General features: G+C 35.5%; 1 protein-coding gene across 4 annotated transcripts; it reads right to left on the bottom strand.

Annotated features, from left to right (window-relative positions):
* Nucleotides 1-4,877: 4,877 nt before the first annotated feature.
* On the bottom strand, nucleotides 4,878-87,337 carry LOC149939324 (ATP-binding cassette sub-family C member 3-like). 4 transcript variants are annotated; one of them, XM_090178628.1, is made up of 26 exons: nucleotides 87,198-87,328; nucleotides 76,994-77,170; nucleotides 75,187-75,303; nucleotides 64,067-64,204; nucleotides 61,401-61,538; nucleotides 61,274-61,335; nucleotides 57,269-57,412; nucleotides 56,537-56,707; nucleotides 48,218-48,392; nucleotides 42,757-43,011; nucleotides 41,246-41,449; nucleotides 40,190-40,336; nucleotides 40,026-40,128; nucleotides 39,770-39,957; nucleotides 38,320-38,496; nucleotides 24,118-24,285; nucleotides 23,243-23,454; nucleotides 16,734-16,851; nucleotides 15,551-16,090; nucleotides 14,275-14,474; nucleotides 11,289-11,415; nucleotides 10,165-10,266; nucleotides 7,976-8,122; nucleotides 6,786-7,111; nucleotides 5,684-5,878; nucleotides 4,878-5,072 (listed from the first exon to the last, which is right to left on the bottom strand). In XM_090178628.1, exons 1-26 carry the CDS (start codon nucleotides 87,225-87,227, stop codon nucleotides 4,937-4,939), a joined length of 4,497 nt encoding a protein of 1,498 aa, XP_090034754.1. In that variant the 5' UTR covers nucleotides 87,228-87,328; the 3' UTR covers nucleotides 4,878-4,936. The 4 variants fall into 4 exon arrangements, with proteins under 4 accessions (XP_090034754.1, XP_090034755.1, XP_090034757.1 ...); XM_090178629.1 differs by lacking the exon at nucleotides 7,976-8,122 and having other exon boundaries at nucleotides 87,198-87,330; XM_090178631.1 differs by lacking the exons at nucleotides 4,878-5,072; nucleotides 5,684-5,878; nucleotides 7,976-8,122 and having other exon boundaries at nucleotides 7,028-7,111; nucleotides 10,165-10,262; nucleotides 87,198-87,337.
* Nucleotides 87,338-121,896: the final 34,559 nt, after the last annotated feature.

Here is a 121,896-nt window from a genome sequence, read left to right as displayed (position 1 = left end):
AAATAAACGGATGCTATTTTTGACGATCTATTTGTAAACTACGCCAACCCGAAATATCTGATGACAAAATATTTCAGTCTTCTTTATTTGCAAAACGCATTTATTTCAAATGATTTAATAAAACAGATATTTGACCTTTTTATTTATAAACTTATTTTATTAAAAAATATTTTCCTACATTTATTTAAAATATTTTTCTCTAAATAAATTAATTGTAACGTTATTTATAAATAACAACTGACACCAAAAAAAATTATTCGTTATTCGCCAAATGATTTTTTGCCCATCTCTGATCTCGACGTGTTCTTCTATAAATTTCTTCTCTATTTGCAATAGCAGCAGCAGCAGCAACAATTACAGCAGCAGCACCAGGAAACGCCATTTTGAAAAAAAGCAGACGACATAATATAGCTTCATAATCGATAGATGGCGATAGAGTTCATAGGGCTAAAAATAAGTGAAACCTAGGTAGCAAAATACGAGCTGTACTGAACAGAACTGATCTAGCTCCATTGATGTCGCACAGATGGCAGATACAACATCACTATCGCGTGACTATTGCATGACGTAACAAGAACCAATCAAAACAAAGGGGTCGCAAATGTACGGTCCCTCTTCACTGGTGACGTCGCGCCCAATGAAAACCGCAGAAGAAAGTTGAAAGAAAGAAGGCGTATCCCAACTTTCCTAGGAAAGTCTGCAGAATACCCTCGAGGAACTGATTAATCTCCCACGCGTCATTTCTCTTCGGCGCATTGACGAGTAAAGACCTGCTGTCAGATCGTTCCGTCTTTTTTTACAGCTCGACAAAGGACTTCCAACCATAAAGTAAGTAACTATTTTTTTCTTTGTAATAGACTATATTTTTAGACATATTTAAAACAATTTGCATATTGAAAAAAGCGTTTATATTGATAATTGTAGCGTAGAAATTTAACCATATTGATAAAATTAGGTTTAGTAGGCTTAGTGAGGAAATTAGGCTTAGTGATTTGGTTTAGTAGGCTTAGCATGTAGGCTTAGTGATTTGGTTTAGTAGGCTTAGCATGTTGTAGTATAGAATGTATCATTTGAAACTATAGAACATATTGTATCTAGATCAACCATGGAAATCGAAGCGTATCGACTTGAAACGTTCGTCACTGGAAAAATCCGCACGTCACTAAAGAGAAACTATCGGAGGCCGGATTCTACTATATTCAACGTGGAGATGAAGTACGATGTTATAAGTGCCACGGAATCTTAGGAAATTGGGAAACGGGAGACGTACCCGAATGGGAACATGCCAGATTCTTTCCACACTGTCCGTCGATGGATAAATGACCCTCTGAAAAAAGTACATCTCGCAAGAATGGGACATCCCGGCACCACCAAAGTCAGCGGCACTGGAGGAGGACGATTTCATTTCTATTCCGGTCAGCCGTCGTGAGGTAGAACTTTTAATTAAATTATTTATACAAGTGGCTCTTGCAGAAGGTATTTCGTTTCAACCCTTTAAATGAAATTGTATATATCCCTTACCAAGATCGAATTAATTACTATTTGATAGATAAATTATGATTTAAACGGATTATATATCGGGTTAGTCATAGAACCAATTTTACGTAATCATGTAAACAAAGTTCTACAATAAAAATTAATTAAATGTAAATAACTTGTTTTTATTGCTTATATCCTAGAGATTATAAATTATGGGTAACGAGGGGTTGAGGTGGGGGAGATGAATTTGCTGTTACAGTCTGGGGATTGGGGAGGGTGGAAAGGGGGAAAGCAGAGAGAAAATCTTGCGATTACGATCGGGGTATTGGGGAGGATGGAAAAAGGGAAAGCAGAGAGAAAATCTTGCGATTACGATCGGGGTATTGGGGAGGATGGAAAAAGGGAAAGCAGAGAGAAAATCTTGCGATTACGATCGGGGTATTGGGGAGGATGGAAAAAGGGAAAGCAGAGAGAAAATCTTGCGATTACGATCGGGGTATTGGGGAGGATGGAAAAAGGGAAAGCAGAGAGAAAATCTTGCGATTACGATCGGGGTATTGGGGAGGATGGAAAAAGGGAAAGCAGAGAGAAAATCTTGCGATTACGATCGGGGTATTGGGGAGGATGGAAAAAGGGAAAGCAGAGAGAAAATCTTGCGATTACGATCGGGGTATTGGGGAGGATGGAAAAAGGGAAAGCAGAGAGAAAATCTTGCGATTACGATCGGGGTATTGGGGAGGATGGAAAAAGGGAAAGCAGAGAGAAAATCTTGCGATTACGATCGGGGTATTGGGGAGGATGGAAAAAGGGAAAGCAGAGAGAAAATCTTGCGATTACGATCGGGGTATTGGGGAGGATGGAAAAAGGGAAAGCAGAGAGAAAATCTTGCGATTACGATCGGGGTATTGGGGAGGATGGAAAAAGGGAAAGCAGAGAGAAAATCTTGCGATTACGATCGGGGTATTGGGGAGGATGGAAAAAGGGAAAGCAGAGAGAAAATCTTGCGATTACGATCGGGGTATTGGGGAGGATGGAAAAAGGGAAAGCAGAGAGAAAATCTTGCGATTACGATCGGGGTATTGGGGAGGATGGAAAAAGGGAAAGCAGAGAGAAAATCTTGCGATTACGATCGGGGTATTGGGGAGGATGGAAAAAGGGAAAGCAGAGAGAAAATCTTGCGATTACGATCGGGGTATTGGGGAGGATGGAAAAAGGGAAAGCAGAGAGAAAATCTTGCGATTACGATCGGGGTATTGGGGAGGATGGAAAAAGGGAAAGCAGAGAGAAAATCTTGCGATTACGATCGGGGTATTGGGGAGGATGGAAAAAGGGAAAGCAGAGAGAAAATCTTGCGATTACGATCGGGGTATTGGGGAGGATGGAAAAAGGGAAAGCAGAGAGAAAATCTTGCGATTACGATCGGGGTATTGGGGAGGATGGAAAAAGGGAAAGCAGAGAGAAAATCTTGCGATTACGATCGGGGTATTGGGGAGGATGGAAAAAGGGAAAGCAGAGAGAAAATCTTGCGATTACGATCGGGGTATTGGGGAGGATGGAAAAAGGGAAAGCAGAGAGAAAATCTTGCGATTACGATCGGGGTATTGGGGAGGATGGAAAAAGGGAAAGCAGAGAGAAAATCTTGCGATTACGATCGGGGTATTGGGGAGGATGGAAAAAGGGAAAGCAGAGAGAAAATCTTGCGATTACGATCGGGGTATTGGGGAGGATGGAAAAAGGGAAAGCAGAGAGAAAATCTTGCGATTACGATCGGGGTATTGGGGAGGATGGAAAAAGGGAAAGCAGAGAGAAAATCTTGCGATTACGATCGGGGTATTGGGGAGGATGGAAAAAGGGAAAGCAGAGAGAAAATCTTGCGTTTACGATCGGGGTATTGGGGAGGATGGAAAAAGGGAAAGCAGAGAGAAAATCTTGCGATTACGATCGGGGTATTGGGGAGGATGGAAAAAGGGAAAGCAGAGAGAAAATCTTGCGATTACGATCGGGGTATTGGGGAGGATGGAAAAAGGGAAAGCAGAGAGAAAATCTTGCGATTACGATCGGGGTATTGGGGAGGATGGAAAAAGGGAAAGCAGAGAGAAAATCTTGCGATTACGATCGGGGTATTGGGGAGGATGGAAAAAGGGAAAGCAGAGAGAAAATCTTGCGATTACGATCGGGGTATTGGGGAGGATGGAAAAAGGGAAAGCAGAGATAAAATCTTGCGATTACGATCGGGGTATTGGGGAGGATGGAAAAAGGGAAAGCAGAGAGAAAATCTTGCGATTACGATCGGGGTATTGGGGTGGGTGAGAAGGGGGGGGGAAGCAGAGAGAAAATCTTGTGGTTACCATTGGGGGATTGTGATAAGATATCAGACTGATTATCTCAATCCCCCAGTGGTAACACCTTTCTCTAAGCCAAGCGAGCCAACATCTCCCTTCGTTACTATAATCGTTATCCTCAGCAAGTTTTTATAGAAAGGGCAATCCGAAGAGCGCGATAAAAAATCCCTGAAGCCAAAATAAAGATAACTTACAAACTGAACGCAGGATTATCTCTGATAAAATCCAAATTGTGCACTCTGATTAGATATCCCTAAAAATAATCATGAATCCATCTTGACAGTAATTTTTCATTATTTTTAAAATTAGTAATTAAAAACTTCCATAAAAATATACATTTTTAAATAGAATATTAACTATTGTCATTTGAGACTAATATATTATTTATTTAGTTATGTAGATTTTTTATTATAAAACCAGTGGTGGCGCAATCTGACTTAAAAATATGTATAATTATCACTGTACCTCAAATGAGTTTCGCTATTTTTTGTAAATATTTAATAGAAACATATTTGAATCCGTTTTAGCCTCAAAAACTGTTTCAGAGTGACAACTTATATTTACTTTATAATAATACAAGTTTGATATGAACTTTTAAACTTGGTGTTTTTTTTAATTTTTTTTTAAATAATTTAAAACGTGAATTAAATTGGGATAAATATTAAAAATTGTAATTTTTATGGATAATTAATAATTATCAAGTCCCTTAAATAATGAAATTTATTGGTCTCCCCCATATGGTTATTTAAAATGTAAAATTATTGGTCTGCTATTTTCGAAAACGTTCAGCGTTTTAAGCGAAGGGCTGACCACTATCGGTTATCGGTGTACAAACCCGAAGCTTTGACTTAACTAAAGTTATTTCAAGATCGATTACCGATTTAGCACTACCAAAGGCTGTACTCGCTGAAATCGGTGTACATTATTTGAGGAAGTGGTTAGCCTCTCTGTTTTACCCGCTGATTTCTGATATCCTTAACATCGAGTGGTCGTGTCGACGTTTAAAAGATTTTGCGTTTATCTGACCTATTCGTTAAAACAAAATGGAGTCTCATGTTTAAGCTCTACAATTATATAAATTCATTTTATTTAAAATTTAACTACAAGTTCTTCAATTATTTCTCTTCGGTAATCTGATGGCTAATGAGTTCAGCTTCTCTGGCTAGTTCGTGAAAAAGCGAAGACGAATCTTGGATGAGAATTTCTGGTTTGTCAAATTCAGCAACAGACCCTTGATCGAACACGAGAACTCTAAACAGAAAAAACCAAAAACAATCTTAAATATTTAACTGTGGTTTTGCAGGTGCATGACATTTCCTGATAAACAAAGATCAAGTTTTATAACCTCTTCATTTTTTAAATTTTATTTAAAAATGTATTTATTCGATTAAATGTTTTCGGATTCTACTTTTTCCTCAACACATTTTTATTTTGTAATCAATTTTTTTTAAAAGAATTGAATTAAAAACTTTTTAAGTCTTTGAGGTATGTAATAACATTAACTAAAATATTTGTAAAACACCCTACTCGGAACCTTATTCTAAAATCGGAAACTTTTAAATTAAAATATCCGTTAACCGTTTTTAATCACGGTTTAAGGTTTTTAATCCGTGTGTAAATTGTAAATTAGAAATTTCTATTATAATCATTGGGAACCTAGAAACAAGTGGAAGTACAAGACATTGTCAAAACCACGTTCAGCTTTATGGTTTCATTGTCGGTAAAGGTAGTCTATTGAGAACTTATATAGCACTTAACGCTTCTTACATTATTTCACGTAAGACTTCATCTGGTTGTAAAATCTTGGATATACTAATATAGCCTTGCTCCAAATTTCAACCTTTGGCGATGAACCATTTTACCTGTCGTAATCCATAATGGTGTTAATGCGATGAGCAATTGTCAAGATGGTACAAGAAGCGAATTCTCTCCTGATGGTAGTCTGAATAAGTTCGTCAGTTTCCAAATCCACAGAAGCTGTAGCCTCGTCCAGAACTAAGATTTTCGCTTTCCTCAGCAGAGCCCTGGCCAAGCAAACCAATTGACGCTGACCAACACTAAATACAATATAAACCATCATCCAAAGGGTCAATTGTTAAACGCCCTAGATGGCGTTGTGAAAAAAAAAACAGCCAAAAAGCAAGCTGACATGAAAGCGTGGAAAAAATAAAATAACTTTAAATATGAAATACAATTCAAATTATTTTGCCCAGCCTGCAGCGTTTTTGAAAATGGGCGTTTGGAAGATTTCTTACATAAACGTGATAAACCATTCTTATTTGTAGTTAATTTTAACTTCATTTACAATTTAATATATTTAAGTCAAATTTAAGTTTGAACCAATCGAAATTATTTGCGTAACCCAAAATAATTCGTCCTATAAAATACAAAGCGTTTTATGGAATTTAAATAAAGAAAAATACACTAATATACTCTATAACTTATAACTCAGTAAAAAACCTGCTCGAATTATTCGTTTTTTTATTTCACTTACTTTACATATTTCAATTCAATCTAAATGTATATGGTTTCTTAGAAATGTTAAAGTTCTATAACATTATAAAATTTAATCTTGTTTCAAAAAAGAATTTTTAGAAAGTGGCTTTGTAAAATATTTTTTCTCGAAACGTAAATGCATAATATTGGAAACAATACATTTCAAATAAATTTCAAGCAGATAAAGACCAATGCTTTTACAGTGTCATATCCTTAACTTCAGGTTATGCTTCACAGATCCGAATTCTCAAAAAGTATTTATGTGCCATACAACGAAATACTTATATAAAATTCTGTGTTTTAGAAATAAAGGTTATTTCTATTTAGTTGGGAAAATTTTCGTCTTCAATAGTATCGAAAATAAATCGCTAATTTTAAAATAATTTTAAGATCCCTGAGAAATCAGAGAAACCAAATTCTAATGTTAAAACACCAGAATCTGATGATAATTTTTATCTCTTTACAAACCTCAAATTTTTTCCGCCTTCCTCGATATCGTGTAGCAATCCTTTGTCGAAATCCTTGACAAAATACTTCAAGTGGGATTGTTCCAAGGCTTTCCAAACTTCTCCGTCGCTGTGTTTCTCGAAGGGGTCCAAGTTCAAACGCAGAGTGCCGCAGAAGAGAACCGGGTCCTGAGGAATGATGCTGATCCGGGAGCGAAGGTCGTGAAGGCCCAGCTCCAGGACGTTCCTGCCGTCGATGAGAATCTCTCCGCTCACGGGCTCAATCATGCGGAACAAGGCTAAAGCCAGGGAAGATTTGCCAGCGCCAGTTCTTCCAACTACTCCAACCTAACGTAACAATGTGTGTTACTTAATTAAAACTATGAACTTATTTAATGTATGACGTTACAAACTAAGGATACGTAAGGAAAAAATGTGTTTATATATTCCTTTTTAAGTTGTTCGTTCAAAATTAATCCTATAGCCTACTTTTGAAAAGAGCTTTTATAATCAGGCCGATAAAAATATTAATGCCAATTAAAATATCGTATGAAATATTTTTATCAAACTAACGATGATAACCTTTTATTCTTTAAGTAGTTATAACGGTTTTAATAAATCTTGCTGTAAATCTAAATATATGCATAAAAAGGCTTTCTGTAAACTTCACTCCTTTTCCTAATTTGTTTAGTGCACTGAAAAGTATTTAGGAATTCAATACTTCATCGAATGGTTTTTGAATTATTACTTTTATCAAGAATGTATTTAATTATTCTCAGGGAGAATTATTATGTCTAGATAATTTTAAGCGTTTCTCCAATTCCACCCGTTGGGGCCCCCGGTATGCTCCTCCGCTTAAAACAATTCAAATAATACTGCAATCACATTGGTTCCTTAAAAATATCGTTTTCCGACGCGATTGCCTTAAAAAGCTGGAGAAAGTTACGCAAAAAATAATACCGCCTTCTTTTTTATCCCCCGCCCTCTCCTCAGTCATGGCGTTAGGGCCTCAACGTGTCCGTGGATAGTCTCGATTTATTCATTCTCCCTGATTATAAATAAATACATTCTTGCTACGCGATAAAACTTAAAAAAAAAACTATTTGGCCAAAATTATGACAGTCCAAAAGTGAAAAGTTTTCACCCAAGTATGAGAAGGAACTCTGTTAACAATTAGGCGTAATATCAATAAAATTATAAATATTTTATAACCTTATCCCTCGGATTGATAACGAACGATACATTCTTTAAAACCAAATCCAGCTCCTTTCTATAGCGAGTAGAGTAGTTCCAAAAAACGATTTTCCCGTTTTGCGGCCAAGATTCATCTAAAAGAGATTCCGGCCTATCCCACTCTGCCTGCACATGAAAAACTATGTAAATTTCTACTTCATAAAATTTTTGATTTTTTCATAGCTACAAATATGTAATGGTCTAATTGCGCAGTTCTCATTTGCGCAGTTCCCATTAGCACATATGCGGATGCGATTTTCCATTGGCTGGTTTTTCATTTTCACATTTTATATAAGCGCAGTTTTCCACTTTCGTAGATATTTTCCATTTGCACGGTTTTCGGTTTGCGCGGTTTTCTCAGAACTTAAATAATATATATAAGCATTTTTCTTAGGAAAAAAGTATTTCGTGTCGTTTTTTTTTGTCATATCTTTGTATAGCATCCAGCTGAACTGCTAGTGTATTTTTTAAGTTCGGTCGTGCTGTAAAAACCAATAATTTTCAGGTTTTTCTACGGTTAAAAATGGTCCGTTTAACTATTCTCTAGGGTATATATGTTCAGTCATACAGCAAATCGACTTTTATGGCGTTTCGGCTAAGGAGAAATAGAAGTATTTGTTAAGCTGTGAATAAGTTTCTCGGTTCGAAGGAAAAAATACAGCTGGTAACAGTTGCAAAAGATCTTATTCAGCTGTATTTTGGAGAGGTTAAGCTTATATTCAGGTTTAAAATTTAGCAATCTAAGTGGGATCTATGATTAAAATGCGCGTACTTAAATGAAATTTCGTATTTCTCAGGGAAAAGAATATTTTGGTTCATTTATGACTTATGTTACTTCAACTTTTATCTTCACTTTTTTTAATGTCATTATATGTGATTGGCAACCCCAGTATTGGTCATATGTTAATCGACTTTTCCGACGTCAAGTTAGATGGGAGCCATTGGGAAAATATATGGTCGTGCTTTAAAGGGAGTATTTATTTTAACTTTATGGGGAAACCACGAATTTCACATATATGCCACCAGGTTTAACGTAAACTAGTAATATTTGGCGGTAGTGACGTTAGAAGGCAGACGATTTTTCGATTCTTTTAAAGGCCCAGACTTTTCACTTGGTTACGATAAGTTTGTTTATGTTAGGTTAATATGAAGGTGGACAATACTTTTTTCGTTTTGGCTAGGTACTTTTCTCTAGGTCGTGTTATAGACGGCAAGAATGTGGTTGCGGTCGCACCATGCGCCTCCAGCGCTCAAAGGAAGTGAGTGCCCGGCGCCGTCAGGCGCCAATACATAGCGTATGATACTAAAGATTATCTCACATTTCAAGCGTAGTACAGGGTAAAGTTCCGGTTGAGTTTAGGTTCGGTTAGGTTGGGTTAGGTAAGGTGGCCACCGCAAGCTTAGACTAGGTAAGGTAAGATGGATGCCGCAGGTCGGAGCTAAGCAGATAATATTTTCCTCCTAGTCGAACGGCCGAGAAGCTATACGATTCGCTGTTTGAATGGAAATATATTCCCAATATAGTAATTTGACGAACGATATTTCACCTGAGGAAAACATTAAAATAATTGTTATTTACAGCGCGACAGGACATTAATCGTACGCTAGCAGTTCAGGTGGATGCTAAACAAGGTTATTAAAAAAAACCACAAACAATCATTTTTCAAAGAAAACTAGCTTAATCCGCAATATTAACGTCATGGCTTAATATACAATTTACACGTTATGAGAAGCAGCGCTAATGGGGAAAAACTGCGCTAATAATAATCTGCGCAAACGGTGAGCTGAGCAAATGATTAAGCTGCGGAAACGGAGAACTGCGGAAACGGGAAAATTGGCGCAAATGATAAACTGCGCTATCGAGAAACTGCGCAAATTCACAGCCTTGCAAATGGCCACTGCGCAAATAGGAAAAGCGCCAATGAGAAAGTGCGCAAATGGGAACTGGGCAAATGGGAACTGCGCATACGGACACAAATCATTAGAAACATGTGGACGATCTAGCAGAACCTGGTAAATCAGTGATTCAATGGGTGCTTTACTATCATTGTTCATGGCGTTAGTTCAAAAGTGCCTGTTCATGAGAGGCTTATGTAAGGCAACCAAACGCAGGTTTTCCTAGATCTTTTCCACCAAATAATAAACAAAGTGATAAAATTTGGTTTTACTTCTGGTTTTAATTGGGAATATTCAAATATTCTTTCAAGTGAAACAAATGAAGAATCCAATACAGGTATAGTAATGAGCACATAAGGAATAGAAAACACTATCTAAGAGAAAACAATATACACTTAGTATTGACAAAATACAATTACTAGTATCCGGACAATTTAAGGTAAGTAAAAATAATTAATATTAAATGTGATATTTTAAAATCAGCGTATCTACAATATTATTCTGACAACATTTATTTTAATTTATTTATCAAAAATTTCGTTTTATTTTGTTCTGACGAGATTGAGACAACAGTAATTAAATAGAAAGGTTGTCGTTGATCATTAAAAATTTAAACAGGGTTAAAAATTGATAAAGATTAAAGGTTTCATTATCCATGATGAAAATCGATCAGTGATGAAAAATGGCCCACAAAATAGACCCCGTCAAGGGTTATCTTTACACTATTCCTAATAGTTTTGATAGATAAGAAATCCTAATTTGCCATGTCGGGAACAACTGGCAGCCAATTTGTGTTTCTTCATCTATTAGGTTTCGCTTCTCATGAATATTTGGCCTTTCTTCAGGTTTTGTGGGAATTAATCCTAAACACAGGACCCCATGACGCCATCTCTCTTATGATATAAAACATTTCACGTAATTCTTTCTTTCTTCTAAATTCTACAATATGCCGGTGAAATTTTAATTTGATTTTAAATAAACAGCTATAAAACATTTAATTTCAAAATCTCAAGTGGCTCTTAAGTTGAAATTAAGATTTAACATCAAAATAGGTCTCATTAATATTGAGGATAGGAATTTGACAAAAGAGAGATTTCCTGAATTTCAAAGTTGAAATTATCCGCATAAGGGGGCGCTATTTTTGCGAACACTTAAGACAAGAGTGAAACACTTTTGTGTTAATAACTTTAAGCTGATCATTTTTCGGTGGAATAAGAGGCTCTATTATGGAAGAAGTGTCTAATCTAAATATAGTGTGATTTTTGAGAAGATATACTTGATAATATCAACCTTTAATCTTAAATTGGTGAACTTTTGCAATTGTTTTAAGATTTAATTAAATGGTTCAAATTGGCCAATGAATACCGTGTAAATGTTTAATAGTTCAGTTTCTTACCACAGTAGTAGTGAACAAAATATATCCAAAGGAACCTGGAGAAAGTGAACCTTTGGCAAACACTGCGCAGAGTGTAGCGACTAATTGAATTACTATTCCGAGAACAACCATTCTCACTGACAGCCACCTGTTAAAAAGAAACGCATTCATATAAAACTTTATTTCTCGTTTTTTTTTCGTTCGGGATTACAATGGCCAACGGGTATCACATTTTGTATATTAATAAATAATAATTTTACCAAAAATATAAATTTTGATAATTCCGGAATTTTTTCAAATTCCGTTTCAAGTTTTCTAACGTAAAATATCCCTTTAAGCAAAATACGAACATCATGAAAAGCGTAAAACTGAGAAATTTAGTATTTTTACCTCTCTGAGGGGACTATGTCCCCTAGGAGGGGTTATACAATCATCGTGTCTGTCTGTGGGCTGCGAACGCGTTACCGGGGCCAAGTCGAACAAGTTGGCAAGCCAAAATATACCTCTCCTCGAAAGAGTTTTTAATTTTCAGTGAAGCGTAATTGTATTCGTGGTTTTGCGGTAGAACGCTCACCTGTCGTTCAAGAGGGCTCGGGTTCGAATCCCAGCCGATTAAAAAATTATGCTACACCCAATGACAAAAAGAGGATGCTTTTAGAAAAACCTTTTCCCTGATTCTAAGAAACTGCGTACGTAGTGTTTACCCATTGCCTCGAAAATGCGAACGCGTTCGCAGGCCTGACAGACAGACCCACCCACCCACAGACAGACAGACACGCTGGTTGTATAACCCCTCCTAGGGTACAAAGTGCCATCGGAGAGGTAAAAACCGTTTTTGCAGTTTAAAGGTAGGCAGGGTCCCCACCAATTGTTTACGGTATTCGTCTTAGTATCAATTTGCGATCTCATTGGGCGGGATTTGAACCCGAGACCCACTGTATGCCGTTCGGACGTTCTACCAAAAAACCAACGACACTTATTACGCTTCATCGAAAATTAGACCTTCAGCTTTATCGGAAGCGTTTATTACAAATTAACAGATGATTAAATTTCGGTTTTAATTAATATAGAACGAAATTTCGTGTTTCATTTAAATTATTTCATCGAATATATTCTAATGTAGCGTCTTCTCTGTTGATTAATAACGAATGCGCCACCCAGGTTTCGAACCCGGGCTGTTCTGCGTTGCAAGAGAATGCTTTACCACAGAACAAATGAAACGCATAACACAATTTTTTTTAAATCAACTTTGGCTATTATAAACTAATTTATGTCAAACATTGCTATAATGTTGTTAACATTTATAAATTTCATTACAATTAAAAAATCAATTAATTTTTATCGTCTTTTGTAATAAAAAAACGTTTAGAGGATTTTTAAGGAAACTTTAAAGGAAAACTTTTATGTAAAATTAAAGACAATTTATTTTATTTTTAATAATAAATATTCTGCGGTTCGGGACTCTGGAATCGAAACGTGAGCCATTGCTTCTTGTGTTTTTGTCGTATTTATTATAAATTAATAAAAAATATGAATTAATATAAACTCAAGTTTTCGTTAATGTATTTTATTAATTATCACGTACTTCACTGGGTTGAGCAAAAGTAGGGTTTTACGATACTTTCGTTTGAGTGGTTTTTTTTTCATTTATTTATCGAACGAGATAACGAGTTGTTTTTAATTTCACTTTGTTCGATTTGGTTCTTTCTTGTTTTTTTAAGTCGTATATTTTGAACTTTTGTGTGTTAAGCGTATTTATTTTTCCAGAGTAATGCTTCATTTATGAAGTAAATTTCGAGTTGTATACATCGGGCTATTACATGTATATTGGTCTGGTTTTTAACTGGTCGTCACTACTGCGTAAATTATGTTAAACGTTTTCTTGACGGATTAAGATGTTTAATGCAGTTCATCAATTGGGTTTGTTTGTTTTTATTTATAGAGAGCCCTAACTATTCCGTCTACGGTCATTTATTGTACGTTGTAAGCCGTGTATTGCTAAGGGTAAGGTGTTTTTCGATTTTCCTTTCTCATAATATTGTCAACTTTCGGTATTTGGATTAACTTGTTTCTTGGTTGAATATTATTTTTTATTTTTCTATTGGTTATTTTTGTGGTTTAATTTTACCGAAAGTATAAATAGTTTATAATATATAAAATTTTCGTATTTGGATTGACTTGTACATGCTTCGTTTAGTTGTCGTGGTGAATCGACGTAATTTTGTTAAAAGCTTCCACTTATAATTTAAAATTTCGCTAACATTTGTTTTCGTATATATCTCATTTTTAAAGACCTTTAATACTATTTGTTGGTTTTTTCCCCTTAAAGTGGTTTTTCGCACGTTTGTACTGTACTGAAAGTGTTGATAATGTGTGAAAATTTGTGTACGATGTTTTATTTGCATTGATCCAGACCAACTCTATTCTCGTTCACCTTCATTACTAAAGAGGTAAAACCTTTAGAATTATGTAATTTCTAAATAATTTTACGTTATCGCTGTGATAATTAATAATTGTTTAAGTAAGTATTTGATAAAATTTAAGTCGTTGTGAAAACCTGGTCTAAAGAACAATAAACTATTTTGTGTTGTTTTCTTTCTTTTCACCCTTAACAACCTAGAACCAAATACATTTTCGATGTAGCAGCAACGGGATTAATATCTCATAATTTTGAAATATATTAGAGAAATATATAAAACATATTAAATTATTAAATTTTCGGCCCGTTTTCTTATTTGCCTTTAAAACGGTTTTGATTAAGCGTAGTTAAAGTACTGTGAGATGACGCGTGGGCAATGAACTAACTCCCCTCCGAGGAGTGGTAGTATTACGGGCTTGACCGTCTTGTTTTAATCTGTTTTTGTGGAATAAATTTTTATCTGTTGACGTATCAATGTTTTACTTATTTTAAAGATTTCTCAAAATCATGGTTTAACTTAATTAAAGTTTCAATTTCAGCTAGAGATAGATCAGTTTAATTTGGTACATTTTTACTTTTAAAACTTACCGCGACGCGTGTTGCAAATGGTAGTTAACAGATTCACTCTTGTTAATAAGTGCGAACGCTGTTTGCGTAAAAATATCCGTCGCTCCTAAGGACCGAATGAGGGTGGATCCACTCAGAGAGTCAGAGAAATGCGTGAACAAAGGAGAAGTTGAAGTCGCGGCCAGACTTTTCAGTTGACGATTAGTTCGCAAATAAAATCTCTGTAACAATATTTAAATATTATACTCAACGATTTCATATAGCCCAGAAAATATTTCTGACTTTAAAGGGAATTCTTAATGTTATGAGGAAAATTTCAAACTGATTCATTGATGATAGGGAAATAACCTAAAAAATTTCTATATTTGTTATGTTTGATATTTTGGAAATTTCAAGATTCATTTGATTAATATTTGTCCGGAAAATTAGGTAGATGTTTGATACTTTTAAGAAAAATTTGTTAAAAAACGAATGTTTATTTACGGTCTTGTATTTGATTACTTCAAATGTAGAAAGCGCTTATTTTCTGGGTAATCCATTTCTAAAACTGAACTGGAGGAAAGCGCTCTTTAAGTGATTTATAATATGTAATTTATCGAATACTTAGATTTGCCATAAAAATTTAATGAAGTAAGAAAAATATCTCCTATAAGTGATAGTTTTGCAAAAGCGAATTGTTAAGGTTTCGAATGGAATAAACAAGACCTTTTCTATCTTTTTTGCAATATTCAAAACTAAAACTAATACAATTACGAACTAGCAAGGCTGAATCTAAATAAAAACTCCGAGGATTAGTTATTGTTGTTGTTAACTTGATTCTATTTCTTTTATGTCTTCAAAATGTAGTGACGTTAACATCAACAGTCAACAGTCCTTTCTCGAATAACACATCTTTGTCTGCCTTACATACAGGATGTTTTATTTTGCTCGAAAAAGTAATCTTTTTTTATTTGGCCAATTATGGACAGCTTTTAAATATCGGAATATCAGTATTTTGTTCTATATAATTATTGGCTAATTTTTATCTCTTTAACAGTAACGAACTTTTAGTAAAAGTTTTTTTATTAATGTTTTAAATGAAATTATAAGCTTACCAAAAATTCATTACATCGATTTACCAGATCATTTTTCAAGCTTGGTACAAATTGAATAAGCAAACGTAATTTCAATACCATTCTTTCAAATTAAAAGACTTCAGATTTGGGTTGATATTCGTGTTAAAAAAAGTTCGAATAAATGAAGAGGTGTTCTTAAATTCAAAGTATTTTTATTGATTTAAAAATAATCGAACACTTACCAAAACTATGAAAAAGGGAATCGATGTAACTGTGATAGCCAAAAGAAATAACGGTACTTCAAAAATTATCGCAATTGCTAAAGTAAGCAATTTCGTTGTGTTGAACAGGAAGGCAATAAGGTAATAAATAATAAGTTGATCCACTTCTTGCATGTCTTTTGAGAATCGATTAATAATCCGTCCAACGGGTGTCGTGTCGAAAAATAACAAAGGAGATCGCAACACATTCACTAACATAGTGGAATGAGTTTTGATAGAAGCCTTTAACATTCCTACAACTAAGAGTCCAAAGGCGAGTAACATCAGCCCTATATGCAAAACGGTGAAGCCGGCGAACCAAATTACTCTCTTATTAGTTTCGGATTGCGACTGGACATTGGTTGCATTACTGTAAGGGTTTACTGACTCATCACTCCAAAGTAACAACCAATAATTTGTAACAACAAAAACTGCTTGACAGAGAACGAAACTGGATACAATTGTAAAACACCAACTGAATCCAAGTATTTTAGCACACATCAGAAAAACTGAAAGAAAAACCTGAAAATACCACTTATTAAATTGTGTAATATAATTACATTGGGTCATTCTTTATGGTACTAAACTTATCATGTCACCGTGGGTCTGAGGATTCAATATGGATTTTGTTCTGGTTTCTTTGCTAGTAAAACTACGATTAACTAATGTGTAGATTAAAATATTAATACATAAGGGTTTGTTAATTATTTTAAGCTAACCCCGGCGATTTTGAAAAGACTAGGGCGAAAATGAATTTAACTTTACTTCTTATTGAGTTATTCTGATAACAATCTCTCACTTTGTAAAAAGCAAAAAATAAAAGTTGGAGTTTTTAGAATTAGGGTAATTTTGAATATTTCAATTTAAAGTTTAAATTTTTAAATCCGTCAGCTTTGCATTTAAATCTTCCATAAGAACTGAAAAATTTTAGAAACTAAACGGACTGACCATAATATTACAATTTTATTTTCGTTAATGTGATATGTAGCTAATTAATTTCACATTAAAACAAGAGATAATTTTCAGAAATTATGTCTAGCCATTTTAGGTCATGTATAACGTAGAACTTTATAAACCAGAAACATTTTTTTAAGAAGACATGCTTAATTTTTATGAAAAACTTTATATCTCTTAAATGCACAATAATAATCGGAAACTGGCTTACAGATTTGTAGATGTTCTTCTCTTTCACAATAATTTTTTTTCCATTTACGGTTTCGAGATCTCTTACTGTTGGCGGTTTTAACTCGGCTTTCATTTCATCCTTTCGAGGGTTTTGTTTCCTGTGAAAAAATATGTATTGTAACTAAATAGTGTTAAGCATAACCGTTATTTAAATTAGATTATGTGCCACGTTAAAGGTGCATTCATTTATCTTTCCACGAATTTATATTTCGATACTGGCCCAATTTAGGAATAAATGATATTATGGAAATTCTTTAATTTTAATTATTTAATTTAAGCTTACTTGTATCCTTATTAGTACCAGGTTTAGTTATGACTTTCAGTTTGATATTTTTAATAAAACGACTTTCTGTTCACTGCTCTGTTAGTGTTTTATCGGAGTGCTGTGTCTTTTGAGTTACAGATAACATAGCACACAGTAATATAAACGAGCGGAGGCTAACTAATAGAATGGTGAAACCGCCATTTAGTGTTACTTTCTTCAAATGAGTTTTCCCAAGTATAGTTTGAATATTCGACTCTCTTTTTTTCGTTTACTAAATCTCTAAAACTATAGGCGGTTAACATTGTATTCTTTAGAACTGAAATTGGTTCTACCAAGTGAGTAGAAATTCTATTTAAGTCGCGAAAATGTATTATGTTATTGTAAAAACCTTTGCTTAAAATTCCAGCTAGTGAAAACTCTTATTGTATCCTTATTTTATGCCCCCTGTTTAATTTTTAGGTCTACGAATGTTTCCCAATATACCAAAATTTTCCCTTTCTTTTCTTCAAAATGTACTACACCAGCACCAACAATATCCTGCCCTTTTATATTCTTTGGCCTACTCGACCCTTTATAAACGACGGGGGTCAACTGCGGGGACGTGGCGTCCAAAGCTTTCCTCTCAGTCGACCTTCCATCACCAAAAGTTACCCCCCCTCTTAAGGTATAAATACTCAATGCACGACCGTTTTGGTCAGATTTCTCATGTACTCTCTCTCTTGGATTTGAACGTTGAAGGAGGTTTCCTTTAATAAAGATATTTCTACACTTTTACTTCGTCTTTACTTAAATAACTTAGTAGCCCTAACGGAGCGAGGCAATAATACGGCCCTCTGACGTTTTTTCAGTCGGCGTCAGAGAATTAAACAAATAGCTCTCCCAATCCCGGTGAATAACAAAAACGAAATTCTACATGGTGCAAGAAACCCGGGAATAATAAAGATACCATACTACGGAGATCTACGATAAGACATCAGTCCCATAATCTGGGGACCCAGATCCGATACTACAGGATCTTTACAGTAGATGACGATAAACTTCCGTCCCATACTACGGGGACAGATCCGATACTACAGGACCAAAAGCGGCCCATTAATACGGGGACCTTCTGAATAAATCAACGGAAAATAACATCCCATACAACGGTAAACTAAGCTAAGATGCCGGACCCGCTAGCTCCAGGAGCCGATGCAGCAGAGAAGGCGAAAAACGACGCGAAGCTTTCTAACCTCAAATCAGCACGCAAAGCCATCCGAAGCCTCACTACGAAACAAATAACAGCAACTGACGCCCTACTAGCGCTGCCCCAGACTACGGAGCAGGAACTGGATGACGCTATCCTAATTCTACAGCAAAAAGACGAGGACTTGAACGAGTACGACTTCAAAATAAATATGAAGCTCCACAGCGATGATGATCGGGAGAAGGACACGACCTACGCCTACGAACACTACCGCGAAAAAATCGCGCTCGTCATCAGGAAGGCTCAACGCCGAATACAGAACATCATCGGAACAACCAGCTCGTCCAACTACACTACTACAGGAGGAGGACTTAATCAAGGCAGAACCGGCCCTCCACTAGCAACGATACCACTGACAACACAGCTGACAACACCGCTGACGCCAACGCCCGGCTACACCACAAGGACGAAGCTACCTAAGCTCGTTCTCCAGAAATTTAGCGGAGATATTACGCAATTCACCAGCTTCTGGAATCAATTTAAAGCAGCAATACACAACAACGTGAGTCTTCCAAAAATTGAGAAATTCAATTATTTACTTTAATATTTGGAAGGTGACGCTAAGATCGCGTTGGCGGGTTTATACGCGTCGGACGAAACTTATGACGAGGCGATAAAAATCCTAGACAATAGATTTGGGCGCAGGGATCTTATAATACATACACACATGAGTAAATTACTCAACATGGAGCCCGTTAGGAAAGTTACCGATCACAAGGCGTTCAGGCGATTATTTGACTCTTGCGAATTAAATATCAGGAATCTTAAGTCGCTTGGCGTAGATACGATCGCTAACGGGACTTTTTTATGCCCAGCATTGTTAAAATGTCTCCCGGATGAAATAAGATTAGAGTACAGTAGGAAACACGTTAAAGACGCCAATTGGAATGTCGACACGCTATTAGATTTCATAAAACAAGAAATTGAAAGTCGAAAAACTTCCACCTTATTAGGCTCTAGTGTAACTAATTATTTTAGCGCTAATAATTCAGCGGAAAATCAGGTTAGAAAACCTTTAAAATACCCCCAAAACTCGTCCTCGGCGCTCAAGGCTTACGCTCAACCTAATTCTAATTCCCGTAACGATAATTCCCATAATAGAGGAAACAATGTATATTGCGTGTTCTGCCAAGACCGCTCCCACAAAAGCTTTGACTGCGATAGAACTACAATAGATAAAAAGAGACAAATACTTACGGATCAGCGCAGGTGTTTTATTTGCTTAAAGGTATCGCATCAAGCTCAAAATTGCTATTCAAAATTTAAAAACTGCCGGAAGTGTAAGAGAAGGCATCATTACGCCCTTTGCGAACAAAACGAGATCAATAAGGTAGTAACTCCCAATAACGATAAGGGAAATAATAGCGCGGTCAATATTGCTAGTACAAGGGCGGAAAAAGAAGAGGGTAAAACCGTATTACTACAAACAGCCCTTGCCGTTGCTAGAGCGCCCGTTGGCAAAGAAGGGATAGATGCTGAGGGGGTGGAAATCAGGTGCCTACTTGACACTGGGGCGAATGATAGCTTTATCAGATTGGACGTGTCCCAACGGTTGGGATTACCCGTTGTTGGAGAAGTTGAGGTCGAAATAAACACTTTCGGAACAAAAAATAGTACCAAGGAACTTAGAAATAAGGTTCGGCTTACGCTAGAAAATACTCAAAATCCCACACCCCAAATTGAAATAGTTGCTATTGAAGTTCCATATGTTTGCAACGCCGTGACAACTTTAAAATGCGAAGAGATATAAAGATACATGCTAATGAAGGGAGGTTTCCTTTAATAAAGATATTTCTACACTTTTACTTCGTCTTTACTTAAATAACTTAGTAGCCCTAACGGAGCGAGGCAATAATACGGCCCTCTGACGTTTTTTCAGTCGGCGTCAGAGAATTAAACAAATAGCTCTCCCAATCCCGGTAAATAACAAAAACGAAATTATACAGTTATGAAGTAACACGCTTTTAAAAAATGGCGGCTAATTTTCTCGAAGGGAGCAATATAATGTTTGCCAGCACCCTCCTACGCATTGTAACCCAGCCACCTGAATTAATGGCTTTTAATGCCTTGGGAATTAGCAAAGTTGATTATTTTTACTATTATTATTATTACAAACACTTGAAATTTGGTAAAACGTTTTCTTAAACGCTTTTATTGCTAAATCCACGTATCTATTTTTTTGTGGTTTTCGTACATAGCTATGCTGTTTCATTACGTAAATTCGTGTGTATTGTGTCTTGTGTTTCTTCGTTTCATGTTGTTGAATGATATGTGTGTTTGTGTTTCGTATGTACTGGGTAACTACTCTCCAAGTGGTTATTGACTTTTGGGATGGAACGAGTGCTGAGGGTTACGGGAAAAGTCTCAATGTTCAAATGGCTGGGCTTCCACCATATTTTTACGGTATAAGTCCCCTTCGGTTCGCGCTCCCGTCAATGTGGCTGCTCGGGGGAAAGAGAATGAGCCCGACTCCGAGTCTATTCATGGAATAACTAACTAAAGGATGAACCTCAACGGGAATAAAACGTTAGCATTGTGTTACGAACGGCACAAAGCACCTTCAAAAAGCATTAATGGAAATATATAACTTTTCTGGACCCCAACAAATCCTTCACGTGGTCCACGTGACTCACCCCGTTGAGGTTTGTCTCTTATCTCATATCTTCAACACCTCTAAAGAATCTTCAAACTTGGTCACAAAACACCCTAGAGGTGACGAAAAAGTTTCAAATACTGGTGCTTAATTATTGGAATGACCCAAAACCTAGAGGTGCAAACGTTACATTAATGTTTTATCATAATTGAATTGGAAATATAATAATAATAATAATCAGTTAGGCTAATACCTAAGACAACACCTTAGGCCCAAGTCATCTGGTGACTTTTAATGCCTTTAAACAGGTGGCCGGGTTACAATTAGAAATAGAAGACCGTTTTGATTTATACAAAGGCTACTACTATAACCATTTTTATAGCACAGGGATATTTGTAATAGAAGAGTTTAATTATTACTTATTTTTTCATTTATTTATAAAAAAATATTTTTTAAATTTCCCTGCGCTATGAAAATTGTAATCCTTAGGAAACATCAAATACAAAAATAATAATTAGAATAACAATTAACAATGCTTAGTTTGGTGTTTCCTCAGTAACACTTTCAATTACTTCCACACTTTCGGGAGTTTCACTTATGTTGGCAGGTGTTGTTAATTCCAAGTTTTCAATCAAACTACATGTAGGCCTTGCTGATGATTCAGCAAGAGTGTATTGGTCTATAGTGCGGCAAACATTTTTACGATCCTTGTGTATTGGTTATCTTCAGATGATGCACAACCAGAATTAAAAACCTGTCCGTTGTTATTGTTTGGTTCTGGGCGTTCAACCCAGTGGCGGACTGGGTCTAATATTTTGGGCTGCCAGAAGACAAAGGGCCCCAGCTTTAACAACTATAACGCTATCATGTTTGAAAGGCCCACTTCATGAACGGTCCGTGGGGCCCACCTGCCATTTGGCAGAATCACTCTATGGCCAGTCCACCACTGGATCAACCTGAATGAACTGTTCATTATCTTTTATATTTATTGGGCGTAATATCGATACAAGTGCCTATAATGTGAGAGAGTATATGTAATACGACCATAAGATTATTGTATACCGAAACGTACCGTTTTACTGTGAAAAGGATCAGGAAATAGGTCCATTTTCTCCAACAAAATGTTTGGAACATAGATACGTATCACCACCAACCATTTCCATACGGTAGCCGTCTCTCCCAAACCACTCTATCCACTTCTTGCATTTCTCAAAATTCCGTTTTGGTTTAGGGAAAGGGAAAAATGTTATATCTTTCATATGAGGCTTATGGCTCCTATACGTGTATCACTCCCACACATTTTATAAACACAAATTTTCTCCTCATTCTGCTTTTTAAAATTTTTCGTGGGTTAGAAAATAAGGTTGGTGTGTATTACGGTATTAAACAAGCATTATAACTGAAAAAGTATATACTTACTTATTATATTTAAGTCAGAAATTCTTCACCAATCTATTGTTTTAAATTCAAAATATACTGTAACGGAAAAATTCAAAACACGTCCTTGACACCAAGTCACCCGCAAAATATTCTCAGTAGATGTCGCTTGAAATCAACTTCTGTATGGTCCAAAAACATACGTCACGAGAGGGGAGAAAAGGGGGAAGCAAGGAAAGAAAGCGTTACAAAATGCAAACGCGATCTCAGGGTGGAGATCTATGGGCTGAGGTACATCCTTAAGTTAGTTAATCCATGGTCTAATTAGCCCCTTCTTCAAAGATTCCTGACGCCGTCGAACGTTCACGTCCAGCCGCGACGCTATAGCTTCCGTACTCGAACTTTTCGTCCAAGTTATACAACTTAAATAAACCTCTTCTGTATAATTAAAAGCATTTTGTTCAAATAAATTCCACGTTTCAATATTCTAGCAGTCGGGATAGGACCGAGATTACGTTTTTAGGAGGACACTCTGAATATAGTGGGGAAAAGTTGAGTGCGGTGTCCAGTAGTTAATACGCTCAAGGGAAAACTCTTCCGAGGAAAGGTATATTTTGCCTTGCCAACTTGTTTTGCTTTACTTACATAAATGTAAATAATAAAAGTTTAGTTTTGAAAATAAATTTAAGGAAGTTTAATAAAAACTATTTGCTTGGGCGTATTAATGATGTTTACTTGTATTTGCTATTATTAGGCATTGTAACTTTTAGTCACTTTTACCATGTATATTTTTAACTCACATGGCCATTTTTAAAATTAGGGCTCTCTTGGAAATAATTATTTAATGTGGTCCCAATTATTAACATGTGACTATTTTTAAGTTCTTGGGAGTCTATAGCCAAACTCATTCTAACCTTACTGCTGCTAGACTCAAAGCACCTAGATAACACAATTAAACGGTGTTAAAATTTTAATCATTTTCGTTAAAGATGGATTCAATTTGAACTTTACCATTTTGGCGTGTAAAAGGGTAGATCTTTTTCTGTCTGGGCCAAATTAATGCTTTCTTCATTGGCGAATTCAGCGAGGAAATCCTTGAAATCGCTATCTTTGGATAAAATGTTTTCATACGTTCCAATTTCAGAGATCGTGCCGTCTTTGATGACGAACATCATGTCGACCTTCCGAAGAATCGAAACATCGTGCGTCACCAAAATTCTAGTCTAAAACAAAGCGAAAATACATTGTTTGGCCTAGAAAAAGGTTATTGTTAGCAATATTTATCTCCAGGGCTAATAGTAGATATCAAGTTGTAGAGTCCCAAACTATCGATTGTTTAATGGCTAATAGAACCATTGTTTTTTCTAAAATCTATAGTCCTAAAAGATAATGTCGATTTTATAAACTTAAGTATATTTATAATTGAAGGAGATTAAGGGTTATCTAACTAGTTTTAACAATAGTTGATTATACAATAGTCTTAGACCTTATCGTATGAGTAAAGGAATTCAAAATTTTGGTAAATTTCATATATCGCTCATTTAGTTTAATAATAAATAATAATAATAATCATTTAGGCTAATACCCAAGGCACCACCTTAGGCCTAAGTCATCGAGCGACTTTTGATCAAACAACTGCACAAATAACACGAATTTGAAATTAAAATAGGAATTTGAAATTGAAATAAGAATTTGAAATTGAAATATGAATTTGAAATTGAAATATAAAATTAAGACGTTTAAAATAGCATTTATAAGCAAAGTGACCAAAAAGTGAAGAAAACAAAATAATTACTCTATTTCTACTAAGCACTTCGGCGAATCCGAAATTTATTGTGACGCCCTTCAAAGCTAAAATATGTTTCATTGGAAACAAGGTAGATCACCTTGTGTTTCAGCAGTCCGTTTGGCCCAATCAGTCGGTTGAAGATGTGCTTTCCAGTATGAGCGTCCACTGCACCCAGAGGATCGTCCAGAAGGTAAATGTCTCTGTCCAAATAAACAGCTCTGGCCAAACTGACCCGTTGCTTCTGACCACCGCTTAAGTTTATGCCCTGAGAGGAAAAATTAAACAGTAACCTTCAGTCACTATTAATAATTACTGCAAACGACATATCCATGATATCAAATTTGTAGAGCTCCTTTGTCAAGATAATTGGATCTATTCTATAGTCTTTGGTGTAATTACTAAGTTGCTTTATTATTATTTTTAATATTCGTTTAATAAAGTTTGAAAGTTATTTTAATTTTAATTTTTCTTCTTTAAAATATGTTCGTCAGACGTCTGTGCAAAGATTAACACAATTACAATAAAGATTTTTTCCGGTATTTGACAGTTTAAAAATAATTTCTTCAAATAGAGTTCAGCTTATGTATTATCGGTCACTTTATTGCTTTAGAAATCGAGCCAATTTATTATTATTATCATATGTAACATAATCACTCATAAGTATGCCATAAAAGCATTTTCGTTAATGAAACCCTGTTCAAGGGATATGACGTAAATTACGTCACTTATAACTCCGTGACGAAATATGCGTCATCAACTTTACTGATGGGAAACGGAAGTTCGTGTGAATTCCTCGCGCGTTTCTGGCTTTGCCCTTGTCAAGTTTAGCTCAGGCCTCGCGATCACATGATTTAATTTCCATGGTAACCTTTTCAATAGCGCAGGGATTATAAGCATTTTTGCATTTTTGGGTCCGCTCTATGTATGTTCCGCGTGAAACAAGGTCTCATCTAATTTTTTTCAATGAAAATGTTTTACAGAGGAATACTTATGAGTAAATACGTTAGATATGTTATTATATATAATTTATTATTACATTTTATTTCCTGAACCTTGATCACTGTTAGATCATCGAAAATTAAGACGCGTTCTGAATAAATACGGCAGTGTAAATAGGTTAAGATCTATCTTCTCAACTTTTAAGACCAATTAGGTTTAGATCTATCTTCTCAACTTTTAAGACCAATTAGGTTTAGATCTATCTTCTCAATTTTTAAGAAAAATTAGGTTCAGATCTGTCTTCTCAATTTTTAAGAAAAATTAGTCATAGATCTATTTTCTCAACTTTTAAGAAAAATTAGGTTCAAATCTATCTTCTCATTTTTTTAGGAAAATAAGGTTCAAATCTATCTTCTCAATTTTTAAGAAAAATAGAACAGCTCGTGCTATAATACAAATTTCCACTTAATATTTCTGTAGGGTTAGAATTTTCAAAGCAAATGCAATATAGCTTTCAAAACATGTGTTTAAAATAAAAACATAAAAATATTGATATTAATTTGATGAAAAAAGTGAATAAAATGTAATTAACGAACTTCGAAAACCCTTTAAACTTCCGTAATGATAAAGAAAGCAGATCAACCACTGACAGGGTCACCGGAACAAGTGGGACAAGGGGGCTTGAGCCTACTTGCTCATGATATCTAAAGGTTATTTTTTCACATTTCATTACGAAAGTAGGGAATTGTAAAATTTATAAAATATTTTAATGTTTTTTATTTAGAAACCGTTATACTTATAACTGTGCCCAATTTTAATATGATTAAACAAATCGTAAATTATTGAAAAAACATATAAGGTCACTTGACCATTCGAGGCTCCAAGAGAGTCCGTTTGAAAGAACTGTAAGACAACTTTAGTAGTTCCAAACTGTTCACCAACAATCATTTGCACCTCCATCCTACTTCTATAGACCTATTTGTGGGATTTTGATTTACATAGGACAAAGAAAAAAAAATACGTTCCCGATAAGTCTTGTGTTTCTAGATCTCAGACTTTTAGCACTATTTATTAGTATCTTTTGTTATAAGTATTAAGAATATGTAATTGCGGCTGTTGATCCGGGTGCCAATTAGATAGTAGTGTCGCGGAAAATTCTTTTACCACTTTAAAATCGAGAAATAAAAAAACAAAAATTTTAAAACATTTCAAGAATAGCCCTTTTGATTTTTGATAATGCGTATAACCCACTTCCGCCTCTAGGGCTATACAGGGTGTTTTGAAATTGAGCAATCCGGAAATTTTGACCAAAAACCATTTACTAAAATAATCTTAAATATTCAGGATTAACTATTAAGGTTTGATTAAAAATTTAACCAATTATATGTGCTAGTTTAAAATATTTAATAAGAAACTTGTAGAACATACTCGAAAACCTTATAGTGACGTTGGTTTGGTCCAAACAGGCTAATTTTTCACTAAGATACGAGGTCTTGAATGAAAATAGTTGGTGGCAGAAGGAAATAGCTATTTTATCAGAAAATTGTAAGCATAATGTTCTGCTCGTAAAAATTATTATTATTAAATCATGTACATGTAACGAATTATTCTTTGGATCATGTCTGGAGTTACTAGACGGCACGCTTTCTTAATTCGTGGTTGTAATTCTTCCACACTTGCCACAAATGTCTGGTTTTCGTGCACCTTTAGGTGACTCAAAGGAAAACGTCACGTGATGTTAGGTCATGTAAACGTAGAGGCCAACTTAAAGGAGGATTTCTTCAAATCCATTTATCTAGAAATCTGGCGTTTTGATAATTGACAACATTTCGAAGTTGATGTGCTAGTGCACCATCGTTCTGGAACCATAGGCGTTTGAAATCGGCCAACAGAATCTCGTCCAGTTCCTTCACTAGCTTGTTTGGAAGTAAGGCTAAATATTTTTTGGCCATTAAAGTGATTTGGAAGAAATAATGAAATCAATAAGACTATCGCCTACCAGACCTGCCAACATTTAGTTAAAATTTCTGCTGTTAACGTCATTTCATACGTGGTTGGTTTGGTGATTTAATGGCCCTACCCTCGAAAATGAAAATTCATCAGACAACAAGAGGAGACGATGAAAGTCAGAGAATTCGTCGGACATACCCATAATCCAGTTGCAGAACTCTAAGTGCCGTGCCATGTCTGCGTCATGTAGCGCTTGGTGGAGGGTTGCTCAGTAAGTATGAAAAATGTCACGGTGAAGAGTGCTCCAGATATTAGTCATTGCTAGACCCAGGTCAATACTTGCACGTATGATGCTCGCACGGGAGTGCCCAACGAAATACGAAATAAAAGTATTTTTATTGTCAATAATGTTACGACCTTGTCCCCTAAGCATCAAGTTAACATTTCCTTTGTTCACGTAATCGTGAAATACTCGAAGCAAAGTCAAGTGACTAGGTCTGCAGTTTTGATATTGCCTTGTAAATAACTGTCTTACTAAATTGGCGTAACAAATACCTGAACCATAGAATATTGCCTTCATGAAGGCACGCTGATCCCGAGAGTGAAGCATTCAAAAATCGCCTTTACAACTTCAAAAATAAGTGAAAATATGGATGTGAAATAATACTGTGAAATAACGACCGTTGTCCGTAATAAATATTAATGTAAATGATGCTTTAGAATCGAGGTTTCAGACGTTAAAAAGTGTATTCTATCTTTATCGCTCTCTTATAAGACGTTTAACTGAACTTTATTTGTAGTGCAATTAATTTAAGCTAAGAAATTAACGTTATTGTTTAACTAAATTTAATTTTTTCGAATAATCATTCTTAAGAACAGTTCTTAACAGTTTTCTAACAAAATAGCTATTGCCTCCTTTTACCTACTTGTTTTTCAAGACACCATATCTTAGTAAAAAATTGGCCTTTGCCGACCGAACCAACGTTATAAGTAGGTTTTTAGAGTTGGATCCACAAGTTTGTTTCTGATTTTTCTTAAATTTACAAAATAAAACATTTACTAATTAAAAGTGTAAAGCCCGTATTTGCATCCGCTTTGTCCCTAACAGGCTTTCCCTTTACTTCAGAGAGTTCTCTCGTTTTGGGCCAACGCTGCTGGGGAAGGTAGGGATGACTCATCCTCGCTCGCGTCGTCCATCTTCGGAATTCTTCGAAAGTGGCGACCTCTGACCCGAAGGGTAAAGAGCGGGGTAAAGTTACCGGTCACGCTTTCTATTGCACCACAGTGAGTCCGCAAGATTTCTTGGCGTGCTTTCTTCTCTAGCCAATTAGGTTGGAGACCGGTAGCGTCATCCGAGGGGCCCGCTATTTAAAGGACGTCGGGACACTGGACTAACTCTCGTCGTTCCGAAGTGCGACCTAACTAGTCAAATCTTTTCTATTATCTCTTCAAGAGGTATTTATAGTTTCTTGCCATGCCTTGTAATCTTTGGTAAATATATATATGTATATATATATATATATATATATATATATATATATATATATATATATATATATATATATATATATTTAATATTAATATAAAGGATTTTATAGTTTAACCGTCGTACATGGTTTAAACATAAGCCGACAATTTCCAGGCTTCACAATTGGCGCCCAAAGTGGGGTCTGAGTTGTTGAATATACGAGAGTTTAGGTTATTTTAATTTTTAAGTTAAATTTTTGGGTATGGGTTAGTTAAATTAAAAGTGTTAGTGTATTTTTTATTTAAGTGTTTTGGGGTACCTTTGTTTCCCAGCGGGTTTTCCGGAGGGGTTTTTGGGTTAGGCGGCTCTAGGGTTTTTAGAGTCGTGGTTTAAGTCTTAAACATTAAAACCAGGTCCGGAATGGGTTTGGGAAATGCAGTGGGTACTGGTGCTGAGAACCCAGCCCAGGAGGATATGGCGCAAGTCATGGCTCGTGCTTTGCGAGAGGCCTTGGACGGTTTTTTGACCAGCCGGGATGCGGGAGCACGCGCTGCCCAAATCCCGAGGGTTAAGTTAAATGTAGAAGCGCCGATCTACATGGGTCCGGCCGACGAAAAGTCTCCGTTGGAATTCCTGGACGCTATATATATATAGGCTGAAAAGGAAAACAGCAACATATAAGATGACATTTGTACATTGGTGTTGTACATTTCGTTAAAATTTCAACGTTTATTTATTAATCAAATACGGGGTTTACGGGTAGTAAACAATTGTGGTTGCCATTACGGTTATATAGTTTTAAGTGTGTTTTGATATATAAAAAAAAACGTTGGTCACTAGAAGGCGATATTCCAAAACTAAACAATTTTAAAGGTATACGGTAGCCTCGTAAATTACGTATGTGTGTAACACCAAAAATAAAATTTATTGGAATTAATTTATATTTAAAACAATTTTTAACCTCTCAAATACCTGTCCCTTCTTGGCTGCAACGAATGTTTCAGGTCTACCTATATATCACCTTCTATACTCAGCGCATCTGAGCTTTTTCCTATAATATATGTCCCTTCTTAACATACACGCATATATTTCTAGGAATGTTTTATTTGTTATATTTTATAAATTATATAGTTATATATTACATATATATAAAATATATAAATTATATTTTCGTGGGTTATAAATATGAATTAGTTACCAATTTGAAATTAAAATTATTGTTACAAGAGTATGTATAAAATAGTTTTGATTACGGTGTAAAACTAAGACCGAAACGATAATCAATTTAAAATGAAAGTATTTAAACATTTAGAAATATACAATGAAAATAAATAGTTTAAAGCATACATTGACACTTATCATACCGAAACTATATTAATGAACATTTACAAACACATTTCAATTTTCTTTTATTTCTTTCCACTAGGTTTACTGTTTAGTAAAATCGTAGACATATTTCTCAAATTATACTTTTTTACAATAATTTTTAAGTAGTACTAAATTATATTTTTCAAAAACATTTACAATACAGCTAGTAATGTTGTTCTACATTTTTTAGTTACACAATGAAATTCAGCATTATCCAAAATCCCTATTTTAAATTAAAAATTTTGATCACTCCTCGTGTTCGCTGTGATTTCTAAACAACTTTATCAGGATTAGTTTTGGAATTGTATAATGAAAATGTATGTTTAATATGTGCACAGTCTACATCTACGCAAATTTTCTGGCCAAAATAATTTCTTGGAATATTTAGATTATTATAGAGTGGGTGAATCGTTTTTAATTTTAGTAAAGCATTTCTTACTAAATTTGTATCAAAAACTGATTGCCAAACAGTTTTATTCTTGGTAGGCAGCCCATTCACTATAATAAATAATTGATGATCAGTAGGTAAATGTTTAGGATTCATTTCCACATTTTCAGTGAAGGGAAGAGGCAAATAAACTGCACAACTTCTAACGGCTCTCATTAATCCAGAATGGTTAAAGGGCAACGCAAGTGAGCTGGCATTTGCGTAAATATGTATGCAAAGTGCGAAACTTACGGTAAACTCTGCGTGGTCTCGCCAGTACTGAGTGGGGGTGTAGGGGGTTAAAAAGCACGTTTATTTTTTCTTTATATTGCCACAGAGCTTGCGTTGCCCTTTAATAATATTTTCCACCAATAGTGTATGTAAACGAATCAGGGCCGGATTAACCACTATGCCGAATAGGTCTGGGCCTAGGGCATCAAACCTACAAGGGGCACCAAGAGGGTTCGAAAAATATAAAAGTTTAAAACTTTAATCATTTGCTTTTCAAAAATATTTTCTTGAGTTATTTCAGTAAATGAACCAAAAACGTTTGATTGTCACATTCTCTGACGGACTGCCATCAAGCCCTTGACGTCTGACGACATACTAAACCTGGCAGCAAAATTAATTTTCCTTCCATTTCTCAATTATAAATTGAGGAAGCGCCTAGCTCGCTTCTGTCGATATTGAAAGGGGGCACCAAAATTAACTTGGGCCTAGGGCCCCATAAAGTCTTAATCCGGCCCTGAGACGAATAATAGTTTGAAACACTTTTACTTTCTGTATTAGCATTTTCTCAATAAAATTTAATTTCGAAATGTCATTTGGCACGGGATCTACTTGAAGGCCATTAAGAAAACATTGGGGCGGTATTTTACCCGATTGAAGATACTGCGTACATAACACGCATAATCGCTTTTCGTCAAACATAAAACGAACTACAACGTTACCTTCCAATTCTGCGATATCAGCATCTGCAATATTAACCTTTAAAATATCTGCCAGGCAGCAATTAAAAGCATTAAACCTTCGTTGATATCTAAATTATGTGTGTCAAAACAATTTCCCACAAATTTTAGCTTGCCATTCTTAAAAAGCTTTTCACAACTATCACAAGGCGAATCATGAAACTTATACACCTCTTTATAGCAACTTACTAGCTGCTTGCCATACTTAGATAGCAGATCAGACTCATCTAATGAAGGTTGCACTATGTCTCAGTCAGATTCAATATTCGCTTTCCGTAAACCTATCTTAAACGCCGCAATGTACTTTATTAGACACTCTAGCTTATCAAAATTATCTATTTTAATAGCCAGACACAGTTTTTGATAAAGGTCAGACCAAGTTTTAACCTTGTAAATATATTTTAGACGAATACGAAGCGCTCTGAAATGTGGAGCTAATTCCCTCAGAATTTACAAACAACTCGTACATTTCTTCGAATCAAGGCAGTAGAGTGGGAGACCCATTCTAACTTGGTGAGAACCAGCACACTTGTCAATAGTGCTAAATATTTCAAGACAAACATCCTTTTTGGAATAACCTATTGTCTTGAATTTTGTTTCAATTCTTTCTACAGACATAGACCTATTTTAACAAATAGCGCCACAATTCCAAGAATGTTTGTTCTCTTTTATTTTTCACCATTCCCTTCATCAGCATTTACAATAAGAGGTATAATGTTATGTACTCATCCTTTAACATCAATTACAAGGGGTTTTTCATCCATCATAATTGTGCATGGTTGATACGACGTTTCCCAAAAAATACGATTCACTGGTAGCATTGTGATATTTTTTACCACTAAAGTAATCAATCAAATGATCAGCATTTACAGTTGCAAGAAAGCGATCAACAAGTTCCTTACATTTAATAGATAGTGTTTTATATAATGTATCAAATCTTTTCTGTATTATCGCTTTATAATTTAAACCTTTCTTAGAAAATAATTGGTAAATAATTTTTAATTCAATATATTTGGGGTTACATTTAGAAATAAATCTACCTGGTCCATCTTCAAATTCGTGTTTTAGCATTTTTTATACCAACAAAGTTTGCTGAACACTCTATGACAATTGTTTTTTCTTTTATATCGGAAATATCTAAAAAACCCAAAGATTCATCTGAATTTCTCTTGTTATGTAAAGTAATTTCTAAATCCCGGGCTTTCTGTAACACTTTAAATAGCTTTAGTTATAGGACACTAACCACACTCAATCGATAATTGATTTTCTAAAGTCAGTTTCCTTTTTTAAGGGGTGGAAGGGTAATTTTTTTGTACGTTTTCTTTTCATTTGTTAAATTTGTTGCTGAACGAATTAACGGCCCTGCGAACAACTAGCCGTTCAAAATTCCCATTTTTATTATTATTATCAGAATTTTAACTATTTAATTTCTCGTATGACTATCAATATTATTTATCTTACCACCAGCGTGGGTTTTTCTCTTACCACCGTGGTTATTTATCATACCACCAGTGTGGTTGTTTATCGTACCACCAGTGTAGATATCATTTTCAAAAATATATAAATCTAAATATTTAAAAAAACAAGTGGCGATATATTGGGCGTAGGTTTTTAACGCTTTAAAAGATGTCGCTATACCGTTACTACTACTAAATTAAGCGGACCCTAAAAAACATTATATTTTCCATAGAGAAGGTATCATATGTACAGGGATGTCATTCTGGTGGGGAAGGAGGGGATTGGTACCTCTGATTTTTACCAGTTAAAAATTTAATAAATATGAATTTAACAGCATTAGAAACGTCTTGTTTCTAGTGCGAAAGGAAGATTAAATTAAACCTTAACTTACATAGTAAGTGTGTGGTAGTATTTTAAATTCTTTTTCAGTATTTTATACTTCATTTCAAATACTTTTTCAGTATTTTGTATTTTATTTCAAATACTTAAAAAAAATATTTAGTATAATATTTAAATATATTTTTTATATTTTGAACAAAATACAGATTTTTATTAGCAAAAATACTTTCTCCATCAAAAAGTCTCCATACAACACCATCAAGCGGAAGAAATACGTCTAAATCATACTCCCGCACAAACTCGTGAAAAATTCCGCTTATCGGCCGTGGTGGCGTTGCAGTAGGGAATACTCGAGACTTTCGAGACAATCTGCCTTTTAGATGGCGTACAAAAGTGGAATATTTTCAATCTTTCGAACAGTCTTTCATTTTTTTCCGCTTTTCAAGAATTCACAGTATTTTGAGTATTTTAATATTTTAAAATACTAAAATGAAGTATTTTATTTATTTTAAATACTTTATGCGGTGGGTATTTAGTAATCTATTTTAAATACTTTACCGTATTTGAGTATTCAGTATTTTGTTAAATACCGATATTTAAGTATTTTACCCAACACTGCGTAACCAGAAATTCGACAAAGGGGGGTCTAAGTATGTTAATATTAAGAGGAGTCGATAAGGGGTGAAAATGTAGTACAGTCAAAGTTAGGTCCAAGGAGGGGGAGTCTGGACCTTGAAAACCCCCTTGTCTACTGAAGAAGAATATTAATAATTGAAATATTATGATATGATTCCGTTGTGTAAACAGGATATAAATTAATTTCTATTATTAAATTAAAATCCTAAATATAATTATTTTTACTCCCTTTTGATGAGATTTGAACTCGTCTTCCCCATAACCGCATTTAGCGCGAATATCTCACATTTAACCATTCGACCACGGCAGAGATAGGCAACAACCAAACTCATCTCTTTTAGTACCAGAGGACAAGCCCACGCTCGCGGTCATCTCTTTTAGTACAAGAGGGCGAGCCCACGCTCGCGCTCATCTCTTTTAGTACAAGAGGGCGAGCCCACGCTCGCGCTCATCTCTTTAAGTACAAGAGGGCGAGCCCACGCTTGCGCTCATCTCTTTTAGTACAAGAGGGCGAGCCCACGCTCGCGCTCATCTCTTTTAGTACAAGAGTGCGAGCCCACGCTCGCGCTCATCTCTTTTAGTACAAGAGGGCGAGCCCACGCTCGCGCTCATCTCTTTTAGTACAAGAGGGCGAGCCCACGCTCGCGCTCATCTCTTTTAGTACAAGAGGGCGAGCCCACGCTCGCGCTCATCTCTTTTAGTACAAGAGGGCGAGCCCACGCTCGCGCTCATCTCTTTTAGTACAAGAGGGCGAGCCCACGCTCGCGCTCATCTCTTTTAGTACCAGAGGGCGAGCCCACGCTCGCGCTCATCTCTTTTAGTACAAGAGGGCAAGCCCACGCTCGCGCTCCTCTCTTTTAGTACAAGAGGGCGAGCCCACGCTCGCGCTCATCTCTTTTAGTACCAGAGAGCGAGCCCACGCTCGCGCTCATCTCTTTTAGTACAAGAGGGGTAACCCGCACTCGCGCTCCTCTCTTTTAGTACAAGAGGGCGAGCCCACGCTCGCGCTCATCTCTTTTAGTACCAGAGGGCGAGCCCACGCTCGCGCTCATCTCTTTTAGTACAAGAGAGCGAGCCCGCGCTCGCGCTCATCTCTTTTAGTACAAGAGGGGTAACCCGCACTCGCGCTCTTTTAAGAGGAAAAGCTAGAGCTTGCGGTCTGCTCGTAATGAGAAGTGCCCTCTCTCAGAGGCCGATAGATTCTGGGAAATTCACATTCAGAAAAGCACCACGTGATGTGATTCGTGAAGAAAGGCGGGAATCAATTGTTTTAAATTTCGCTCTCTAAGGGCGGCGCTGAAGCTCGCGCTCGAGCTCTTCTCTTTTATCTCAGAAGCTGAAGCTCGTGGTCATCTCTTTTTTTCAGAGGCTGATTTGGCTCTCGCGCTCTTCTCTTTTATTATTAGCGGCTGAGCTCGTGCTCGCGCTCTTCTCTTTTTTCCCGAAGGATGGAGCTCACGCTCGCGCTCTTCTCTTTACTCCCGAAGAGTCGAGCTCGCGCCCAAAAATAGCTCTCGGACTCTTTAGAGCTCAGAGTCCGCCGATCTCTGCGCACGGATAACAAAGAGGGAAGTACAAAGAGTTTTAATAATCGAAGTGTAAGCCAAGGCTTACTTAAAACACGAGCTAATGCATCGCAGCGATACGCCATTTTCTTTTAGATGATGGAGTAGAGAGATAATCAATAGAGGCTAGACAACCAAGTTGAAAATATTTGGAGCCGTAGTTGTATCGACATCTGGTGGTATCAATTTTTACAAGAATGGTCTTAAATTAATTTTCAAAGACTTATTTGGTAATTAATTTAATAAAATATACAAAAGCACACAACCTACTCTCAAACGAAGATTCCTTTAAAAAAATTAAAACAATCGGATAAACCATTCTAAGGTAAAAATGCGCCAAAAATAGTTGATTTTGCCATAGCATGAAGCCCATTAGAAAGTCCCATAGCATTTGGTGGAAAAAAGGGGTTAATTTTTCCATAGCGTTACGGTGGGGGAAGGAAGAGGTTTTAATGTTAAACTCGAGACTACCTATATATACACACAGATGACCGTCTGTGTATCTAATTAATAAAGAGTATTTTATAGTTTAACTCTCGTACATGGTTTATACATTATCCGACAATTTCCAGGCTTCACCAAAGTAATTCTTGAACATTTGAGATTTCTATAGTAAATGGTGTTAAAGAAAAATTTCCCGATCACGCAATTTGGAACACCCTGTATTTTAAAGAAGAGACGAAAGAGGATCATGGTTTTCATTGAGTACAATCGCGTAAACTTGATCGTTTGCACTAGAACACGCTGAACAAGCGACAACAGCAGCTAGGAGCAGCCAACACAGCACCCCACACAAGGAGAGCGCAACCCGTCAAAAGTCGTACATTTTCTTGTGTACATTTTTCATTGGTTAGATGCTTTAGCGCCTGCTGCCGTCGGAAACAGAAATTCGGAAATTGTCTTCCCCATTTTCCGTAAAACGTTCAGCGTAAAGGCTCGTGCAATGAAATTTGTACGCAACACCGCGTTAGCGTGTTTAAAGGCTAACTGCGTTCTCCTTGTGTTTGTTTTTCCTAGGCAGCAGTATCTCTGCTCGGGTTAAAACTTCTTACGGTGTCAGTTTCGTCTAACCGCCGCCTATAGTCTTAATCGATTCTTTTGTTTTGATTATCCCCAGTTAAAATCAAACGTCCGTCGACCAAAATAATTACTTTGGTCGTGCCTCTAGTACATCCGTATAGCTCAACTCAATTTATTTTGTTATTTAGTTGGTTAGATTTTTTGGGGATTTGTTTATTTTAGAATAATAAAAAACAAAAAATTATAAGCAGCTATGTTAATTCATAAGGCACCACCTTAGTTATAGCGGTGTAGGTTTGAATAGACATTTGAGCTGTATTACTACATGTTGTATGTTCATTGTTTTTTGGAAAATTGCTAAATTTATTACGAGTCATTTGTCATACCGATCAAAGATATAGTTATACATTTAAGAAATTAAAATAAAACTATTTGTTTAAGTAGTTAATACTCCGGAGACTGATCTCCCCACAATGAATAGCCTTGTTATAAAAAAATCTTCTGCACTCGAAAATCGAAATATGTTTTAGCATCATAAATGTAATATTGTGTTAATATTTCTTAAAACCAAACATTTATTAATATTGGCTTTTTTTCAAGCTACTAAATAACTTTTGAAAGTTTGATATTAAATGTTTATGTAACACCTTACGTATAATTTAAGTTGGTCTCTAAATGATTCAGTAGCTATCAGAGATATTTAGTAGGTGTAGTGAGTAAGTTATTATTTGGCAACAAATTCCAAATTTTCTATAGCTTGTATATCATAGGAGGCGCTCATATAAATTTTGCTACGGGTGAAAATTCGGATAAGCCAGCCCTGGGTGTGTGTTATATTTGTGATCTATAATTGTGTTTTTATATGGCACAATTTACAAACAAATCTGGATTAGGAAGAATAATACAAACAAGGTCCGCACTAAATGCCCGGACTTACCACGTAGAAATCTTATAGAAGCTTACGTGGGGTGGCGGAGTGGTTAGCACTTTCGCCTCGCAGCAAGAGGAGCCGGGTTCGATCCCAGCTTGTGGCACTGGGTGAAAACTCGGAACAACTCCTTCTGCGTTGAGTTTGCAAGTTCTCTCCTCACTGGTTTAAGGGGGTTTTCCCCCGAGCTCTTCGGTTTCCCCTTCCATAAAAACTTGCTTAGGTTAACGGTAATAGTTAGTGTAGGGAGCTGTTGGCTCGATCGTGTGGCATGCAGGGCTTGCCACCACCCTCCTACGCATTGTAACCCGGCCACCTGAATTAAAAAGGCTTCAAAAGTCGCTTGATGACTTAGGCCTAAGGTGGTGCCTTGGGTATTAGCCTAGCTGATTATTTGGTTGCAGTTTGATGAATAAATAACCGAACTATTCTACCTGAAATGTGTGGTACTACTAAAGAAATTTTCGCTAAAAAATAGTTATTATTTTATTTAATCAGTAGAGAAATTATTTCTTCAAGACAGTGGTCGTATTGGTGCGGTTATATTTTTATCCAAGACGGCGTTAACAAAAGTAGACACACATTGGCACTTAAGTTTAACCAATACAACACTGATAAAAAATGGTAATTTCATCAGTAGCACACCCACAAATTAGGTTCAGCAAGTCCCTGAGTTTTGTAAGGCTTGGATTAAAAAGGGAAACAATCAATGTGATTCAGGGGCGTAGGAACGTTCAAGAAGTTGGAGGGGGCAAAGATAAACGAAAAGGGGTCTGGAGAATGGTTTTTAATTTTGAATGGAGTGTAGCTTCTCCGAATGCATGTGTACTTGTTACTACTATGTAAATTGGCGGGAAAAGACTGAAATTTAAACACAGTTGAGGTTCTATAAACTGTATATGCTTTTAAAATGATAATTTGAGCCTTTTGAAGATTTCAACTGACCAAAGGTTGGAGGGGGCAATAACATTAGTTGCCCCTCCCAGCAAAATTCTAGGGAGGGGCATTGCCCCCCCTGCCCCTCCCGGTTCCTACGCCCCTGATGTGATTCCCGAGGCTATAAAGGGGACCTCTCACCTGTTCCCCTCTGGTTTCACTAGTTTTTTCGTAAATGTTTGCTAGCCTTTAGTCGCACCCTTAGTTGATAAACCTAGCGACAGCACTGACCACGGACTTTTTTTACACTGTCACAGATATCCGCTTGCATGAATTCGTTCATGCCATACCACTTACCTTCTCCCCAATTTCTGTGTCATCGTAGGCTGGCAAGATGTCAATGTCCTCGTCCAGAGCACATGCTTCTATGATCCTTTCGTACTTGGCTCTGTCCATTGCTTGATAGAAGATGACGTTGTTCTTGAGAGTCGTGTTTTGGATCCAAGCTTGTTGAGGAACGTAAGCCAATGAACCCTAGTTCAACATAATTTTTTACTTTAAAGTAAACGATTTAGAATTAAAATCGATTATAATGAATTAAAGTTAAATAGCTTTAGGGCCTCATGAAATGTATTATTAATTAATTATCTACATCAAATGACCATCGGTTATCCCTACCTTCCACCCAATCACAAATATTTCCACCGCCTTCCGTGGCTCAATAAACAAAGGAATGTACCCTAGAAAGTTGAGGGACTTTCACCAACATTCCATCGGCTGACAGCGATCCTATAGAGACATTGTTAAATTAGCAGCTCCCCGACCCGCTTCCACGTAACCCTCACAATGAGCAGAAGCGCCATTTTTCGTATTTATAGAGTAAAGACCATGTCGATCGAAGCAAAAGACAATTCCCCCACTGTGGCCTAATGTACAGTAACCATCACTACGGATCAAAATACGAATTAATACCCACGGATCATAATAGACAAAGGGTTTGCTTTCTGATTTCCAACCACTCCAGATGCCTTTCCATTTTATGTTACCCCAAATGTAAATAAAAAAGAATTAAAATTTATATTGGTTTTTAATTTAATACAATATAATAGTTATAATAAGCTTAATCGCTGTAGTAAGTTAAATCGCTGTAGTTAGTTTAATAGCTGTAATAAGTTTATTTGTTGAATAAGTTTAATATCTGTTCAGAGTTTAATCACTGTTATAAGTTTTAATCGTCTTAAGTTTAATCACTGTTAGAAGTTTTAATCGTCTTAAGTTTAATCACTGTTAGAAGTTTTAATCGTCGAAAGATTGTAGTTCTGTGTATTAAACATGAATTAATTCCAATGAAATTTGTAAACCTTTATTTATTATTTCCGACAAATTAAATTTTCGAAGTAAAATGAAGTATTATCGCGTTTAAGTCGCATTTACCTAAGGCAATAAATAAAACCATGGAGATAATCCTACAAACCGTGAAGTCCGAGGAACGGGTCTACCGTCGCTATACAGTAGAGGGGCTACGAGGGTTAAGTAAAAAGGATGTTTGAACCCTTTTTTGGCAAAGAGGGGTGATCCTTGGTCTTTAAGAGGGGTCGAGATGGGGGTGGTAATTTAGTTTAGTCAAAGGTGGGCCCAAGGGGAAGGGCTGGAGCAAGAAACCCCCCTTGTCTACACCCTTGCCCCCTCGCTCTGATTTGATACACACCAAGAATCTAACCAAGCCACGAAAATTCTTGTCATCGAATAAGGGTCATTGGCAAGTTTAGTCTTAAAGAATTTTAATATTTCGTATTTCTAAATCAACCTGAACTATAACTTCTCCGTCTAATTTGTCCATTTCCCCGAGAATGGCCGACACCAACGAAGACTTTCCGGACGCAACTTTGCCGACGACTGCCACCAGCGCTCCTTTGGGGACTTCCAAGTTAATATTTCTCAACAAGGGCTCAAGGTTTTTATCCCACGAAAAGACATCCTTCACAACTTCAACAACTAGAAACACAACATTACGAAGTATTTGGTTATTAATTTATTTATTTTAACTATACGAGCACACGTACCTCCTTTTATGTCATCTCCATTGTGAATCCTCTCTTTTTGAACGTATGGCGTCAGCACTTCACCGCCGAGAACTTTATTGATTCGACCCAATGAAACATATACCTTCGAAAGCATTTCAGAGTTATTTTTGTAAAATGATTTTCTGTTAAAATGAAATATTCACCATTATTACAGCATTTATTACTTCTGGAACTAACGATAAAGGGAAACTGATGATAACGAAGAGACGCAAGGAAACAAACACGGTTATTGGAGTAAACAGCTCCGATTCTTCCGAATAAGCAAATGCCGTGAAACATAAGAACGAAACCTGTTTGTAAAATGTCAAGAAACCATAAGAGTTTAATAAAACCAAATAAGTAAACTATATTTATCGCTTGAGAAATAGAAAGCGTTAAAATGATTTTGTAAATGAATAATAACAAACATTTGCCGATAATATAAAATTTAGACCTGTTTGTTTAAAATGTCGCCTTGTATGGAACCTTATACCGTAATAAGTGTAAGGAGATATTGGCTCGCTAGGCATGGATGGTTGGCCATTATCCTCCTATGCATTGTATGTTTGCCACATGATTTAAAAAAGGATAAAAACGTGCGTCATGTTGATGTCTTGGCCTATGGTGGTTCCTGGGGTATTGAATACATGACTTTCAGCGATTGTCTAAGGTCTAAGGTCTAACGTCTAACGTCTAACTTCTAGGGTCTAGGGTCTAGGGTCGAAGGTCTAAGGTCTCAAATCTCATATGTCATCTGTCATCTATAACATATAACGTATCGTAACGTAACGTGAGATATCGTAAAGTAACGTTAGATAACGTAACATAACGTAAGATAACGTAAGATAACGTAAGGTAACGTAAGGTAACGTAATGCAATGTAAGGTAATGTATTGTAATATAATAAAATAAAATAAAATAATATAATATTCGAAATATTTTGTTGTCCAAAATTAAATTATGTTCACTGTCACCCGCTTGAAATGCATTTTTGATCGCGCTTAACAAAGTCGAAAATAAGTTGAGCTTTAGGCCTACCAAAATTTAATTTACTTAAACAATTTTCAAGAAAATAACATACATAAACTTAGAAATGAAAATATAATCCGCAGACTCTAACAAAATCGTTTTTTCGAGTCAGAGATAAGGTAATGCGTTAATTTAATTAAAGGAGATTGTGATTTATCTATAAATATTAAAACATATTTTAAGTGATTTACCAAAGCTGGTGTAATAAAAAAGGCGGATATAAAGATTGCTTGAAGAGAGTTTATTTTCTTTAAATATATGATTTCCTTATCCCTCAGTGATTGAACCTGTTGCTGAAATGATTTTTCCCAGGCGTACAGTTTTAGGATTCGAATCCCACTCAAGACTTCGTTCATTAATTGAATACGTTTATCTGCACAAGCCATTATCTTTTGCTAGAAAAATGTATTGAAAATAATAAAATTATACAAATTTAAGAAAAGTGTATATCTGTTACAGTTATTGAATATTTATAACAATTTATATATTGAAAATCGATATACAAAACTTTATATATAGGAAACCGTACGATTCTTCGACCAATAGGCATTCGAAGCGAAAACCGACTAATGTTCTAAGCTGGACATGTGTCAGATTTATAGCCCGGTGTACACGGTAAGATTGAAACCACACCACTGGAGGTCTGTCATCATTATGCCCTACGCCAGCGTCCACAGACCCGGACAGGCGGCAAAACCAGCATGGGTAGCAGTTCCCCACTACTGATGGTTGCGCCCTTGACGCAAGCCACTCAACCCAGCAGAAGGTGCAGCAATGGGTCGACCAGCCCCCACTTCGCACACAGCAGTTTGATTAAGAGCGGATGCTCTGGCAACGCCAGCCGACACCCTACCTAGAAAGGTAGAGAGCCAAGCCCATTGGAAAGAGCGCCTAAAGGGGAACGGCGGGCACACGGCAGCCCGCATAACCCGGCACAGCTGGCACCGGATATCCCGGTGGAACCCCAAAAGGCCGGGAGATGGGCCGCCGTGCCCTCATACGGAGGCCCGCAGCCCCACAGCAAACTACTCAACCCACCGAGACGGCCAGTTTGCCCGACCCCTCTCCGTTAGCCTGGGCCGAAGCCCAGTTACCAGCCCACACCGGACCGAAGTCGGAGGTGGAGATAGGACCATTTGGACGGAGCTAACATCTCCCAGTGCGCCACCGCCCGTGCTGGGTAACAAGAGCCGGACCCCGACTCCCCGGTAAAGCCACCAGTTATTGCACACTCCGACCCCTCGTGCGCCAAATGTTCTAAGCTATAAGGCCTACAGACGGAAGTAGCGCGTAGAGGTGTGGTGGCGAAGTGATAAGCAAGAGTAACCGGGTACGACCCTAGCTCGTGCCACTGGGTGAAGACTCGGAGCTACTCCTTCTGCGTAGGGCCAACTAGATTAATCCTCACTAGTTAAAGGGATTTTTCCACAATATAAACTTGGTGAGACAAACGGTTTATACTAAGCATGAAGGGCTATCCATCACTCTCTTACGCAGTTGAACCTGCATGCCACCTCATTAAATGGTGGTGCCTCGGGTTTTTATTATTCTCTTATTTTCTCTTAGTTTTATTTACAAGGTGGCGATCTGTTTTACATCTTTATGATTAATGCCGTGCTAATTTTCAGATATCACTTCTGAGGTTATTATTGATTTTTCAATTTATAGAAGTGTTATTCTTTTTTAAAACCATTGACCCTACCTGCAGTTGCTTCTTCCATTTTGCGATCAGTAAATTGAAAGGCAGCGCAAGCGTCACGCAAGCGAGTGCCACTACAGCCGACACTCCGAGTAGATTCCACAAAAACCCAGTTGCGATTATGATGGTTAAAGGTGCCGCCACGAAGGAATAAGCGCACATAATCAATAACCGGAAACTATGTGAGTCGACAGCCATACAATTCAGAAGTTCTCCTGTGTTAATATTCCGCCTCCCAGTGCTTGAGAGCTTCAAAGCCTGCAAGGAATCGTTTCGATTAAATAAACCTTAACTTTTTACGCATTTACAAAATTTTATATTGTATTTTTGAAACTATCTCGTGGCTTGCAAATATCGGTTATCCTATTTGCATGCTTACACCTACACTTATATCCGAAATGTAAGAATAGTATAGTCAATTGGGCTTTGGAAATAGAAAAGATTCGCCACAAGCAAAACTCAATAAAATTGTGTACTAAATAATAATTTTAAGTGTGACAATGTAATCGTTTTTCAAATGAATATTAACACGCGAAGAAATATTTCGCGGGGCATGAGGGAGGGTATCAAGCTCAAAAGTAGAAATAATGTCGTCTGCTGGGAGCTTCGAGAACTAAAGAAGAATTGGTAAAGGCTAGCTTGTTTGTACAATATTTCCCACTCGACGGATACGCAACCGAAATCTAATAACGTTTTAATACAAAACACGAAAGATTAAACCAGAAATGGTACGCATCGTCCACCCTAGCCCAGCCTTTTATGTGGTCTATCTCGATTGTAGCACTCAATAAATCTGTAGCAATCGAAAGTATAGGAACTAGCACACTTTTGGTAATTTTGTCACGTTTGGTATTTTAGTAAAACTGCTCTACAAATGTCGGTCATTGGTTCTATTTTAGGTTTTTCTTAATTACGCGAAAACTGTAATTGTCAGACATCTTTTGTTAATTACAATGGTGGGTTTCCAAAAACCGCTCTTATAGGCTGCTGAATATTAATTCGCTTATATTAAAACGCTTTTGTTAAAATATCAGTAAATTTATCGAAGATTATATTATTTAACGAGTTCATAACATAATTTCGTTATCATGTAGCCTTATGCTTTATCACACATGCTAAAAAACTTTAAGATTTGGTCAACTGAACGGCTTTTGTATTTTTTACACTACTCGCGTAAATACAGGGTGTTTCGAAAAAGTATGACACGAAATTTAGGGCGTGTTCTATGGGTCCTAATGCGTCGAAACTGTTTAATGAACATGAGTCCTAAAATGTTCATAAAAAACAGTTAACCAAACTTTTTATGGTTAAGGGAGAAGAATACAGTAAAAGCCTCTTTTTCGTTCAAGCTGAACGTTTCTGTTTTAACAATTACATAATTGAATTATATTTTTCATATTAGGCTGAACCTTCCTCTAGTGCTTAAAATACTTTTTATAATTCTAATATCAATAGTTAACGAGATATAAGGTCCTAACTAAAGGGTAGTTTAGGCGCTTGCCCAACTTGTTTAGCTCCGGGGGTCCGAATTAAAACGTAATAACTTAATTAATTTAAAATTTAAAATTGTCAAAATTATTTTAAGCACTAAACAAGAGGCTGTTCTACACTTAAATATTAATTTTATGAGTTAAAATACAAAATTAAAAGAGTTCAGCTAGAAATAGCGCGAAAGTAGACAATGGCTACTGTAGTCTTCCCCCTTAATCGAAATTTAGCCGATAAATTTATTCGTTTCACCGACCTCTAGGTGTAAATCACGGTTTGTTTTGGTGAATTCGGCATGGCCATTAATTTCACTCGTATCACCTTCAAAAGATTCGAGCTCTGAATGACGCAGTCTTTTTTAGGCGAGTTGACTTTTCCAAGTGGTTTGTTTAAATATTATGGCTGTGACGGTATACTCAACTAGCATTACACTCACCAGTGGAGTTAAGATAATCAACACGGGTTTAGTGTTAGATATCATCTAGTGTCTTAATGCTTGGTGTGGTATCATTTGTAACCGATTTGGTGTTATTTTTACTTCCGCCTAAGTTGATTGGTCACCAATGGTCAGGCATATTTAAAATTTCTTCAAAATAATTAACTTGAGCTACTCGAAGACTAGTCGTTAGAAACGAGAAGGTTTATGTGGTTTCTGCACGATGGAGTTCCACCTTATTTTAGACTAAGTTTACAAGACTTACGCATAGTTGGTGGCTCTGAAACTATCCGCAACACAGTTGGAATAGGTGAAAATAGATTTGGAGAAACATTTTAACTACGAGCTCGTCCCTGTTTAAGTGCCGGAGGTGACCATTTTCAACAATTTTTAAAAATGATTTAAATAAAGCAGAAATTTTCAGTTTTAACTTCAATTCTAAGTAATTTACATATACGTCGATTCTTTGAAAACTTCATATGAGTGTTATTAAAACCATTGTAGGACTTATGACGCTTAATACTCAAGTCTATTATGACATCAGATATGGTGATAATCGTTTCCCTATTAAGAAAACAAATAATTACTTAATGGAAGCAATTGTATGCATCCTCAAGAACCATTTAACGTATTCAACACCAACAAGTACCATTCCGTGTCTTCAACAGTAAAATTACCTTTCCGTTTCCTTAGCTATCTTATCTCGCCCTTGTGAGCTTTCTAAAATAAGAAGCTGTTAAAGATTACGATTAATGACTTTTTATGTATATGTTAAAAAACCATCCACGTTACTATTTTTTTTTCAAAGGTTATGTCAGATAAGATATGCTTTGTTATTTTTTAAGTTTTTTTATTGTTAAGTATATTAACTCGCCTGGAGCTCATTTAACTGTGTCACTAAGCTCCGTTTCCCTTAGTTGTTCATTCAAATTGGTCAAAGCATGTTAATTTTAAATTAAATTACATTCATGTTTTATTTATTGCTTCAAGTCATTTCATCACTCTGATGGTTTTTGACGTTAAAAACCTCAATAGAAGCACTCTCTTAGCATACAATGGGGAAAAATAATTTAATTAACGTACACCTCGTGTAAATTGCTATAAAAAAATTTTACTTCGTTTAACATTTTCGATTAAACTCGATTCTTTGAAATTATGGAACTTGGCATTTCTAAAATCATTAAAGGATTTAGCACACTTCGGCTAATTCAATAATGAACTTTTGTCATTAACGATTGTGTTTATCGCTTCTCCGTTAAAAAAGCACTGACAATAAATGGAAACAATTGGGTTCAAGGCAGAACAATGAACTTCACATTGCTGTTTCGTTGTTTTGGGACCCGGTTTTTGTGGGCCTAAAACACTGAAACCAAGCAGTTCAGGACCCAAATAACCAGCCCTCAAATGAAGGTTTTACTTATCGGTAACACCCGGTATAGGTTCAATATCTCTAAGTCCGGGGTAAAGTAAGCCATGGTTTTCCTCGCAATTAGTTTCTATAACCGCGTTACGATGGACGTGTGTTTTATTTGTGAGAAACGCTTAGAAAATAAAAGAACAACGAATCTTAAGAAAGGGAAACTTTGTTTTTAAAAAGCTGGTTTATCACGTTAAGATTCCCAATAGGAGAAAACACAACATCGTGATAGCATAACATATGATAACACTTATGTTGGCTTAAATTCGTCAACCAAAATGTTATTGCGGTGTTTCAAGTGAAAAAGGATTCGGAAGATGATGCAGACAATGCAACAACCAGCAAAACTTAGACATCGTCATTGAAATAAAAAAAATGAAGGAAAAAATATAGTTTGGTTGAAATCAGAGATAACAGATTATAAAAGTGCACAGATCGCAAAGACAAATGGGGCTTTAATGTCCACCGAAGAATATGTTTAAAGTCAAATTTGGTTACGGTGGAAGCAAGAAAACGTTTGATTCGTCGCAGGGATTTGGGAAGAACTACTACTTCAAAGGATAGTCATAGGCCGGCTAAAATAGGTGCGGTAGAAGCATTCCAAAAAATCTGCTCTAATAAAGTAATAAGTAAAGTTCGCTGTAAGTTTTCCATTTCAAAGTTAACAAGTCCGTTAAAATCATATTTGAAAAAAACCTTTGCCTTTTGTAAAAGTATTTGGCAAGTCCGTTAAAATCATATTTGAAAAAAAACCTTTGCCTTTTGGAAAAGAATTTGGCAAGTCCGTTAAAATCATATTTGAAAAAAAAACCTTTGCCTTTTGGAAAAGAATTTGGAAATAAGATTGAATATCGGGAGGAAAATTTTAATAACCTCAGTGTGATAAAAAATTACATTAATTGCTTCAAAGACACAATGGAAAACATAATAACTAATCAATTTTAATAATTTTTACTATAACCAAATCGGTTACTTCTAGTATATCCGTTTTTAAAGCTGTATGGCAATTCCATAGAATTTATTACCATGGAATATTAAGGAGCTTCGTTTTAGGTTCCTTCAAGAAAGTATTTAGTTAAAGAATATAACTATTTTGAGAAAATTGGCGGACGTCATGGTCTAATTGGCTTCGGCAAAAGTGGAGGGAAGTTGAACCACCATCGTCTCGACCTTTAATCACGTCGGAAGACATCAGTAACAACAAGATACAGGGCTGGTTTGGTTTTTAACGGGAAGGACCTTTCCTGTTCCAGCCGGGATCAACGCTAAAAATCGTCCCAAATTAACAAATAGTTATTATCCCTCACAAATTATAAATACATTCTTGGTTCACCAGTGGTCAATAGAGTAATTTAGGAAATCTCCTTATGGAACACCTCGAGGTCACTATGAAATAATATTTTGAACTGTTTCTAATCTAAATATATCCACGTATAAAATATAAAAATAAAAACAAAGCAAAATATATTCTGCTGGTCATTTATACTTTTGAATACGTTTTTTGTACCATCTAAAAAGTACTGTCGCTCTAAGAATGTTTCTTACTCGTTCAGTTTCCACTGTCTCGAGTGAGAAGTTTTAATAAGATACAACTTAAAAAATATATAAAAGGTCAAATACAAGGTAAGAACTATTCACCAATTTTACATTATTATCTTTTAAATATAAAATCGGTTAAAATTTGAATTATGATGAATCAATAAATTTTATGTCGTATTTTCAATTATGTTCCCCTCGGCCAGCGAATTCAGTACAAAAAACCAACTTTGCACAGAACCCATGAAAAACTAGTCCCGATACATATTATAGCACCTTGTGTGTTGAGACCTTATTTAAATATCGGTTATTAAAACGAAGGAATAAATATTGTTTTATATTTAAAAACAGTTGCAACTTTTCATTATCCTAATGAAGTTATTTCCAAGGACAGAAAAGAAACTATCAGTCGACCTAAGCGATTTCAGATTTAAATGTAAAACTTCAATAAAGACCAAAAACATTAGAAAAATATTTTGAAATATTTAAAAAAAATAGGCTGCAAATTAGAAAACTTGACTACTACAACTGCATCGCGCATTCCGAATTGCATAAATCACAATATTTTGAGTAAATGCTAAACCTACTTTTTTGTAGATGGCGGTCGTAATGGATGAACGCAGACGAGACGACAAATCAATACAACGTTTCATATGAAATTCGGTCAGTAAAAGCTTCATGCTCTCCGAAAGAAAGATGAGAATTGCGTAGAACACACCTTTCCAGATTGGTTCCTCGCTCGACGCGTACTCCATTAAATATCTATTAAGAAAATATAAAGATGTTGTGAATAAGAATTAGTTAAATCCAAAATTTTCACCCTAGATCTATAAAGAAGCGCTTATTTGTTCGGGCAACATAAAAAAATCTAGTTCTTTAGCGACATGAGCCAAGTCTTTGAAAACTGCCTTAACTGTTTATAATCTAAACTCTCAAATGTTTTCTTGCGTTCAATTTGTACGATCAATTTCTGATTGATTTACCATTAAATAAGGCATATTCTATAAATGCGTAAAAACCTTATTATAACCTTTTTCTTAAAATATTTTAAACTGCCTTAAAAAGAGAATTAAAGAAAAAATTCATTTAATCGTAAGTCTAATCAGAAATCGAAATATGAATTGTAGATAGAAGATTCGTGTAAGGTTAAGGTTGGGAAAAGGTAGAAAATGTCTATTCTTAACCAGCTATGCATTTTCAAAACAAAACTAAACATGCGTATAAATTTAATACTGTGGCCTCGAGATTTTTCTTTAGTTAGCTTCCTCTTTAAAATTTGATATATTTATAAAACAATGTTTAATAATGTAACTAATGTGTTAATAAAAATGAATGGGCATTTCTTTTCAATTTTCTTATTATAATTATTAATAATATTTGTTTGAGTTATTTGTTTCAAATTAAATTGATAAAAATGTCAATTTTGAACTAAAAAATTTCATTGTAATTTCCGACTGTGCTTTAGAACTTCCCATTGAAATCTTTTCTCATCCGCCTTTTGTTAAAGAAATCTAAAACATAAAATATTTTCTTCATTTTCAAACAAACAAAAAATATTTGGAATGTAGAATGAAAAGTTATTTAGAAAATATCTGGATCGAGCAAATTGAAACGCCCTGTAACAAATATTATGGAATATTGTAGGAAAACAACAATTACACTGACTGAAGCAAAAAAATTTGGAATTTTTTAAAAGAAACCACTAACTAATGGCCGTTGCTATTTACCCCCGATTTTCGTTGGTAAATAGCCTGTATCTATTTGCCACCGAAAGTCGGGAGTAAATAGTCTCGATCGTGCGGCCACGACTATTTGCCACCGAAAGTCGGGGCTCGGGAATTTCGGTGGCATATAGCAACCGCCGCGCGATCGAGTCTATTTGCCACCGAAAATCGGGGGTGTTTGATTTTCGGTGGCAAATAGCGTAGCCGCGCGGCCAAAGCTATTTCCCACCGACACGAGCCGAGCCCCGACTTTCGGTGGCAAATAGTCTTACCAATGATGGAGGCTATTTTCCACCCTAAATATCAAGTTTTTTCGTTTCGGTGGTAAAAAGTCTTCGCCGCGTGTACGGTGCTATTTGCCACCGAAAGTCGGGCTTACATTTTAATGCTACATACAGAAATCGGCTTTCATATAACGATTATTATTAATTTCAGTTTATTATAAATGTATGGTTTTTTTAATTTCTGGCTACTAGTAGCGTCGGTTTTTACGGAAATTAAATCAGGGGTCGTCTGTAAAAGTAAAACATGCTTCATGCTATTTTTAAATAAAAACAAACAGGGACATCATTTCTAAAATACGCGAGATTTTTAAATGTTTATCATTCGACATTGTCCATTACTCAGGGGCTGTTCATATAGACCAAAAGGTTTCAATCTAGTTTTGATAAAATTATCTATATCAGCTTATTTTATTTTGAAATAAATGTTTGGAAGGTGGAAATTCTACATTTTCTTATTTAGTCAAGTTGGGGTAATTTTTATAGACTTAGTTGTTGCTGTCGGTAGTATCTGTTATCCATAAGAAAGGGTTTGATCGAAATCTGACCAATTGATAATCAAAAATTTAACCGATCAAATCTTGATTAAAATTCGATGAACTTTGTTTAAAATTATAAATTTTCAACACGGTTTGGTTCGTCGATTTAAAAAAAACACACATTTTGCGTACGGGTATTTATCTAGAAATGTAGGGGTTGTTCATATATAACGAAATGGTCCTATATAAATATATATTTCAAATAATTTTCAATTAATAAACGTTATTCATTTTAGCTTACTCAAGTTTTTGTTAATTAAATGATCATTTTGGGGTCGTCTATAAAGAGTTCTTACTTTGTATTTGTATCTCCTTTCACATGTTATATTTCCGAGCTTAAGTAAGCATTTATTTGGTTTTGTTCGCATTGTCGTTTTATTTAACGATACATATTCTGGTCATTCAAACAGACAGAAAATGATTATGTACTTATTTTAATATTATTTTCTTTTACGGTTTGCCTGTTTCCAAAAGTGGGGGCAATCGTACTTCGCTTCCTTCTCTTGGTTTTATACTACAAATTGGATTGCAAATAATTCAAAACTTTAAATACAAATCGTTAAACTAAGCCCCCGCAGCAAATTAGAGTTGACCCGACGTCGGCAAAAAGTACTTAACACTGAAGTCGAAATGTCCTAGGGGTAAAAGGGTCGGCCGATCGTCGGCCGCCTACAAAACGTCGACTCTTTACCGACTTTTAATAGACCTAAGAACTGACTCCGAAAAGACGTCATCCCGACTTTGAATATACTGTATAATTACGTCTTCCAACTGTCCTTAATGGGGTCACCGGATCCCCAGGTGCGATCCGTACTCGACATTCTATAACCTTTCGGGGAGAGCTAAGACGTGGAAGAATAAGTCACTCTAGTCCTCAGCTGTGCGAGGGGGGGGGGTCCCGGGCAGCCCATGGTGTCGCCTTTTGTTGGGCCATGATGAGGGCGTTTGTTTGCTATATGTGAGGCAGTCACGATGGCTGTCTCACTGGCTGAACGTTGATTCGCAAAACGCACTTCTGTCCCGGCCTGTTTATTCTTGTAGGCCGCTGTAGTGCTTAGGCGGAGCAGCGGGGTACAAATACATAGTGATATGTATAATTACGTCGAAACGACTTACTTTTTGATATTTTAAGTGACTGAAAATGACCAAATAAAACCGCAAATATAGCTATATTATAAACTATATACATGTATGTAGTTGGTGAAGTCCCATGAACGGGAGTGAAACAATGAATTTAATTCCGTCAATCGTAAAGCTCTTGAATCTAGAGTACAGAGTTCTGTAGTCTCTTAAGGCTTAATAAAAGTAACGAATAAATCTTCATTAATATCTTAGCCTAACACATTTAGCTATACGAATGTAACCTACTTGAGCTGAGAGATTTTTAATAAGAAAACATTCTCAGATTGAATATATATTATTTTTCGAAAAAATATAAATCAGAAAGGAAACTATTTTAAAATTATTTCAATTATTAAAACGCCAAAGTTTCACAGTTTTGAGCGAATAATTGGCAAATAAATGTTGGATATAAGTCAGCCGTTGCTCCGGCTATAAATGTATCATGTCTTTTGCAAGTCATGACAGCTATTACAATTCAAGGTCGGCGTTTGGACTTTAAATAGTTCCAATGATAAGACTCTTAGAGTTGGCTAGTGGTTCAAAATGCTAGGTCGCTATACCAACTTGAAAAGTGACCGAAAACGTACTCACGAGGAATTCTCAAAAACTTTTAGGACTTTTAGAGTGCGTATTTGGACCAGGACAGATAGGGGATTTTCGACCAAAGCCCGACCTTAAATCGACTCTTTGTGCTACAGGGGTAATAATTAAATGTAAGGTCTATTTTAAGTCGGATAATGGTCGGCATACCGACCATAAATAGTCCCAAAAATGGAATTACGGTTTTAGTGTCGAAAAACGTTCGGACGTTTTTAGATCGGCATTTGGTCGTCGACTATAAAGCGACTTTTCGACCGTACCCCGACCCTAAAACGACTTCATGTGCTACAGGGGAGCTTACAATTGACTAAGGTAATAATCATTACATGAATAAGTATATATTAAACAAGCTTGAAAACTCGCTAAGACTCAGAAGTTTGAAGCAGAATATTAGAGAGGTTAAGCAGAGCTCTCTAGAAGTTTCAACGACAACGTTGGAGCTATACGTTCATGAAGAAAGATTCTGCAAAATCCGTTAAACTCGCCTTCATTTCGAGGGATAACGAAAAAGAACACATTTACGATACAATCTTAACATACTAAATCCCGACGAAAACAGAAAGTTGTTTGAACAGGACTAAAATAGAGGCGCGAAGAGACCAGAGTAAATGTAGCCAGAGTAGCCAACGAAAAATTCCATGCATTTTTTTATTTAAATTACACGCTTTTTCGACCTTTTCCCCATTTTTGGGGTCCTAGTTTACTTTAACTTTGCGCCCCTTAAATATTGTTCATGTTTATAGTATTTTAATATTGTCTAAATACAAACTGTTTGTTTTCGTTGTTTCGCGTATCCGTTATATCCGCAAATGTATACTCGTAACGATTTCGACTTAATCTATAAAAGGCTTAGTCGCCTAGTGAACTCTACTAAATATTTGTTATTTCTTGTGATTACTGAATAATTTTTTTTTTAAAGTGAACAGAACCTCAGGTATTTGGTGTGGCATACCAACACTTCGAACATTGCCCGCTACCTTCTAGGGCTTTAGATATTTTTCGCACTTGTGAGTCAAATCTTGCTGAAATTGTTAGCTTAAAAACGGCTTTAGGTTATATTCCCTTTAATTCTTTGAATTCTATGATTTCGAGATATTTTTATTTCTGAAATATTTCTATTGATTACTTTTGAGTAGAAATCATCGGGCAACGTTTCAGGCCCTAGAAATAATCGAGGCTAGAAATCATTGCTGTTTCTTCTTGAGACGTCAAAGGACTTCATTACGAGCCCTATATATCATCTGGCCTCATTACGGGTCCGAAACATTATCGGGTCTTCTTTCGGGCCCTCGACATTTCGGGTCTCGTTTCTGGCCCTAGATATTATCGGGCCTCGTATCAGGCCACAGACATCATCCGGCCACCTTTCAGGCCCTATACATTATTGAGTGTCGTTTCGGGCCCTATACATTAGCTGGTCTACTTTCGGGCCCTAGATATTATCGGACCTCGTTTCGGGCAATACACATAAACAAGCCTGGTGTCGGGTCATATACGCTATTGGGCATCGATTCGGGCCCTAAAGTTCATTGGGTCAATTTATCGGCCCTAACCATCAGAAATAATCAAACCTGGTTTCTGGCCCTAGTTACCATCAGGTCTCGTTACAGTGCCTGGAGGTAATCGAGAATCGTTGCGGCCAACAAACAATTTATTCTCGGACGGCCCCTAAACCTCATCTAGTTGCGTAACGTCCCCTAAAAATTATTTAGTGTAACGCCCTTGAAATTATCTAGTTGGGTATTGGGCCCTGGAAATTATCAAGTTGCATAACGGGCCCTGAAAAACACCTAGTTTTGCAACGGGTCAAGATATGTAATTTCATTACAGTCGTGGTCTATATTTTGGAGCCCACTAAAAAAGTCCAACGTTGATCATATGCTCTATAAAACCTTCACTGTGATAGCACCAATAAAAGTTCTTAATTTTTCCAAAAGGTGCCAATTACGTTTTCTCTCCAAAGCACATTTTAGGTGGAATAAAAGAAATAGGTTTTCGAAGAAATAAACCGTGAACAAAGGATAAAAGTAATTTAATATTTTTATTAAAAAAATTGTCGAGATGTTTCGAGCCGCGGCCCGTCATTCAGTCTAAATGACCTAAATATTAGGTAATTGTAAATATTTTACGCAGACGGCACTTCCAGCGGAAATTAGAAAAGCGTCTGGCACTTTCTATTTAATCCAGAAATACTGTGATAATTTTGATGACTATTACTAAATACTACTATTTTACACATATCTGATTTCGGAAATCATTATCGGCGTTTATTTTGAAAAATGTGTGGTTACAAATGAGTTCTAAAAGGTTATTATTTCCGAATTTTTCTAGAGTACTATGAGTGTTGGTAAATTATTTTTTATTACCAAACAATTCTTGTGATAACCGTTTAACTCTGGATATTTCTCAAAATATTTTTAACTCCCCGTTAATTCCCATGATTTCGGAAATAAGTTAATCGATTTCATTAAATGTGTACACCTTATTAATCGAGTAACTACCCCCTCGGGCTTTTGCCCTTGTAGCTAAAAGTATAAGATATAGGTTCTGGCAATGCTCAGTGCCATAGCGGCCCCCTTAACCCGTTTTTGGCGTGTTTTCACCGGGCCGCTGTATTTGAGCTTTCACTCTGGACAGCCATGTCTTACATTTATAACATTTTCATTAAGTACCTAAAATGCACAGTGTTCCAAAAGCCTGATTTTTTGGCCAAAATTCCAGAAAGTGCATATAATAAATATTTTTATATATTATATATTAAGAATATCTGGATTTGTCAAATGTAAATATTTTATCTTGCGACCCCTAGTGGCCAAGTTAGCTTCCTATTGCGTCTTGGACCATTTTGAATTTTACATTGGATAGATTAAGCTATTCACATCACGTAGTATTTTTTGGATGGTGATGTCCCGCATATTAATAAAGATCGGAACGAAAACCATCTCAAAATGCACGAAATCAGCCATCTTGGAATGGATTTTTCTCCAAACGTTGCGAGTCAATTGCGTAGATCTTTTCACTGTGGGTTTACAAGATGTCAAATAATGAAATAACGGTGCAAAATCGTTGCGATATCTGTTAGTTCGGAAACTATTGATGTTTATAACAACTTCTTTAATGTAGCAAAAATCTTGCCAATATTTGGGCGGTTTTTGGGCTAGATAAATAAAATGTTTAAACAAATTTCGAAACTTAAATTTTCTCAAAATTGTATTGACTGGACATGGGAAACATTTCCAAGTTTCGTTGCAATTTTTTAAATATTCGGTTTTTAATCGCAAATGGAAGATGCGCAAGTCCCGTGGCCTTCCGCACCTGATTGCTACCCTAGTAAAATAGCTTTCTTTATAAAAGACTTGCCTTTTTTACTAGCTTTCGCCCGTCGAAAGTTTCGCGTAATGGAAACATGTTGGTACTGGCTCCTTTTGGGGCCATTGGCTAGAGAATGAAGAAGGGCCATTTTAGGGTCGTCCTTGGCTGTGCGGGGAGTATGGACTAAAAACTAAAATGGTTATTCTTAGGGCAAAAAATAACAAACGCTTTAGTTAAAAAAACATACCTACGTTACATCTAAAAAACCTCACTATCACATCACCTCACATCTCAAACCTATCACCTCACAATATCACTTCAACACCTATCATCTGTACCTCACATATAACCTATCACTTATTACCTCACCTCATTTCACCTCACTGGCTCGCACGTATTGCCTTTAACCTGATACTTATATCCTTAACTTACCTATCACCTAATATCACCCATTACCTCAAACCTATTACCTCAAAACTATAACCTTTCCTATCACCTATCACCTTACCTATCACCTTACCTCATATATCACTTCACCTTACCTATAACCTCACACCTATCACCTATCACCTACCTCACACCAATTACCTAACACCTATCAGATACACTTCAACTATCACCACACACCTGTCACCTAAAACATCACTTATAACATACCTCACACCAATTACCATACACCTATTATATATCAGTATCATTTCAACTATCACCTCACATCTATCACCTTTCACTTCACCAGACGTAAATAGGATAAGTGGACTTATCTATCTTTGGCTAGTGCAAGACGTCCATTGACACCAGTAAAACCGGTTTCAAAATCAAAATTTAAAATAAGAAAGTAGTTGGCTCTATCTATCTTGCTATAAACATCCAATGAAACGTTATTTGCTATTGATAATGCCTGAATGAACAAATTTTAAAATTAGACGCCTCTCCAAAATTTAAAGAGGGCCGCTTCTCATGCTTACTTTTGCTATCACCTATACGTCATCTATTACCTTTTACCACCGAAATTCCCGAGCCCCGACTTTCAGTGGCAAATAGTCGTGGCCGTGTGGTTGCACTATTTACCCCCTATTTACGGTGGTAAAAAGATACAGGCTATTTACCACCAAAAATCGGGGGTAAATAGACAGGGCGCTAACGAATTGGGGTTTTAAATCAAGTGAAAGGTTATTTCCCTTTGACCTTCTTTTTAATTAGATATAGATTTAAACCATTGCCTAAAATTGTCTTAGGTAACATAGATGAGTACTTACTTCTTAAAAAACCAGTAAAGGCAGTTTCAACGCGGAAAATAATAAGGTATTTTAAAAAACAATACTTACGCCATTAAAATTGGAGCCGCGAAATTGAGTAGTTCGGCAACTATCTGAATAGTACAGGGAAATATGAGCTCTGGCCCAAAGGTTTTGATGAGCGTAGTTGTAAAGTTTCCGTGGCTTTTTCGCGATTGATCCTCATAAACTAGAAGATTTTTTTCAAATTTGCCACTTTCCCTGAAAATAGTTTTGCAAAACTTTTAATCAATTTTAGCAAATGTAGAGAACCAAAATTACAATTTTGATAGTAGAAATATTATTATCTCAATTTTTATTTCATAAAATAAATTTATTGTTGAAGCAACTTCGGGCTCCAAATTAAACTCTTCTTATACTTTTTCCCATTAAACTATCATATCTGCAACGTTAAATATTTAAATTTTACACCCAACGAGTAGCTCCGGCAATTTCTCAGTTCAACTGGAGAATAAAAGATTTTACCATGTGTGATTTTCATTATTTTTTTTACTGTTGTTCAATCTATAATTTCTTTTAAAATTTGACGCTTAGTCTGAAGACGGTGAACGCGTTAAATTCGATAGACTATGACTTGCAAATATACGCCAGATATTTTCAAATCTAAACGAATCTCATTAAATAATAGAAATTGGATGTGCAGCCAAAACGATATCGATCCTACCATCCACACCCTGCAGTTAAGCCGTTACTTACCCAGAAAATCTTCCGTGTATGAAACTGATATAATAAAAGACAAAACACAGATAAATTTTTATTTACCTTTCTTGGTTTTCATTTTCTTGCGTTTGTATTGAGATGGTGAATTTATCTAGATGTTTATGAGTTTCTGCAGCCTGTAAATCAGGTCTCAAATCATAAATGTCGGATTCTTTTAACGGCTGTTTGTATCCTTTAAGAAGCAATCTAATAAAGACAATAACCTTCTTGTTCATAAAAATTAGGAATTTTTAATGAAACACTCAATATAACGGAGTGCAAGCAAAATGAAGTTGGTTCGATCTCAGCTTGTATTTCTGGGAAAAACACTTTCGAAAATTCTTTCATCGTTCGGTGTTTTCCCCTGAAAATTTTATTTTATTGTGTTCATTCTCCATTGTAATGCGAAATATATAAATTTATCCATTTTTACCTTAACATTAAAATTTTAGTTTTAGGCAAGTTATTTCAGATTAAACATTTTAACAAATATACAATCCTTTCTTTGAAAATATTGTCTAGCCTATTATTCTACAGATTTTCCCGTTGAATGGAAGGGCCCGTCCCTTCATCGCGAATATTATCTTTTCCTGGATGGGCTAATCAGGTGTCCCTTCGCTTAGTACGCTCCCTCTTTTATTCTTGACTTAAACGTCCGAGCAGTGACAGGATTGCCAAGTTGTTCTTTTTAGGCTTGTATTGTATTATTCTAAGAAAGTGGGGAATAACCCCACGCATGTTGTTGAAATGTATATAATTCGGTCGTTGTATTTTCCCATGGATGACGTTTTAAAATATCTTCGGTTTATATCGCGGAAGTGTGTAAAAACTCCACTCTGTGTGCATCGTGAGATTCACCTATTACTAAAACTACTTCGCGACCAGAGTATTATTATTGAAGAAAAATAGTTGAAATGTGCGGATGGCCGTGCTACTCCTTTATCCCTGTGGACCGTTGATAAATAAAACTCCCTGCGAGGACCATCAGAGATCACAATCCCGTCGTCCGCCTGCAACAAATCGCTACGTCGATAGCTATCTCCGCCAGTGAATAACCGGCAATTAATCTTCTTCGTGGCTCATCATGGACTACAACTTAGAAACTCTCACAACCACAGCGGAATCGTCATCCACCGCACACAAAAGTATCATGTAAAATGTTGTTGTCGAAAACGTTATCGTTCGATTAGCCTAATGCTAGAACTCTGCCATACGGCGAAATATATGTTAGGTTAAGATGCACTTAAAAAAAATATAAATCAAATTTAATTAATGAATGTCGCGGCCCTGGCCAGATTGCATTTCTAATTGTCGTTTAGTTTATTTCATTAGTGTTTAGTGTTTAATGGTTAAAATAAATATTCAGCTTCTTTGGTAATCTTTCAACTGTATTCTGATGTTCAAATAATATCCTACCCCTAGACAATTTTAGTTTTCATTTTAAACAACCCCTAGAAAATTCTAATTTTAATTTAAACAAAACCCCTAGACACCTAATTAATATTTCCAGGACCCTCGCTAACCCCATCATTGAAGTTACGCGAGTACCCGGGCAAATTAATTTTAATTGTAGCAGTAATTAACTACTTGCAAATATTTTTATCGCTACACCATCATCTTCACACTTCGATGCATAACTTTGGTTTCGAACAGTCTTTAGCGATGTGACCATGCATAGAGCAATTGAAACATTCCGGATCGTTGCGTCGTTTCCTTCTTTTCTTGTCACTCTCGGTTACTGACGTCCTCGGTACGTTGTTGAAACGCTTTTGGACTCGTCTGGTAAAAAGAACGGATGACTCTCCAATGGCGTTGCCATCTCGGTTAGCACGGCCAAACAGCAGTTTCTCGAATTCAGTTACCAACTGCTTTTCTTCCGGGAAGGTGTCTCACAGCATTCAAAATCCCGAAACTCATCTTTTGGCACCGACTCAGAGAAACAAGCGAAGAGAATCGACTAATCGAATAAAACATCATCTTATTTCTTCGCCTTCTTAAGTTAATCGGCCCACAACGCCTGCATGGACAATAGATGCGAGGCCATGTCGAGCTCTGGATCCTTTGTTGTATGCATCCGCTGGGCTTAAAGTTTTCGCAGTCTGTTCGACGAAAATTAAAAAAATATGTGGAGGAATTTTTCCCACATCTCCTCGGGTTCCTCACAGTTCGTGATCATGTTGTGGACATTGTTGGACATCACTGACCAGATGAGTGCTCGGGCAATACTGAAAGCTACTTGAAACTATTTAAATTGCTGGTGGCATGCGTGATCATTGCTGATTCTGCTGCCGTTGAAGACGGTGCTGTCGGTGCAACGTGTTTGCCAGTGACTATGTCAAATACATTTTGGATCATGAGCAACTCCAGTTTTCTGGCCCAGCCGACTTCTCAACGTCATTGCGTGGAAACTCTTCAACGGTGATCAAGATACAAATGATCGGGATCGCGTCTACTCCAGGATTCTGATCATCAGGAACGTGCTACTACAAGAATCGAGGAACATTCGTTGTTGTCTTCATAGTCGTAACATAAGGTTGCGTATTGGAAGCGTGCTGGGCTCACAGGCCCGGACTGGCCCGGGCGGCTAACCGGTGATCGCCGGTCAGATCGGGGCCAAATAGGAAAAACTTGGCATTAATGGGAAACGGGGCTAACACGACTGCGTAGCCGGTGGGGCCAACTACTAGCCAGTGGGCTCATAACCTATTGAGATTTCTTATGTCAATAACCAGCACAGTGATGAAATTACTCGAAACAATAAATAAAAATAAAGTAATTTATTTTTAAAAACAACATGTTAAATGAACGAAGTGAGCTACTAAAAACATTTTCCGGGGAGTATACAGTGTTTCAGAGAAGACTGGCACAAATAAACATGCATGTTCTTTGAGTAACAAGGAGGGAAACGTTTTCCTAAATTAAACCCTACCGTATCCGGTTAATTGGCAGTCAAAAATTGACCTTAAAAACGTCGAAAATCGCGCAAATGTGCAGTTACTATTATTCTTTAGACCCAATTGTTTCCTTTCACTAAGCATTGGTTTCTTACTTTTTTCGATAAAAACAAAACTAGTATCAGAAGTGCGTCAAGTTATCTTGATTTGCACCCCCCCCCCCTTGAGTTTCTTCGATGGGCCCTACAGCTACGGGCCCCCCTCGTGGTCCCTTTTAACCCGGGCCCCGGGGATTTGCCCCCCCTGCCCCCCCCTCAGCGCAGTCCTGCCAATAACAAGGTGTTTCGAAGTGAATATGCCTATTATTAAAAGAAATTATTGAATTTCGTTTATTCATTATTCTAATGCTTTAAGAAAGTACAAACATGAATTTCCATAACCTGCTAGCTTCCACATTGCCTTAAAGTTGACCTCCGACAAGTAGTTCCGCCCACCACCGTTAGGGAGCGCTAACATAGTTTTCGGTCGTAAATTCGTTACACGCTTCGAATTGTCGAACGGGTTCAAGTAAAATTTGCGTGTGCCCCAGGTGATCCATTTGTACATTTTATGTTATTCAGTTAAATTAGTAATTATGGCATTTGAAGACAAACCTTTCTTTCAATTGACGGGGTGACTAGGAATCATCTTGTTGTGGTTACTTTCTACACGTAGAATACTTCTTTCAATAAAAAAAAATAATTTTTGATACTTGTGATCGTTTTCTTATCTTTTTCAATAAAAACCAAATTCTAAGTAAATTGATAGACTTTGGGGGTCCAAGGAATAATAGAAACTGCACATTGGTGCGTTTTTCGACGATTTGGAGACTGATTTTTGACGGCCAATTACTCGGATACGGTTTAATTTCGGAAAACCTTTCTGGACCTTTTTCAATCCTTGTTTCCCAAAGAACCCGCCTGTAAATTTGTACCAGACTTCTCTGAAATTCCTTGTTTATACTAAACCAAAAAAACAATGCAGATTCTTATCTGAAATAACCTTGGGAAAAACATCGTTACGTGGATGTTTTTTTTTTAAATATACATAAAAAAAAGTATTTTATAGATATCTTTACCACAAAAAGTTTGGTTTTTTAAAAAGGGAAAAAAAATTAAAACTAAAAGGCACTTACTCGTTCATCCACGAAAAAAATAGTTTTGAAAAGAAAGACGCTTCGTTTTCCGGCGACTCATTCTTTTCAGAAAAATCAAGATTAAAAAGAACTGTTTCTACTAATTAATGGGTATTTATGAACTCACCAATGTTAATGATCCGTCTTCATTCGCTATTCGATAAACTGATTTCTTATCCGAAATAAACGATAATGCGAACATCAGGAACGACAATGGATATTCGATCATAAATAAAGTAAAAGAAACTGGATGCTCTAGAAATTGCTGCGCAGAAACATTTTAGAGATTATTCAAAAATAGAGCGGAAACTTTTATTTAGCTAATTGACCTTTTCAGTTTAATACTTAACAATTGTTAACTATATTGAAGTCATGTAGCACTGACTTTTAATGTTAAGGCGTTATAGAAAATTAAGGTGAAAGCCTTATATACAATTAACAACTCTTAGAAGAAATACAATATAATATGAATAATTGATAATCATAAAACTGTATCTGCTGCAAAAAAAACTTATTTTTCGACACTACTAATTTTATTTTCTCAAAACCAAAATATTTTAATCATCCTTGATGTTTTTCAAAATTGAGCTTGAAGATTAAAAAAAAATTAAATAAAAAAATTACGACAGAAAAGAGTTCAAAAACCCTTTGTTAAGGAATGAGTGGAGCTTAACAATAATTGAATTTTCAACATAGCTTCTAGTGCTTTCGACGGTTTCGTAGACATTCATTTTGGGTGGACCAACGTTGATTTTTAACGGCTTTATACGGACATTTTCTCATAAGATATAGGAAGTGGTTTGCAGTGCCGCATACTTTTTAAAATCAATTGAGATATTGCTCACACACTATTTATGTAATTTATGATATAGTTAAGTCTAAATTTTTAACTTTGAAGCGTCTTTAAAACCCATTTCGAGTGACAAATACCCTTAATTCAAGAATGAGTGGTCTTTTTTCTAAACCAAGAGCGACATTCAATTTCAGTCGTTCTAATTTTGAACTCAACGGATTCAGCTTAATTCACTCGCTTGTATTTGTTAAACTCCGGCATCTAAGAATGCATTACAAACCTTTTAAATCCCTTTATTTCTAAAAAAAAAAGAATCAGTCTAATATAGCCAGTTGGAATATATTTTCCTAGGCTATTTTCCAATAACCTGGAAGTTAGAAATGCAAACTGAGCGCCAGCTTTTCAAACTTTGCTCGCTTGTCTGTGGAATCGTTTTTTTTATCATATACTAAAATTTGATTTTATAATCACTGATAAGTAATATATTAAACCTCTTGATTAATGATCGAGTAATGTTTGAAGCCTTTCGGACTTCTCTGTTTTAAAAATGTATTTTATAAATTCTTATATTTATTTAAATTCTCGGAAAAAACGATCCTGCAGACGTTTGTTTTGTAAGTTAACAATTTACAATTTTAACTTGAAAAATTTATTGCTCTCATTTTCTCTGAAGGGAACGATAGCTTATTTTGAGAGGCATGCTTAGAAGCATTTCCTCAAATGGTCATTATTTTAATGATGATATTTAGGGGTGCCTATTAATTAAAGTTATATCATCATCGACTTTTTCATACGAAATTATTAAATGAGGTATAAAATAAATATTTTTATGAGGCATACAGAAATAAGAATAAAATCTAAAACCATATACATAATCCTGTATTTATTTGAAAGATTTGCCAATTTCAGTGTGCACAGAATCCTAATTTGGAAAGGAAGTAGTACAACAACAAAAAATGCAATTGTATAAATTAAATTATCGCTATTGTGATTGTTTATTTAAAAAAAATAAAAAATTCAAAGAAATAAAAAATTTTAGGGGGCTGTTCGCCAATCATAAATTTAACGTTTTTGAAACCCCTCCTCAAAAAGATTAACCGTTGGTAGAACCCCCACAACCTTGATTATGCAGGGCCGTGTGAGAAAATATATGGGCCCTAGCTATGGTTTTTGAACCGGTTTCATTTCTGAGTATAGGTATGAAATATAGTAGTAATACTTTAATATAATTTTGGTTAAAATACTAATAAGAATTTTATTCTGTTACTCTTTGATATATAAAAATAATTTAATTATTTTACCGTTTTAATCAATCAAACATCTTTATTTTCATTCTAAATTTTGTTTCAACAAAATGGTCAATTTTTCGGACATAATATATGACATTGTTGAACAAGTCGTTTTCTTATTTTTGTCTGACGGACGGACAACATCTGTTGGGAAATTAGACGTGTTTGCATCTATTTGGTATCGAGTCTATCGAGCTCTATAACCAAATACCTGCGCGCGTAATGGATTTTTACCCATGACTAAATTAGTGTAAAAAATTTAAGTTCTTAGTCATTTGTTTAAATTAATACATAATATGTAAATATGTTTAAATATACTCTGCATATTGAGTCATAGTTTTAATCGATACGCAGAACTAAGAACTGAAAATACACTTCACACTCGAAACCTGTCCATTCGAAAGAAAAATTATGCAAAAAATACTCAACTCTTCTTCTAAATTACTGTCAGATTTAAGAATATGTATTTATGAATCATACAAATATAAATGAGAAAGCAAGTAGTAATTAATAAGCCTTCCTAAAAAAATGCATCCATTAAGTTCCGGTGGCCTCCCCTTCCCCTCTAACATTGAGTTATTCTTGTACAAACGCACACCCTTTTAAAATTCGGAGTAACTTGCACTTGCTCAGCCAATTTACCATTAAAGAAGGAATTTTGTTTCCCAACAAAAGTAGCCATCAAAGTCGTTTTAATATTAACATATTTACCTTGTGATGAAAGGACATGATATACGATCTAAAAGTGACCATGCCTGTAATAGCCAAAAGGCACCAAAACATGAACTGAACTCCAGATCGTCGAGTACCGTAACGTTTTCCCATGACAATCAAGGTGAGATTTAAAACCTTTAAATAATTTAAACACGATTACACACGGTAGTTACTCAACAAAATCGAAAAAAAATCAGCATGTTAATTTTCAACAGATACATCTACTCTTTGTAGTTCAGTTTTTGAATAAGTATATTACATTACATTAGTGACTCAGATATTTAGATGAAATCACATAATTTGTAAATTAACATGTTAACTGTGAGCGGTAAGAATTTTAGTTCCTAGCCAGGAGTGGATGTTAACAATAGATTCTTGCAATATTTCCATTCACTACCATTGGAGTGAAAAATAAATTTGAACCTTTGCATTGGCTACAGAGTTTATCCGAACCAGATGTGGATAATGGGAGGAAGTATCAATATAGTGAGAAATCGCGTGCTATCAGAGTTTCGCCCTATATCACTTGTTGAGCCCTCGTAGAGTTACAATGATTTACTGTAATATATGGGTTATATTTCATGAAGTCGGAAAAGTGGAATTATTTTAATTGTTAGTTAATTATTATGGTATGGATTTAGGTAAGGTGATAGAATTGATAGAAGAGAGTATAAAAAATTCTCAGTTTAAAGAAAATTTATGCTTTACAATTAAAATTGCATAAAGAATTTTGGGATAATTCTTCCACTAACCAAAGGGAAAACCTTGGCATTGAGGCATTATTAGAAGGCCGTGTAGTATATTTTTATTTTTATGTAAAATATCTAATAACCGGGAAAATAACTCTTTTGGGAGTAATACTTTAAGACAAAGCTTAAGATATCAAATGTTGAAAAAAATACCAAACCTTAATTGACTGGTACAACAGCATAGGTGGTGATTTCCCATGTTTTACCTTTTGTACATTTTTTTTAAATATGACTGAACCAATCGAATGCCTTCAAGTTATTCATACTAATAGGAAAATTTCTTATAGTCTAATCAAGGAATATCTCCCTCATCGTGAAACTGTGGTTGTCAAGCAAGAAGAGAAACTTCCTATAGATGTAGTCAAATTTGAACGGCATGATTGGAGGAGGATGTCTAGGAGAAACCTGGAAGGTCTCCCAAACCGGATTATTTTCAAAACTGTAACAGAATATTTATCCCATTAACAATTTATTGTTGCTCCGGGTACTCGCATAACTGACACTATTGGGGTTAGGGATGTGTTTCGGCATAAATACGAAGGAAATAAAACTATTCATTGAGAATTGCCATAGGTAAAATTTAAAAGTTGACTCCAGAAATTAATTTCATTAAACAAAACAAGAAATGGCGCAAAGGCCGTGAAAAGGTTATACACTCAAATATATAACAAATTAACCCGTAGGGTTAAAGCCAGAGGCATATAAAGATGGTAACTTGACCAAAATACTAAAATAGCATAATTATTAAAACAACACTAACAATGTTCTACGTCGGAAGGCCTTTGAAAGTTTTTGGGTACCGTATTTTCGGCTTATAACCCGATGGCACACCGCTAACCATAGTTTGTGGTTAACGCGGAAGAAGCGACGAATCGCCATTACGAGTTAAAATTATACTCAAGTAAAATAAAAGGCAGCGTCCAACGAGGTAGTCCGTCGAGAGGGAGGATCATCGGCTCCTGTTATCGCGGACCGCACAAAGTTAGAGTTGGCGTTGAAGAACCGCTACCGAGAAGCACCGGTGAATACTTCGATGTCTTTTTATTTCATTTCCTCACATATGTGGCAATGAAATATTAGAGAGGATCGCGCCACCGCCGCCGCCGCTCCCAGCTGTTGGACCGATTTTGAGGCAGGAAGGGAAAAGGGGGACCACAAGGAAGGATCCCCTACCGGATTTTACCAGAAGAGCCAATTTTTTAAAAAACGGTCATCATCGAGATTCGAACTCACGGCCCTCCGCTTCCTAAACTGACGCCTACACGATCTACGCCATCCTCTAGCTCGTAAAACATGCTCTAAAACTTCTAGTGTAAAATTGTTATAGATTGGAGGACCTACATGATAGGTGGCACGAAATGCCATCTTGACCGCGAAAATTTAAATACCATGTAATATTTCTAGTCTTGCGAAATACCATCCTGACCGCGAAAATTTAAATCCCATATAATATGGTGCGTTATTTAAAAACCTTCTAGTGTCAAATTGCTATAGATTCGAAGACCTAATTGATAGGTGGCGCGAAATACCATCTTGACCGCGAAAATTTAAATACCATATATTTTTTTTAGTCTTGCGAAATAACATTCTGACCGCGAAAATTTAAATATCGAGTGTACATATCTCGCCATTGTTAGCCTTTCCTAAATTTTTTAAATCGAAACCCAAGAAGTTGAGCATTTGCCCAACTTACCGTTTTCGGGAGTTTGGCTTTGTGTGGTAGATATTTGGTTAAAAATTAAGTCCGGTAACGTTAAAAAAATTTATTGGATAGGTAAGGATTAAGTTCAATTATCCCTTCGGTGCGATGCTTACAACGTATGACCTGATGTAACAAATAAGTGTACACTTATCGGAGGCCGTTCTAATATGAACGAAAGTAACAAGTAAGTGTGACACTTATTGGAGTAATAGGCGATACTTACAACGTATGACCTGAAGTAACAAATAAGTGTGCACTTATCGGAGGCTGTTCTAATATGACCGAAAGTAACAAAGAAGTGTGACACTTATCGGAGTAATAGGCGATGCTTACAAAGTATGACCTGAAGTAACAAATAAGTGTGCACATATCGGAGGCCGTTCTAATATGACTGAAAGTAACAAATAAGTGTGACACTTATCGGAGTAATAGGCGATGCTTACAACGTATGAGCTGAAGTAACAAATAAGTAAATAAGTGTGACAATTATCGGAGGCCGTTCTATTATGACCGAAAGTAACAAATAAGTGTGACACTTATCGGAGTAATAGGCGATGCTTACAACGTATGAACTGAAGTAACAAATAAGTGTGACACTTATCTGAGTAATAGGCGATGCTAACAACGTATGACCTGAAGTAACAAATAAGTGTGCACTTATCGGAGGCTGTTCTAATATGACCGAAAGTAACAAAGAAGTGTGACACTTATCGGAGTAATAGGCGATGCTTACAACGTATGACCTGAAGTAACAAATAAGTGTGACACTTATCTGAGTAAAGGGCGATGCTAACAATGTATGACCTGAAGTAACAAATAAGTGTGACACTTATCGGAGACAGGTCTAATACGACCGAAAGTAACAAATAAGTGTGACATTAATCGGGGTAATAGGCGATGCTTACAACGTATAAGCTGAAGTAACAAATAAGTGTGACAGTTATCGGAGGTCGTGAATTTCTCTCTGGCATTTTCCAAGGCCGTTCTAATATAACCTGAAGTAACAAATGAGTGCGACACTTATCGGAGGCCATTCTAATATGACCAAAAGTAACAAATAAGTGTGACACTTTTCGGAGTAATACGCAATGCTAACAACGTATGACCAGAAGAAACAAATAAGAGTGACACAAATAAGTTTGACACTTATCGGAGTAATACGCATTGCTAACAACGTATGACCTGAAGTAACAAATAAGTGTGACACTTATGGGAGTAATACGCAATGCTTACAATGTATGACCAGAAGAGACCAATAAGTGTGACACTTATCGGAGTAATAGGCGATGCTTACAAAGTAGGACCTGAAGTAATAAATAAGTGTGACACTTATCGGAGTAATACGCGATGCTTACAACGAATGACCTGAAGTAACAAATAAGTGTGACACTTATCGGAGTAATACACGATGCTTACAACGTATGACCTGAAGTAACAAATAAGTGGGACACTTATCGGAGTTATAGGCGATGCCTACAACGTATGACCTGAAGTAACAAATAAGTGTGTCACTTATCAGAGGTCGTGAATTTCTCTCTGGCATTTTCCAAGGCCGTTCTAATATGACCTGAAGTAACAAATAAGTGTGACACTTATCGGAGGCCATTCTAATATGACCAAAACTAACAAATAAATGTGACACTTATCGGAGTAATACGCGATGCTTAAAACGTATGACCTGAAGTAACAAATAAGTGTGGCACTTATCGTAAGCCTTTCTAATATGACCAAAAGAAACAAATAAGTGTGACACTTATCGGAGTAATACGCGATGCTTACAGCGTATGACCAAAAGTAACAAATTAACGCGCATCATCCCCTTTGCCGATTGGAAATTCGTTAGTTCAAATTCAAGCTCTGAAGTATTCTTTGTGTTATGAGTATAATTGTGATTCTGTACAATATGACCTATTTGATAGTTTCAATTCTTAATTTTATCTTGTAAAGAATCATTCACACAATATAAGTTTCGTTGGTTCTCTTCTTTAGGCTTAACTAATTTAAAACTTCGATTTGTCAGTCATTTCGGAACCTCTTTCAACCGCGATCTAGGAGGATTTATACTTGAAACAAGAGCAGGCCTTAACAAATAAGTGTGACACTTATCGGAGTAATAGGCGATGATTACAACGTATGCCCTGAAGTAACAAATAAGTGTGCACTTATCGGAGGCCGTTCTAATATGAACGAAAGTAACAAGTAAGTGTGACACTTATCGGAGTAATAGGCGATGCTTACAACGTATGACCTGAAGTAACAAATAAGTGTGCACTTATCGGAGGCCTTTCTAATATGAACGAAAGTAACAAGTAAGTGTGACACTTATTGGAGTAATAGGCGATGCTTACAACGTAAGACCTGAAGTAACAAATAAGTGTGCACTTATCGGAGGCTGTTCTAATATGACCGAAAGTAACAAATAAGTGTGACACTTATCGGAGTAATAGGCGATGCTTACAACGTATGAGCTGAAGTAACAAATAAGTAAATAAGTGTGACACTTATCGGAGGCCGTTCTATTATGACCGAAAGTAACAAATAAGTGTGACACTTATCGGAGTAATAGGCGATGCTAACAACGTATGACCTGAAGTAACAAATAAGTGTGCACTTATCGGAGGATGTTCTAATATGACCGAAAGTAACAAAGAAGTGTGACACTTATCGGAGTAATAGGCGATGCTTACAACGTATGACCTGAAGTAACAAATAAGTGTGACACTTATCTGAGTAAAGGGCGATGCTAACAATGTATGACCTGAAGTAACAAATAAGTGTGACACTTATCGGAGACAGGTCTAATATGACCGAAAGTAACAAGTAAGTGTGACACTTATCGGAGTAATAGGCGATGCTTACAACGTATGACCTGAAGTAACAAATAAGTGTGCACTTATCGGAGGCCTTTCTAATATGAACGAAAGTAACAAGTAAGTGTGACACTTATTGGAGTAATAGGCGATGCTTACAACGTAAGACCTGAAGTAACAAATAAGTGTGCACTTATCGGAGGCTGTTCTAATATGACCGAAAGTAACAAATAAGTGTGACACTTATCGGAGTAATAGGCGATGCTTACAACGTATGAGCTGAAGTAACAAATAAGTAAATAAGTGTGACACTTATCGGAGGCCGTTCTATTATGACCGAAAGTAACAAATAAGTGTGACACTTATCGGAGTAATAGGCGATGCTAACAACGTATGACCTGAAGTAACAAATAAGTGTGCACTTATCGGAGGATGTTCTAATATGACCGAAAGTAACAAAGAAGTGTGACACTTATCGGAGTAATAGGCGATGCTTACAACGTATGACCTGAAGTAACAAATAAGTGTGACACTTATCTGAGTAAAGGGCGATGCTAACAATGTATGACCTGAAGTAACAAATAAGTGTGACACTTATCGGAGACAGGTCTAATATGACCGAAAGTAACAAATAAGTGTGACATTAATCGGGGTAATAGGCGATGCTTACAACGTATAAGCTGAAGTAACAAATAAGTGTGACAGTTATCGGAGGTCGTGAATTTCTCTCTGGCATTTTCCAAGGCCGTTCTAATATAACCTGAAGTAACAAATAAGTGTGACACTTTTCGGAGTAATACGCAATGCTAACAACGTATGACCAGAAGAAACAAATAAGAGTGACACAAATAAGTTTGACACTTATCGGAGTAATACGCATTGCTAACAACGTATGACCTGAAGTAACAAATAAGTGTGACACTTATGGGAGTAATACGCAATGCTTACAACGTATGACCAGAAGAGACAAATAAGTGTGACACTTATCGGAGTAATAGGCGATGCTTACAAAGTATGACCTGAAGTAATAAATAAGTGTGGCACTTATCGGAGGCCATTCTAATATCACCAAAAGTAACAAATAAGTGTGACACTTACCGGAGTAATACGCGAAGCTTACAACGCATGACCTGAAGTAACAAATAAGTGTGACACTTCCCGGAGTAATACGCGATGCTTACCACGCATGACCTGAAGTAACAAATAAGTGTGACACTTATCGGAGTAATACGCGATGCTTACAACGTATGACCTGAAGTAACAAATAAGTGTGACACTTATCGGAGTAATACGCGATGCTTACAACGTATGACCTGAAGTAACAAATAAGTGTGACACTTATGGGAGTAATACACGATGCTTACAACGTATGACCTGAAGTAACAAATAAGTGGGACACTTATCGGAGTTATAGGCGATGCCTACAACGTATGACCTGAAGTAACAAATAAGTGTGTCACTTATCAGAGGTCGTTAATTTCTCTCTGGCATTTTCCAAGGCCGTTCTAATATGACCTGAAGTAACAAATAAGTGTGACACTTATCGGAGGCCATTCTAATATGACCAAAACTAACAAATAAATGTGACACTTATCGGAGTAATACGCGATGCTTAAAACGTATGACCTGAAGTAACAAATAAGTGTGGCACTTATCGTAAGCCGTTCTAATATGACCAAAAGAAACAAATAAGTGTGACACTTATCGGAGTAATACGCGATGCTTACAGCGTATGACCAAAAGTAACAAATTAACGCGCATCATCCCCTTTGCCGATTGGAAATTCGTTAGTTCAAATTCAAGCTCTGAAGTATTCTTTGTGTTATGAGTATAATTGTGATTCTGTACAATATGACCTATTTGATAGTTTCAATTCTTAATTTTATCTTGTAAAGAATCATTCACACAATATAAGTTTCGTTGGTTCTCTTCTTTAGGCTTAACTAATTTAAAACTTCGATTTGTCAGTCATTTCGGAACCTCTTTCAACCGCGATCTAGGAGGATTTATACTTGAAACAAGAGCAGGCCTTAACAAATAAGTGTGACACTTATCGGAGTAATAGGCGATGCTTACAACGTATGCCCTGAAGTAACAAATAAGTGTGCACTTATCGGAGGCCGTTCTAATATGAACGAAAGTAACAAGTAAGTGTGACACTTATTGGAGTAATAGGCGATGCTTACAACGTATGACCTGAAGTAACAATTAAGTGTGCACTTATCGGAGGCTGTTCTAATATGACCGAAAGTAACAAATAAGTGTGACACTTATCGGAGTAATAGGCGATGCTTACAACGTATGAGCTGAAGTAACAAATAAGTAAATAAGTGTGACACTTATCGGAGGCCGTTCTATTATGACCGAAAGTAACAAATAAGTGTGACACTTATCGGAGTAATAGGCGATGCTTACAACGTATGACCTGAAGTAACAAATAAGTGTGACACTTATCTGAGTAATAGGCGATGCTAACAACGTATGACCTGAAGTAACAAATAAGTGTGCACTTATCGGAGGCTGTTCTAATATGACCGAAAGTAACAAAGAAGTGTGACACTTATCGGAGTAATAGGCGATGCTTACAACGTATGACCTGAATTAACAAATAAGTGTGACACTTATCTGAGTAAAGGGCGATGCTAACAATGTATGACCTGAAGTAACAAATAAGTGGGACACTTATCGGAGACAGGTCTAATATGACCGAAAGTAAAAAATAAGTGTGACATTAATCGGGGTAATAGGCGATGCTTACAACGTATAAGCTGAAGTAACAAATAAGTGTGACAGTTATCGGAGGTCGTGAATTTCTCTCTGGCATTTTCCAAGGCCGTTCTAATATAACCTGAAGTAACAAATGAGTGCGACACTTATCGGAGGCCATTCTAATAGGACCAAAAGTAACAAATAAGTGTGACACTTATCGGAGTAATACGCAATGCTTACAACGTATGACCTGAAGTAACAAATATAACGCGCATCATCCCTTTTGCCGATTGGAAATTCGTTAGTTCAAATTTAAGCTCTGAAGTATTCTTTGTGTTATGAGTATACTTGCGATTCTATACAATATGACCTATTTGATAGTTTCAATTCTTAATTTTATCTTGTAAAGTATCATTCACACAATATAATTTAAGTTGGTTCTCTTCTTTGGCTTAACTAATTTAATTTGTCAGTCATTTCGGAACCTCTTTCAACGCGATCTAGGAGGATTTATACTCGATACAAGAGCAGGCCTTAGACTTCGCCATTCCCCTCCCCCCTTCTCTCCTTTAAGACATAATCAAATGGTTAAATAACATACTCTCTATCGAAATTTAGATGCCAATTAAGTACAAAAATTATGTTTACATTATTTTATTGATCAAAACCAACTTTTAATTTGATAAAATCATCGTGTATAACTTGCCATAAGTATACGAAATTTTTCTTCGCGGCTTGGGCGTGGGGATTACACAGCGTGGGCTTCTGGCGTTCAGAAGGTTGCGGGCTTTAATTTTAAAAACACTCTATAGTAAAAACGTTTGTACTATAGAGTGTTATTAAATTAAATTTTAAAGAAACCAATTTAACACAGTTAAACTTGATATCATAGGTCGGGGGGCTCTGGGCTTCAAAGATCGCCAATGCTCTAGGTTAGGCTGGGGCTCGCGAGCGCAGTCGCTCTCTGTTTTTATATTAGAATGCCCATCTCCGCTTGATAAATAACGGTTTAATTGAGAGCTGTGAAATAATGTTATGGCCTTCTGGGCGAACTTGTTTAAACTTTATTTTGGAGCGGTTGGTCGGTCTCTCTTGGACCGAGAGCTAGGAGAGAGAGAGAAACTCCAACTTCTTCTGCTTTCATTCTTGTTCTCTAAATCACTGACTTCTGGTTTTAATCAAAGGGGGCCGTGACCTATTTCATCCGGGTCGGATATAGTGTCACTTGGACCCAATAACCTCTTGGCATCCATATTTGAAATGACCAATAGGCCGAGGTGGGATGTGCCAAGTCAAATGACCAAGGGGACACTTAGTCTTGATTACCCCCAGGGTCAGAGATCGGGACACTATCGCTGGAAGTCGGTAAGGCCCGCACACCTCGCGCAAGATCCAAGGTCAGAGACCATAAATAACCACTTTAATTTTGACACATTCAATTTTTAAAAGTAATATAACAAAACATACTTTAACATGAAAGCATCGATACCGATGCACACATTACTGGTTTTATGGCAATTCTCAATTCTTGGAATAAGAGTTCGTAATGAATAATGAAACTAAGGAACTTTATGGGACTAACATTTGGGAACGGGCGGCTTATGACAATGCCTCAAAAGAAAAACATGGGAAGGACTATCGGACCAACGACAAAAACGGGGTCCGGGAATAGAGACTATGCGCACTAGTCTTCTAAACCAATTTAGGGACGACTCTGCTACAGTGCCTGGGGGCACCTTCGCGGAGGCCAATTGAGAATATAACAATCGTCAGAAAGAACGGCCAGCATTCAAACTCAGGAAAGATATTTTAAACGAAACTTAAGGGGGAGAAGCGTGAGAGGGATAATTTTTACTAAGAAAACTTAACGAAAGAGCACTATATTCCAAAAATTAATATTTGGGCATTACAAAACATATAGGAAGAAGAACAGCTTACACCAAACCGACTGCGGAAATCCAAAATTTGGTTTTGGTATACGATGAATTATCGATTGAGCCAACTAAAAAAAATCCGTTAGATTTTTTGGAATCCGTATGAAAGACCGTATTAGACTGTTTTTACGAAAACCAGAATTCCAATCCTACTTAAAGGCCCTAAATTTTCCAATGAGAAAGGTGTTTACGCTTAATGGGATTAAAGTCTATGGCAGAAACCTGGTAATAGTAAGTTCATTTAATAATTGTAAATACAAATTTACATATGACTAAGGGTGATACACTTTTGAAATATGTTAGATTATATTATCCAGACTTTTTAATACTTGAAAACGTGTGCTATAATGCATCCCAAACCACTTAGAAATGTTTCATCGTAAATTGCAAAAAAATGCTCCATGCTACAACATTGAAAGGTTGCGCCTGCCTTCGTGACAAGTTAATTGTTTGTAGTCTTAAATTTAAAAGGTGGTAAAGGGGGAGAAAAAGTCACGATTCCCAAAATCGTCCAGGAAAACAATGGCAAAAGAAATATGTCTGGCCCCAAGAAAAGTCAAGATCTGATAAGGCACCCAGTTGGACCCGTGAGCGGGGTAACAAGATTTCAGCATAGACTATAAAATTTATTTTGGATTTTATGTAAAATGTTTTCATAGTAATCCATGAAGTCAAATGCTTAAATTCGTTCACAGCGAAAAAATAACTAAGACACAAGCCCAATTGGTAGGGTTATTTAACATTTGATTTTCGCTTAAGCTTCTAAAATTCTGATCCTGGGCTTAAAAAGTGAATATTGTTATATTTTTTGACGGATCAATTATTTCCACATCTGTCCCCTGCTTTAACAAAAGAGATAGGTCATTCCAGCTAGATATCTAAAAAAATTCAAATAAAATTCTTTGATAAGATGAAATTTCTACTATAAACATGCTTTCCTTAGCCTCCGCTACGACCTTCAAATACGGAACAATATTTTGAGAAAACGTAGTGCTTTTACCCAAAGATGACGTCATTTCGAAGAAAAGTGGAATCTTTACAAAATTTTGCTAAAAATAAACAAAAAATCTAAAAATAACATTATTCTTGCAATTTTGATTTCGGAAACCTCTCAAAGAAACCGAGAACAAAGTTCCTGCCTTAAATAACATTGCCTCGTCCCAAAACCCGACAAAGAAGAATTATTATAAGATTATTTGAATTGTAAACTCACAAAGGTGACGAACTTCACTAGTGCTGCCAGAAATTCATCGGATAAGAACACTTGTCCGCTGTTCAGATTTTGAATTATGTTTAATAATGATATTAAAACGAGCCCCGTTGTTAATACCTAGAAATGTAAGTAAATTTTAATGACATCCAAAACGCAAACATAATTTAATTAAATTAAATTAAATAAAATAACTTAAACAGTACAACTTCAAATAATGTTTTAAAGTTTTATCCACTACGCCGGGAAATAATGTGTTGAAATGGTGGTTACCCAGCGTTTCTCTAGCTGTTAGTACAATGATCACAAGTTCGCTAAGAAGTCGATCATATTATTTCGTGCCTGTTTTCCATTTAAGCAGGTAGCAGAAAATCATGAATTGGTAATAAACCTTAAATTTTAGTGAAATATTTCTTCTGTCCATATACTACTTCGATAAGAAAGTGCCACACCAGGCCTTTAAACACGCTATCTCAGTATTGTGTACACATTTATTGGACGAGCCTTAACGATGAACATTTTACGAAAAGAGGGAAGACAATTTCCGACGGCAGCAGGCGCTAAAGCTCTCTCTTATCTCTCGTTCCGTGCCATCTAATTCAAGTTAACCGATACTGCTCTGCGTGATTTGAACCTGTAAATGCCGCTAGGTAATGTTTCCTGTTTTCTATTTCTCCACACCTTTTCATTCAGAGAGGTGACTTTGTTGGACTCTCTAAGATTTCAAACAGAAAATTCACCTTCCTCGAGTCTTTACGAGTACTACCAGCTAACCTCATTATAAGCATATTATCTTTATCCGTTTTGAACGCAGAAGTTTTTTTATAGGTTTATGGATACTGCTCTTCGGGATTTGGAGCAGTAAGCGGCCACTACGAGGTGACTGATTTCCAGTTTTCAGCGCCACTTATCTTTCAGAGAGTTTACCCGTAGACCTATCTTCAATGTCGAATGGTTCTCTCCCGCCTTTACGGGCACTACTAGCTAACCATCTACTTGTACCACTATTGAGTAAGCGCAATATTTCTCCCTTCCCCCGGGATATTTTGTAAGGATTTTAAGACGGCAATGGTCAAAATCCACTAAAATTAACAATCAATTAGGGGCTCCCTATCGTCAAAATTACAAATGGGTAATTGAGGGTCTGTACTTCTCTTTTATTTAACGTATCATTAACTTTAAAAACCCTTACGGTTTTAGAGTGACAATCAGAAAGCCGACGGCGTCTAAACAGTGATTTTCCCCATTGGCGATTTTGTGTAAAAGTCGGCTTCAACAGGGGCCAAAACAAGATGAAGAATAATTTCAATACGTAATTTTCTAACTGCATCCGCATGCGTTATCATGACAATTGATCTTTACGGTGCTTTTGTACTAAGCCTATCTCATTTTTGTATTATTTTATTAAATTAGTTTTTGAAATAACTACGAGCTGTTGAGATCAAATAACTTATTTTTAATAAACAATTTTAAACGATTAGCTTTATCCAATATATACATACTAATACAAACCGACACACACTATTATTCAATGCCAAAAGGGCCCATAATATTCTTTATCGGCTCTAGTAACGTTTTTAAAGTTTATAATAAAGTGGCAAAGCAAAGTCTCGCAGATCTTATTGATATGAGGAAATGGAAAACAAAGACGTTTATAATTTCAATCAGCAGATGTGTGCGTGCACTAGGATTTCAATCATCTGATAAATTTAAACGGCATTTCACATTTCAATGAACCCCAAAAGAAATATAACAGTTTCTGTTTAGTATACTGGCCTTATGTGTAATAAAATGATGTTTGAGATCTCACCGCTTTGGCGATGGTGAGTTTGGACCATGGAAGGTGACATTTATTGGATTTCTTGAACGAGTGAATCTCCGAGAAGAAAAACAACCAGAGGAATCCACAGGGAATCCACACGAGCACCGTATTCTGAAAACACGGAGTGAAATCCGGGTTGGATGTGTACCATGTTAGGTTGGAGTCCTAAATCAGAACGAAAGACACCATTCATCAAATTAAGTGATTTGGATAGCTCTAAAATGTTTATTTTTTTACAAATGTAATGACACAGACACTTATTGAAAAGATTTTATAAAATGTGAATATTTTTTTATTTAACTATCTAAAGAACGGGACCAAACAGACTGAAAAATTCGGTTATCCTTCTTGTCTCTAGTCATTACCCTGTCTTTCAAAGTTAATCCCATCTTATAGTTTTGGTTTCAAGAACATAAAATATGGTTCAAAAAATTTCCCTAGTGTTTTTAAAAGTGCAACTAAATGATTTACGATAAAAAGACGACACGAGCATTAAAAGCCTTTCAGTAAAACCTATCGACTTCTAGCTCAACACTAGCTCGCTCCTTATACTAAAAAGATCAGAAGTGCGAGGTCTCACGATCTTGGACACCAGAGAAACTGACCTTCCTTTTTTTAATATGGAACTAGGCGAATCAGCCGGTTTCGATAGTTTTAAACCTTGAATCGAAAAGCAATCGAATCAAGTAAAATAATAATATTTCCATTGCTACTCTTATCAAGAGTTTTTAGCATAAAATGGGCCACAAAAACCAAAATTATGTAGCGGACACCAAAGGCTTTTATCGACTTTTAGAGAGGGCACCGCACATAAGGTTATTTCCCGGGTAGCAAAGTGAACGTTGCTGCATGGTTGAGTTTTGGGTTTTTTGGTAGATAAAGCGTTTTTAGTTTATTATTAACTATTCGTCTACGTTGATATTTAATAACTGCAAAAACCAATTTTCAGCAGGAATATTGCTATATAGATATAAAAGTATTTATAACGTTTTTTTTTTAAACTGAACTGCATGAGGATATTTTGTGGGTAATTTTGGTATAAACTGAACGTTATTTTTAAGTAAATAAATGTACCATAAATCTACTTAAATAGTCATTATTCAAAGAAAACTTATTTTTTTTCTAAATTAATTAAAAAGCCCAAATCACCCTTATTCGCCAGAGTCGCTACCGAAAACAATAATCCCTTTCGGCAGCAGTCTTAACATCGTGACCGTTAAATTTCCTAATTCGCTACCGAAACGAGTTTATATAGGTGGCGCAGTGACGCTGAAATTTTCGGTAGCTAATACCGTCTAGCCGCAGAAGCAGAAGTTTTAGTAGAATATTGATACACGATTTATACCTCGAAGCAGACGACAAAGCTTTAGCGCCATTTCGCCACCTACACTTGTTTCCGTAATCCGTATCGTCCATACCAAACAATTGTTCAACCTGAGGTTAAGACCGCGTCCTATTCGATAAATCCCAAATAACGTAGCAATAACGTTTCATTAACGTTAACAACGAGGTTAGTTTATTGATATAAACTCAACGTTATTTATTAGTTATGAACTCAACTAATCTTTATCTCATTCAAACGCGTAGCATTTTGGCTTGAAAACTTGTTATTCAATTACAATGAATAAGCCATAAAATACATAATACTTATTATCCGCCCTAAAACCAAGTTTTTGGTTATTTGTACCTTCGAAAACGTTATTAGTAGGAATGTAACGGTTCCATTTTTTGGACTATCTCGGTGCCGGGTCCGGTACCGGTTCTTAAATTTTCGCTTTATCGGTTCCGGTTACGGTTACGGTTCTTCGATTTTTATTTTATCGGTTCCGGTTTCGGTTTCGGTTATCAAAATTTAGAACCGAGGGGTTCCGGTTCCTAAACGGTTCTTATACGGTTCCAGTGTGTTTAGTAATAACTAAATTAAGTTCAATACATAAGCAATTCAAATGCAATTTAGAGAAATCAAATCCACCACATTTATTTATTTAAAATATAAAATTTGTTTCTGGTAAATTATTTTAAAAATAATAGCTTTTTTCAGTGGCGTAGCTAAGGGTTCGCGGCCCTCCCGCGAAACTTTTTGCGGGGCCCCTTATAATCATTGAGGTTTTTCAAGGAGGGGGGGGGGGGACTTCCCTTCATTGGTATCGGGTGACGCATGCCGCGTAGCTACTCTTGCGAGTTGCGACTATCGTCATGGTACAATTATTATAACAAAAAAGTTCTTCGAACTGAAAAAAAAAGGTTAGAGCTCGTTATAGCTGCAGCCCTAAAGGGACTATTTATTTTGTTAAGGTTTGGAAATTTTTGTAATTGCTGTACCATTAAACTTTTAATATTTTTTTCATTTATATTGTTGATTAATATGTCAATTTCATGGAAATAGTATTAAAAAATAATCCTGTGAACAACAGAATGACGTCATTCAGCCTTTCAAATCACAGTCCACTGCTCCTCCAATTTTTAACACCAAATCTTTGATAAAATTTTGCCCACAAAGGTATCCATTTTTATATTTATTTTCTTCCCTACACATTTAACATTAAAATTTTAAAATTTATTATTATTATTTTATTTTTTTTTGTTGCAGATTACTGCAATAAATAAATAAATAAATAAATAAATAATATAATTTATAATTTCGGGCAGCGTTGAAAAGTATGCTATACAATTCAGCGGGTTTTAAGGCGGAGGGAAATATACTCCGCGGCTTGTTCTGGTCAGCCTGGGAAATAAGGTTTCTTTCTTAACTGGTCCTTATGACCAGTGATCCCTAGATGATTATAAAACTGGTCCTTGTGACCAGTGACCCCTGGCTTATGAATTATGAAACTGCTCTGATATAAAATGTTCTAATGTCATTTTATGGCCTAAAAAAAATAAAAATGGATTTTTACTATTCTCTCGTAACGAACTCACGTTAGCGCATTTAGCTATTTCGATTGTTCAGTAAAGTAGGGTAGAAATGAAATCTACTGTTTGAAAATTCCAGGTTTCACCGTTTCAAGATGAGGCGGGTGTAGAAGTTATGTACTTTCAAGTTTTGGAAAGATAATACCTTCCCTCCCGGTCCTCATTTCATTGAAGAAAAGATAAAGGCGGAATTTTAGTTGAGTATATCGTTCGAAATGGATTCTACATTATTTCGTTAAATAAGGGTTCGTTAATGTAAAAGTTGCAATTTTAGATTTTCTAAACCAAAACTTCCCAGGCCAGCGATTAAAGTATGTAAACAAATTAACCTTAACTTACAAACTTGAAATTTAAACTTTTAACAGCAAAGACAACTTTGTTATTAATTTACCGCGATTAACGAATAACGATCTGCCATAAAACACGTGTCTCGATTCTTTTCAAAATTCAGTAAAGTAGGACTCCCAACTCTATGTTACTTTCACTATGTACGTTGTTGGGATATTTATGCGATGGTTATTTCTGTTGTATTTATAAAGTTTGGGCTCGCCTGTTGCTAGTACCCGGCCTTTCGGCATAGAAATCTAAATAAATATTTGAAGCAAGCAAAGCATTAACTTGAGCTGATAAGAGGAAAAACAACGAGCGGTTGCACTGCACACAGCCCCATAGGCAATTTGCCCCCACCCATTGTGCGGTTTGTGGGGGTGTTATTTACGCTACTGGCTTTCCCGCCGTTTCTCCTTTCAGTTGGTTCCGAAAGGGGTCGTGAATTTTTTCTGCCCCACACGGAAGGCATCATGGCACACTAGTAGCACTACATTTGGGAAATTATGCCAAGCTGCCGACTGAAGAAAATAAAACAAAAACAATCGCGGATTGCCAGTTTACAAAGCAAACATTTTGTGGATGAGTCACTAGCCCATTTTAAATTGAGAATGCGTAAGACGGTGTCATTGACACTTACGTAGAAACGCACATAGCGGATAAAGATGGGCTTATATGAAAAACAAATACTAGTAAATTAGTAAGTTTAAGTACTAAATTTCAACATGCGCTAAATGGTGGTAAAAAAGTTATAGAACCGTTTAAAAACCGTTAATAATAATAAAAAAACTCGGTTCCGGTTCCGGTTTCGGTTATCATTTTTTTACAAATATCGGTTCCGGTTCCGGATACGGTTATCAAATTTTGTTATTATCGGTTCCGGTTCCTAGAATTTACCCGGTTCTTCTCGGTTCCGGTTCCGGTTCCGGTTATCCGTTGCATCCCTAGTTATTAGTACTGAAACTAGTGCATATTTTGTACTATGGCAAAAAAAATTGTTAGCTGACGTTTCGCGGAAAACTAACTCCTCCTGGACACGGCCAACTTCGATCTCTCGCGCATCTCTCGCGAACAGCGCGTGATCAAAGTTTGCCGTGTCTGACCGTTAACGACGAGCAAACCATGGATTAAAAGGTTATTTAATCCATGACCAAACTGAACTGAGCGAAGCAGCATTTGAAATAAACGGTGGACACTTTAGACGAATAATCGATTTGGAAGAGAAAAAAATGGTAAATAAAATTTAAATGCTCTTTTTATTCACTTATTTAGTTAGGGGAAAATATGAAATTAGTAGGTATTTGTTTAATTGGACAATAACTTAACAGTTAACCCTAGGCGACATACCCGGCCTAGGCTTATAATCATTTTGGCCCAAATTAAACTACAAGTGTTGCTAATTACCATAGTTTTAAAGGTTTTTCTCGTGCATCTAGTAACATTTATAATACTTTTATGTTTGAGGTGTTGTTTCCATTTGCTTTTGAACATAGGTTTTGGGCTTAAGCATACTTATTGAGTGTATTCAAAGTGAAATTCAAGGGTATTTGCCTGTTAAAAAGGATCAAAATACACTATGTAAAGCCTCGATTACACTTCAAAATTTCTTGATCCTAATAAGTTGTAAACAAAACCTTTCCCAACTAATTGCATAGTGCGCAAAGAAATAATTGTGTGTTGGTATCATGAATTGTAGAACTACCATATTCACACTTCGCAATTATAAATTGATTACAACTAATAATTTTTAAGCGCAAACTCCCCTTATAGCTGTTGTCATCTCTTTAATGAAGTGTAATCGCTTTCAAAAAAACACCATGTAACTTTATATTAATTAAAATTAAAAATTGGATTTAAAGGTGACTTGTTATGTGCAACACTTTCTTTCAACAGCTAATCTGATTTTTTATTTAATTTTAGGGATTTTAATTACCTGGAATTTATTCTAGGACAGGTTTTTGATTCACGATGCGTGTTTATTTAACCCTTGCTTAAGCCCAGAAACTAAAATTAACATGAAAAATGATAAATATAGATTTAAAGGAGTCAAGATGAACAGGTTAATTAGTTACGTAAATTCAATAATGTAACGAAAATTAAAAAAACTGAAATACAACAGGAATATCTTCATATCAACGAATACTTTCCAAACTCAGAGCCAAGACCTCTTTTTATAAACTATAACCCAGGAGCCTGGTACATGGGTCAATAGACCCAGAAGCTCCCACGAGTATGGGCTGCAAATACAGTGACCACCCTAGCCCCACAGATATGGACAGTATATATAATACAGGAAGATGATGACAATAATAGCTAAAAAAGTAGTTGAGGAAGAGTTCAATTACATATGTTTCTACTGTAGGAGCTCCTGCGAGCTGCTTTATAGCAGAAAGCAGTTTAAAATATAATCAAAACTAAGCTGACGTTGGGTCTAGCCTTCTGTGGCCATTATGCCAAACCTAATAATATAAGGAGATTGCCAAATTGGCCCAGAAATATATCACCTAACTTCAAGGAAAAATACTTCAAAGTTTGAGATAAAATAAATTTTTTCACGCAGAGCCAAAATTCTACACATTTTTCTTGAAATAAAATTCCAAGTTGTTAAATTAATGTTAGTTTAGGATAAAATAAGCTTTCATATAAGGAGATGGTCAAATTGGCCCAGAAATATTCCACCTATTCTTTAATTTGTATCTTGAAGCGGGAGTAAATATACTTGAAGTTGGAGATAAAATAACTTTTTTCACCCTGAGCCAAAGTTTTAAACATTTTTCTTCAAATATAATTCCAAGTTGTTAAATTAAAATAAGACAAATTTTACCAACATTTAAAATTTGCCTTTTTTATTTGAAGTAAAATGCAAATTTCTGTGTATATACAGGCAGATAATGACAATAGCTAAAAAAGTAGTTGAGGGAGGGTTCAATTATAGATATTTCTATTGTAACTCTCGGCTTGAAAAGGGACCGCGGTCCGAAAGCTCGCCAATGTAAATAAACAAAAAATTTTAAACATGAAGTATCTTGGCTTTTAAATACTGTTGTTTTTATTTTAAATTCTAACGCCATGGTTTCTCAAACATTTAAAATTAATGATTACCTTATTTATATATTTCAAAAAACAATTACTGGAAAAAAGTTCACAAGAAGAAAAACCGAATTGTTACCGAGGACGCGCGCATCTTCGTTTTAGAGTGTTTTTCAAATTATATATATTATGTTGCACCGCATCTCCGCAACTATTCAAATAAAACAAGTTGGCAGGCCAAAATATACTGCTCCTCTGAAGAATGGTCCCTAGTGGTATTAATTTCTCGACACGACCCTCAAAGATATCTCCGCAATTCAAAGTTATTTACGAAAAACGTATTCTCGGTTCAAACCCTGCCCGGTATAAAATTTTAATTTTAGTTTTAAATAATTGAGACGAAACAATCGAGTTTAATTTATTCAGAATATTATAAATTAAGTACTTACAACAGCGAGTTAGACTTACTAAAACAATGCACAATTGAATTTAACCCTTTTTACAGTACATGTTTATCAGTTGAATATAATACTAAGCAAATTTTAATGAAAGAAATATCTACAGATGGTAATTGTATTTTTCTCGCTTACGAAATACTTGCCGCATCTTTAACGCTCATTTTATTTCAACACTCGTAGACTTCCAGTTCACGTTGTGACACAAACCGCATGAAAAAGACCAATGCCGTCCAATTTCCAATATCATATAATGACTCACACACCCAGGAAATCATTGACTGCGTTAGAAATCGTGGATATCCAAATATCCACACCAAATATATTTACAAGAAGCAAAAACCTTACCATCAACAAAGCACAGAGAGCAACTTCACTAACCGCCAGCTCTTAAAGCAATAAACGTTAAATTATCTTCTTTGAATTAACACAACTATATAAAGGTCGTTAAGAATACCCGTAAATAAATAACAAAAAACTAACAAAGTGGACCACCCACAGGGTCTACCCTTTAACCCTCTTATCTCGTCTGACTGCGCTAAAACAAGATTTAACCTTTAAAATTTCATTCGTAAAAATCAGATTAGGCCTTCATAAATTCATTCATAAAAAAGACTTTATTACCTATTATGCTTACGATGAGTGTCTTTATTTCAGTGAACCTAAGCAGCTATCGGTGGTACTGTGGTAGAGCGCTCGACTGCTAAGCCGTAAGGCCTGGGTTCGAAACCTGGGTGGCGCATTTGTTTTTAATCAATAGAGAAACGCTAAATTAGAATTTCTTCGATGCAATAATTTCATTTTCAATTGATTTCAATTAAACCAAAATTTCGTACTCTATTAAATACGCTTCCGATAAAGCTGAAGGTCTAATTTTCAATGAAGCGTAACTAGTGTCGGTGGTTCTGTGGTAGAACGTCCGCCTGTCAAGCAGGAGGTCTCGGGTTAAAATCCCGCCCGATGCGATCGCAAATTGATACTAAGACGAATACCGTGTACAACTGGTGGAAACCCTGCCATTGCACGTTGAGAGGTAGCATTACACTCAGCACTCGGTCCGTCCCAAAGTCATTAAGAAGAAGTTGGAGAGAAAACGCCCATACAAACACAACAGACTCAACATGCACAACCATCAGAACACAAACACAACAAACTCAACACTCACAACCTACGCAGAAACATTACAAAAACGTAATACACCAAACCGTCACGACGGTGAGCGAAAAAACACCAACCAAACCCAACCGCAAATGAATCCGTTAACGCTCACCGTCACACGGTGGTTTAGCCAACCCTTCGAGAAACTGCGAACGCAGAGATCTCAAGAAACTGCGTACGCAGTGATTACACTTTGCACCGAAAATGCGAACGCGTTCGCAGGCCTGACAGACAGACAGACCCGCAGACAGACACGGTGATTGTATAGCCCCTCGGAGAGGTAAAAAGGTAAATCGCGTGTAACTCGGGTGGTAAAGTTATGAATTTATTATGGTGATACGTGTCATAGTACTACTTTAAACCTGATATGGAGCCACATCGAGATATTTTTTAACATAACTTTTTTCTTAAATTTTTAGGTTTTATTTTAAATGTTTGAGTATAACGACTACCCAATAAATTACAAAAACTTCAAATGCAACGGAAATTGTTTACGTTTATACATACTTAATGCAGTATGATTTTTAATAAAAACAAATTACAATTATTTTATATTTATAATTATAAAACAGAAATATGGAAATATTGAAATATTCCTTTTGCGTTAAGAGAAACTGCATTACTTGAACCTATTCAACGAGTAAGGCATAGAATGTGAAATGTTCTTAACTATCCCTATTTTCTTGAACTTCAAGAAAATAGGGATAGTTAAGAACATTTCACATTCTATGCCAGATTGAGGGAAATTTTCCACATCTAGGGAAATTTTGATCCTTAAAACGGTAAAAAGGGAAAAGGGAAATCTAAACAAAAATTAGCTAAATCTAGGGAAACTCGAGGAGAAAAATTATTTGAATCAAAGCTAACATAAAAAATGGCAACCCTTCATTAAATTTAATAAAATTGGGGAATAAGTATATTAGTCCATTATGAAAAGGGATATTAAAGCTAAACCCTAAACGAATTTGAAGAAATTTAAAAACTTACTAATAGCTCGTACCGATACGTCTTCGAGCAAACAAAAAGACGCGAAACTCGGACCAAATAGATCTTCTTAAATTAACTTATTATGAAAGAGTCAATTAATACAATCATAAGATTTTTGTTGGATTTTCTTTAGCTGGCAATTTCTTATAGCAATTTGGAAAGTCGTCTGCTAAATAACTGGCCCACAGGAACTACTTCGAACGACTTTTGGCCCCCTCCATCCCTAGTACAAACTGATTTTTGTACTGGTAAATATTTTCCTAGTTTTTATTCATAGTTAGATGAAAATTAAAGTATTATTTACCAGGACATTTTTTCTTTTTTTTTTCCACAACGTCCCAAGTAATTGTTTTACACAAATATCATCAAAACGAAGGAAAATTTAGTCCGGAAACGTAAATTCTATTTTCGCGAGCTGGCATCAAAATTCCTTCACACGTGCACCTAACGGTACATTTGAGGTTATCCTTTCCGCATTTTAAAATCAGAACAAAGCGGGGAAAAAAATCGATGCACATGGTTCCATATCAGGTTTTAAGTAGTACTATGACACGTATCACCATAAAACAATTCTTAACTTTACCACCTTTACCACCCGAGCTACACGCGATTTACTATTTTTTATTCGTCAAGTTGTGGAGATACGGTGGAACGTAGACAATATAAATAAACGAAGATGCGAGTGTTCTCGCAACAAGTGGGTTTTTGCCTTTACACTTTTTACCAGTAAAATGTTTTGAAAAATATAAATTAGGTAGTCGAGAGTAAAGTTTAAGGCACGTGTATACCAATTGTCAGGGCTGTATTACAATTCCAAAAAATTCGGGTGTTTTTTGTAACCATGCACTTTCACTATTTAGAGTATTTTTCTTAAGTTCTTCGGTTTTCTCTTCCATAAAAATTTTTGAGGCGATAATTAATAGTAAGCGAAGAGAGCTGTTGGTTCGCTTGGCATGAACGGCTGGTCACCACACTGCTATGCAGTATTAATTGGCCACATTAAATAATGACATCAAAAGTCGTTATATGACCGGCACCTAAGTTGTTGTCTTTGGTATTAGCCTAGCTTATTTGTTTTTATTTGAATTACAAAATTGAAATAATTATTGGAATATTATCTTTTAATGTATATTAACTGAACCACATAATATAAATCGATCTGCTGGTGGAGAGCTGAAAAATACTAACACCAGAACTATACCCGGTATCTACTTAGCTAATCCCATTTCTGAACATCACATGCGGATATCAATAAATGAGATAAATTAGCATGCTCTGGGCTGTTTTCCATGGACAATAATTTCTTAAACATTTCAACTTACCCAAAATTTATTTCCACAAATTGTTTCCATAACTTTAATTCAAAACATTATATTTCAGTGCAACTATTTTCTAAGACGTTGTTGAACCTAAACTATTGAAAAGCATTAATCGTTATAATATTGTACAAAATCCTTCACAGTATATATCTCTGCGATAAATGCATTCGCAACAGGCGAAAGTGTGTCAGCCGAGAAGTTAATCTCAACAAATATTTTTGAGATAATATATATATATATATATACACGAAGGAAAAAATTCAGTAAATGTACATTTTCATGGCCGATAAAGGTCTGATAAGCTAGCACAGTTTCCAACCGCAGTAGTTTGAAGCCGAGGAACACTTCAAGTATGATCATTTTCCGTCAGTCGAATGCCGATAACTAAATTTGAATCAATGAAAAGATAGATAAAAGGGCTATTAAAAGGGACCCCAAAAACATTCAAATTGTAATGTTAGATAATTAAATGGGGTAACCTATATTTTATCTATCAGAATATTAGGCTTAGTTTATAAAGAAAGCCCTTAAGCGCCAATCGTGATTGTCAACATAATATTCAAACATTCCAAAATTAATTAGAGGAATAAAACATTGTTCTTTCACTGTGGTTGATACATTTCAAAATGAACTAAAAAAACTAATAATATTTCTGCAAACTATCTTCAAACTGCTTCTACACTCTCAAAAAACGGGGTCAAAAAGTCTAACCCAAAACTGAGTCACGTTTTAAACCCATTCTGTTTTGTTTTTAACCAATTGTAGGTTACATGTTCTTTCAACTTACAACTGAGTTACAAAATTCGTGCGAAAATTAATTATGACGTCACTATCGTAAAACTATATTATAAGTTTTAGTTAACTATTCAGTTGACCAAATACGCCTAGTTCTTGGAATTATTTGTACGGTATTGTTAATATAATCGAAAATGATAATCCACAATAACCAAATTTACTTAAATATCATAGATGAAATGTTATCCACGCATTGTGAAAAATTGCATTTTTGTAGTTGCCAAAACTTATTTTTGTAAGCTCAGTGGCGAATGGGGCTAACTATCTTATGGTTTTCAAGAAAAATAGAAGTACACTATATCAAACAAAAAAACACATTTACTACTTGGTAGTAAGTAATATCTACTACAAAAGTATTTCTTAGAATATTTATTTGTGTATGGCCTCTTTGCGATAAAGTGCCCAAGTATTCAAACCAAAAATAGATTTCTAGCCAATCTAATTATTCATGCATATGGAAATAAAATTTACGTGAATCCTGTTAGACTTCGTCATATAGAAATGTATTTCCAAATTTATTAGATAACTTAGTAGAATTTCGGGATAAATTTGAAGATCAGTAATGTGTGATATTGAAAAAAATCAACTTTCGCATTTTAAGACATTGGGTCAATTAAAATATAATATAAATTCCAAGTCATTTTACCAGTTGCACTTCTTAAGTTCAATCATTCAAATGTGTAATTTAAGGCACGACAAACAAGAAACTTTTGATAAACTTTGTTTCCTCTTGGGATAAACTTTCTACTTTGTTTCGTCTTGGGAGAAACGTTTTTCGTCTTGGGAGAATTGCTTTACTTTTTTCCTCGTTGGAGAATCTTTCTACTTTTTTTCGTCTTGGGAGAAACGATTTCGTATTTTCATCTTGGGAGAAACTATTTCGTCTTGGGAGAAACGTTTTCCTTTTTTTCCTCTTGGGAGAAGCCTTTTCCTATTTTCATCTTGGGAGAAACTTTTTGGTCTTGGGAGAAACGTTTTCCTTTTTTCCTCTTGGGAGAAACCTTTTCGTCTTGGGATAAACGTTTTCCTTTTTTCCTCTTGGGAGAAACGTTTTCCTATTTTTGTCTTGGGAGAAACTTTCTACTTTTTTGTCGTCTCGGGAGAAACGTTTTCCTTTTTTCCTCGTGGGAGAAACTTTCTACTTTTTTGTCGTCTTCGGAGAAACGTTTTCATTTTTTAGTTCCACATCGAGAGATATATATATATACTAGCCGAGAAGAACGCCTTACAAGCAGGCCCTCAGCTAGTTGTATGTTTCGAGGCACTTCACCCCAGTACGCCCCCAACCCCTTTTACCCATGCAAGAATTTCCGTGGCACCCTTTTCCCCAAAGTAGAACTACCCCAGTTAGGCGCTACCACCCCTTTTTCCCCATGTGATAATTACCGGGGTACCCCCAGTAAGGCCCTTCTTCCCCCTTTTCCCCATGTGATAATTACCGGGGTACTCCCCGTTTTTCCCATGTGATAATTACCGTCGTACCTACCTCCCCCTTTTCCCCATGCGATAATTACCGTGGTACCCACCTCCCACTTTTCTCCTTGTGATAATTACCGTGGCACCCTTTTCCCCATAGTAGAACCACCCCAGTAAGAACCTTCCTCCCCCTTTTTGCCCATGTGATAATTACAGTGGTACCCCCTCTCCGCTTTTCCAATGTGATAATTACCGTGGTACCCCCTCTCCGCTTTTCCAATGCGAGAATTACCGTGGTACCCTTTTCCCCGCAAAAATAACACAAACTCGCAGTCGTACCAAACCCCCCTGTACCCCTTTAAGCCCCCTGTACCCCTTTAAACCCCCTGTATCCAATGGCTGATGCATAAAGGCCACGGAACTAACCTAGGCCGAGAGGGCCACGGGACTTTCAAATCGGAACCACCCCGAAACCCCCGGCCCACTCCTCCAACCTCCCCCCTCCGAAATTCGCGGGGAAAACAGAGAGAAAATTTCGGGTGTATTGCGTGTAGGGACAAACACGGCCCAACTCTCAGGGGCGACCGATTTTGAGAAAATTGATAGTCGAACCACCTCAGTAACGAAGCCAAAGGCAGTATCGGTTTCCCTCTGTTCCGCGCGTCGCTTTTTCCTCACCGCCCCGCCCTAGTCTTCATGACAGACTAAGCACACATTCCTGAAAGCTGGGACGTACGACCAACGTACCAAGCGCTCCTTATAATATAGATTTCGAAGTGGGACTATTGCTATGGACGGAATGTTGTCAAGTGTTTATGTTTGTTTGTTTGGCGTGGAAAGCGACGACACGGTAGATGGAGCTGCGAAAAATAATTTATTTTATAATTTATACTTTCGGCGTCGTCGCCGAGACTCGAACACAGATAGCCGCTGACCGCGTAATCTCCTAAAACCAACTTCTATACCAACCGAGTCACGCCGTACTCAAACATTTTGTCTTGAACTTTTACCATTGAACACTTTTTCTTTCGTGCCCGCCCTATAGGGGGGCGCATTTCTTCCATTGGGGGCAGAACGAAATTTTGCGTTTACTCAATAGCGGTACAAGTAGATTGTTAACTAGTAGTGCCCGTAAAGGCGGGAAAGATAGATCCGTTAGACATTGCAGCAGAGAGTATATAATATTATATGCTCTCTGATTGCAGAGAGGTCTACCTCGTAGCTGTCGCAAAGGTCAGATGTAAAAAATAAGTGTGGCACTTTCTTATCGAAACCGTGTTTGGTCAGAAGTAATAAGTGTGGCACTTTCTTATCGAAACCGTGTATGCTCAGGAGTAATAAATAAGTGTGGCACTTTCTTATCGAAACCGTGTATGGTCAGAAGTAATAAATAAGTGTGGCACTTTCTTATCGAAACCGTGTATGGTCAGAAGTAATAAATAAGTGTGGCACTTTCTTATCGAAAACGGGTATGGCCAGAATTAATAAATAAGTGTGGCACTTTCTTATCGAAACCGTGTTTGGTCAGAAGTAATAAGTGTGGCACTTTCTTATAGAAAACGGGTATGGCCAGAAGTAATAAATAAGTGTGGCACTTTCTTATCAAAACGGTGTAAGGCCAGAAGTAATAAATGAGTGTGGCACTTTCATATCGAAAACGTGTATGGTCAGAATTAATAAATAAGTGTGGCACTTTCTTATCGAAACCGTGTATGGTCAGAAGTAATAAATAAGTGTGGCACTTTCTTATCAAAACGGTGTAAGGCCAGAAGTAATAAATGAGTGTGGCACTTTCATATCGAAAACGTGTATGGTCAGAATTAATAAATAAGTGTGGCACTTTCTTATCGAAACCGTGTATGGTCAGAAGACATAAATAAGTGTGGCACTTTCTTATCGAAACTGTGTATGGTCAGAAGAAATTAATAAGTGTGGCACTTTCTTATCGAAACCGTGTATGGTCAGAAGTAATAAATAAGTGTGGCACTTTCTTATTGAAAGAAACCGTGTATGGTCAGAAGTAATAAATAAGTGAGGCGTTTAATTCTTATCGAAAACGTGTATGGTCAGAAGTAATAAATAAGTGTGGCATTTTCTTATCGAAACCGTGTATGGTCAGAAGTAATAAATAAGTGTGGCACTTTCTTATCGAAACTGTGTATGGTCAGAAGAAATTAATAAGTGTGGCACTTTCTTATCGAAACCGTGTATGGTCAGAAGTAATAAATAAGTGTGGCACTTTCTTATTGAAAGAAACCGTGTATGGTCAGAAGTAATAAATAAGTGAGGCACTTAATTCTTATCGAAACCGTGTATGGTCAGAAGTAATAAATAATTGTGGCATTTTCTTATCGAAACCGTGTATAGTCAGAAGAAATAAATAAGTGTGGCACTTTCTTATCGAAACCGTGTATGGTCAGAAGTAATAAATAAGTGTGGCACTTTCTTATTGAAAGAAAACGTGTATGGTCAGAAGTAATAAATAAGTGTGGCATTTTCTTATCGAAACCGTATATGGCCAGAAGTAAGAAATAAGTGTGGCACTTTCTTATCGAAACGGTGTATGGTCAGAAATAATAAATTAGTGTGGCACTTTCTTATTAAAGGTAGAGTGACCGAAAAAAAAACCAGTTGGTCTCATTCGATAGAACTTTTTGACGCGCACGCAGTGCCGTTAATTTCCGCCCTCTCTGACCAACCCCCCCCCGTAAAGGTAGAGTTACCGGAAAAAAATTTGATTTCATAAGGGTGGACGGTGGCCACTCTTTAACATTGGATGGTGAGTTTTATATCAAAGAATAGGAAATCACATGGGCTCAACAGCTTTTTTATTAGTTTGCCCACCCGGGTCAGCTGATGGTGGGCGGCATCCACTCTTTAACTTAGGGTGGCAATTTATTTATCAAACGATAATAAATCACGTAGCCTCATTAGCTTTTTTATTAGTTTGCCTACCTATGTCTACTAAGGGTGTATAGGTTAGTCCACTCTAATACACTGATGTGGAACTAATATTACGGACTGGGCCGACTTGTTACATCTTGAGGTAATCTTTTTTCGTCTTGGGATAAACTTTTTCTTTTTATTCTCTTGTGAAAAACGTTTTCCTTTTTTCGTCTTGGGAGAAACTTTCTATATTTTTTCTTCTTGTGAGATATATTATACTATATATATTATTATATACGTGAAATAACCAAAACAAAAATTATTTGTATTTGAGATCAAGAAGTACTTACAGTGATTTCTTCATTTGACCGACTTTCATTAAATGTAATTATATTCCCTATTGTTCCTATCAGTTCCTCTGGATGACTATAATTTAATAACGAACGCCTTGGAACCTCGCTCTTTTAAATAGGTGAAGTTGTTATGTTTGCTGCTCTGCTATAGTTTCAACCTGTTTCAAAACATATCACAAATATAAATTTTTATAATGGTTGGTTATGATAACTGTAGATTTACCACAACTTATGTTTGGGTGCTGGAAAATCCAGCCTCTTCAACATTTTGTCACCTTCAACCCAAATTTATCCTATTACTGCCAGTAACCGTATTTCAATATCTGTGAGGTCCTGCTTTGTTTCGGTATCACACTTACATTCAATCCAACTCTAATATTTATTTTATTTAGATCTTAATATTAAATTTATTGCTTTAAAATACAATCACCCTTTTCCATTTTTCCGGGTTTTTAGATGGTCCAACTGCACAAATATTTAACATATCTGTTATTTCTGCGCATAGTTTTTGGGCAGTAGCTTTTGTGAACCTTTCATTAAACTTTCCCTCCGCCAATTCTTTGTGGACTTCCATTAATTCCAGCTATAACACCCTTTGCTCTTCTTTGATTATCCCCGTTTTGGATTTATTTTCATTCATTTTAAATTATTAGCTTGGCAGAAAATTGAAATTCCACTAAAAAGATTCCTATCCGCAGCAGTGTTGGAAATAAGCTTTTTAAAAGTACTGGTCAATGTGACCACTTTAGCCCCTTCTTAAAAAATAAATTAACTCGTCATGACCACCCTTTTCTGCCTCACCTATCCCCCCCTTTTAGTTTACCTATGAAAGTGAATTTTTAATAGCGATTAGGAACTATAATGACTAATGAGTTTTATTTATCACAAACCAAAGAGCTTTGATATTATCACATTTCTTAAGGAACTTTAAAAAATATTTCATCTTCTTGTTCTTCGAATAAAAACAGTTTTACTTATTTTTTACCTTATTTTTGTATCTAAAAGTCATAAAGAAATTGCAATGTCTTCTATGCTTATTTACATAAACATATTCGTAATGATTGATCTAGATGTTTCGCATTTAGTTCGACGAATTGACTGATGGTAGCGGAAGAACGTCAAATTGCATTACTGACAGATGCCACGAAATACGCAATTTCATTGGCTGTGAGAAACTGAGAGCACAACGCTGTTATCATTTTCTCTTTTCGGTATAGAATTATACTTTTAATAAAAAATTAACTGGCCATTATGACCAGTGAACCCACCAGATTCTATTTAATTTACTGGTCATAGCCCAAAATTAACTGGTCTTTGACCGACGCCACCGCCTTACTTCCAACACTGATCCGCAGTCACTTGTTAAATTAGTCTGCTCTTTGGTTGTCATTCTTAGAAATGTGGCGTGAAATGCCTATCAAATATCACTCCCCTATTGGCCGAATTGCCTATTTGCGTCACCAAAAATTCCTTTTGAAAATATTACGTCACTTTCCGTGGTTAAGCTAGTTTACCGACGATTCTATTACCCACATGGAATCTCCACGAACTTAGAATACGAAAATTATAATCGATATGAAATCGTCGATTAAGGACGGTCGGTAAACATATCGGATAGATTTCAGTCGGTACGGTTTCGACTGCCACAGATTAGGGCCCTAGGGCATACGTTTAAGCGACGCCTGTCGAGGAGGTAATGAAATGAAAAATCATCACCTGTTCGTATTTGTTGTCTTTTAGGTACTCTGACGTGATTCGCGAATATTTTGGCTGTAAGAATTTAAAATAAGGTTAATTTTAATAAATTAAGTCAATTATATCTTACCCTATATAAAGCAGCAGATCTTTTAATTGGAAAAAAAATTTTAATTGATGAAATGATACTATGTCAAAGGCTTAAGTCACTCTTGGTCAAAATTTAAAGGTTAGATGTTAGCATCACCGGTTTTATCTATTTCACTTTCAAGTGGATGTAATTTTTTTACATTAAACAACTAAAATTATGTAGACTTTTTTCACTTGTTTTAATTTTATTGAAACAAAACCGGAGTTGGATTGGCTTTTTGCATGCGCCACCTTTTGCCATTTACAATTGGTATATCCCATTCTAAAAAGTGACCACTACAAATGAAATCATGATTTGAAGTTGTCCAGTTTTCGCGATTTACAGCAATTATCCATTGAGAACGTAATGTAGGTTTAAATAAGGGAAACCTAGAGTTAAACCAAGATTTTAAATAAGAATGAGTAATCATCTTAATAATATTATAATATAATCCCACTTATGGAATGAAATATTTGCCGGTATTTTTTCTGGTTGAAAAGTTATTGCAATGCGTAAAAGCACAAATTTTAACCAATTTTATCAAACAAAAATAAATTTTCAGTAAAAAACTCTTTTACTACTTCTTTTAAAAATAAAATCATAAAACATTTGGGTTTTTAGTTATAAAACATGTTAGCCATTTTTAAAATTCATCGCTAAAGTTTTGTGTCTCATTTTAAACCCGATAAATATTCTTAAGCGTTAGGTAGCGCTTTACACGGAGTACCCCAGGAATACGGAATAACTGCCGGTTGTCTGATAGTTATCACTCCTGTATATTTTTGGCAAATGAAACTCCGTGTAAGGTATTTTATATAAAATGTATTGTCTGGATGTAAACGGGGTTAATAGAGATGAGTTTATTGACCTTAAGTAAATAACTGAGTAATTGCTATAGCAAAATATTTAACTTGACCTTCCATTTCGATGAATTAATTATTCTGGTGTTTTTCAGAATAAAATAGAATTTAATAATTAGGGAGGAAATGTTTCTAAGGCTTAGCCGTCCATTCAGTATAGCAATATAATTAATCGTGTGTTAATCAGATTTATTGTGATTTAATCGGCTTAATCTAGATATAATCAACTTCATCGAGATATGATCAACATTATTTTATCACGATTCAGTTCATTTAATCATTTTTATCATGATATAATCGTTTTTAATCGACCAAGAGTTAAAACTTAAACATCGAAGTTAACTTTCCTTCAGTGTACTTTTTTAATTATTTATTGAAACTGTTACCATTAACCGTGGTTTGGTTATAAGATCTATATTTTATCGTTTAAATTAATTCAATATTCAACACCAAGTACAAAAATAGGTTCTACCAAAACAAAAAAGTTTCTTCCAAGACCAAAAAAGTTCATCCCAATACGTATAAAGTTTCTCACAAGACGAAAAAAGTAAAAAAAATTATCCCAAGACGAAAACGTTTATCATAAGACATGAATTTAATTTGGTCTTGTTTGGCGGCCATGTAATTTCCTATCGTTAGATAGACGGAAAGTATCAAAGGTGAAACAGGTAAGCAAAACACGACGAACATAATTCTTTTAAATTATTTAAATTAGTTGAAATATGTATTCAATAAATTTTTAAACTGGGATTCAAATGTGTTTATTTTAGGAAATGTATATCAAAAATTTGGGTAGTTTAGGCACCAAAAGTCATGTTAATTCGGAAATTCATCCAAAAAATACCCATTAATGTAATTTTGCAGAACATAAATTAATATATGTCATTCTCGAATTTTATATTATCTCGGTGATTAAATTGGTATTTTCTTAGTGCAGATATTTAACATGGATTATTAACAACTGCATAAATCATATTATTGCAAGAATGTATTTATTTAATAAGAATATGGCCCCATGGTCTCATACTTTGCAGCTTATCGGCCTGTTGCAAAAGCCATAGCCAAAGTGCTAGCCAATTGAATTTAACACGTGCGATTCTAGCAAAGCAGACTTTTGCAAAACAGGCCCTAAGTTCGACTGCTTTGCATTTTTTGGTGTCGCTCTTTCACGTATACGCCAGCGTAGATTATTCCAATCTTTTACTTTTATTGTTCTATCGAATAAGACCAATTTGTTTTTTTTTTCGGTCATTCTCCCTTTAAGGGGGTTGGTCGGAGGGGGCGGAAATTAACGGCACTACGTGCGCATCAAAGAGTTCTATCGAATAAGACCAACTTGTTTTTTCGGTCACTCTCCCTTTAAGGGGGTTGGTCGGAGGGGGCGGAAATTAACGGCACTACGTGCGCATCAAAGAGTTCTATCGAATAAGACCAACTTGTTTTTTTCGGTCACTCTTCCTTTAAGGGGGTTGGTCGGAGGGGGCGGAAATTAACCGCAGTGCCTGAGCGTCAAAGAGCTCTATCGAATAAGACCATCTTGTTTTTTTCGGTCACTCTCCCTTTAGGGGGTTGGTCGGATGGGGCAGAAATTAACGGCTTAGCGCGTTCTATCGTTTGATATAAAAAGTACAATTTTAAGTTAAAGAGTTGACTTGTGCCCCCTGTTTACCTGACATACCTGAAACTGGAAATCGGTAAAAGTTGTGTAGCCCTACACTTGAATTCAGACTTCCCACCACGCCCGAGTCAACCTTCGTGGAAATCCACTGGGTTGGGGGGAGGCGAAGTTTGAGGTTCACTTGACCTTAAACGCCGTAAATGTACGTAAAATCACGCGGAAAAAGGAACGGCAATTGCGATAACTTAATTAGCCAAATCTCCCCGCGTCAATAAAAACGACTAGAAGTTCCTAGTATATACCATCTCTTGACCAACTATAAAAGTGTTCGAGGCAAAAAGTTCTAGCATGAAACTTGAAGCGGATGGCGTGACTTACTTGATAAAGGCGTCGGTTTAGGAGATTACGCGGCCTCGCCAATATTATAAATTATTTTTCGCAACTCCATCTACCGTGTCGTTGCTTTCCACGACAAACAAACAAACAACACTTAACGACATTCCGTCCTTAGCAATAGTTTCACTTCGATATATATACAGGGTCTTTTTTTTTGCTCGGAAAAGTGTTTTGTTTCAAAAACTATTTATAGTACCGATTTCAAATTTGGAAGGTCAATTCTCTATACCGGGGGACATCAGTTTGAGAAATTTGAGCGTTTTCGGTAATGTTTTTCACCAATTTTGAAAAATTATTTTTCGACCACTAGGTGCGAGATAAAAAATTTCTATTATAAAGTTGTAGGCCGTCATCGAAAACCCTTAAAAATTGTTCACTCGACGAAAAACAACTTATTTATCAGTGAAAATTCGAGCTTGAAAAATTTACAAGTTGGTGAAGCCAAATTACGATTGTTTGAAACGATAATTGAAAAGGGAACAAGTCTAATACAAACGTAGTAGAGTTTTCACACTTGAAAAAATGTACACGTTTGGTTTTTAAATGCAGATATTTTATTCACATACATTTTTACAAAACATTTTCAATAATATCACCATTGGCTGCAACACAGGTTTGTGCGCGGACAATTAAGTTCTCAAACGCTTTCTCTACTATTTCTGGTGTGACGTCTCGGCAAGCACTGATTATTCGTCTAATGAGTTCCTCCCTAGTTTCAATGGGCGTGGCGTATACCTTTGCTTTAACGAATCCCCAGATAAAATAATCCAGCGGTGTTAGGTCAGGTGACCTTGCTGGCCAATCCACTGGACCATTTCTCCCTATCCACCTTTCAGGAAACTCGTTGTTGAGGTGCTCAGTTACTTGCCGGGAAAAATGCGGAGGGGCGCCATCTTGCTGAAACCACAACTGACGTCTTTCAGCCAATGGAAGGTCGTCGATTGCGTCACTCAGTTCGTTCTGTAGAAAATGTAAATACCTTTGGCCGTTGAGGTTCGTCGGCAGGAAAAAGGGACCAATCAAACGGTTTCCAACAAGTCCAACCCAAACATTGACCCGTTCAAATTGAACCTGGTGATGATATTCAAAACCCCAATGTGGGTTGATGTCAGACCAAAGATGGCTGTTTTGATGATTAAAGGGCCCATCTCTAGAAAATGACGCTTCGTCGGAGAACAAAACATGGCGCAAAAATTGTCTATCTTCTTGGACAGCATTTAGTAACCAGTTGCTAAATTCATAACGTCTTTGATGGTCTCCGTCAATTAGTCCTTGGTGGAGCGTAGCTCTGTATGGGTGATAGCGATTCTTACGAAGAATTTTCCACACACGATTTGCAGAACAACCCAAATCAGCAGCGGCGTTAGCGCAACTCTGACGAGGATATGCCACAAAGTACGCGAGTACATTGTTCTCGAAGTCTAAATCCGGTTGACCCAATCCGCGAAACCTAGGTTGCAAGTTACCAAATTGATTGAAATCGTGAATTGCTCGTCTTACTGTATTTACAGATGGTGCTCCATTTGGATGTCTTTCTGCGAAGATTTCAGTCACTCTTCTAAGGTTTTGCGCTGCTTCTCCATAGTAAATGGCAACTATCTCGGTACGCTCAGCTACTGAATAACCAGGCATTGTTCGAAATATTATCAAACACTGATAATAATCTCCCAAAGTTTTCCTTTAAATACCCAATGCATGTTTAGGATTGACCTATAGCCTCGTGTTTTTTAAATCCGGTCGTTTTTTTAACCAAAGTTTCAACTGGATTAGGTAATTCGGTTTCAATTATCGTTTCAAACAATCGTAATTTGGCTTCACCAACTTGTAAATTTTTCAAGCTCGAATTTTCACTGATAAATAAATTGTTTTTCGTCGAGTGAACAATTTTTAAGGGTTTTCGATGACGGCCTACAACTTTATAATAGAAATTTTTTATCTCGCACCTAGTGGTCGAAAAATAATTTTTCAAAATTGGTGAAAAACATTACCGAAAACGCTCAAATTTCTCAAACTGATGTCCCCCGGTATAGAGAATTGACCTTCCAAATTTGAAATCGGTACTATAAATAGTTTTTGAAAAAAAACACTTTTCCGAGCAAAGAAAAAGACCCTGTATATCGATTTGGAACTAAAAATGAACGGTGTGAGTCCCCATAACAGCTAATTTTAGAACGCCATTTTTTATAATGTTTTAAAATCTTTAAATCATATGTTTTAAACAACTAGACGGAAATTTCTAGATAATATTTACTTTTAAATCTGGTGTTGCGGGAAATTCTTTAAAAAGTTGATATCAAAAACCATATAAAGTGCGGGTAGTAATACGAAAAAATTAATAACTGAGAGAATGCATTAGATAAGTTTTATGTATTTTTTGTGGATATTTTTTCAACTCTTTTACGGTCAATTACAAAATGTTATTACAAAATTACTTAAATGTAACAATTGTTTTCGTATTTAGCAAGGTTATTCTAAAATTATTATATATTATATCACCCTTCAATACTAGGACAAGCGCAAGTCCCCATAAGATAGAATTTTGCACGTTGTGAGTCCCAATAAGATATAAGGAGTACAGAGTGTTAAGCAAGGGACGTTGGCTTTCCTACAAGTACAGTTCTTTGAGTTACAAAGTCCTCTACAGTGACAAACAACAACTTCTGAACACGTCGTTGGAATCAGATCTAGCGTCATGAAACGTAGAACAACATTATCGCCGTCTATGGTCCAGCCGCAGTCTTCAAGGAATGTGGGCATACTTGCCAATTTAGAAATAGATTAAAGATCGTTTTTACAAACATTTATGTTTTCATTCTGATGTGTTTCAATTGCAAAGCTCATGCTTGATATATTTTTTCAAATCAATAGTCCTTCCCCCTTCATATGCGGCGATCAATACGCGCCAGAAATCTCTGTCAGTTTTTATAACATGCTTTCTATTATATTCTTAAAGACGTCTTCTCATTGTAGAGATCACCTAAAGTGAGTGCGTTGTTCTTATGTAATGTTTCATGGTATCTAACTGTAAACGTTCCAGTTTCTTGACTTTTGAATAAGCCTTTGCTGAACGAAGCATCGTACTAATTCCACCCCGCGTTGTTTTGCTGTTAGAAGAGCGTCATAAATCTTTGGCGTGGCTATATCCTTATATTAGTAGCTTCATTGCTCACTACGGTACAAGATCTATTCACAGATCCAAAGCTTTAGTTGTTCAATAAATAAATAAATAAAAAAAGAAAATGGTCAAATTGGTTTTGGTTTGCTCCTGTGGTCATGCAATATACAAACAACACCACACGGGTACTGAACCCTTTGATCCCAATTCATTGTTAGCCACCATTGTCCCTACACTTCAGCTAAAAAGTTAGATTTAGTAGTAGGGCAGAACCCTGCTCTCCAGTCGGTTCGCTACTGTTGACTTCTATCTTTAAACTTCTTGAAGAATTAATAATCAGCTTGGCTAATACCCAAGGCACCACCTTAGTCCTAAACCATCAAGCTACTTTTAAAGCCATTAATTCATGTGACCGGGTTACATTGCGTAGCAGTGTGGTGGCAAGCCCTTCATGCCCCGCTAGCCAACAGCTCCCTACACTTACTATCGCAAATTACTAAAATAGCCAAGGCCCAATCCTCAGATTAAAAAAGAAACACGAGATAACTTTTTACCGTTGCCACAAATGTAACGTTATCGTTGTCTCCCTTAACCCCCGTCGGAGCTTTAATAACATTAATGAATAAAGAAGAGCCAGAATAAGGCCAGACAAACGTTTGGTATTTCAATAAACAACACTTACGATTGGTATCACTAAAGTCGAATCACGAGAGAGACGAAGTTAGGCTGATATCGTGCTTGGTCAGGAGCAGGGTGGCGTCTGACTTACTTTTTTACAAAATATCTTGTCTACTATGATATCAACTATCATAGTAGAAAAACCTCATGATCAAAGCACTGACCATTTACTAAGGGGTTATAACAAAAGTACTATTACCGCAGCAGGAAAACATTACCGCTCCAACTAAACCACGTTATGCACGATGTCAGCTACAACCTCAACAAGTTTTTATGGAAGGCGAAACCGAAGAACTCAGGGAAATCCCGTTTCAACAGAAGGAGTTGTTACGAGTTTTCACCCAGTGCCACAAGCTGGGATCGAGCCCAGCTCCTCTTGCTGCTAGGCCGTATTTAAAAAAAGAAACACACACACACACACACCATCGATAGGGACTATTTCCTATTTTAAATTTGAGATTTCACAGTTTATAATCCTTAATTTATTCGGTGAAGTAAGCACAGTTTAATTTGGGTAAAAGCCTACCAAAACACACGACGCTTCACTAAAAAAATAAGCGTGCGTTTTCGGTCTATAATAAGGCCATAATATTACCTCTCGTCGGAGGGGATTTAGTTAATTCCCCAAGCGTCATCTCACACCCCTATAACGAAGCTTAATCTTTACCCGGGAAAAATTCAAGAAGTTTTAGAGTGAATTATTGTCTATATTACTGTTTAAGACAATTAATAGAAATGTTACGAGAACAAGTGACGTTTTATAATTGGAAATTGCGTTATGTAACTTTTATTACAACTATTCTAAACAACTGCACAGTGTAATAACCGTCGGAGGTTCTATGGTAAGACGCCCGCCTGTCATGCAGTAGGGCTCGAGTTTGAAACACGCACGATGCCATTGCAATGTGATATTAAGATGCCACCTAGTGGCGTTTGATGAATCTCAACACGCAAAAGAAAATTTTCAACATCCACTGAAGTAAAGAACGGTGTTAGTAAAAACCAATTCCCTAATTTCAAGACACTGGGAGCGCAGTGATCACACTTTGCCCCGAAACTACCCCTCGCCCCCCCCCCCTTTCTGGGGACGTAGACCCTTTGGAAAGAACTGTTTATAAGTGGGAAGTTTTCTATGCAAAGCTTTATCACTTATTACCACGAACAAAGTACACCTTCAATTATTAGAAGTGCATATTGTAAAGAACAAAAGTTATACACTCACTCAAAATATCAAAATACGAATTTTTAGAACCATTATAGACACTATATTTAGCGTATCAGCCATATTTAAATTAAAGTAAGAGTCAACTGAAGCATGAATGAAAATAGTTCAGTTGTCATGGAAACACTTATGGCCAACTTTCCTTAATATGAAAAACTGTATTTTTAAAAGAAACGGCGTTATTATCTAGTTCTAATGTCCCTCAACAGCTAAAAAATTCCGAAATAGTGCATTTTAAATGATTTAAACCTACGTTTGCTTAGTTTCTTAAGTTATTTATACCGTTGGACCACTTATTTTACACTTTCTTGATAAAACTTCAGTTGAAAATATTTTTCGATCAAAATTTTTGTGATTAAGTGACCCTGTTTTATTTGTAAAATCAATCAAACCTGACACCTGGGAGCAACAAACACACCAGCTGTGTTTGTGGCTCATAGCTGGCACGATTTCAAATAAATTGGAATAATTTATTATTTAATTAATATTAATATGTTATGGGGGCTTACAAACGGTGGATGATCATAAAAAAGAACGTTTATGAAATATTGCTAAAAATGTGTTCTTCCTGTTCTAAATTTTTCTGATTATAATTGCGTTTACACACATATGCAAGGATTGCGGTGTATTTCATTGAAAACGTTATTTATAACAATTAAACGAAACACTATAAAAAGTTAAGAAATGTATTGAAAGTGAAATATTTCCTTACATATATGCATTAACAGTTATAAACAGAGAAGTATATCACAACTAACATGCAAAATAGTAGAAGCATACTTTTTCATTCAAGTGAGGTAAAAATAAGTTTAATATTCAGTAAAATGTGCTTACAGAATTAAGTATTTTCTTAAGCACTGCTATAGCTGGACTTCAGTTTAAGTTGTCTCACTGTTCTCAATAACTGATCTACCATGAAGAAAAACATTAATTCAGTTTCCGTACAAAGAAAATCTTTTAAATTCTGGTTTATTTTTCATTTAAGAGGGTGAAAATCCAAACGCCTTACCCAATACTCAGCAATTTTCTGTTTAAATCATAAAATCGGACAATTTGGATATCGGTTTGAGGAAAAGTTATTTTTAATTAAAATAACGAATTTGCTCTAAACCGGCACCGGCTGCAAGCAACAACGTTTAATACTATTGAAATTCTACGGTAAAAGATTCAGTTCAACGGGATCTTAAATCGTAATTGCAGAAAGCGACAACAAGAAAATAAATATGGGCCGAAAGTAATTTACTATTTAATTATATATCGTTTCCCTTTTGTTAAAATGGTAATGAAATGCAACTGCCAATTTTATTTTGGTAAAAAATTTCATGTTTACTAAATACGTGTATGGTAAATAACTAAGACCATGGTAGGCTCTAGTGAGAAGAAGTATGTTAAACACATTTACGACATAAATATTTCTTACGTAAATCAGAATAAAAAAAATAAAAAAATATGTTTTAAGCAAATTTAATGAAAGGGGTTTTAGAAAATTACCTAAGATATATTTATCAACTATCTGATAAGCCCGGCGAAAATAAAATATGAAGAAGAAACTGAAGCAGGTTAAACAAATTTGGGTTTCAACTAGGATTTGAATTTCGGTTTAGAACGGAACAAAACGGGCTTTCAGCTTAGGGTTTCAATTTCGGTTTAACAGGATCAAATTAAATGAAATATGTGGAAGAAATGATAACACGTTCCATAAATTTAAATATTTTAATACATTTTTGCTTTAAAACTTGCATGTTGGAGTAAATAGCTAGAATCTTAAGGTGACCATGGGAGAAACAGAGTACTAGGATTAGAGCTACGATTTTAAAGTACTTTAATAACTGTCGTTGCAAAACTACAGTGATTTAAATAAACAGTAATTTTAACATGGCTGGTGGAAGATAAAGTACGAAGCTTTCCACCGTTATAAGTCATACGGTCTTACAACAGCTGAAATAAACAATCCCGGGCCGCGCAGCGCATCGTTAAATCCCTTTTAAAATTACAAGAAAGATTATTGCCCCTATCTGGTAATTTTTCAAACGTCTTCCATTAAAACCGAAAAAAAAAGATTTTACTTAAATTAACAATATAGTCGATTGAAAACCGCAAATAGAAAGCTTTATTTTGAGTTAAACATCGAAGGTTTTGTCGGCTTTCATACCAATATACATTTACCTGCTACACCGCAAAGAATGACGATAATGGTTTTAGATAAATTGTTATGGATTATTAATACATCATTGTAATGTTTGTCTTTATTTATTTAGGTTTAAATATTTAATCGCTAATTTAAAGAAGTGAGTGCTCTTTAAAGATTTTTATTTTAGGAACCCCAAAAGGCGGTCATTATTTTAAGTGAAGCGTCGCAAATTTTAATGGGCTTTTTTGAAAATTGAACTGTGCCTGCTACGACGTTAAAATCATGTTTATCGATTAAGGACGAGACAGTGCTCAAAACTAACCCTTTGTTTTTAAATCGAAAAACGTTGAAAGCGAAAACGAAGGTTTAATATAAAAGTCGCTTGATGACTTAGGCCTAAGGTTGTGCCTTGGGTATTAGCCTAGCTGATTATGATTTGATATATGATGATTTATGAACCTCTAAATTTTCAACTTGGAACCATAAAAGTAAATTTAAGATGAGTATGGATAAAGTAATAAACAAATATTATTCTGTAGAAGTCTTACAAAATATCAGGAACCTTTCGAAGGAACATGTTTAAATAATGAAAGGATCCATTTTTCAAAGTATCGAGTTATTTTATAGCCCAGTCGATTTAAAATAAAAAAGGTTTTACCTCTGATAACAAATTGTAATTTAATTTTTCTCTTTTGCAATGTGTTCCCTAAAATTTTCCCGGAACCTCCCTTCAAAACCCCCATAAATGCCCTCATGGGAAGTTGGTCAAAACTAATTTGGGAAACTTTAAAACTGTGACATGCAGATGACCGAAAAGTGGACGTTATTGTAATACAGATAATATAAGACCTAAAATTTGTACCTCTGCCATCTTGAAATTTCCCAAAACTGGATATATGGGAAACATTTCAATTGGGTATTTGGATTGAACGTTAACCGAGGGGCTAACCACTTCTTTACATTTTGTACACTCTGTTTGAAAAGTCTTCGACAGCTGAAATTTTTGCCCTCTTAATTCTGCTAGAAAACTACAATAGATAGCTCGATGAAACCAATTGCAACTTTTATTTATTTTCCAATATCTTTCGTTATTTATTGGTTTCGTCCGCCAAAATTTAATAGTTTGGCGGGAACCGTCAAAACTCATTTTTGACAACTTTTTAAATATTGGTTCTACGGCACTGACTCGCAGGTTTTTGAATTCACAATGGTCGGTTTATATATAGAAAGTGGAAAAATTATCCCTCTACAACCAACGGTTGAGAAGTTATCGCGTTTCCAAACTTTCGTCGAAACTAGGAAACACCTCAAATGCATGAAGCGATTATGAATAACGCAACTTCGACAGCGATCCAACAACATATATTTAATTAAAGGCTGGTTTAAAATTGTGGTAACAATTATTATAAACAAATTATAACGCAAATAGCTTGTAAAAGCTTTAGCGTATAAAAAAGGATATTCTTTAAACCACTTGCCAAGTTGTCCTAGGAATTTGTTTTTTTTTAAACCGGCCTTTAATTAAATATATTTTCAATGTTGTTGGATCGCTTTCGAAGTTGCGGAGTTGTCAGCCCCTCGACGTTAACTATTTACCCATTAGGGAAGGAGGGTACAATCATACAAACTCTGAGAAAGAATAACAAAAGAAAAATACTTATATATATATAGATAAAATGATATATTTTTCTTGCCAAACCGTAAAAGATACAGATTTCTCATACCACAATAAAATATAACCTTGATCATTAACTTTCAAACACATGCACATTAATATTTCTATATTATGTCGTTCCGAAGTTACAGTGTATAAATCTAAAACTTAGATTTGCCATTATGGGGGCGTTGAGAAAAGGAACCGCGTTCGGAATCCTAAGAAACTTTTGCAATTTTGGCCACTTCTGATGCTTATCAAAAAAGTTTTCTCTGTAATGAAATCTGATCTTCCATAGTATTCTATTACCAAGCTTTGATTGGCCTCTTCATTCGGTTCTTCGACTTTGAAACCCAGTTTGGTACACCTGACTAACACTAAATCATTAAAACTTGTTGAGGTTAACGGTAATAGTAAGTGTAGGGAGCTGTTGGTTCGCGTAGCGTTAAGGGTTTGCCACCACCCTCTTACGCATTGTAACCCGGCCACCTGAATTAATGGCTTTAAAAGTTGCTTGATGACTTAGGCCTCAGGTGGTGCCACGGGCGCCAGGGTAGCTAGGTGTGCCATTTGCCAGTTCGGTAGGGTGGCGGGCCATAGCTAGGCAGGGGTGGGCGAGGAGGCCGCCCCGCCGACGAAACATTGCCACCCCGGGGATCCAGCCGTCTGAAGCCGCCACTGACGTGATTATTAGTTTATTAGTTTTAGCTTTTGCCATTGTGATTTAGAGTGTAAATTTTTCCACTTTAATATTTAGAAGCCGATATAAAAGCAGACGATGCGATAATAGGAATTCAATGTATCCTGTACTTTGTAGCAGGTAGTGGCACCTAGAGTAGAAAAACTGACTTGTGCAAAAAGCGAAGTTTGATGGCAAAATAACTTTTTTATACACTTATGTACATAATTACTCGGCGACCGAAAGTCTTGTTACTTCAGCTTGATACACGGGGACGGAGGTTATAACGGCGTGGTGGTTCTACGTGCCTCTGGAGCTTCTACTTGCGTGTCTCTCCTCTTTACTTTGGCCCAGCCTTTAAAAAGGGGTCGCGACGTTTTGAGAAGGTTCTCGTAACGGAAGAGGCGCGCTCGTGGTTCCAAGTGTGGTGAACTTTTGCTTTTAAGTTCACAAAAAAAATTTGATCTGAATTTTAAAATAGCGTGAAACACATCTCGGGGTAACTAAAATTTATTTGCTTGTCGACCAGAAAAAATAAATAAAATATGAAAAAACATAAAAATCCATTTTGGGTTGCGGGATAATGGTAAATTGCACTCTAAGAAATTACAGTAATCAAACGGTTATTTTACCCTTAATATTTATAGTCATATGAACGTATCAAATTTTGCCTTAATAACAAAATTAAATTTAGGAACTAAATTAAATAATTTAAAGGAACATTTGTGTAATATTACTGTGCTTTTCTCGCCAATATGCGGGTTCACGAATGTAGATCGCAACTTAAGCGCCAGAATACATTTTGACTTTTAATTGTACTCACTATTTCAAAGAAAATAGACACTAAATACGGTGTATTTCAAATAAAAAACATGGTATTTGTTTCCAAAATCAATGCGATTTGAACTTAATAAGCGCGTTTTATAAACGAAAGGTACGCGTAAAATAGCACTTAAAAATACGCCACGGGACATGATCAACTTTGAAGAAAGCGTGTTTTACCTCGTTTTAGAAATCAGGATAAATCACGTAGTAAATACGTGCTGTGGCTAGCTGGGCGTTTGCAAATTATCATAAAAGAAGTTCGAATAACCGACTAACCCCGATATTTAAATTTGCATCGGATATTTCGTTTTAAAGTCTCGTGTTATTCTTTCGGTATAAAAGGGTTTTTCGTGATTCATCGTCTGAGTTCTCCGGAAAAAGGGAGAGGAAATTATTCTCGTTCGCGTGGTCAGAGATTTTTAATCCCAAGCTCGCGAACTCTTCAACTGTTAAATATGGAATATGTCGTGGCGGTGTTTGCTTTGTTAGCACTTATGGCGTATTTTTGGCGCCAAAATAGTAACCGGAAATTCATCGTAACTAAAAATATTGCGAGCATGAAGTGCATTCCTCTTTTGGGTCACTTGCATTATTTGTTCAATCCCGCGTGGAAGGGCGCCGGACAAATGACCAGTGAGTACCAGACACTTATTTATGGAAATTCAATATACAATATATTTTATGGAAAACTAAGAAAATCTCATGTTGTCAAATAAGGAAGTTGATATAAGTTTACTTTCCATATAATTAAAAATTTATATTGAAATAATGTTTAAAACTAATATTAAAATTAAGATTCAAATTTATATTAAAATGAAGTTTAAAAGTATTTTGAAATAAAATTTAAAATTTATATTAAAAGAAAGTTTAAAATTTGTATTAAAAAAGTTTAAAATTTATTTGAATAATAATTCGTCTTCAGTCCTTACAACAAGAAATAACTCTTATTTACAAAACTTGAGAGGTATATTTTATATACAGTAAGAACAACTTTTTAAAACCCATGTTGCGCTTTCTTTTGATATTTAACCTGAGTATATAATAATGAAAAATAAGATATCAGATTTACTGTATTTACGTTAAGATATTATCAGTGTGGGATTTCTCCAATATCCATTGAAAGGTTTTGTAAAAGTGTCATTATCCCTTGAAGGATTTTAATTATATAAATTTGTATTGCCAGCCGAACTTGTTTTTAGTTCGTTTGACGTAGTTAGAATTATAGAGCCCAACGTAAAATTTGGGAATCTACTCTTCTTTTCAAAGAATCCCACGTGGATCGAGAATTTTCACCGGGGCCTCGAAGCAAACAATAGGCCAAGGTGGAATTCGGACTCCATTTTCTCTTTTCAACATTAAACTAAATTTCACTTATTCAGAGTTTTACTTTTAATACGGTCAAACCAGAGTAAAATACCCTCAAGAGTTATTTTAATCAGATCAGTTGATATTATCTATATATAAAAATTTAAACAGAAACCAATCTCAAATCTTTGTAAGCCATCACAGAATGTTAGCAGATAATAAATACCTCACATTTATTGATTTTTAGAAATTTTAATGCCAGTTTATTTTGATTTTCCATCTACAAGTTATACATGTATATAAAACAGAAATTAGATAAATATTTAGCTAAGTGATTTTAGTCAGAAGAATTGTAGCACATCAGTTAAGATCGGTTTCTGGGCAGATTGAATCAGATACAATTATCTGATCTATTAATAGTAAATGAAGTGTCTTTAGTATAGCAATTATTTTATTAGAAACAATTTTTTCGATCTTACCAAATAGGCTTTCTCTCCTTTTTGTAGGATGATTTCATAGTATTTTCTTTATTTCAATACAGCTGTTTTGCATATTTTGTTTGCAATGGCGAAGATTTTTATTTCCGAAGACCTGTTTTATTTCTCAATTCTCACGAGGAAAATTGTTATTCTGAAATCAGCCGCTAGTGCCGAGGTTAGTGGTTTTTAAACTGTTGTATTTGAGACATATATATCAAAGTGGTAAATATAACGATTCTGGACTTCGTGCATTTTAAAAACCCTAGCCTCCTCTGTTTAATACTTGTGGATTAGCTATAAAAAAATTGCAGATTAGTGTTTGATTATCAAGTTTAATGCAGAAACCTTTAGTACTTGCACAACGATAATCAAAAGGGACGGTAGTCCCTATGCAAGGTCCGGGTATAGAGCACCTACCCGAGCACTTGCTATATTATCTCGAGTCAGAATGAAGCCGATTTTACCCCCTCGTATCTCAAAACCTATAGGTCGTATCAAACCAAGTGATGTATCGTTTGAAAGGTTACAGACACGCGACAAACATATATGAATTCCATCGAACAGGGCTTACGCGACGTTTTGTAGTGATGGGGCCAAGTTAGGCTTAATTTTTCTTCTTCTTCTTCCATCTTCTCCTCGCAGACCGCTCTACAGCAACAACTACTGAACCGATTTAAATGAAATTTAGTATACAGTTTCAAATTAAGCTCCCATTGTGTCCTCCCAAAGGAGAAGTTCTGGTATCAGTAGCGGCGCCTGGATTTTTGTTTTTTGGGGAGGTAGGCCAACCCTTTGGAGGCCCCACCAAAATTATGGAGGGCCCCACCACAATTTTTTCAAATCCGTCCACGTGGATTATTTAATTTTTTTGAAGCAAGTGGTGAAATTTTTGGGTAAAATGGGTACGCGACGAAAAAATTAGAGTTCATTATGAATTTTAACATTTCTAAAACTGAGTGAGTAGTAGGAAACTAAATATGAACCATTTTTTCCAAGATGGCCGCCAAGATGGCCGCCATAACCCCCCCATAACACCCCCAAAATATTTTCCAAAAACAAAATTTTTGTCCTTAGAAAAATCGAAAAACATATTTTTGTTTTCAATTTCACCTTGAAGATGATCTTTGACCTCGACGCTCGAGCAATGTTCACAACCCCTAAGCCTCGGTCTATCACCCAAACAAGTTTGGTCATGATCGGACAAGGTCGGCCCGAGATATGGGTGGTAATATGTGACCCCCCGATTACGTCAACTTATTTACTTTTGGTGTAACGTTTTTCGTTTTTTCGTTTTTTAGCGGTTTAAAATGCTAATTAGTTATTTGCGAGATGGGGAAACGAATTCGCGACCTTCGTTTTATATCCTTGGCAACTTTTGGCCCCACCCAAAATACTTTAAATAATTAAACTAATATAAATAAGTTTTTCATTTTTCGCAAATATTTTAATAGTTTTATTATTTTAAAAACAATGATAGTTTAAGTAATCAAAAACACAATTAGTTATTATAATATTTAATAACTATGATATTTCAAACAATATATTTTTTAAACACTTAACAAAATATGAAACACTACAAATAAAACTAAAATCTAACAAATTAAATTAATAAATAATAAAGAATTAAAGAAGGATATATAAATAATTTGAAGGCTGAAAAATATAAAAAACACAATGTTAAAAAATATTTTAAGTGTATAATTAAAAATAATTATAATTACATCAATTCGTAGAAGGTATTTTTCCTCTTCGGTACAAAACAACATGTCGGGTTGGAAATTCGGGCTAGAATTTATAAATATAAATAAATTAATCTATTAAAAATGAATATATCTAAAAAATATTTACCACAAGAATTCTTTTTGTTGCTCTAACATCGAACGAATAAAAACACTGGTTTTGGTCTTAATCACTTCGGAAGTATATAGTTCGGGACTGTCTGAATTAAAACAGATCGAACGGTATGTTGTACAGTGCCAACATGTTGAATTTGATCTAACACACGAAGTTCAGACTTAAACTTTTTAAATTCTTGTGATTCCACCACGAAATTTGACGAGTATTACAAAAGAATAAACATTCTTACTACTCGAAAAGAGATAATTTTTAAAGATCGTGGTAAAGAAAGTACAGGCTTTAGATGTAATTCACCAGACATCTTGATTCTAGATTTCTTTTGGTAAAATCCTTTACATTGAGATTTTATAGTTTAAGCCCGACCTTTATTTTAAAAATTTAAAAAATATTGTCTTTGGGAATAATTATTAATTTTTAATACAACTAAGGTTAACTAATTATCCCTATCCTTCTTAAACAAGTTTTTATAAATTAATAAAAACAATTATATTCAATTTTTAAAAACAACCTAGTACAAAATGTACTTATACAATTTTCAGTTAATATAATTATCAATTACCAAAAAAAAACATAAAACATTAAAGTTTAACCGATATTAGTATAAAAAAGTACATAGAGGACATGAAAAAAATCAAAAAGAATAATAAATAACCAATGGGTTGTTTGATATAGGCGATAGATTGTATCCCAGATGAACTTTGTTTAAATCAGTTTTAAACAAGAAATTTTCAAGAAATTTTTTAAATAATCATTATAATAATAATAATAATAAAATAAAATATAAAAAACTAATATTAATAAAAAAACAAAAAGATATTTACATCACTCAATTAATTTAACCAAAAAAAATTTGATACCTGACAAAAAAGATAAGAATAAAATTTCATGAAAATGCATTGGATAGAAAAGATGAAAACAAAGGATGTTTAATATAGAGAAAAAAGAACTTTACACCAATCCCAACATTAAATTAATAAAACTAGTTAAAAAAGGAAAAGTAGATTATGATGTATTAAAAAGAACCTCCACCGCCTGAATTAAATTAATAAAACTAGTTATTTTAGAAAACATGTTTAAAAAAATCTTAAACCCTTTAAAAAGAAAACATTTTAAATTAAAAATATAAAACATTTTCAAAAATTAAAATCTTTCACCAAAATAAACAAATAAAAAAATAAAAACACAAAAAGTCTTTAAATAAAAAATGTCTGAGAACTATTCCTCAAAAATTAAAACTTTATAAGGTTTGAGTCCTATTTAAAAAAAATAAATAGTTTTAGTTTTTTAACAAAATAAATAAAATATTGTAAATACCTTGAGTCGTAGTTGGAAAATTTCTCGACGATCATTCAAATTTGAATTTGGAGGAGATAATTTGCGACTAAATAAAAATATTTATTTTAATTATTGTAATTATTTTTTTAAATTAAGTATTCCTTACTCTAAAGTTGTAACTATTTTAACTTCCTGTCTATCCAAATCATTAATAAAAAATAAAACTATCATTCCTAATTCTAAACGGATAGTATATCTTGTTAGGTGAAAGTTATTTGTAATTGATAATTGTTTTTTTCGAAAAAAGGAAACTTGTTGCAATTGAAACAGTAACAAAAGGTCACGTTGAAGGATCCTACGATTTTTGTGTTGGCGAAACCATGGGATCTTATTTAAATTTTGATATAGGCGCATATGTTTTCCAATTAAACGTAAAATTTCTTAAGAAAACCAGCCTTCAAGAGTGGATTGAGTGTGGAACAGTAAGCCGTCAAACTCAAAACCCTCGTGGGGACAGACAAAATTAATAGAATGAACGTCAAATAGACAAGAATTGTTATTGATTCTTCTAGAAAAAACCGAAGCGAAAACAGCTGGCGATAATTTGAAAGATTCTTTTATAAAGGGGCAAGCAAAAATGATTTTTTTAAAAGGTTCTACTAAGGCTTGACACTCAAGAAAGACTGTTTTCATACAGTAATTTTCAAGTCTAATTGAAATATCGTTAATTTTAAAAAGATTACAATTCCTAACTTTGCGTAATGCTAGATATTTAAGTGAAAAAGGGTTAATAGCGAGAGGATGAGAAATCTTACCAGAAACAGTCAAAACTTCGCGAGAGCCCATGGTTTATAAAAGGAATACGTCGAAAAACACTCTTTTATAAGAAAAATTTCAGAATATTTAATTTTTACATCCTGATTTTAACCTGTTTTAAAATCAAGTCAAAAGACAATTTTTTATCAAATACACCCTGCAGAAATATAATTTTATCCCTTCGTTTAAATTTTATACCTCGCAGAAATATATTTCTTCCCATAGAATTTTAAATCATCTAAACCTGTAATTACCAAAATTCTTACATCTATAATCGATTTTTAAAGCAAAAATATTAAAACTCTTAGGGCGTTGTCTTTTTTGTCACGAAATTAAATATAAAGTCCTTCAAAAAAATAATTAATAATTTTATATTTTTATACATGTCTATATCTAAATTGACATTCACAAACAATTTTAAATACCATTTACATACTGATAAATTATAACTAGGTTCTATCCTTGTAGTATTAATCACTTTAATATTCAAGGTTTTATATTTTGAAAAAATTAATGAAAAAAATAAATATTTTTTTTTGGTATAAAAGGGCAAAATTTTACTATTAAAACATAACAGGCTAAAATGGCTTCCACAAGCAATAGTCAAAGCTCCGCGAGTCAGGTAGTTTCAGTTTTTGATAGGCCTGAAGAGGAGATGTTATTAGAATCGGACGAATCAGATGGGGACTATATTCAAGAGGTTCGTCGCATGTCAAATATCGAAGAAATCGGTATCGAACAATCAGTGAAAGTTAAAAAAGGTGGAGTGTCTTACGAAACTAAAACTCCGAGAAAATAAGCGAGCGACAAGGGGGTATATCTAGATATCCAGATATATTCATATAAAAACATCAAACATCTTCCCCAAGATGAGATATGGAAAGCTGATTATAAAAGGGTGAAATTCTTAGCTAACACCCTATCCATGGACGTTATTCGAATCATAAACTCAACAAACAGGCTGAAAAAGATAATTGACCAGACGGAAGGAAAAATTGTTGTTCCACCCACGAAGGCAAGTTAAACTCATTAATTAATTATTCTTAATTGTAATTAGAATAACATTTTAGACCTGGAAACGAAATTAGAACATGGATGACTCCAGTGATTACTATTCGGACAGTGAATTAGACTTTTCATCTTTAAACAGTTTTAATTATAAAAAGTTTTATAAAATTAAAAAATTAAGCCCTAGAAATTCAAAAAAGTGGAAATGTAAACAATTGGATATTGATCTATAACTAATAGACTTAAACGAAATCCCCACACATTTATTTTTTACAGTATTTGAAAAGATTCTGTCCAAAATTATCAAATACGTAAGACAAGAAGCACCCGGTTTCGATTTCCGCAGATTTGCAATTCAATCGGAAAATTTAGAACATCCAATTAATATTAAATTTATTAAAATTGATCAGTTAACTGTTTCTCGAATATTTAACCATATAGCTCGCATTGCTCAATCGAAAAAAGATTTCTTACTAGATGGATAAATTAAATTTCGTATAATTCTTTTGAAATCCCCAAAGAAAATGGGAAAAAAATGTTTAGCTCTAAAAAACAGAGACATTATCGATCTTGATGCTTTTTTAAAAACTAAAACCAATTTTTACTATATAAACAACATCGATAATTTATGCGTAGCGAGAGGCCTCATAGTCGGAATAAAACTCTGTGAAATTGCCGAGTACAAAGAGAAAAAACTTCCATTAACAACTGTTCTTAAAGAATATAGAGCCTTAACATACTTTCGTAGTAAATTGCAAACTAAAGCCGCTAAGAAATTGCATGATGATGTAGAAATTGCACAACGAGCTGTAGAAATTGGTGACATAGCTAAATTTCAATCATATTTAGCCCCAAAGTATCAGATAATAATATTTAACGCCACGGACAATTTTCAAATTTATTTCAAGGGTTTTCCGCCTGCCGAAAACAAAATTCTACTTGTAAAAATTGGCACGCACGTTCATTTAGCTAAAAATCTACATTCCATTTGGGGTGGGTAGCTTCTTGCTTAGACTGTGAATTTTTTTTTTATTCCACCGCTCGTAGGAACAAACACCAATGCTTTGACACTAGAAATATTAAATATAAAAGGTGTTTAGGTCGAGATTTTCACGAAATTTTAGAACTTCCTTTAATTCGTTGTAAACTTTGTAATAGATATTTAAAACAAGGTGAATGTTACAGTTTTCACCTGAAAAATGAAACTTGCAAGCTTTTCCACAGATGTGTAAAATGCTGTGTTCAATTTGAAACTTCAAAAACTCACAAATGTGAAACAGCTTGCAACTCTTGTAAAATTGAACATCCTCCTAACCAGCATTATGTTAAACAGTCGACATTTAAAAAAAAACCACGATCCTATGTATATTTCGATATTGAAACTATAATTGAGAATAATATGCATAAACCTATTCTGTTAGTGGCCCAAAGTGAAATTTTAAATCAGCCTGTGGAAACCACGGTTTTTGAAGGACAATATTGTGTAAATAACTTTCTCAATTTTTTGTTTCAACATGAAACTATTTTACTTACGGATGGGAAACGGAAGAGAAAAACAATTAGGCCGAAATTTACCAACCTCATCGTAATGGCCCATAATCTAAGATCTTTCGAAGGAATGTTTATTATTTCTAAATTAATTAATCATGTCATTCCCGAGGTTATTTACGATGGAGCCAAAATACTTACTATTTATATAAAAGGGGTAGACATTCGTTTTGTAGATTCTTTGAACTATGTTAGTGCTCCACTAAGACATTTTCCTAAAATGTTTTCTTTGCCTCAATCTAAAGGATATTTTCCCTATATTTTTTGGACGAAAGAGACTTTGAACTATTCAGGACCAATTCCGGATGAAAAATATTTTGAGCCAAATAAAATGAAAGAATTTGAATACCGAGAATTTAAAAATTGGTATTCACACAAACAGCTCGAACCGGTCTATTGTATTAAATCAGAATCCAGAGCGTATTGTCTTTTAGATTGTAATTTATTACGCTTAGCTATGCAGAAATTTCGCATCTTATATAAAGAACTAATTCAAATTGATATCAGTAATTATGGTGGTATTTCTCTTTCTGGGGCACTTAATAATGTATTTATCGACAAGTTTTTAGAACGATATACAATTTGTACTATACCGGCTATCGGTTTGGCAAGTAGACAGAATCAAAGCGAGATTGCCTTAAAATATTTATCTTGGTACGAGAAGGAAAATAATTTTATTTTGCAAACTGTCAGATCCGCGGTTGGGGAACAGGCTGTAGGTCCGTATTTTGTAGATGGTTACTGTGGAAATCCGCCCATAGTAATTGATGTAATGGGTGATTTCTGGCACGGTTGTCCAAAACATTTTTCTGGCTCGAGCTTTAATTCAATTGTCGGAAAAACATTCAAAGAAATTAGAGAAAGAGAATTAGATCGAAAAGAATTTATTGAACAAAATTTACCAAACCACACATATATTCAAATTTTTGAATGTGAAATATTAGACTTGTTGAGAAAAAATGCCGAGGCGAAAGTAAGTTTTAATACAATTAAAATTATTCCTAAAATTAACCCTAGAGATTCTTTAGTTGGAGGGCGTGTAGAAACAATTAAGCTGTACCATGAAGTAGAACCCTTAATTGGAGAACAAATCCGATATTTTGATTTTTGTAGTCTGTATGCGTATTGCTTACAAAAAATGGAATACGGTTGTAAAAATGTTAAAGTTATCACACACAACTTTGATTATGCACCGGACGTTTATTTTGGAATAATTAGTTGTCGAATCCTCCCCCCCAGAAACCTCTACTTACCCGTTCTTCCCTACCGTTTTAATAAAAAACTTTATTATCCTTTATGTGGTAGTTGTGTAATAAATAACGATGAAAAATGTACCCATAGTATTGACGAACGAGCTATAACGGTAGTTTTACCTTCGGTGGAAATCTACTACTCAATAAAAGAATGTAACTACAAACTGTTAGAAATTTTCGAAGTTTACCATTACAATATTACAACAAATTTTTTCAAACCATATATTGACATTTTTTTTAGAGCAAAAGTTAAAAATTCAGGATTTCCACCCAATATTAAAACATATCAAGAGCAAAAAGAGTATTTATACGCGATATACGAAGCTGATGGAGTAAGGTTAGAGCCTGAGGAAATTGTTGATAACCCATCCTTAAGAACTTCCGCGAAATTGGCGCAAAATTCGTTATATGGCAGAATGGCGTTAAGAATGGATAAATCATCAACTATTATTATACATAGATACTCCCAATTAACCGAGATTATAGCAGACACATCGAATAAATTAACAGATTTGCATTTAATCAACAACGATGTTGCCATGGTAAGCTATAAAAAAGGGAGCTAGCCCCAACATTTTCAAAAGGTAATGTTATTGTTGCTTCGTTTGTCACCAGTTACGGGCGTATTCATCTGCATAAGTTAATTAATAAGTTGGGAAAGCGTGTAATTTATTATGACACTGACGGAGTAAAATTTACACATCAACCAAACGAGTGGCTACCCCCCCTCGGTGGTAATTTAGGTGAACTTACGTGCGAGACTCCGAATACATATATCACAAAATTCGTATCAACTGGACCTAAAAGCTACAGTTTTAAACTTGAAAATAATCAGACAATTATAAAACTTAAAGGAATAACTCTTACCAGGGAAAATTCAGACATCATACATTTCGACGCTTTCAAACAAATGAGTTTTGTACCAAATACCGAGTTTAAGGTGAAAATTCCCTTTAACGTAATAAAAGATAAGTACAAAATGCTTTTACGTGTTGGCAACTTAAGTAAAACTTTCGAAAAAACTTTTTGTAAACGTGTTCTAAAAGAGAATATTTCTAGTGTACCCTACGGCTATTTAGAATGTGAAAATGGTGAATTGTATAATAAAATTGTCATCTTTTAATTATAAATCTCAAAAACATGTAACAAAAAACTTGCAAAACAGGTGTCTATAACAACATAGTTATCGTAAATGAAATATCTTCCGAAAATCGAGTAAATACTTTATTTTTAAATAACCTAACATTTAAACTTTTAACTTCCAAAATTGAATTTTTACTAAAAAACGGGAATTAATAATTTTTTTTTGGTGAAGGAGATATTATGATTTATTTTTTATTCAAAAATGTTATTTTTGTATGTTATTTTTTGAAACTTTATATAACTGGTGAAGGAATTTGTTTTGATAAGAAACATTATACTTTTAATAAAATAATTTTTTAAATTTAAAATGTGTTTGTTTATTTTTACATATATTCTATAAAACAGTCAATGTACTAACAAAATACGTAGTATGTTGTCTTTGTTTAAACAGTAATGTCTTATATAAAATTTCTTTCACCATTTCGAATGATGGTGTCAGGACCTACTATGTCGGGCAAATCAGCATGGACGAACTCACTAATTAGATGGAGGAATGAATTAATCGATAAACCTCCTATTAAAATTATTTATTGTTATTCGGTTTGGCAATCAGGTTACGATGCTTTATCTCGGTTTTTAACCGATATAGAGTTTATTCAAGGACTTCCTCCAATGGACAGCGAGTTTTGGGAATCAAATATAAATTCCTTACTTATTATTGATGACTTAGCAGAAGAACTTTACAAAAATGATCAAATTGCTAAATTAGTTACCGTAGACAGTCATCATTATGAAATTTCAGTCGTATTAATCTCACAAACCCTATTTCCTCGAGGCAAACAATCTCTTTTAATCTCTCTTAATATGTCATATCTAAATCTGTTTAAATCTCCTCGAGATATAAGTCAAATCCAATATCTAGCCAATCAAATATCTCCAAATAATACAAAAATAATTAAAATGGCCTACGATATGGCTACTAGAGAACCTTACAATTCACTATTTATAGACACATCTGTCACCACTCCAGATAGCTTACGATTAAGATCGTACACATTTAATCAAATCGGACCACAAATGGTAGTTTTTTCCAATAATAAATAATTTACTATTTTATTATCAACTTCATTAAAGAAAATGGCACCAAAAAAGACAGTACGTAAAAAAACGACTCCTATTGTAAATCCCTCTGACAGGTTTAAAACACACTATCCATATTTAAATTTATTGTATAAATCTAAAGGAGGGATACGTAACAATTTATTAGCTAACAGTTCTCCAACGCAATTAAAAGCCTTACAAACCGTTTGCAAAAACTTGAAAGGGGGTGGAATTATATTATCTAAAGCCAAAAAAAAACAACTTTCTAAATATAAAAAAACAATACGGTTCTTAGCCAGTCCGAAAATTTCGCAAAAAAAGAAGCGTGCTCTAATAATTCAGAAAGGTACGGGATTCTTCATACCGGCTTTATTAGGCTCTATTGTTCCTTTAATTGCCAATTTATTCAATAAAAGATAAAATGAAAAAAATGATTTTAGTTCCCGCATCGAGTGTCGGACAAATATCTCAAGAAAATAAACATCTTGTTTCTCCCCAGGAAACGTATTATAACTTATTAGATAATAAGATGCAAAATATATTAACTTCCAATTTAAACAGCCGCTCTAAATTACGAGAATTTCTAAAAATACTGAGCGAGGCCCGGGAAATGAGAAAAGCGATTCCGGTACCTAAAGTTGAAATTACAAACTTTCAAACACCCGGACCTGTTGCTCCATTAAATTCCCCGTTCACCTCGCAAATTTATTCACCCTTCAAAACACCCGAGGGAGTTAACGCTGGCGACGCTGCGGAGCTGCGTTTAAATACTATGACACGCAAAATAAAAGACTATCTCAGCGAGAGAGAAAACGAAAAAACTAGGAAATTCCCGAGTTTTTTAAAGACTGTAGAATCTTGGAAAAGGAAAGCATCTACGCCGATTGTTAAGCAACAAAAGACAATTACTGATGATAGAATGCATAAACGATTAAATCGAGAAAATGAAATATTTGAAGAATACTTAGAAAATACCGATATTGGAAGTCAATTAAGCAAGGAAGATGATTGGGATCGAGAGCTATCTTTGGAGGAGGGTGCTGTTGGTGGCATTCCAATACCGCCGCAAAAAAAATTAAAATTACCATCCCCTAAAAAATCTCCAAGGCCCAAAAGACAGACCCGGCCTCCTTCTCGTTGGCAAGAATAATAAAAATGTGTAAAAATAATTATGTGTGAAATAAATAAACATTTTTTTATTTTAAACAAATCGATTTATTTCGTTTCCACTCTTTCATCAAATGAATACATATATTCAACAACGCTAAACTATCATTTCTTTTTAAATCGAAATTATACAATTCGTTAATTATTTTACTGTAAGAAATCCCCATACATATCGAGGTTAGAAAATAAATTACATGTGGTCCGCAGTTTTGGCTTTTATTTGATTGAAATTTATGAGTATTGAACTGAATACGCTTGCTATATCGCTCTAGCAAAAATCCATAGTCACGATGTGATCTTCCTAGAGAACAAAAAAGTCCAGAGTGTCGCCCGATTTGTAAACAGCCGTCCAATGAGAGCCTGGAAGCGTATCAGGATCGGTGTTGATTACGAAACAATATGATTTTTTTTAATTGGAACTTTTGGTAATCTATTAGCGGGAAACACTCCGATAAATTTATCTCTCGAGCGGGGGTCACACTTAGGTATAGATTGGATTTGATTAATGTCCATCTTTCACGTCACTGTCAAAATGCATAATTTCTCATATTGATCTTTTGTTAAGTTGATTCCCCTGATAGATGGCTTCAAACTCCCGTCTTCTTTTTTGAAATGTCGCACGTCGAAAGTCTCGTTACATTTTACGAGGTACGTGTCTCTTCCTAGATCGTATGCTTTGTCACAAACTCCAATATCTAGGCTGTATTCGGGACTTCTTTTTTTAAATTTCATCGCGGATGTTACTATTGTTGCACTAACGCCAAATATTACAATCGCGAGACCCAGGAGAATGTGTACTTCACCCATGGTTAACAAAATGTTGAATAAAGACTTTAGCGCTCTACACTTGAATTTTAACTAATTCTTGAGCGTAAAACGCCCCTTTAATTATATTGCCGGTCAAATCTTTCACAGTATACATACAGGGATCTCTCGTAATTACTCTATGAATTTCAAATATTTCGGCTGTAAACGTTCCTCTGTATGCTTTATCAAATGTTGCTTTTGCAACGGCTAATCGAATTTTATCCCCAATTTTTAAACTTGACTTCCCAATCATACTAAGGTTGCCATAGTTTTTTTCCCAAATTGCCGATTCATTGTTTTTATTTACGTCTTTAGGGGAGATTCCCGTTGTTGAATGTTTTCGAGCGTTATAAGATTTTGCAATTAATGGTAGTTTATTAAGATACTGTAAATCGCCGGTCTTGGTAATTATTTTAAAAATTTTAGATTTTACCGTGCGAACGAGACTCTCAACCATAGAAGCCTTTTTCTCAGAGTATGTGAGGTAATGGTGGATGTTATAACGCTTTAAGAGAGCGCGAAATGTGGCGTTTCGAAATTCTGGCCCTGC

Source organism: Leiobunum rupestre, chromosome 6, assembly GCF_980474605.1.
Source record: "Leiobunum rupestre chromosome 6, qqLeiRupe1.1.hap1, whole genome shotgun sequence".
NCBI lineage: Eukaryota > Metazoa > Arthropoda > Arachnida > Opiliones > Sclerosomatidae > Leiobunum > Leiobunum rupestre.
The sequence above is the reverse complement of the archived record's forward strand: the minus strand, read 5'-3'. Positions and strand labels throughout refer to the sequence as shown.

Bases quoted from the DNA above. Each gene is read 5' to 3' on its own strand.
- LOC149939324 (XM_090178628.1), bottom strand. From the start codon at position 87,227: ATGGAAACAATTTGTGGAAATAAATTTTGG. The intron at 40,129-40,189 runs GTGAATATTTCA...ATGCTTTCGAAG, and splicing joins TAATAAATGCTGTAATAATG to GTATATGTTTCATTGGGTCG. The intron at 11,416-14,274 runs GTAAGTTTTAAA...TCTTTTTAACAG, and splicing joins CATTTGCAACACGCGTCGCG to GTGGCTGTCAGTGAGAATGG.